The following is a 143,365-nucleotide window of genomic DNA, read 5'->3' as shown; positions in this document are numbered from 1 at the left end:
ATGATATTAAAGAAGAAATAAAGAATAAATTTGGGGCTCAAGTGATTAAGCAGCATGAGAAGTATTTGGATTTGCTATCCTTGGTGGGGAAAAATAAGAGGAATACTTTCAATGATATTAAGGATAAACTTAGCAAAAAGTTAGCAGGTTGGAAAAAGAAACTCCTTTCAAAAGCAAGTAAGGAAGTGTTGATCAAGGTTGTAGCTCAAGCTATACCAACATACACTATGAGCTGCTTTAAAATACCTGATTCACTTTGTGATGATTAGACTAATATGATTCGGAATTTTTGGTGGGGTTAGAAAGGTGATGAGAGAAAAATGTCTTGGCTTAGTTGAGATAAAATGTGTGAGTCCAAGGCAGATGGAGGTATGGGGTTTCGACAATTAAAACAATTTAACCTTGCTTTTCTTGCTAAACAAGGTTGGAGACTCCAAGTAATGCATGATTCACTAGTTTATCGTCTTTTCAAGGCAAGATATTTTCCCCACACAAATTTTGTCCATGCATCAATGGGGAACCACCCATCCTATGCTTGGAGAAGTATCATGGTCGCTCAACATTTGGTGAGGCAAGGCATCCGTTGGAATGTGGGAAATGGTGAGTCTACCCGTGTATGGGGTGATAAATGGCTGCCATCATCTTCTACTTTCAAGGTGGTGTCCCCTAGGCTGTTCATGCATGCTAATCTACGGGTTAGTGAGCTGATTTCCCATGAACCTGTGGGTTGGAAAATGCAGGTGATAGATGCCCTTTTTCTTCCCCATGAGGCAGACACTATCAAAAGCATTCCTTTAAGCACTCATTTACTGCCGAACAAGCTTATATGGGCTGCGACAACTAATGGTTTATTTAGTGTTCGTAGTGCATACATGTTAGCAATGGAGATTTCTCGGTCTGATAATGCTGGGTCCAATTCTGATGGCAGTGGACTTCGAAGTTTCTGGAGGCGCATTTGGAGGATACTGGTCCCTCATAAAATATGACATTTCACTTGGAGAGCTTGTCAAGAGATCTTGCCTACGAAGGTGAATTTGAAGTGAAGCAAAGTGTTGGACATTGATAGTTGTGAGGAATGTAATGACAGGTTGGAGAACTTGGGTCACCTGATACAAAATGAACGTGGATGGAGCGGTCTTCAAAACATAAAAATCAGCAGGAGTTGGTGTCCTTATCCGAGATGAACTGGGCCAAGTCGTAGCAGCTCTAAGCCAGAAGATAAATGCACCCTTGGGAGTGTTGGAGGTGGAGGCGAAGGCAGTTGAGGTAGCTCTCCAGTTTGCTAGGAATGTAGGTATCTTTGATTTCATTATGGAAGGGGATTCTTTGGTAGTTTATAATGCTCTGTGTGGTCACTCATCCCCACCATCCTCGGTGGCATCAGTCATTTCGGGTGCACTTGTTTTTTGTGGGCTATTTCATCGGGTTGATTTTTCTCACATTCGTAGGCAGGGTACTAGCCCATTTATTGGCAAAACATGCTATATGCATTGTCGATTATGTAGCATGGATAGAAGAGATGCATTGCTTCTTAATGCAAGCTCTAACTCATGATGTATCTATTTCTATTTGAGTTGAAATAAAATCGCAATTTTCCTATTAAAAAAAAAAAAAAAAAAAAACTTTTGCAACTATTCCTATAAAAAAAAAGTTTGCAACATTTTAATTCAAAAATTATCTATAACGATTAATTTATAATAAATGAGTATATTTGCATTGTTACAAGAGTAGCAATGTATATTTATATGATTACTATTCAAAAGTAAATTTATTTATTATTATTTATTATTTATATAAAATACAAAAATTGATTTGAAAGTAATAAAAAATTGAGAAAGAAATAATATTTTAATAAAATATATTGTAAAATAAACAACTATTCTTGCAATTTACATGAGTGATATTTATTTAAATTTTTTTTTTTGAGGTGTTTTATATAAAATTTCACACCAATTACTAAATTGACGCAGTCAGTAAACGGTGTGAGTGATTTGTAACAAAATGTTGTAACGTTTTAACTTTTAAGTATTAATATAACTTTTTTTATATTGATAAATTGGTTGTGTACTCTTCTTGTTTATGGTCAGATTTATTATAAAATATTTGATACGATTTTTTTATTGAGTGCATCATTTTTCTCAAGAAAAAAAAAAATCTAAGCAAAAATTGAGTGCAACGTTTTTATTGTTTTGGTAGAACTTTCAAACCGGAGAAACTCGACGCAGTGTAACCTGAGAGAGAGGGAACGAAGGAAAATGTAATCAATGGTTAGGAAGGATTTTCTTTGTCTCTACTTCCTACAGCTACATGTGATGTGATCATAGAATTTTGGTTTTTTTTTTAGAACTCTTGTTCTTTCTAGCTAGTACAGGCTGTTTTTGGTCGGAACCCTCCCCCCCCCCCCAAAAAAAAAAAGATGAAGTTGGTGAGATGGAAAATATCGGATTGAAATTCACTTCTATTTGGATTAAAATTCACTTCTATTCAGATTGTTTATTTTTTTTTTCTATTGAAATTTATTTATTATTATTTTTTATTTATATAAAATATAAAAATTGATTTGAAAGTAATAAAAAATTGAGAAAGAAATAATATTTTAATAAAATATATTGTAAAATAAACAACTATTCTTGCAATTTACATGAGTGATTTTTTTTTTTTGAGGTGTTTTATATAAAATTTCACACCAATTACTAAATTGACGCAGTCAGTAAATGGTGTGATAGGATCTTAGTAACCAATGAAGAAATGAATTGAATAGAGTAACCAGGGAGAGAGATAGAACATTCGAGAAAGAGAATTAAGAAGAGAAGAGAGATAGATGGGAATTAGAGAGGAGAAGATATGAATGAGAATGAATTCTTATTATGCATCAAAAGACCCCTACAACCTTCTGTTTCTCACCTCTTATACTATTACCGTTCCACATTCTTAACTAACTCTAGCTAAGCTAACTAACTTCCATGACATCATCACAACAGCCAATGACAACACACAGTAACTAACTAACTATCACTAACACAACAACTAACTAACTCTCACTACTCACCACTCATTCTCTAATTACAATTCTCCTCATTACAAATCTTATCAATTCCCTTCCCCTTAAAAAGACCTTGCCCCCAAGGTCCACCTCCCCCCAACGGTTACAAAACCTTGCCCACAAGGTGAGGAAACTGCTGCTGCAAGTTGTAGAGGGATTCCCAGGTAGCATCTTCTGGAGGATGACCATGCCACTGGACCAAGACTTTAGAGATAGTTCTAGACCGGAGCCGTTTAGTCCTGTGTTGAAGGATAGCAATAGGTTCAGGATTAAGTACACCAGCAGAAGTAACAGGAGGAAGAGTTGGAACTGGAACTACATTTGATCCCAACTTCAGTTTCAAACATGAGACATGAAAAACTGGGTGGATAGAACAATCAGTAAGCAAGGTAAGTTTATATGCCACCTGACCAACCTTCTGCTCAACTTGGAAGGGACCATAGAACCTAGGAGAAAGCTTATTGAAACCTTTCAACCTCAATGAGTGCTGCCTATAAGGCTGTAGCTTCAAATAAACCCAATCACCAACAGTAAAACTTGTATCAGATCTATGCAAATCAGCCTGAGATTTCATCCTAGCTTGAGCAGAAAGTAAATTCTGTTTCAGCAAGGAGATGAGGTCCTGTCTGTTCTGCAGTAACTGATCCACAGCAGCCACTTGGGTAGCACCAGGAATATAATCCAACAAACTGGGAGGTGGTATGCCATAAAGAGCCTCAAATGGGGTCAGCTTAGTTGAAGTATGGAAATTGGTGTTAAACCAATACTCAGCCAAGTGAAGCCAATCAGCCCAAGCATTAGGTTTGTCACCAACAAAGGCCCTCAAGTATTGTTCAAGGCTCCTGTTCACCACCTCCGTTTGGCCATCAGATTAGGGATGGTAAGCTGAAGACATAGCTAGCTCAGTGCCCTGCAACTTGAATAACTCCTGCCAAAAATGAGCTGTGAAAACTGAACCTTTGTCACTCACAATAGTCTTAGGCATTCCATGGAGCTTAAACACATTTTTCATAAAAACTGCAGCCACTTTCGTAGCTGTGTAAGGATGAGAGAGGGGAATGAAATGGACAAATTTAGTCAATCTGTCAACTACCACAAAGATCACTTCATAACCATGAGACTTAGGTAACCCCTCAATAAAATCCATACTGATATCAAGCCAGGGTTTATCAGGAGCCGAAAGGGGCTGTAATAAACCAGCAGGCTTGGAAGTGCTCACCTTCACCCTTTGACAAACCTCACAGCATTGGACATGAAGCTTGACATCTTTAACCATACCTTTCCAAAAGAAATCCTGCCTTACCCGATGTAGTGTCTTCAAATAACCCGAGTGACCACCACAAGGAGAATTGTGAACATGCTGCAACACTAGAGGCTTCAATGGTGAACTATGGCTGAGGAAGATACGACCCTTATAAAAAAGAAGACTATTATGAAGGGTGAAACCAGCAGGGGCAGAATCTTCAACAGCCAAAGCTTCAAATAATTGCTGGTATTCATGATCAGTATTATAACTATCCTTCAGAATGTCCAACCAGGAAGAACAAGGAAAAGAAATCAGGAAAAAAGAGGCAGAATTAGAGTCCTCCAACCTGTTTGAGTCCTCCAGTCTCCTTGAAAGGGCATCAGCAGCCTTATTTTCTCTGCCATGCTTATATTCTACCAAAAATGAATACCCCAACAACTTAGTAATCCACCTTTGTTGAGTTGGAGTTCCAATCCTCTGCTCAAGTAAATACTTAAGACTTTGGTGATCAGTCTTGATTACAAAGGGCTTTCCAACCAAATAAGGCCTCCACTTCCTAACTGCCTTCACTAAAGCCAAAAACTCCTTTTCATAAGTAGATAAGTGAAGACTTCTACCCTTTAAAACTTCACTATGATAAGCTAAAGGTCTATTACCCTGCATCAAAACAGCACCCAACCCCTTACCTGAAGCATCACATTCAATAACAAAGGGTTTAGAAAAATCAGGTAGTGCCAGGACAGGAGGTGTAGAGACAGCCACCTTGAGAGCATTAAAAGCCAAAGTAGCTTGTGGAGACCATTGAAAGGCATCTTTTTTAAGTAATGCAGTCAAGGGAGCTGCAATAAAGCCATAATCTTTGATAAATTTCCTATAATATCCGGTCAAACCCAAAAAATTCCACTTCATGTTACCATGTTATCAAAGTGGAATTCCTATAATATCATGGCTCTGATAAGATTTGTAATGAGGAGAATTGTAATTAGAGAATGAGTGGTGAGTAGTGAGAGTTAGTTAGTTGTTGTGTTAGTGATAGTTAGTTAGTTACTGTGTGTTGTCATTGGCTGTTGTGATGATGTCATGGAAGTTAGTTAGCTTAGCTGGAGTTAGTTAAGAATGTGGAACGGTAATAGTATAAGAGGTGAGAAACAGAAGGTTGTAGGGGTCTTTTGATGCATAATAAGAATTCATTCTCATTCATATCTTCTCCTCTCTAATTCCCATCTATCTCTCTTCTCTTCTTAATTCTCTTTCTCGAATGTTCTATCTCTCTCCCTGGTTACTCTATTCAATTCATTTCTTCATTGGTTACTAAGATCCTATCATGGTGTGAGTGATTTGTAACAAAAAGTTGTAACGTTTTAACTTTTAAGTATTAATATAACTTTTCTTATATTGATAAATTGGTTGTGTACTCTTCTTGTTTATGGTCAGATTTATTATAAAATATTTGATAAGATTTTTTTATTGAGTGCATCATTTTTCTCAAGAAAAAAAAAAATCTAAGCAAAAATTGAGTGCAACATTTTCATTGTTTTAGTAGAACTTTCAAACCGGAGAAACTCGACGTAGTGTAACCTGAGAGAGAGGGAACAAAGGAAAATGTAATCAATGGTTAGGAAGGATTTTCTTTGTCTCTACTTCCTACAGCTACATGTGATGTGATCATAGAATTTTGGTTTTTTTTTAGAACTCTTGTTCTTTCTAGCTAGTACAGGTTGTTTTTGGTCGGAACCCCCCCCCCCCCCCCCAAAAAAAAGGATGAAGTTGGTGAGATGGAAAATATCAGATTGAAATTCACTTCTAATTGGATTAATTATCCAAATATTTTTTTATTCTCCAATCAGCATAGGTTATGTCAATAAGTATTATAAAAATATATTGTATTTAATTTTTTTTTTTAAATACTAGATAGAAATTCTACTTTAGTATAATCTAAATGTATATGTATGTGAAACTCCCTCTTGAGAGAACATTCATTTTCCTTTAACTACACTGACAAGGTTACCTAGTAGTATTGCTTGTATTTACTATTCACGTGGTCATAATATTTATGTTGACTTGAGAGTAATGGTTCATCTTACAAAGAAAAGAAAGATCATATCCATATGACTATATGAGTAATGCTCAGAACACAATTTTGTGCACAACTTTGTGTCACAACTTACCACTATCTATATATAGTAGTTTTGAAAGAAATATCGATCTGATTTGACATTTATGTCATGGGTTGTAAGGATTAAGATAAGGTGTAATACATTCTCAATCATTAGTTGGGAATCCAAATTCCACTTGAATTCTTCCTTCTTCTTCTTTTTTTTTTTTCATTTTATAATAAAATTATACTTAGATTTTTTTTTTCTTCTTTCTGAATAAATACTTTATTTTCAATAAGAAGAGTCTTTAAGAATTTCTATTCAAAGCTTGAGCTAACACCAGGACAAGATGGAAATTGGGGGGGGGGGGGAATGAATATTTATCCTTAATTTGAAAAATATGTAGCAAAATGTCCATGTTTTGAAACTATTTAGTAAAATGCCCTATTTTAGAACTCAATTTTAATAAAATCAAGTTCTGTATAAAACCCGGTATCCTCAAAATCGAGTTCTATGTATATTTTTAAGTAAAACTCGACATTAGCAATATCGAGTTCTACTTAAATTTTCAAAAAAAAAAAAAAATTAAGTGGTAAAATATGCATAGAACTCGATTTGCTAGAAGGTGGGCAGAATAATTGCCTTCTCTACATTTAAAAAAAAAAAAAAATTGACGCATTAACAAAAGATTTGGTTAGGTTCAAAAATTCCACTTAGGTTCTAAATTCAAATAGTGGTTCAAAGTCATGTGTGGAAAAATTTAATATGATTATTTTGTAATGGAGTATAATTAAAATGCTATATTATATATTTTGTACTCTAAAAACTGAGCCTTTTGGCTGAATATTGCAAAAAATCAAGTTTATTTATAATATGAGCACTGTTCAACGTTATTTGGGAAAATGAGGAGATAAGAAAATTTCAATAATGGTGTTGCCAAAATTCTAAGAAAAAGTATGAGAGAGGAGAGAGAGAAAATTAAATTTTGGGAATGTAGTTACTGAAATTCCTGCCCAAAATGCAAGCTACCCAAATTAGAGGAGTACCCAAAATAGGAGGACTGCTCGAGAGGAAAAAAGGAATTGTGGCAACTAAGTTGCCAAAATTGTATGGGAGAGGAGAGAGAAAAATTTGAAAATATTTAATATTATTTATTGTTATTATTATTATATGACCACAAGCATTGTAATAAATTGTATCATTGTGGTCTCTTTTTAATCATTTTGACTTTGTTATTTTCAATAGTTACATCTATTACTTGGACAAAATATATTGTATAATATGTTTGTTAGTTGTCGGGGATGTTTTGTGACAAGGTCCAAAAATGTAAGATTAGCCCAAATCTCCCATTGGGTTCTTTAGAAGTGACTATTTGTGGAGAGTCAAACCCAAAATTCACAATGTATAGCAAACAAAGGCTAATGGTGCTTTAACAAGAGAAAAATGAAAATGCCATAATTGAAATACAAGAAAATGCAGAAAAAGTACACAGGTCTAAAACTTCAACCCACAGTCAGCGGGAAGAGGAAATTGAGAGAGGTTACGAGGAAGATAGGGAAGGTTCCCCTGTACCCATATTTCCACCTCTAAACTTTAGAATTATTAGAATGTTGACTAGCTGAATGGATTTTTGCTCTAAAATTTCAGACCTGAGGGTAGAACGTGGTTGGTTGGTTTTTTAGCTGAAGAGAGACTCTTGTTTTGAGATTGGGGTGTTGCTCTCAGAGTAAAACGTGATTTCCTCGTTTTGAATATGATTGGGGCCTTTTATATTAAGTTTGGGGTGCTCTAAGTGACTCGTTTTTGGTGTTAAGCAAGTAGTAATTTTCAGGTTTGCTTTTGTTTGGATAAAAGGAACGATTACTTTTATCATCATCAAGGGAAATTCTTGACTAAACCCTCATTGGCTCCCCATTTTCAGTTGTTTCAGACCATTGGAATGCTCACCTGAATGAGGGTTAGCAGTAGAAGTTGGCCAATGAGAGCCAACCATTTTTAAAGAAAAAAAAAAGGCTCGAGCAGAAACTTTGGGCCATAGTCAGCCAGAGCATGCATAATAGCTGTTTTAGGGTGGAAATTTAAGGTACAAGACCTTCTCCATGAGCCTGAGGTGCTACTAGTGTCCCTTACCCACTTGGTAGCACGCATGGACTGGGCTCACGCAAAAGTTCAGAAAGGAAACTGACTCATACCCTCCAAACCACACTTTCTCAATTTCCTTAATATATCGCATGGGCTTGGGCCATGCTTAAAAGAATAACTAAAATATAATACATGAATTGAGCTCGAGCTTGGTTGAATTGGGCTTGTAGAAAATGTGTCACGAAAATTGGTATCAACATTAGTTTATAATAAAGATAATAAAGATATGTATGTGTATTATTATTATTTTTTATTTAGTACAATAAATCATATATTTGTGTTTCTTTTGATTTCATTAAAGTTTAGTTGGTATAAAAAAATGTATTAAGTTTCTTGAATCATTACTTTATAGGGTGGTTATAGGTTGGAAAATAAAAATTAATTATATGTTTTGTCCTCTCCTCCAATTTCCAATAAAAATCAATTTTTTTTCTCTTTCCTCTTTCTTCTAATTTTTGGCAACTCCATTGCCACAAATTTTTTTTTCTCTACTCCAATTTCGGCAACTTGACTACCACAATTCTTATTAAATTTTCCCTCTCCTCTCCCCTACAATTTCGGCAACTTGGTTGCCACAATTCCGTTTTTCCTCTCAAGCATTCCTCTAATCTAGGCAGCTTGCATTTTGGGCAAGAATTTCGGTAACATCACTAAAATTCAATTTTATTTATCTCCCTCTGTCACGTCATTTCTCTTTTCTCTCTCATACTTTCTCTTAGAATTTCAGCAACACCATTGCCAAAATTTACTTATCTCCTCATTTTCCTAAATAACTTTAAACAATGCCCATATCACAAATAAACTTGATTTTTTGCAATATTCAGCCAAAAGACTCTTTCAAACTAGTATGTGTTATTTGAAATTGTCTTTTGAATTGTAACTTGTAAGTGTGGTGTGATGAAACATAGCATAGTTTGTTTTCGGGAATTATATATACTGATATATGTATGAGAACTCAAATTGTTACGTCTTCAAGACCATCCATCCAAAAAGAAAACGTTCGTAAAAAGAAAAATCAAACATGACTACAGAAAAAATAATTTCTAAAAAGGTAGTTTCAAAATTCATTAATAATTACAAACATAAGAGTCCAAGGAAAAATGCATTATCATCTAAGCCATTTGTTCAATTATATCCAAGAACAAAATTCTATATAAAAAAGTCAAATTATAATTCAATTACAAACAACAAAGATCAAACTAGAAAGTAGAAACCTCCCTATTCTTTAAAAAGAATAGAAGTGCTACATTCATAACATTTTCATAATATTTTCACAATAAATTATATGTAATAAGTTGTTATTGATTCTAATTTGAACCTATCACTAAAATTATAACTTGTAAGTGTGGTGTGATGAAACATAGCACAGTTTGTTTTCGGGAATTATATATACTGATATATGTATGAGAACTCAAATTGTAACGTCTTCAAGACCATCCATCCAAAAAGAAAAACGTTCGTAAAAAGAAAAATCAAACATGATTACAGAAAAAATAATTTCTAAAAAGGTAGTTTCAAAATTCATTAATAATTACAAACATAAGAGTCCAAGGAAAAATGCATTATCATCTAAGCCATTTGTTCAATTATATCCAAGAACAAAATTCTATATAAAAAAGTCAAATTATAATTCAATTACAAACAACAAATATCAAACTAGAAAGTAGAAACCTCTCTATTCTTTAAAAAGAATAAAAGTGCTACATTCACAACATTTTCATAATACTTTTACAATAAATTATATGTGATTAGTTGTTATTGATTCTGTGGGGCCAGAGAATTTGTAATCCCGACCCACTTTACATTAGGGCCTAAGGCCCAAGCCGAGGAGAGACATTGCCGAGGACGTACAACGAAAGTCCAAATGGCCTAGAGGTGTAGCCGAGGACGATCCTGTCCTCAGTATCCCAAAACTTAGAAGGAAATAATGGCACGCCATCAAAGGCAGCCCCCAGAGCGCTCCCAGAAGAAAGGGCGAATACAATGTAGGAGTGGTTCAAGGGAATGGCTGTCAATACTGCAATTAAGTACTCTACGCCTGATAGAGCCATGCTTTTCAGCTTTTACAACCACCCCCAACCACTTTGGATATGGGCTGACAAGACAAGTATCAGCCCTAAAAAGCGGAACCTACACGTGGACATATGAGAGAGGGGAAAAGCTAGTATAAAAAGAGGAGGAAGCAGCCAAAAAAAAAGGGGAGGCAAATCGTCTCTAGGGGAGGCAGATCGTCTCCAGGGGAGGCAGATCGTCTCTAGGGCCATTGAACCCTAAAGTAAAAAGAAAAGAACATGAAGCTCCTCGGATGAGGTCCAAGGACTGGAGCCACTCAAGCCGTGCCGAGGAGAAAGTCTTCTTAGATACGCTAGATTCACCTCCGTGCGATCATCGTGAATAGCATGACTAACTACTGTCCAATAACCAAGGCCTAGCCTTTTAGCCCATTCTTTACAAATTTATTGTTTGTGCCTTTAACGTTCGAACCCAACAAACCAATTTGGAGTCATTACAAATTGAGCCCTTACAGATTCTAATTTGAATCTATCACTAAAATTAATTTTTGCTCACCAATAATAATTTGTAACCTGCCACTTATGATTTATTATAAAAATGTTGTAAAAATCACATTTCTCTCTCTCTCTATAATAACTATAAAATACTTTTAATCTTTTCCTAGATAAAACTAGGCAAGTAGTGGATCTTATTTTAAATTTTCTTTGCTTTCATAGTTTTTTTCCCCAAAGCATGAAGGTCGGTTTGAGTGGCGTGGCCCCGTGGGGGTGGGGGGCTTCAAGGAGTAGTAGTAGATGTCAACCATTTAATTAAAAAAATATCTTGAAATAGTGGGCCCAACATAATTTAAAAAAAAAAAAAAAAAAAAAAACCAATTTTCATCATTTTATTCAGCACTAGAAGTATGCAGCACAAAAATCTAAAATCCTAGACCTCCACTAACCTTGTTCTCTTTCATATTTGAACTTTTTTATTGTTTCAATTTTCAGACTTTGAGTTTTGTTGTAAATCCAAACTTTAACTACTTAGAAGAATAAATGAAGAAATGTTGAATTCTAAATAATTTTTTAAAAGCATTCAAGACAATGGGACATGCATACAACTTTGCAAATATATTGCTATATTCTTAACATTTTTACATTGATTTATTTTCTGAATTGGATTAATTGTTATTAATTATGAATTTATTATTTTTGTATATTACTATATTCTTAATTAGATTAATTGTTATTAATTATGAATTAGTTATTTTTGCTACTTTATTTTAATGACTTCTTTTTGAAGGCTTGTCGTCTTTCCACATGTTAACAGTGTTAACCTGTTGGATGGTTGGGTTTTCCTTTGTGGGAATTGGGAAACATTTTTCTTTCCTTTTTTATTCTTTTCTTCACCATCTGTAGTCACATCTACTCGGTCCTTTTTTTTTTTTTTTTGGTTAAAGGGGAATACTGCATTAACTAGCCATAAAAGGCAAAGTGTTGGCTACAAGCCTTAAGGAGTACAGTCCAAGAGCATCAGAATTTAAAATAATACAAAGATCTTTCGAAATAGGAGTGTCCAAAACAACAAAATTCCCATCAAGGGTGCAGCCTCCTTTAGCAAGATAATCCGCACATCTATTCGCTTCCCGAAAGACATGGCTGACCCTGACTTGTTGGAACTGGCGAATGAGGAACTGATGCAAAATTGGAAAAATTTATCCCTTTTAGAACGGGAGGGACCTGGTTGTTGTCTGGCCAATGATTTTAGCTCTCAAGAATATATTATTGTAGCAAAAATTCTCATGAAACGAGCCCTCAATATTGATGCAATAGCAAGAACTTTCACACCTCTCTAGCGCTCTTAATGTGGATTTACGATTTGCAAGTTGAAGGAACACAAAGTCCTATTTATTTTCAGTGATGCTGCTGATGCTGAAAAGGTCCTCAACGCCGAGCCATGGAGTTTTGATAAAAAATTAGTCATCATGCAACGTTATGACAGGAGTAATGCTGAGGAAGATCTGAAATTTGATACGACAATGTTTTGGGTACAAGTTCATGGACTACCATCTCAATATATGAATGTCAAGGCCGCGGAGAAAATATGTGGAGTGCTCGGCAAGGTTGTTCACTCCGAAAATCTTGATGCAACTAAGGGAGGACATTTTGTGAGGATTAGGGTATCCCTAGATGTCACTCTTCCTCTATGCCGTGGTCTAATTATTTCACTGGAGAATGACAAGAAGATTTGGATAACTTTCAAGTATGAGTGCCTCCCCAATGTCTGTTATTGGTGTGGACGCTTGGAACCAGTGGAGTCAATTCCGTACCGTATCGGCCGGTATAGCCGGAATTTATTGTACCGGCAGGTAAACCGGTACAGAAACACCCATGATTCGTACTGCTTAAAATACCGGTCTTTACCGGACTATACCGGACGTACCGCTGAATATCGGACATCTCGGCCGAAAAATGGATACCGGGCGGTACTAAAAACTTGAAGAAAATGGAAAAAGTTAGCAGCATAAAGCTCACGATGCCGTCTTCACTGGTTGTTTTCCCATGTTGTCGGCCATTCCCCCAGCCTTCCTCCTTATGTTTTATCCAGACGCTGCTCTTTCTTCTTCTTCTTCTTCTTCTTCTTCTTTTGCTTTTTCTTCTTCTTGTTCAGTTTTGACCGAGACTGTTCTTCTTGTGCCTTCTGTTTTAGTTGTGTGTGGCTCTTGTTTTTTTTTTTTTTTTTTTTTTTTTTTAAGAATCAGTGTGTGGCTCTTGTTTAATTGTTTTGTGTGAGTTTTAGTTGTGTGTGTGGCTCTTGTTTTGTGTAAGTTCTGACACCCATGTGAACTCTAATAAGTTCAAATTTCAAATATACTTGACTTTTAGGCTGGCTACCACTCATATTTGGTAAGCAATTTTATTTTTTATTTTTTTAATAATTAATATCATATTTTTATCACTCATATTTGGTAAGCAATTTTATTTTTTATTTTTTTAATAATTAAGATCATATTTTTATCTTTTTATTATTATTACAATCTAGTATATCAGGTTATATTAATGGGTTGATATTTGAGCAAGAAATAATCATATTAAAAATAAGCAATTAATTTAGAAAAATATGCTATTATAAATTTAAGGATTCTTATATAGATTTATAAATAATTCTAAATAAATAATACGTATGTCTATATATATATATATATATATATATAAAATAATAGCGATAAACCCGAAACGGTACACCGATATTGACCGATATCCGAAATATATCGTACCGCTGGCCAAATCGGTACAACCTCCGATACGGTATTGACTCCTTCGCTTGGAACACGATGACAAAGATTGTGACCTCTGGCTTGAGAGTGAGGGAAGCTTAACCAATAATCAAAAGCAATTTGGGCCTAGCCTCCGTGCACCACCTTTTGTTTCGTCGAGAAGAAATGCGGTTTCCGTTCCAGGCTTCTACAAATCGAATAAAGCTTCGTCTTCAAATTTCAGTGAACGATGAAATAACGGTGGAGGAATCCCAGTGGTCACAAGTAACAAACATACACAGGCTGAGTCTGTAACGACAGAAATGTTATGGACTGAAAAGCCTGGATAGGTCACTAAGGGACACGTAAGGGAGGATGCAATTATTTCAGAAATTCCAAACGTAAAGACAGACATGCAAAATTCAATGGATTTCGTAATCAATGACCTAACAATCCCTAATTACTCGACTACTCATTATTATCGTGATCAATTGACAGCTATCTTAACCGATATTTCCAAAGTAAGCAGCAAAGAGATTGAGGTGGAATTAAACACTATTGATCCTAATCAATGCTTGGCCAACCCTAGGCAAGCGATCAATGACCTAGGTGTTGAGAAGGGGTCATGTGAGAAGCATGAGGAAGTTAAGCCGTGTCCTTTACCATAACAAAAAAAGAAAATCACGTGGATCAAGCAGTGGCGACTCTAGGAAATTTTTTCAGGGTGTTCCTCAATAAGCATAAATTACACAATCTAATAAAAAGAAAATTTTATATATTGACAACAACAACAATCAAAAAATATACAAATACATAGAATTTACAATTGCCTTCTACGAGTTTTCATATTTTGAAATCGTTGCATAATAGTCTCATTATCAATGCTACAAGCTACATTATTTTCAATATACACAACTAAGCAATCATTCATCCATTGATCTCCCATTCGATTGCGCAGTTCATTCTTTACATATTTCATTGCTGAAAAACTTCTTTCTACTGTTGCAGTAGCAACTGGAAGGGTCAAAGCTAGCTTCACTAGCAAATAGACTAATGGATAAGTCTCGTGTTTTCTTGTGCTCACTAACTTTTCAGCAAGTTCACTAACTCCTTGAAGCCTAAAAAGAAGTCATTACTGCGCATATCAAAAATATAATTCTGCAGTTGAGAGTCAAGTGCCAAAATATATGCCCCAAGAAAATCAGAGGGATAGAACTTAGCTAGACGTATCAACTTTTCCTTATCGAAAGCCACAAATGAATTACTTGGATTCAAGCAAGCCATACAAAGTAGCAAATCGGTATTCGCCTAAGAAAAACGGTTGTTAAGCTCTTGAAGTTGCATATCTATGACTGTGTAGAATAGCTCAACACGATAATGATGAAAATTTGTATTTTGTTGGGTGTTGCGTTCCGGCCTCCCACTAACTACAAATATCGCTTCCATGTCCAAGATAGGAATATCATGTGAGGTACAAAATAAAGATACTTCAGCCAATAAAGATGCCCATCCATCATCTCTCATCACTTGCAACCGTTGCTTAGACACTTTAACAAGATCCATAGCATTTACTATATCTTGATTTTTTTTTTTTTTTTTTTTGTAATGCTATTGACAACTCATTTGTGATCCCTAAAATATTTTTCATCAAGTGTAGAGCAAAGACAAATTCAAAAGAAAGAATTGACCTCATAATAGATCGAGCTTCAACTTTTTGGTCGGAGAGGCCATCTTCTTCAATAATCTCTAGTACATCAATAACAGCAGAGAACATCAAAATCAAACTGAGAATGGTCCCATAATATGATCCCCAACGTGTATCACCAGGACGTTTAAGATTTGTCTCTTAATTCAAACCTTGCCCACTTCTACGTACACCATTCTCTAAATCTTCTTTAATTTTGGCAAATTGTGTATCTCGAAGAGCATCTCGTCTCTTACAAGAGCCTCCAACAACAGTTACTAAATTACTAACCACATAAAAAAATTCTGCAATGTTAATGCGATTTTTAGCAACAGCAACAAGTGTCAGTTGAAATTGATGAGCAAAACAATGGACATAAAATGCTGACTTGTTCTCTTTCAAAATTAAAGTTTTGAGACCATTGATATCACCTTGCATATTACTAGCCCCGTTATAACCTTGCCCACGTAGGTTCGATAAACTCAAATTATGTTCACAAAGTAAACATTCAATAGCATGCTTGAGTGACAAAGCGGTAGTACTTGCTACATGTACAATACCAAGGAATCGCTCTATAATAATTCCTTCTTTGTTCACATAACGAAGAACGAGGGCCATTTGTTCTTTCACTGAGATATCACGTGACTCATCAACTAATATTGAAAAGAACCCATTGTCAAGATCCTTGATGATGGCTTTGGATGTTTCACGTGCAATTGCATTCACAATATCTTTTTGAATGTCAGGGTGGGTAAGCTTGCAATTTTTCGGAGCTTTTTGCAACACTTCATTGATAGATTCATTGTGATCCCCCAAAAATTGTACAAGCTCAAGGAAATTTCCTTTATCACTTGAACCTTGAGATTCATCGTGACCACGAAAAGCTAATCCCCGGCATAAAAGGAATCTTATGCAATCAACTATTGCATTTAATTGAATCCGATAGTTAATTTTATCTTGATTTGATTGCTTAACAAAAACATTTTGAATGTGTTGCTTTTCCTTTAACAAATCATTACTCTTCTGGACAGCTTGGTAATGAGCACTATTAACTCCTCCAACATGAGAATTTAACTTATCTTTCTGATTCCAAAGTTTGAATCCCTTCGTTACAGAAGTGTCACCTCCCCCTTGCTTACCAACATCTTGCCCAAATAGGTAGCAATAAAAACAGAATACTGCTTCTTTGTCTATACTATATTCCAACCAGTATCTATCTTTATACCATTTGGATAAAAATCGACGGGACTTTCCAGAAAAATAAGATATAGGGTAATCATCACTGTGTAAAACAGGTTGACAATGGCCTTTTGTTAAATAATATCTTCTTATTTCATCATGATGAATAGGATGATAAGATGATATTTTTTCTCGTAGCCCAGGATCTGAAGGAAGATTCTCTAAGTTAAAGTCAACACGAATTCGCTTAGAAGATGAAGATGAATCTTGTGTAGGAGCTGAATCTTGGGTACGTGGTTTTCTTATCAAATATTTGTCCATAATTCTAGCAAAAGAATAAACAAAAAACTATAAGTTTATTTGAAATATTAATAAAATTATTAATTATTGTTATTTAGTTGTTTTATTAATTTGTTTGTCTTTTATAAACTATAATTTGTTACATTATTGTTTCATTAATTATAAAATTATTAATTATTATTTAGCCTAACATAATTTAATTTATTTGTCTTTTATAATGTATTGATTAATTATACTGTTTTAATTATTGTTATTTAGCGTAACAATAAACTATATTACTTTAATTTATTTGTTATTAATTATATTACTTTAATTTGTTATATTGTTTAGCACATTACACTAAAAGAGCTAAACATTATACATCTCACGTGCAGCATAATAAAAGCAATGTAATGTGCAACACATTACACTGCTTTAATTATTATTTACTACCCGGCCCCATGTGCCCACTGCCCATCAGCCCATTTATCCCTACCCCACTCAATAGACAAGCACAAATCATCCCCCAATCACAACCTGCCAATCAGAAAATTTCACAATCACAATACATATTACTAATCAGCAACACACACTGAGTCACTGCCCAACAGACAAAAGCAACGAATAAAGCTATAAGATAAAGCCAAAAAGACAAACAAAAAGCAAAATAAAGTTAAAAGTAAAGATTGGTTCCAAAAAAAAAAAAAAAAAAAAAAAAGGGAAAGAGTAAAGATTCAGCAGCCCAGCCAATCAGAGTATTACAGTTCAAAAGAGAGAGAAAGAGAGTTACTGACTTAAAGACTAGAATAAAGAGAGAGAGAGGCATCAGACTTTTTCATTTCATGGTTTTCATTTCAGTGAGAGAGAGAGAGAGAGAGAGAGAGAGAGAGAGAGAGTTAGAGAGAAAAAGGGAGAGAAATACCTTGAGGCCGACTGGGCCCTGGCGAAGCACCGGAGCAACTGAGACGGTGAGACCATTCTGATCTGCGACGACGGGCAAGCGACGACGGGCCAGTGACGAGCGACGACGGCGGGCAAAGAGCGACGACGACGGGCGAGCGAGGGACGACGACTAGACGAGGAGCGGCGGAGGTCACGGAGCGAGCTGCGCCTACGAGCAGTGGCGGCGCCACCGTGGGTTTGGTTTGCTCTGGGTTTGGGGTTTCTTTTTTGCTTTGTATTTTGTTTCTCTTTTGCTCTGTATTTGGTTTCTTTTTTTTTTTGATAAACGCCTCTGTATTGCAGTGTTGGGTAATGGGGTTTGATTTGCTTTTGCTTTGTATAGAGTATAGACTGTCTTGATCTTTGCCAACGACGTGACCGTGGTTTGATTTTTGATTTGCTCTGTTATTTTTTTTTTTTTGGTGAGAATCCATGGGTTTGCTACCTCCATATTATGTTGGGCTTTCCGGGTTTGCCGTGGGCTTGGCTTGCTGTGGGCAGTGGGCTTGGCTCTGTTAACAATTTTTTTTTTTTTTTTTTTTTTGCTTGAAAGTAGGACAGATAAATTTTTTTTTAATTATTTAATTTGAGGGTATTCCTAATTTTTTGATTGAGGGTGTTCCTAATTTTGGGATGAGGGTGTTCCTCGCATAGATTAAATATAATTTTTTTTTTTAAATTTTTTTTCAGGTCAGGGTGTACCTGGGAACACCCTGACCTGTACGTGGCGCCGCCACTGGGATCAAGAAAGTGAGGGACAACCCAGGCAGCCATATTCAACAAAACTCACGCAACAATGAGAGAGGCAAAACAGTGTTCTCGCAAGTTGGTGATCTCTCTGTACTTCCAAGCAAGAAGAAATAGGTTGTGGAGAGAGATAAGGACTTAATTTTATCAGTGGTGGAGGCTGTTGAGCAACCCCGCCAAGGGCCATAAATTGCTTAGTGTGGAACTGTCGTGGGCTTGGGAACTTACGTATAAGGAAGGTGCTTGGTGATATAATTCAAGCAAAAGATCCCTTTGTCGTGTTTATAGCCGAAACATGGGCAGACGAAGCTAGGCTAAACTCAGTTTTTCACAACATTGATTTTGACCATAATTGGGTGGTTCCTAGAGAGGGTCGTAGGGGTGGACTCGTATTGTTTTGGAAGGACTCAGTTAATCTTACTATTAAGGATTCATCAAGATATTTTATTGATACTTGTATTGATAAAAATTCTGATAATGCCTGGCAGTTTACTGGTTTTTATGGGGAGCTAGAGACTTCAAGAAGGTTTGAAGCTTGGGATTGTTTACGAAGATTGAAACGTAGCTCGAATATTCCTTGGCTGTGTGCCGAGAACTTCAATGAACTTTTGAGCCAAGATGAAAAATTGGGAGGAGCCTTATGTAATCACTAGCAGATGCAGTTGTTTAGGGATGCAATTGATGAATGTGGATTCATGGACCTAGGCTTTATTGGGTCAAAATTTGCGTGGAGTAAACATTTTAGGAACGACAACTCAATTTGGGAAAGACTTGATAAGGGATTGGCCACCAACAACTGGTTCCTTAAGTTCCCAGGTACACGAGTTCATCATTTACAATGTCATTTATCAAACCACTCTCCATTATTCATTAACCTTTTAGGTCATGAAACTTTGCCAAGGAAAAAAAATTTTGGTTTGAAGAAATGTGGTTATCTAATTCTCGATATGCTGAGACAATTGAGGCCTCATGAAATTCCGGTTTATATGATATGGGAGATGGGGAGATCCTTAAAAAAGTGGAGAAGTGTGGAAGGGATTTGACAAGATGGAACTGGGATGTCTTTGGGAATGTCAGGAAAGAATTGGAGGTTAAAAAAAAAAAAAATTATTGCTCCAAGCCGAGAGGGAGGCAGTGAGTAGTGGGGCGAATTGCAAAGTTAGAGAGCTGAAAGCTGAAGTAAATATTCTCCTTGATAGGGAAGCCAGGTTATGGAGTCAAAGATCTAGGATTTTCTAGTTGAAGAATGGAGATTATAACACAAATTTTTTTCACAGCAAGGCTACTATGAGGCACAGAAAAAAATATTATTAAGGGAATTTTTGATGAATCAAATTCATGGCATGATCAACAAGATGAAATTTCGGGTGTTTTGTTAAAATACTATCAGGAACTATTCTCGATGTCCAATCTGGTTTCCTCTAATGCTACGCTTACCTATGTCCCACATGTAATTACCGAGGACATGAACAATATGTTGATGGGGGAGTTTTTGGAGGGTGAATTTAAGATGGCACTGAAGCAGATGGCGCCACTTAAGGCACTTGGACTAGATGAGATGCCTCCCTTTTTTATCAGCACTTTTGGCAGGTGGTCGATTAGGATGTGATCAACTCTATTCTCTCTTGGCTCAATTCAGGTACTCTTCCCCATCCCATAAACCACACTTTCATTGCTCTCATTCCTAAAATAAAAAATCCTAAATATGTTCATCAATATAGGCCAATTAGCTTTTGTAATGTCCTATATAAAGTCTTTTCAAAAGTCCTTGATAATAGACTGGAAAAAAAAAAAAAAAAAAAAATCATGCCCAACATTATAACAAAACACCAATCAGCCTTTACAAAAAATTGCCTTATATCCGACAATATCCTTAATGCCTTTGAAACCCTTCATTGCATGCAGTCACATAAGTCAAGCGAAAATGGGTATATGGCTATGAAATTAGACATGAGTAAGGCTTATGACCGAATGGAGTGGTGTTTTCTGGAAGATCTAATAAGGAGGTTGAGATTTAATGAAAGATGGATAGGGTTGATTATGGTGTGTATCAAAATAGTCTTATATTCTATCCTTGTTAATGGTGATCCAAAGTGATTGATTCATCCTACTAGGGGCATAAGACAAGGGGATCCTTTGTCTCCTTTTCTCTTCCTCCTTTGTACGGAAGCACTACATGGTCTCTTCTCAAATGCTGCAAGTAGTGGGGAAATCAATGGTTTTTCTTTTTGTCGAAGGGGCCTAAAACTAACCCATTTGTTGTTTGCAAATAACAGTATGTTAATTTGCAGGTCCATAATTGAGGAGTGCGAAAATATACTCAATATCTTGGAAATCTATGAAAGTGCTTCAAGCCAAAAGGTGAATAAAAATAAGACGGCTTTGTTCTTTAGTAGATCCACTATGGAGAGTGTTTGTCTTGCCATCAAGCATAGATTGGGTCTACAAGAAATTGCTCAATATGATAAATATCTTGGTCTTCCATCTATGGTTGGAAAGGGAAAAAAGGAGAGCTTCAATTATATAAAAGTAAGAATTTCAAAAAAATTGCAAGGATGGGAAGAAAAGTTACTATCACAAGCCAGTTGTGAAGTCTTAATTAAATCTGTTATCCAAGTCATTCCAACCTTCACTATGGGATGTTTCAAATTACCCATTGGTTTATGTAATGAAATTGAGACTCTCATCAGGAAATTTTGGTGGGGACAACATGGTGAAAGAAAGAAGATTCATTGGCTACAATGGGATGAGTTGACAAAATCCAAGTTGGTAGGAGGTACGGGTTTCTGACATGTTGCTATATTTAATGATTCCCTATTGGCTAAACAAGCTTGGAGATTGCTACATAATAAGGATTCTCTTTTTTACAAAGTCTTCAAAGCATGTTTTTTTTTCCCAAATGGCTTGATTATGGAGGCAAAAGACTCAAGATCGGGATCCTATGCATGGAGTATTCTAAAAGAAAGGGATGTTATCCAAAGGGGTGCCTGATGGCGGATTGGGGATGGTAAAAAAGTGAAGATATGGTAGAATCATTGGCTCCCTAGGAAGCATCCCCCCACAAGTTTGCTCTCCTATGGTTGCCTCTTTGGAGGAAGCGACTGTTGATCAACTTCTTGATGAATCAAAAAGAGTGGAACAAGGATATCATTGATGGGATTTTTGCACCAGAGGAGGCCGAGTTAATTTATAGAATACCATTATCTGCGACTGCATCAGAGGATAGTATATTCTGGCCATTAACACAGGATGGGACTTACACAAACAAGACCGGATACAGGTTCTTGAAGGAAGAGTCGGAGCATGAAGGTATGGATGTGGAGAAGATGGAACTAAAGAGAAGTATTTGGTCGATGCAGGTGCCAAACAAAGTAAAAAACTTTGTGTGGAGAGCATGCCGCAACTCTCTGCCAACGAAGACAAACCTGGTGCACCGTAAAATCATCGACTCACCCATCTGTGATTGTTGCCAGCAATGCCCAGAAACGCTCCGTCATTCACTTTGGTCATGCCGTGATCTGGAGGTGGTTTGGGATGAGGAGGAATTATGGGATTTCCATTAGAGATCATGGTTTAATGATTTCTCAGAGTTGGCTGCACGGATACTCAAGGAGCGAAAGCATCCAGAGTTGTTTGCAACGGTTGTGTGGTCGATACGGCAACAGCAGAATCAGGTCAGACTACGACAGAGTGGCTGTGCTCTCCGTCAAATTCCTCAGATGTCAAAGGATCGGGTTGAGGAGTTTCTTGCAGTGCAGACACCACAAATTCCTCCACGAGTTCCTCAAAGGTGTCGCTGGAGTCCACCTCCTCCTGGGTTCGTGAAGATCAACGTCGACGGTGCGGTTTTTTCCGATACAAACTCTGCAGGTGTGGGTACTGTTATTCGGAACAGAGAGGGTCTCGTGATGGCCTCTCAAACCCGAAGGTTCTCCCATGCCTATAGCCCTGTAGTCATCGAGGCTTTGGCTGCTCTTCACGGTCTTCAACTAGCGCGGGACCTTGGCTTCACTAATGCTGTCCTGGAAGGTGACTTTCTACAGATTATGTCGGCCCTACAAAGCGGATGTGAAGTTCTTTCGCCTGCTGGTCTGTTCATTGATGAGGCTCGGCATAGTTCACAATTTTTTCAAAAATTACTTTACTCACATGTTAGTCAAGAAGGTAATAAGGTTGCTCATTATCGGCATGATCTGTTTCAAACATTTCTGATTTTGTGGTGTGGACAGAGATTGCTCCATTTACAGTTTATGATTTAGTTCTGAATGATTCAGCCAATTTACCTTAATAAAAGCTAAGCAAGTTGGTTTCTCCAAAAAAAATAAAAATAAATAATTTACAGACTTTTTTACAAATAGCTAATGAGGTGAATGATTATTAGTAAATAAATCAATGATATTAATAGTGAGTTTAAATAAATAAATAAATTGAAGTTTACATTTATTATATTAATTATTAGATTGTATATGGCCATTAACATATAATTTTTTATTTAAATCTTTATTATTGATGGATTTTATTAGATTAATTTTACTTTCAATTTTTTCTTTTAATCTTGCTTTGCTTGAGTTGAAATCCTCGCTTTGCCACTAGTTGACGTGGTTAACAGTTATATTTTTTTTTTCCGAAGAAATTAACAGTGATATTTAAATATAAATATTGATGCAATCTAAGATGCCATATGACCTTAAACAAAAACAAACAAAAAAAATTTAAAAACCTCTTGCCCATTTAAAACTCACATGTAAGCACGGGAGGTAAGTGAATTAGGATCTGACATCTGCAATAACATCCTGGATCAATTTTCAGCATTTTATATATGCATAACTTAACATATATTTAACACCCTTGGCTTGATTTAGATTTAAGAGGAAGCATGCTCTCCAATGCTGGTTTATAGACAATGATCATTGTTATACGGAAAGTAATCCCATTGCTTTGGAGAACTAGAACCGCATGTATTTGGTTGTTTTTATTTTTTTGGTAAGTAATTAGAACCGCATGCTCTTACATGAAACCTGATTTTCCAATTATTTCAGAACTTATTAAAGGATGTACGGCACTTAGTCTTTCTCAGGACTACCAATCAAATAGAACATTTAGTACTCTGGAGCATATAACCAACTTCTAATCAGACATTGTTGACATCAATAACAGATATGCTCAAATAGACATTAATTGCAAATTGCAATGTACTCAAAACTCCTTATTCAGATAATAATATGCAGAGAAATGGGGTAGTTTTTGAGATACAAATACAGGAACAGGAACTTACGCATGCCCCATGATAATGAATACTTCTCTCTACCTCTGGACTCTTTATTGACTTGATCAGACATTGTGTTGGCACATTCTAAAGTAAAATTTCAATTGCAGATCAGATATTTAGGAATTTAGCATGCCAATGTGGTCAATGGCATTTAAAACTTCTTGATAAAGTCATATATGTGCGTGTTGATCTCCTCTGGCTTTTCTTGGTTGATAAAGTGAGCTACTCCTTCCATCACAACTACATCTTGCAAATCTGGCACATCCTTCTTGAAGGCACTACTGTGAATATATTCCTTGGTACCTGGCATATGGTAGACGATGTCTAAGTCACCCACAATGAACTTTGCAGGTACTTTGATTTGTAATCCATTCCATGGTGCTGTGAGCTCCCAGTTTCTGGAAAATAAAGAGTAGTAATGCTTTAATGTCTCAAGCAAATAGATTCTCTCATATTAGCTAATCCCAAACTAAAAACTGCTGCAATGGAAGTTTTAATTTTGTGCTAAGTATTGCTTAAGAATGTGTTATAGTGGTCTACTGCTTTATAATAGCCATGTACTAGCTAACACAAACAGTACTTGTTCGAAAGTCAATAAAAAGAAGCATGAAACCTACAGGTCAAAAGCTCGATAGTAGTTCAATCCTCCAGTGAAGCCTTTCTGGTTGAATTTGTTCGCGTAATAATTAACATCTTCTTCTGACAACCATGAGACCAAGGTATCTGGAGTTTTCAATCCTCTAAATCCTACTTCTTTGGGTATGAATACAAGCTCTGGACCAAAAGCTGAAAACAACTTCTTCATTAGAATTGGAGTATCCACACAAGCAAAATCCTTTTCAGCTTCTCCAGGTTCCTGCAGCAGAGTTTAGCAATTTCATGGGAAGATGAAGAACAATAACAAGAAAACTATGGACTACTATTAACACAAACAAAACTTGAGAGTAAATTTCACAAAATTAGGAGAAGGTTTACAATAATTAATCACCATCCATCGAAGTTTGACCAATATTGAGCTTTACCAAAGAAAATTAAAGAGACAAATACTAGGTTTGGATTCAAATTTATGATTTAAAATTAAGTGAAGTATAACTGTCTCTATGTTAATGTAACAGTGTTCAAATCTGTTCATGAATCTTATCAATAAATTGAACTTTTTCATATTTCATTCAAGTCTTTTAAACTAAGAACTAAAATCCGATTTCTTAATATTCAATTAATTGAGAGCGTTACAGAATTACCTGAAACCTGCAAAAGTAATAATCATCACCTAATAAAGCTCTCAAGGAATCCACAGGCTTCATCGCTGGGTTCCTGCGTAAATATGGCACGCTCAAGTTGACCAATGCTTTGACCCGGTCTGGCCTGAACATGCAAAAGTTCCAGGCCATCACAGCTCCCCAGTCATGGCCGACCAAGAAGACTTGGTCGATACCCAGATGATCAAGAAGGCCAACAAGGTCACCGACAATGTGGAAAGAGGTGTAGGAGGCGGCGGAGGGCGGCGCGTCAGTGTCACCGAAGCCACGGAGGTCAGGGGCTATGCAACGGTAGCCATGGGAGGATAGGGAGAGAAGCTGGTGGCGCCATGAGTACCAGAGCTCAGGGAAGCCGTGGAGGAAGAGGATCACTGGGCCTGTCCCTATTGACGCTATGTGCATGTTGATGCCATTGGTGGCCACTGTTGTGTGCTCTATCTTCTCCATCTTTGATATCTCTCTTGTACTTGCTTGTTCCATTTTGTGCAACTAGACACTAGGGTAGTGGTGTGGATTAATTTGCTTTCATTGCTAACTAACATTGCCAGCCTGTACCATATCAAAAATTAAAAATAAAAAACAAGTTTGTATATTATGCCTTATTGCCTTTTTTTTTTTTTTTTTTTTTTTTCCTTGTAATTTACAGGTTCTACCCAAGTCACTTATTTTATTTAGAGTAATACTACAGATAGAAATTATTTTACAAATTGTTGATGTGTCAAATTTTTATTGGTTGTAAAATAGTTTGTGACTTTAATATTTTATTTTTACATTTCATTTTATTTAAAGTACTTTCAAGAGAAAATTATCAATAGAAATTAGATAAGTTATTTCCAAATAAACATATGCCTATAAAAGTCCAAAGGAAAAATATTTTCATACAGTCATTTTACAATATCTACAATTGATGTCTTGGTATATATAGTACATTTTATAAGGCCAAATGAAAATGTCCAAATTTTTTTTTTTTTTTTTTTTTTGAGAAAACGAAAATGTCCAAATTTAAAACATAAAAATCAATGTGAAAAAAGTATACGTGACTGTATCATTTGCCCAAAGGCTAAGATATTGGCAGAGTCCTTTACAGAGCTGCAGGATTTTCCTTATGTTTGGATTGGAGCTCTTGTTTTTCTCTCCTCTTCTTGTTTTGTTTTTGCTCATTGCGCTGTTATCTGTTTTCTCTTCTCTGTTGTTTATGCCGTTTTGCATCTTTTGTTGTACTTAGGAAACCTCAGCAAAGAAGCAAGAAACATGGATGGTTTTATAGAATTATAGGAGAATAAGTTGGAGGTTTCTGTAAAATATGATAATTTAAGAATTTTTTTGGCTATTGCCCCTTGTAAAACTATACTAGGAAATGTGAACTAGTGGAAAACGTTTTTAGAAATTGACAGTAACACAGTCGGTTTATTTAGAATAGGACAAGGATTTGCTGCATAATATTTTTTTTTTGGAGAAACTCTATACAAGGTTAGGTGGCAAAGAATTAGAGTGTCACTTGTCCTAGAAGGGTCATGTGCATTGTTTTGGGTTTATTTCCGTTAGCTTAACGTCTCTCTCCCTCTCTGTGTGTCAAATCTCAAATGGCAAAAGGATTATTAGGCATTACAATATTTTTACTGTAATGCAGCCATTTCTAATCTATAGGGGGTAAGATTGGGTTATTAAAGCCCCAGTTATTATAGAGGACTTAATTGAGATTGGCATTGGGAAATTGTGCTTTGAACTCGAGTCTGCCTCTGACATCTTGCTTAATCTTTGCCAAGATCTGTTCCTCAGTCAGGATTGGGCTATTATGGATTATAGCTTTCCTTTGGTGCCAAAGATAATAGATTGGGCCCCCCAAAGTAAGCATGCAAATGGAAGTTCTTAGCTCCAGCCCTTTAAGATTTTTAACAGCCCATTCCATCACAACCCCAATCAATCTTGACATTTGAAACCAGGCACAGACTCGTGACATGTATTCATATCCTCTTTGCAAATGAACATGCAAAGAAGGGATGGCTTCTGCACTCATTACATCCTATGCATAACACAAAAAGTATCACCTGTATAGCCCCATTGGGACAATCTGTCCCTAGTAGCCAGCTTATTTCTAATCACTAACCACCCAATAAGAGCATGCCTTGGGATTGTTAGATTAAACAATAAAAGCTTCCACCATTCTACAATCTCAGCCTTTTATCTAATGCAACAGAATACCTACGAGAAATAGAACACATCTGCCTCAAGATGCAAGAAACAAAACACATTTGCTTCTGAAAGAAAAACCCACATCCACGAGTGGTTCCTTGAATCCACAAGGATTCCTTGAATCTTATTGGAATCTTAAATTTTTCAGGAGGATCAATTGCGTGCATTCATTTATTCCTCATTTCCTCGTATAGTTTGGTAAAGGAGTAAAGACACAAGGTTCAAAAGATGTAAAGGGGTAAAGGACTTCACAGTATTATACCTTTATTTGTTTATTTGGGAAGATAACACAGCCTACGGGACAGTCAGACAGATATCATGGAAACTCTGAACAAGATAAAAAGCAGGCAAGTAGAGCCTATGAGGCCAAAGCACCAGAAAGACTTTTTCAACACCATGAAACATTTTTACTCCAAAATCAGAGATGGAGCTACCACCCCTAACAACTAGTCCATGGATTTAGCATCAGCTGCGTATCAATACATATAGGAATTTAGCATGCTGGTGTGGCTAAAGGAAAATCAAAACTTCTTGATAAAGTCATATATGTGTGCACTGATCTCCTCTGGCTTTTCTTGGTTTATGAAGTGAGCTGCTCCTTCCATGACAACTACTTCTTGCAAAAATGGCACATCTCTACTGAAGCCACCTTTGTGTATGTATTCTTGGACACCAGGGATATGGTAGGTGATGTCTAGGTCACCCACAATAAACTTCACTGGCACTTTGATTTGTGCATTAGTCCACGGTGCTGTGAGCTCCCAGGTTCTGCAAGAAGAATACAAAAGTAGAAAAATGCCTTGTTTATAGCACCCTTTTCCAAATAACATAGCAAGGTTTTAATGCATTATACAATTCAACTCTCACATGCTTAATGTCCCAAAACTTGCATCTGGTAATGTTTCAAATGATTGAGAAAATATTTGTGCCAAGGGCCAATTGCTTTGTTGAAATAAACAAAATTATGTAATGCCAAAATGTTGAAATTAGTCATATTAAATGAGCATGAGAATTAATGTCATCTCCAAATAGCTTCAGCAATGAGGCTAGTTAATTATAAGCTCAGAACTTTTTTTTCTCTTTTTTTTTTCTGTCATAAATTTTTCTGCACAGAAAATAACAAATTTCTTAGAACACCAGAAGAAAGTTTGACATGCAAATAGCAGGCATAGAAGATGATCTTTTATTTGTAGATTTATTACCTGATAAAAAAGTAATTGCTGGAATTAAATCATTTGCAACTCTTATAGCAGCCATATTTTAAACCTACTAAATACTATTTCAATAAAGAAGTAAAAGAAACATACAGATCCAAAGCTCGATAATAGTTCAGTCCTCCAGTGAAGCCTCTATTGTCAAATTTGCTGACAAAATAATTGACATCTTCTTCAGACAGCCAAGCTGGCAAGGTGGTAGTAGGGGAAGTTCTGAATCCTCCTTTAGGTATACAAGGTGGACGTGGACTGCGAGAAGTAAGAAATCTCCTTATTATTCTTGCAGTTCCTGCATGAGCAAACTCTTCTTCAATCTCCCCAGGTTCCTACAGAACAATTTAACACTGCTTATAATATTGATGAACTTAAATCATTTGAGAAATACGAACTCAAGTGAATGGTGAACCATACAGCACTTAGAAGATGAAACTTTAAACATCATGGTACAGAAGAAACATACTCCTAACATGATTTAAAAATAAAATTTCATTACTTTAGAGATATATAAATGGATTAAGATATTACATCCTTTAGATTGAACATATTTATTAGACTTATTCATTAATAAAGAACCAGTCCAAGCAACTTTGTCCAAATAGTTTTTTAAGAAAAAATTTCTTACTAATCAAAAAATTTTCTAACAAAAATATTGTTAAGCATCATCAAAGAAATTCCATGTGGTTGGAATCATTTTGTTCTGTTATAGCATCTGGCCCAGAAGCATCCTTTCTGGGAAACAGTATATGGGAGCATCCTGCCAGGTATATGCAATTCCAATATCCCAACCCCACATGAACTTGATCATCTCTCATAAACCAGAGACAGAACAAGGTAACCTCCATAGAAGACATTGATAGTGTGACATGTAAATGGTGATCTCTAACCATGCCAAAGTTGGGATATTATCTTGTCCAAATCACAAGTTTTCATCTCTCTACAAGTTTATTGTTGGTATATCGGTTACTGTGAACAAAAAGAAATGAAAAATTATCTTTACATTGAAAAGATTAAGCACCCCAAGGACACCAATCATGAAAAGAATTACTACTATGTTGTATAAGTATGACTAGTACTCAAACTGACAGGTAAATATTTCTAAATTGCTGAAGCTTCTTGGACATGAAAATCAAATACAACTGTTTGAAAGAGGAAATAAACTATCTATGATGTGTTTTATCAAAATTTATAGGTTCTGATAAATTTATACATTAATCACAGAGTTTATGTAACTACTTAAACTTCCAATACAGAGGACCTCTTACACAATCTTGCAGTGCAAACTACACTTATATTTATTTATTCCAATTGTGTTTAGGTCAAGTTGAATGCTTTGATCAATTGTTGGGTGAGGCCCAAGTGGAGCAGTTCCATAATTAATTTTAGGGAGATGGTATCTCAAAATTAATCGCTCAATTCTCATGACTTCTACCCCATTTAGGACTTGACCACTTACACGAGTATACTCAACAAATAGAACTGTCCATAATAGATTGTCAGCTAAAAATGCCCAAAATTTGGTAACTTAAAGCAGTAAATGTCTCCAAAAAGCTTCTCAGTAAGGAAATGAGGGATATAGTTTAAGTAAAAGTATTATTTTTCTAAATTCTAAGTCAAAATGAAACCCAAATGCATCTACAAACAGGGAGATACATACCATTGGTACAAGGTGATTAATGACTTAACCTTCATGCCTAACTAGATTTCCTCAATTTTATGGGCTATAATCAAGGTGGTCTTCACTATAATTGAATGTTGAGTAACCTAAACTAGTTCATCAATACTCAAAAGATGGTGAATAACTGCATATGGTTGTGGTTAGTACATCCCCACATGCATCTCATCTCTAATTGCTCAGTGCGATCCTATTAGAAAACAGGAAACTTAACCCACGATCTATGGGATATGAACAACAGAAAAGCTCAACGCACATAAATTATGTGGTTCATCCAAAACTAAGTCAACATTCACAGTGTTGCTGCACTTTTATTATGACCACTTTGAACTATAAGGATCATTGGCATATAGATGCCACCCTTTACTTGGGTCACTCGCATGTGAGAAATTACAATAAAAGGCTAGGACATTATCTAAAGTGTACTAAAATACCAGAAATTCCCCCAGCATATACAACACAGTAGATGGAGGCTCCACACAGATCCCATTAGATCTCTCCCATTAAAGCCTAGGCCTAACGAATAAATCGAACAAGGAACACTATAATTTTACAGGCATGCTATAGAAAAACTAAGGACCCCAACGAACAAAACAGCACAGTTACTCTAAATATCACCAACATAAAAATCACTAGTGTCAATACAGCCCATAACTGCAATTAACAGCCTAAACTAACGAGAAATTTCAAAGCAAAAACATGCAGAAAAAACAACCAATTACTGGTAAAATCCACCAATAACAGACAATTAAACTTGAAGAAAACAATCTCCAAAGCAGAGAAGTTACCTACGGCTATAGCTAATGTACAAGAGAAAAACAATCATAACTCGTTCACAAAGGCAATTACTCCTCGACCCAAGTTGTATCATACAAAAGCAAACAAATTTCACAAGAAAAAGGAAAGAAATAACAAACTCAATTACCCAAACTAATCACAAAATGAAACGGAAATGTTGAATCACCTGAAACCTGCAGACATAGTAATCATCTCCAAACAAAGCTCTGAAACTCTCCAAAGGCTTTCTTATTGGGTTCCTAGGACGATACGCCAAGCTCATGTTGACCAAGGCCTTGACCCTGTCAGGCTTGAGCAAACAAAAATACCAGGCCATCACAGCCCCCCAGTCATGGCCAACTAAGAAAACCTGGTCAATACCCAGATGGTCAAGTAGGCCAACAAGGTCACCGACGATGTGGAGCGCGGTGTAGGAGGCGGCGGAGGGCGGCGCGTCAGTGTCACCGAAGCCACGGAGGTCAGGGGCGATGCAACGGTAGCCAAGGGAAGAGAGGGAGAGAAGCTGGTGGCGCCATGAGTACCAGAGCTCAGGGAAGCCATGGAGGAAGAGAACCACTGGACCTGTCCCTATTGAAGCTATGTGCATGTTGATGCCATTGGTGGGCACTATTGTGTGCTCTATCTTCTCCATCTTTGATATTTCTCTCTCTAACTTCTTGTTGACTACTATATACGTATTAATAGGTTTTTTTTTTTTTTTTTATGAACGATAATTATAGATAGATAGTATATATTTGTGGAGGTATAAATATAGTATAAGTGTTCGGTGGATTTGATTTTTCTGGCTCTCAAGTCGAAGCCCAATCGTTGTGTTTCAAGGTTGGCGACAGAACAGAAATATTATTGTACTTTGCTATCATGGGATTGGCTGTTTGGTCGTAGCCGACTCGTAGATGAGTTGATCTTACCTACTTTTATTGTATAAAAAAAAATGTCATTGTTTTTTCATTGCTTTTAGAATATAGGCTATATAGCACGGATTTGATATTTCCTGTAATATGTGAGATTTGTTATTTCCTAATTTTACACAAGTGATGGAATTTAATTAGTGTGTGAAAATAAATAGTATAGTAATATCACATTATTATATTTTTAAAATGAAAATGTTAACTAATGCCCTTAAAGTATTGATTTAAGAATTACTTTTAAAAATATTTTATTGAGAAAATGATAAAATAATAAATATTGTTAAAATCTTTTTATATTTCGTATAAAAGTTGTATTTGTACTTTATTATTATAGTTTATTAACAATTGTTTTAAATGGTTCGATTAATAAAATTTTTTTCTAAAAAAAAACTTATAAATTTTCACTTATAAAAAATGTGTTGAATAAATATTCTCTCAGACTAGGAGAGATTATGGGTTTAAGATAGAGATAAGGTTCCGTATGTGATAAAAAAATTAGTAGGATGTTCTAAAAATCTTAAACGCCCACATGGAATTAATTGATCCTAATAAATTTAGATTCAGAATATTCATAAAATCTTGCCCACGTGCTGTTTTTAGTTTTTTTTTTTTTATTAGCCTTTTGTATTTTGCTTTTTGTTTTGAGTGTTGACTAGTTACTGAATTTTCTGTCGTACCTACGGTAATACTAATATCTTCTTCTTCTGATCAAAATATATATATATATATATATATATCTTCTTCTTTTTTTTGCTGAATTAATACTAATATCTTTTTGATTGAATGAAACTTTTATTCAATATAAAACCAAAATAACTCCTGGCTATATGTGATTTGTCTCCTTCTCTATTTTCTCTTGCAAATTTTTCTCTTTTCCTTAGCGGTCAAAAGCACTTTTCGTGCACAGTATCAAGATTTTTATTCTAAGTTTCTTTCTAACCAAATTGGGTTGGAGTCCATGCGAGGCCAACGGGGTTTTTTAAAGAAGAGCTTGGGTTTGGAAGAAGAGAAAAAAGAATAGTGGGAATAAGAAGAGTACTGGGCCTGGGTAGAGGAATAGGAGTACTGGACAAGCCTCATCTCTATTCTCATAGAGAGAGAGAAAGAGAAAGAAAGGACAGGCTGGTGTTGCTCTCTTCTTGCTGAGCTGTGTGTACTATCTCAACCAAAAATATCACTCACTCCCCTCTCACCCTGGCCTGTACATGTACATCTGCTCTCTCTCTCTCTCTCAGGACCAGAATGCCATTTCAAATTTTTTTAGATTTTGCCTTTCCTTGCGTCCTGTGGGATGAACAAATGGAACCGTCAACTAAGTTAAAGGTGTGATGTAGATCAAACCTTGGGAAATGGAAGCCTTGGGGAAATAAAATAAATAAATAAATAAAAGGTAAAGTCGATGTCCTATCCAAACGTGATGCTGCTGTGGAGTGGCAGGTGAATGGATGGAATAAAAAGAAAAAGATTTTAAATTTGTATTGGGTTAGAAATAGGAAGATTACGTCCATCATATTTTTACAATAAATTTTAAATAGTGGATTGTTATTAATTGTTATTGTTGAAATAAAAAAGTAATCTCAATAATATGTTTAAATTTGAGCCAACTTATAATTTGTTGTAAAAATATTATAGACGTAGATATTTTAGATTAGAAATTAACGTAATGATATTTTTATAATATTTATACAATAATTCTTGTATTAGATTAATATTTAAAGTAATATTAATTTCCTAAATGAATTAGACTATTTTAGTTAATTTTTCTATTTTTTTTATTAATTTAATGTTTTTATATATATTGAAAATAATTATTAAATTAATTATGGCGTCATCATGGTTCGATCCCGGTTCGAACTCGGTTCAACTTTAAAAACTTTGAATTTTTTTTTTTACGGTTCAATGAACGGTCTGAATCTGAAAACCTTGCAAATAATAGTAATTAAGTTGCACATTATTTAGAGTGGATCCGATACAATTGGACAGTTGCTTAGTGATCTAAATGGGGGTCTGGCCCAGTCTGGCCCCTTATGTTGTTGGTTCCAGATTTACCAGCCTTCTTGTTCAATTTCAAGCCCTGTTAGGCCCAGCTTGACCGGAAGAGGCTATGTTACACTCATATATGTTGTGGCTATTGAAAGTGTAGGCCTGAACCCAGTCCAGCATGGTTTAGACGAGCTCAATAGTTGGACCAGACAGAGCCTATTAACTCGGCCAATGCTCCATAGCTACCTTTAAGAAGAGCCCAGGCTCTCAATTTTCATTACAGATGCGGCCCAAAAAGAAATTTTCGATTGGAAATAACATGCAATGCAGGCATACGAATTACAAAGTTGAGGGATTTTCATTTAGCTTTTTAACTTTTATATATATACTAGTTAGGGCAGCATATGTAAGGCACGTGATTGCCATAGAAAAAAAGTACTGTAGTAATTAAGATCAATTCTAGATTTCATTTGTATTACAAAACAAAGATATGAATCATTTGATTTTTAAAATATATAGAGATTTACATTAATTAAAAGATACATTAATTTTAAGAATTTTGATAATTATGTCGTAAAAAGTTAATCTCATTCGTTTAAGAATTTTGATCAACTACAAAGTTAGGGTAGCTATTTAACATATAAATATTTATTTAACTATAATAGTTTTTTAGTACCTACTTGCTAACGACAATATATCTATTCTCTAAAAACTTCTAAGAATGATAAAAAATATCATTATCTTCCAACAATAAACAACTAAGTTTTGCAAAGAAATTAAAAAAAAAAAAAAAAAAAAAAAAAAAAAAGATAACAAAAGGCTTGTGTCATCGAATATCATCATTTTAACTTTCTAAGAATTTCTATCATTTAAAACTCAAAATACGTAAAGAAAATTTTTAGAATGTTAAAATTTAGCAAGAGTAATTTAGACATTATACAATAAAATATTTTAAGAATCATAAGTTTTCATTAGGATTTAACTGAAAGAATAACAATATGACATATTTGCTCTTTTCCAAAATATTAAGGGAAAAATTGCTTGATTTTAAAGTTTAAGGAAGAATTATAAACTACCCCAAACATAAAGGATGAAAAATGTTTTTTTCCTAAGTTTTTGTTTTTGTTTTTGTGTGCAAAACTATGTGTTTTTACTTAAAATAGTGTGTAAACAAAATTATACAAAAAGTCAACCCAAGAAAATTGTATATGGAATTGTGAATTTTGGCTCAACAAAGTTGATTAAACCAACAAAAAATTTCTAAAAACACAATAGAATGATGCAATATTTTCATAATACCTTTATAATTTTGTTATATTTTATTTTAACTTGTAAAGAATTGACAGCTCAGTGGTTTTGAAAATATTGTGACAACATCAAGATGTTTTAACATTTTTCACACAAAAAAATGTTATGTCCATGACATTTTCACAACAAATTATAAGTAGTAGGTTACTACAAGTTGTTATTGGTGGGCAAAAAAATAGTTTCATTAGTAAGTTTATATTAGAACTAATAACAATTTACCATATTTGATTTGTTATAAAAGTGTTGTGAAAATTATTGTGGACAAACCAAAAATAATATAGCAAATATGCTACAACTTTATGCATTCACAAAAAAAAAAAAAAAAAAAAAAAAAAAAAAAAAAAAGCCAGCAAAACAGTGAAAGTTAAAAAAACCAAAACTACAATAGCGAAATTACTGTAACTTTTTCCATTCACTCTTTATATATATATATATATATATAGAAATATACATTGCACTTACAATGTAAATTTATATGGTAAACACATAAAAATTGGTAAATGTTGTACACATTTGCAAATGTATATAATATTTGCTACTTTTTGTGTGTATATAATGTAAGCTTACATTACAAGTAAAAAGTAAACATATAAAGATCCTTTAAAAGAAAAACAACAAGCTCAAACCAAGTTGGTGATCTTGAAGGAAAAAAAAAAAGAGGAAAAATGCAAGTCACTAAACCAACAATACTGTTCATAACACTATTTATGAGCCTATTTGCTCTTTTTATATATAGAAAAAAAAAAAAGAGCACAAATTGATGACTGAAAAAAAAAAAAAATTTAAAAAGAGATGAATAATATATATTGAACAAACTAAAAATACTGTAATTTTTACACATTCACCCAACAAGTGTCACAACATTTTCAAAAAACATTTATTTTCAGTTGTAGTTGGTCACAATTTCATATTTTATTATTTTATTTTGACTTATAAGAAATTGACACCTCAATAATTGTGAAATTTGTTGTGTCAATATAACAATATATACGCGGGTTCTTATAAATATTTAAAAGAAAAGAAAAAGTACAAACGGAAGACTAAAAAAAAAAAAATATGACGTAGCTATTGTAGCTACATAGCCACTTGAACAAACCAAAGTGGCACTGTAGTAATTGTTCAAAACTTGGGAGAAAAAAAAAAATTGCTCACTACACCAAAAGGGACACTATAGAGGCATTGCCTCTTTTTATATAGTTAGTAGAAAAAAAAAAAACAAAAAAAACAAAAACAAAAACAAAAACAGTACATGTTGAAGAAACCAAAAGTACGTAGCTTTTACACATTCATCTAACAAGTGTCACAAAATTTTCATAAAACATTTATTTTCAGTTGTAGTGGGTCACAGTTTATATTTTATTATTTTATATTGACTTATAAGAAATTGACATCTCAATAATTATGAAAATATTATGAAATTTATTGTGTCAGTATAATAATATATACAAGAAAAAAAAAAGGTACAAACGGAAGACTAAAAAAAAAAAAAAATTGTAGCTACTGTAACTACCGTGCTACTTGGTACTCTATAGCTACGGTTCAAAACTTTAAAAAAAAAAAAAAAAAAAAAAAAAAAAAAAAAAAAAAAAAAAAAGGAGAGAGAGAGAGACAAAGTGGCTCAATAAACCAAAATGGCACTATAGAGGCAATGCCTCTTTTTATATAGTTAATATATATATATATATATATATAATAGGTGAAACTGAGAGAAACTCAAATTAAAATTCCAAATTAGAATTTCAATTTTATGCCATTTGTCCTATATTATTTATTCTTAAAGAGTTTTTTTTTTTTTTTTTTTTTTTTTTTACAAGATAGAATTTCTACTCTAACCTAATCTAAGTGTATATATGTGTGAAATATTCATAAATATTCTTTCAAATGAGTTATTAAGTACAAAAATTAAAGAGTCTAGAATGAATCATACCAAAAAAAAGTGCTTCACAGTTATAAAAAAAAAAAAAAAAAAAAAAAAAAAAAAAAAAAAAAAAAAAAAAAGACAATTTACATTTTATACCTAATAATATCCTTACAAAATTTTTTAAAGAGCTAACAAAATATAAAAATGACTATCAATAGTATTTAAATTATATATATAGGAATTGTATTAAACATCTTATTGTATATCTTTAAGTGTATCCATGTATATGCATGTGGTTACAAGCTAGTTTTGTTAATACATAATCTTTAATAAGTCTTAATATTTTTAGGTAGAACTATACTTCAGTTCATTTTCAACAAAAATAAAAGTAAAAACTTTAATAAACTAATACTAAACGGACATTTAGCAAAGAAAAGTGGTTAAAAAGCGTATACAAAGAATGGAAATGAGGCAATATTCAACCATGTTTTGTCTTGGGTACAAGCCAAAACATGGTTGAATATTTCCTAGAATGCATACAGCAAGCAAGTTACGCATTCATATGACCATGCACCTTAATCTCCTTTCCAAATGATATTTGAAAACCCCCAAAAAGGGGGGGGGGGGGGGGGGGGAAACCCAAATTATATTTGATTAGCTTCAGTTGAATTACTATGTATCCTAAAAGTTTAAATGGAGTGAATTTAATCATTTAGTTATTGGGTTAAACTCCCTCTCCCAAAGGACTACATCTTTATTATTTGAATTATGGATTGAGTAAATGATAGAGAGAAATAGAAAGTGAAAACAAATATTAATGTTATTCTGTATAACGGTCTACGTCAATATCAGAAAACCTTAAGATGTTGCATTTTTACTATATGAAAATCTGGTCATAATATCTGATAAAAAAAAAAAAAAAAATCTGGTCATAATAAACCTATTCATAAACATATAGAAACTAAACTAGACTAACCATAAAGTAACCTTATGATTCATTACAAGTTATGGTAATGCATTATGCAACATAATTATTGTAGTAGTCAAAGTTGTACATGTACATTTAATCCCTCTAGTTTTCATATTGTGATTTGTGTTATCATGAACTTATTGAATGGTATATATAATATTTAAGCTAACCCTGATCAATGCTTAAAGGTTATGGTAGCATAAGTAAGAGTTAAGGACTTAAGCTACATCATGAGTAAGTCTGGTAAGGATTCCAAATTCAATGAACTTGGATTAAAATAATGCGATGAATCTTCACCATTGAGTTATACAACGGACTTGGAACTTAGACCATGGTATCTTTAGCAGTTTCCAATAGCAGATGGTTCAGTTGCACTTGCACCATATGGGCACCACCACTTGACCATGGGTAGGGGTGGCAATTTTTATCCATATCTATGAATCCACCCATTATCCACCTTATTTGGATAAGTCTTAACCCAACCCATTTGAGTATTTGGGTTAAAAGGATAAAGACCCATTTGGTTATTTAATTGGATGAGTCTAAATGGATAAATCTACTAATACCCACTAAACTCATCTAAAATTTAAAATTAAATAAACCCACTAATACCCACTAAACCCTTCTAAAATTTAAAACTTAAATAAACCTCAGTCTCACTCTCAGTCTCACTCTCCCTCAGATTTTATCAGTAACCAAACACTTTCCTAAACACTTTAACCTCTAGATTTCTAAGCCCAAACACTTTCTCTTAGATTTTCTCAGTAACCAAACAAAATGAAATTCTAGAGAGAGAACCGGGATGGAATCGGAGTTCACCATTCCACTCTTTTCCTTGTCATTTGATTTCCCAAAGAAACTTTAGTGCCCTAACCCCAAACAAACTCACGTTCAAACACAGCAAAAAGAGAACAACATTGATTAGAGCAACAATGGAGGCCACGCAAAATGACGAAAATTCCCTTTCACAATCACAACCACAGCCACAAACTCTCTCGAAGAATGCTTAGAAGAAGCTGCTTAAGCAGCAGAGGTACGAAGCGAAGAAGGTAGAGAAGAAAGCGCACAGAGGTAGTGTATTAGCTTCGTCTTTGGTGAAGTTGGTTATGTTCTTAAGGACGTTCCTCACTTCACCGATTACATTCCTGACATCCCTGTCTGTATATCTCTCTCTCTCTCTCTCTCTAACGCTTTGTTTGGTTGCTGAGAAATGAAAGGGAAAAAAATGAAAGGAAAGAGAAGGAAAAAGTGATTTTTGAACTTTTTTTTTTTTGTTTTTGTTTTTTGAAGTTGACAACTTTAACTTTTTCTCTTTCTTTCTCTGATGGTCTGTTTGGTTGCTAAGTAAAATAGAGGGAATAGAAGGGAAAGAGGAAATGAAAGGAATATTATGACCTTCGGTGTGCTTGAGACTCTGTTTTGTTGCCAAGAAAAAAAAAAAGTCATTGTTTTTCCTCTCTATGTGGCTTTGTTTGGTTGCTGAGAAATGAATTTTATGAAGGGAAAATGAAAGGAAAGAACAGGAAAAGTGATTTTTGAACTTTTGAATTTTTGTTTTTAAAGTTTTTAACAAGTTATTTATTTATTTGGGTCATATTGGGTTAAATGGACGGGTTACTAATTAAATGGGTTGGACGGGTAATTAATAATTAATTTATATATAAACATGTCATAAATGAATAAATGAGTAATTATACACCCAACTCATTTATGACCCATACAAAAAGATTCCATACAAAAAGCCTTTGAACAAAATTAGATGTCACTTAAATGAAATCACACTCGCCAACAAACAAGTTGATCAGTGAACGGCAAAAAAAGCTTCCATACAAAAAGCCTTTGAACAAAATTAGATGTCACTGAAATGAAATCACACTCGCCAACAAACAAGTTGATCAGTGAACGGCAAAAAAAGCATCTTCTAGTGTGAAAGTATGGACTTCATGTCTTGTTGCCATTTTCTTATTCCCTTTTTTTTTTTTTTTTTTTCGTACACATTCTTTTCTACCCTTTTCATTAATTTTATTTATTTGATGGGATATTACATGTTAATCTTTTGATTGGACGTTGGATTAGAGAGAATATATGCGGGCATGGGAGGCAAAATATGAATGATACTATAAATATAAATTATTTTACAAAAAATTTTGCAAACTGTTAATGTGATAAATAATAATTGGTATATCTAAGTCTAATTTGTTGATATATCTCACATTCCAACTGATATAATAATGCAGAGTCACCTTGGAATTAATCAATTTGGTTAACTTTCTTCAAAATGTTATAAGAAAAATTCATAGCCTCGTGATTATTATCCTGAATTATTAGTTAAACTAGTGTATAACCCGTGTGCATGCAAGGTATAATTAAAAACAATTATAATTACACATATACATGGGTTCAAGTTATACATGACATAAGAGATACAAATTTTTTAAGTCATAGATGAGTGTTTTTATTTTTGGATATACACTAATACACATGACTTTACTTCTTTTTTTATTTATTGGGTTTTCTTTTATAGTTTATTTATATTAGACTCTTCGTCTTTTGCACATCATTAACTCCTCTAGATCAAAAATTAAAAAAAAAAAAAAAAAACTGAGATAGAATACATGGTGCAAAATTAAACAACAGTTGAAATTCAATTGCTTTAATTATATATAGATACTTTCAAAGTGCACTCGTTGAAAAAATTTGGCAAGTGCTCTACTTCTACCACAAGCTTTAGGCTAATCATGATAACAAGCAAAATGCTAGTTCTTTATTTCAGAGGATACAGGGAATAAAATTTGCACAATGCTTTTTACTTTGGAAAATCATACAAGTATGATGTGAGAAATGAAGAGAAGCCAAACTTTACAGCACATACATATGTCATAACCATGTCATTCTCTCAAGGGATTGTCCATGTATTAACAACAGTAACATCAACCATGCCCAGTCTGCTAGCGTCCAAATTTTAAGGCTTCACATATCTATTGGATTTTTTAATATTTTCCATTTTTACGGTAGTCGATAATATGATGAACCGTGAGAACCTAATGGTCAAAAAGTGAACCTTGACCATTAGGTTGTATTGCAGCAAGAATCATAAGGACTCTATTGTTTTCATCCCTGGAAGGTAACAGTGTTTCTGTAATGGCTTTTCTTGTACAAAAAAATGGGGCCATACATACAATTTGGGGTGGTTCATACATAATTGATGAGTTTACAAGCCATGTGAGATTTTTTACTTCATTACTCCATATTCCAATCCTTTGATTCCCTTCCAAACAACAACCTTGGCCTTTGCATTTGTACTTTCTTTTGGTATGTATTATGCTTTGAAAATTTTGTGATAATTTTAAACATACCCTGCCATGTTGCACCATTAAGTTATGGTTCTTGCCTTTGGATTTAAGTAGATTGTAAATTTTTGAACATACCCCGGTTCTTAGGTCTAACATAACATATCATAAAGCTAGAAGATGCATGACTACATGTTCAAGCGTATCCAACTTGATGGTCAAATTTTTTGGGGTCATAGAAGGAAAAGTTTAAGTTACATGATTAGTTGTGTATTATAACTATATATCTTAAAAAGAAAAAAAGTTCAAATGTATCATCCGCAAAAAATTTAACTTTGCATGAGCAATAAACTTATTATATTATCCATGATATTAAATCCCCATAAAATCCTTGATGAATCATTTTGCTTACCAATTGCAAATTGAATGTCCTTAAATTTGGTCTTATCAACTTCAACAATACTTTTTCCTTAATTTGTTTATCTCATAATGGATTTTTCCCCTTGTGGAAATCCGAAATTGTGAGGGGAATCAAATTTGTGGAAGTAATTTTATAATCTTGGACTTGAAGACAAGAAATAATTGGGGATAAGATTCCGCACGACCTTCTTGTCATTAATGCTACCCAGGATTTGTTGGATGATGCTTGCGTTGATATCATGCGTATATTCCATTAGAAATGAATTAAGAATCATAGCACATTCACATCAGAAGCTTAAAGTAATAGAGAAACCAAATGAAGAGATAAGGTCGGATACAAAAACACAAAATTTTCAGTTCAAATATATTTTATTCTATTCTATTTCCATCAAAAGGAAGAAAAGAAAAGAAAAGAAAAAATCTATCCAATCATAACAGAAACTCGGCTCCTATTGGTGAACATTACGGACACCACGGGATGATTAGAAATTTTATACGTTTTCTGGTTCAGTGAATGGCATATCCAATTGGCCTATAGTCTGCTTTTTTACTTTTCTGGCTATCATCTTGTAGGGCTTCCTCAATTGTTTAATTTGCAATTAGAGGATGATGCAATATTAGGAGGAAAATTTTATTAACAGAATAACAATTCTATCTACGAAAGTAATCATGGACACCATTTTATGATTTAACTGCTGATCCGTATTAATAAAAAAAATTGCATTTGTTGTCACAGCTGTTGAGCTGTACTGCATAATAATCTCACCAGCAGTAAGTACTTCAACACAGGTTTTGGAAATTAAGCAGAGTAGGGGTACATCAAAATAGATAAATATATTATACTAATTGATAAGGTTTTGGAAATTAAGCAGAGTAGGGGTACATCAAAATAGACATATATTACACTTCTTAATATATATGCTCATGGATTATCAAAAATAATATATAAGCTTATGTTTATAACAATTATTTCAGATAATCATTTGTGTATTATTACAGTCTCATTCAAAATTAAGAGCATTTCGCTATAAATTATTTAAAAGTTTTATAACTCAATTAACACCTCCATATTTCTATTTGGAAATCTCTTCATATCCCATTATATCATCCAATTATCCCAAAAAAAAAAATTATGGATAATATTTATATGCATGCCACATCGTTATGTGTTTTATATGGTTATGCTAATCTGTTTTTTTTTTTTTTTTTTTAATAAAAAAGATTAGAAATACTTATGCTAAATATAGTATAATATACCGCATGTCTGCAACACCCACTTAATCTGCAAAATGCAGGATGAGTAGACGCCAAAAACAACGCAAAGCTCAAAAAAGGCAAAAACGAAACCCATTTACTCGGCACACAGATATATGCTAGGAACCTTCCTCGCCCCTTTCCTAAACCCCAAACCCCCCCCCATAAATGCATGATAAAAACCCCTTCTCCGGTCTCTCACTCTCACTCATCCACTTTCATCAAACACTCACAGACTCACTGACACACGCACTCACTTTCTCTCTCTCTCTCTCACTCTCTCTTATGGAGGCCAACGCAAGCTATGCTTTCAACGGAAAGATCATGCTAGCTACAGTGATCACTTTCTTTGTTGTTGTATTCATCTTGATATGCTTTCATACCTACCCTTGTTGCTACTTCAACAACAATCACAACAGTCGCCGTCGCCGCCGTCGCCGCAGCCGCAGAGCCAGCCAGCTTTTCCTAGAAACTATTACTAACTACACCAGCGCTGATGATTCTGTCTCAAAACACGGCCTTGACCCTTCAATCCTCAAAGCCATCCCTACTTTCACCTACTCCTCCAAAACCGACTCGCTAGAATGTGCCGTGTGCTTGTCCGAGTTTGAAGATGATGACCAAGGCCGAGTCTTGCCCAAATGTGAACATACTTTTCACGTTGAGTGCATTGATACGTGGTTCCAGTCTCACTCTAGTTGCCCACTCTGTCGAGCTCCGGTTCAGGCCGATATTCCGGAGTCAAAACCCGAAATTTTGGCCGAAACGAAGGGTGAACCTTCCGGTTCTTGTGCAGAACCGGGTCAGGTGGGAGCATCTGAAATGGGTTTCTCTGGTTTTTCGCAGCAGGTGAGTTTGGTGGCCTCCGGTGGCCAGAGAAAGCCATTGGAGCTGGTGGGTATAGTTGTGGAGGTACCTAGGCCGAGATTGTTGGATGAGATGGGTTTGGGTTCGCCCGGTGGACACGGGCTGAAGAATCCGGGTAATCGGGTTATAACTTTGAAGAGGATCTGCAGTATATAAGTGTGAATGCTCCGAATCTCCTGAATCGGAAAGTTAAGACCCGCAATGGAAACTTGTTTCCTGTTATAGTAGGAACACGTGGCAGTTCATTTTGCATGCGTGGCAAACGTATACAATGTTGATCTTTTTTGAGGAAGTATTCAATTTGATCTTGGATGTTGGTCTTACCCTTGTGGGACTGGGGAATGTAGATACAGATACTAATTTAATATAGTTTTATTGTGTATTCCTCTAAGGGAAATGTTAACGAGTGTCCTTAGGACACTGGTTAATAATTCAATTAAAGTAAATTTTGACATCAATTTTATGGAAAATAAAAAAAACTGTCAAAATATTAATTTTTTTTTTTTTTTAATAATTGGATTTTTAACTAGTTAATTGGATTCTTAACTAGTGCTCTGAGGGCACTCGTTAGAATGACCCATTTAAATATTGGAAGTAGGGATTGCAATTTTTCCCCGCCTCGCTTGACCCGCCCCTCCCCGCTTTGCCCCGTGCCGGTTTTCTCCGCCCCGCAAAGGTGGTGGGGCAGGGATGGGGCGAGATTTTAGACCCGCACCACGGGGCGGGGCAGGGATGGGTTTACACTTTTTAGACCCTCCCCGCCCTGCCACGCATTAATAAGGGTTAAATTGTAATTTTATCGTATCCTAAAACCCTACTATTTAAACAAAAATATCATCAGCTTATTTTATTCTACCTAACGTGGCTCTACCTCTTTTTTCTCTCTAGCAAAGTTGGAAATAAGGTACCAATTTTAACTTTTTTTTGTCTTTATTATAAACAAATTTATATACTATTGAATTGCTGATTTCATTCATGATTCATAAGATATTTCTCAACTTACTTTTCATCATGAACATAATATAATTTTTTTTTAATGAGTTATGGGTCTGTGGCTCTAAATATGTGTCTGTGTCATTGTTTTTGTAATTTTGTATGGACATTTGACTGCTTAACAACACTGCTTCTTTATGTTTGTTAAAATCCATATCTATTTTACAAGCTGGGTTTTTGTTTTTTAATTTTTGGAGAACAAGATGATGAGGGTCAGGGATATGTTTCCCGATTGGTTTGATTGCTAATATGATGGCATCAATCATGTACTAGGCTACTAGCTCTAGTTGTTCGTTCTTGTTCTCCACGCAAAAATTATTTACAATTTAATTTTGTTTTATGTATTTTTATTAAAAAATATAAGGTACAGGTTTTTTTTTTTTTTTTTTTTTTTTTGAAAGGGGTACAGGCTTGAGACTTTGTCCCATTCTCTATGAAATAGTCACGAAATGGGAGGAATTAACTAATGCATACTACTAACTACTTAGTATAAAGGAGATTTGTTTTAGTGTTTTTTAGGCCAATGAAATATGAATACCCATTTGTGTATGTGCTACGGGTGCTATGATTTTTAATTTAATTGTTTAAGGACGTTGCTAAATATATTTTAATTGTTTAACAACGTTACCAAGGAGATTTATTTTAATTTTTTTTTCGTTCCCATTATTTTATATTATCTCTGTTGGAGAAATATAGTTTGTCCATTACTAAGTTGCTAAATTAACATTAGGAAAAAAATGACTTCACATGAAAACATTGGTAGCTCCAATCCATCTGGCAGCAATCAATTTCCTTTGATAGTGGATGAAGATAATACAACCCCGTCATCACCTCTGTTGAATATGCCAAACAATGTCTAGGCAGTCCAGCCTAGCAATGAAATAATTCAAGAAGAGGGAAAGTACAAATCAATTGTTTGGAATCATTTTAAAAGAAAGAGAGTTGATGAGAAAGACAAGGCTGAGTGCAATTATTGTAAGAAATTGCTAGTAAGGGGATCCAATTATGGCACTAAACATTTGCATGACCATGTGAAAATATGTCCAAGGAGAAAGTTTCAAGACATTAGGGATATGAATCAAAAAATTTTGGCGATGGATCAAAATAAAGTGGATTCAATGGCGGGTGTGAATACTTATAATTTTGATCAAAATGTATCAAGAAATGAATTTGCTCGTATGATCATCTTGCATGAGTATCCCCTCTCTATAGTTGACCGCATTGGTTTTAGAAAATATTCAACTTCTCTTCAACCATTGTTCAGGATGGTTTCTAGGAACACAATCAAGAAGGACATTTTGAGCATCTATGAGAAAGAAAGGGAGAAATTAAACCATGAAATTGATAAGAATCAGAGTAGAATTTCTATTACCACTGATATGTGGACTTCACAAAACAAAAAGCAAGGGTTTATGGTTGTAACAACACACTTCATTGATGGTTTGTGGAGATTACAAAATCGAGTTATGAGGTACTTTTTTAAAAGTATATATTCATTTTTATGTTTCCATTAAATTCTTTTCAAATGTTTTATGAACTTAAATCATTAAAAAAAAAATTGATTATTTCCTTATAAAAAAATGATTATTTCCTTATAAAAATAATAAAATAATATGCTAACACAAACCTATGAGTAGCCTATTAGGCCTAACTCGATAGCCTAGCCCACTAAAGACAAAATAGACATTACCCATGGACGGAGGTTTTCTCTTTCAGTCAAGCCCGACGATGCTCGTTAACTAGTTAATAGCTCACTATGTAAAACCCATTGTGCCCATGGGCCAAGTAAAAATGGGACAGGCCAGCCTGACCTGACCCATTAACGACCTTTAGTACACTATATACCACCTTATAAGGTTTTTATTTGAATCCAATTAATTGTTAGGTATTATGAAAAATATAAAAAAGTTATAAAAAAATCAGGTACTTGTTTTTTCCCAATAAATTTTTTTCATAAACTAATGCCCTTAAAGCATCAATTAACTTATCAACTGGTAAAATTTTTTATGGTTGAATAAGAGATTTAGGATTCAATTTTCGTTTACACCAAAAAATCGATTGGTGTCTTGATCTTATGATAAAGAGCTATCATTTGATGTAGATGTCATAAGTTGAAACTTTCAAAAAAAAAAAATCTATTTTTTTTTTACCACCTAGAGTGACATATGGCCTACAAAATAATCTAGAGTTAATTTGGCATTCATATTTTTCAGTAACTCTATATTACTTAAAGGTGAGGAAAAAAAGGGGTCTGCACTCTGTAGTATTGCATGGGTCATTTTCTATTATGTAGTGCTGTATTTTTTAGAATACAGTTATTTTTGAAACTGATTCTAAGCTATGCATTGATTTGAGGCGCTGCAAAATCCAAATGGGAAGGCTCTTTGGAGAATTGCTCATTGTATTGCTGTAACTATAAGGTTAGCTAAAGGCTTTCAGCAGGTGTATTCATTTAATTGGGTTAAAAGAGAAGCCAACTGTGCCCCTCATGTGCTTGCTACTTGGTCTCTAAGGTGTCATCATTTTGGTTCCTTTTGATATCAGTTCTGGTCTTCAGGATTTTGTAAATGTTGTTTTTTCTGAGGTCAATTTATAGTTTTTTTCTGTAAATGTTGTTTGGTCTGTGTGATTAAATTGTAGTTTTTTGCTGTACTGCTTTCTGTTCCTTTTGATAAAAATTTATCCTTTAATAAAAAAAATGTATTTTTTAGGATACAGTCGATCCTTTGAATTTCTTTAACTTTTTTGCTTTTGTCTCATCTTTCAAAGGAGTTAGGCCTCTCACGAGCCTATCCAATATTCATTGGGCTTTCTACGGGGTTGCTCCCCTTTGCGGGCTTTCTACAGAAAGCCTTTTCAACAATTCTTCTTTTGCAGGGCTTAGTGATATCATCTTCGGTCTTTTCCATACTTTACTTTTTGATTTGGACCTTTGCTGTTAGGGATGGGCTTGTACCTTTTCAACAAAATTATAAAATCTTGTTCCATTTAGATATTAGACAATTGCCTGAATTGCCAAAGGGAATAGCGGGCTCTCATTACAGGAATGTGGGTGCTGTACAGTTAGGGGCCGTAGGGTAGGCCCATGGGCTCAAGTTGCGTTAGGATAAATCAGCGAAATTACATAACACATCTGGCTTATTAATCAAAGGCTTTGTATTGTGTGTGTGTGTGTTTTTTTTTTTTTTTTTGGTGGCACCGGACATGCTATGATGCAAATTGGACTGAATCATATCGTGTCCACTACAAAAAGACACTGAACACAAGCTTCACCTTAAGTTATATCTGATTTATTTTTTTGTTTTGAGAACTCAGCAACTTCCATTTATTTTTTTGGTTTTTGTTTGTTTGCTCGTTTGGTTTTTTGAGAAACAAACCAGTTTCTATTTACTGGTTCAACCATTAATATAATTCCTGACCTTAATTATGCATGATACCTGCTCCTAAATTTATGGTCAAGAACTAAATTTAGTTCAAGCACGTAGAAGAAGTGTACAAACCGTGTTTTTAATTACTTCGTTACAAACCAACCTCATTGTGAGGCTAAGCGCATCTCTCCATTCTAAAACAAATTAACCACCAAGCATTCATATAATTGATTCATAATCACAAGCACCTCTAAAACTCTCCCTTCAACAACAAAAAGCGAGCACAAACAAAAAGAAAAACTACAAAGAGATCAGAGAGAGAAAAGAAGAAAGAAAGAAAGAAAGAAAGAAAGAAAGAATGAAGCCCATTGCAACCTTTTTCTTTGTCTTTACACTATGCCTCTTAATTGTGCTGCCACAAGAGATTGCTGCAAATCAAGAGGGTGTGGTCACCGAGCAAATTCAGCAAGCTTGTGAACACACAGCTCACAAGCCTCTGTGTCTCTCAACCCTATCGTCTGACCCAAATAGCCAACAAGCCACCAACCTAACAATCCTGGCTCAGGTTGCACTCTCTATCGCATCCCAAAATGCCTCAGACATCACTGACTTGGTTAAGACGTTGGTAAATGACCAGAGTTTAGAGCCTCGTGTTCAGCAAGCCCTAGCTGACTGCTTGGACCATTATCTTGACGCAGCTGAACAGCTTGATGACTCGCTTGCTGCTTTGAGTGTGGGTGCCCATGAAGATCTCAAAACTTGGGTGCATGTAGCCATTGGTGATGCTGGTTTATGTGACGCAGGGTTCAAGGGACTCAAGGAAAACGTGATGCTTCATAAGAACAAAGTCTTTCACCACTTATGCCAGAATGCCTTAGCCATCGCCGAGGTCTCGGTCTCAGCAGCTGGAAAGTGAATTTTCATCAAGTAGTCTCTCAATTGGTGCTAAATGCTTTTACTTTTTGTCCCTAGGAGCTCGTTTCTATATTATGTTTTCTTTACTTAACATTGCTCTGTTATTATGTTATATTGTGATTGACGATTGAAGTAATCATGGGTTTGCCTGTCATATTTTACGTGTTGAGACTTTCAATTATGTTGTAACAACAAGATATTGTGGTATTATGTACGAGTTTTTTGATGCCATATCTCACTAGGGTTAGTTTAAGATTTTCAAAATGTTCATGCAATAATAGTCCCACGTTCAAACAAATAAAAGTCTACGCCCATAAAAGGAACATAGTGATTTGACAAGAAGGATACATCCATGGACAATCATTACATAAGAAAATTTCAATATAAACAAGAAGATTGCAATAATGGCACAAAATCTCAAAAAAAAAAAAAAAAAAACTAAAACCCAAATACACCTATGAATCTCCCTCATAAAAATGGGTGATCGGTTTTGACATGAAATCATTTATACTAAACTTAATGACCACAATTTTTAGTTTCAATTTTCAAAAATAGAAAGAATTTAATTATTCTTGGCCCTAAAAAATGTGATGTTTCCTAAAATTACTACAAATTTTACTATGAAAAAACTTATAAATTGATGTGACAATAAATAAGATTAATTTCACTTCAACAAGATATATAATAGATGAATATTTGAATTACTTTTTATGATTGATAACACATCAGTTTATAAAACTTATGTAGTAAAATTTATAGTATTTTTAACATTACTCATTCGCTTGGGTTTTGTTAAAATAGTTGAGGAAAAAAATGTACAATTTACGTATTCCTGTTATGGAGAAATCAAACTGGGCTTACTACATTTAGAAATAGTAAAAGCTAACATTAGATGAACAAAGTTACCATTTTAGAGGAATCTCCTCTAACCCACTTTGTGATGATTTATAAGATTTTCTATGTATATTATTTAAATAAGTCAAATAACTCATTAAAAAATATTATGTGACTAAAACTACATACAGATGGTCTCTTTAATCACCACATAATAGGTTTAAGGAAGATAACTTAAATCAATTTATGGATAAACTTTTTTCATATTAAATACCCTTTAAATTGAAAGTTGTTCTAAAAAAAAGGAAAATGTTTGGCTTCAAACATATTGTGGTTGGGCATTGCATATGAAAGGAATTAATATCATTTTCCTATTGTTGGTTGGGCTCCAAACATATTTGAACCAAACTTTGTCTCTTAAAAATAGATTGCAGTAAAAAAAAAAAAAAAAAAAAACTCAATCTTAAATAATGCTATATATTCACTTCAACACACGTTAACCAGACTATTTTTTTTAATAAAAAACACTTATTGTCCCACACATTTGAGAGCCATTCTCTATATATTGGGGGTCCTTGACCATGGAGTAAGTGACTTAGGCACAAACTGAAAAATCTTGGGGTTACCAGCATAAATTTGCATTTCTACTCTTCTCTTCCTAACATAAAGATGATGTCATTCAGCATATGTCATCAAAGTGATGATGCGATCAAGTATGATATATAATATAATTATATGATTAATTTAAAAATCTTGCATACTTTGTTGCGGATCTTCGTTTTGATTAGTAAAATGCGCAAACTCCTGGGTGGTGATTTACATGTGGGCATATCGCGGTCTAAATGGATCATGTTTCCCTCTTTCTGTGTGCAAGTTTGGCAAGTCCATTAAAAGCCAACCTTTTGGCCTTTTCGTTTATTTTGACCAGTTCCATACCAATCTTTGTTTTCTTTCTCCTTTTCTGAACTACTTTTAGTTTTAACAAGCAAGTAATTTCAAACACAGTACTCCAACCATCAATAACCCAAATGAGTTTTGTCAATAAAGAGAGTTGCAAATGACTTTAACTCTTCCTCAATGAAAGATACCGAATATTTATTTTATTGTTAGAAATATGAACTGGCAATCCTGAATGCATAAGAAATGTTTTCATCTTGAACTAAAGCCAAAATTCTGATCGCATAATTTAATATATAAATTAATTTACGGTTGTTAACTTGTTATGATTTCTCCATTTAAAAAAAAAATGTTAACTCTAAATTTTCACTCGATCAACTTCAACCTCTATTTGGCTAATTAAGCAGCATCTGATTTATATTATTAACACAAAGAAGGGCCACTTTGAACCTTCTATCTTCGCTGATTCCATGTCTGAGATGGCCACCCTGTGCTAGAATAAGTAGCAATAATGATTCTCCAATTAAAAAAAAAAAAAAAGTAGCAATAAGATATAGAAAATTGGTTCTAGCAAAAAAGCTCAGGAACTTGTCAATTTCCAAACTGTGTATTTCACACAAATTTATTTCTTGATTTGAAGGTAAGGGGCCCCAGTGCCATTTCTATAGATTTCTTGTATTAATTTCTTAGGTTATGGAAAGGACTTATAATTGGTTGTCACTTGTGAGTTGTGATTTTCATGTCTCTAAGTCAGTCATCTAATTCACTAATAGCAGTCTCCGTTGGTTTTAGTCTTTCTCAGTGGAATATAAAAAAGTGTCTATTCTTCGATCTTGATTGAAAATAATTGACATTCTTGTATTAAGTGTGCAATACAATTGATCGTCAATGGGCCATTACATGCCTTATCATACTACAAAAGCACTGAGAAAAAAAAGAAAAAAGAAAAAGTTGAATATATGAAAGAACAAACAGCTAGCTATAGCCTATACCTAAGAAACTTCTCGAATTAGGCCACCATTGTAAGGTACTCCTGTCTGAGGCAACCAATCATCAGCCAGCAAGAAGTTAGCCGCAGTGAACTTAGCAGCATCCTCAGCATTATCAATCACATGGAAAGTAGGCCAAGTCACTCTGTTTGTAGTGATTGATCCAGGTCCCGTGTTATCATACTCGGCATAATACAATGTGCTTAGTGCAAAATCTCCACTCCAAGCAATCCAACCAGCAGGGTTTATCAAACTATCCATGAAAGTTTCCATGTAAATTGTCCTAGAGTAAGTCTTCCATGGCCTTCCTAAGTATGTCTGAACATTACTATTGCTCGAAGCCAAATCATCGGCAGCTCTAATAGCACAATTTTGAATCGAGATACCTGACTTTTGATTTGGTTGAGTACGACCTTGTGCTGTGATGACATTGTATTGTCCACTCATTGGCAATCGTGGGTATATGTTACAATTTTGGAAAATAGCCGCAGCATTGCCAAATATGAAATCTACGGTGCCATATATGTCACACTCTCTATAGAATTGCCTCTGAGAATGTGTATATAAGGTGTCTTGGTAGGCTTCAAAGCTGCAACGATAAAATGTAGACATATCAGCCCCATTTCGAACTGCTACTGCTTGGTGCTTAATTGCCCCGGCAGTATTACGGAAAGTTATGTTCACTGCAACAAACCCGTCTGCGACCACAGCTGCAATATGAATATCAAAATTCATTAGATCTTGCCTAAGTTGAAAAACTATTTACTATAAAGGTTATCTAATACTTGCTTGTTGTTGGCTCTTTTCTCTTTTTTTTTTTTTTTTTTTCCTGAAACCTCTTTTTTTTTTTTTTTTTTTTTTTTTTTTTTTTTTTGGCTGGGTAATTGTTTATTCGGGGGATTGAACCCCGAGCTTGAGGTTACTTAAAGAACCAGGTACCACTTGGACAACTAGGCCCGGTGGTTTTTTTCCTGAAACTTTCAAAATATAATCTTCTCTCTAAGTCAATCAAAAAAAAAAATATATATATATATATATATATTAATCTTCCTAGCCCCATCTCTCCTTTACTTGAAAAGTAATATTTTTATTAATTTATTTGAATTTGATTTAAATAATTTAATTTAAAAATCTGTTATTATTAATATACCAAATAATATTATCTTATAAGGTTATATTTTCTTAAGGAAATGTCAAAACTTGTACATTATATATAATAAGTCTAGTGTTATACAAAATTTCGTAATTATTAGGTTAACATATTTATTTGGATAAAAATTAGTAGATGAATAATAAAAATTAGTGAGTAATAAAACCTAGCATGACAAACAAATGTAAAGCTTGAGCTCGAATCAAACCTATAAGTAACGTTCATGCTTGAGCTTAGTTTAATTCATTAGTCAAGTCAAGTCAATTCAAGCTCGAACTCAATATCAATATCAATATCAAGCTCAAACTCATGTTCAATGTCAAGCTTTTGAATTTGAAATCCAATACAAATACATTATCAAGTCCATTTCAAGCCTATTTGGTTTGAATGAGTAATCTTGACTCTCAATTACTTAGTCTTATTAAGATATGAATTTAAATGTCAAGTTTATATCAAATTTATTATCAAACTCATAAACAAGTTTAGACTCAACTTGTTTTGCATTGAGTCTTACTGTTTACAAGCCTTTTCATCATGAGCATTTTTTTTCCTTGGTTTGAGCTTGCTTATTTCTTAAACAAGTCTAAAAGTAAGTCTTGACTTGTTTGTAAACAAGTAAAATAAATGGTTTTTTTTTTTATAAAAATTATCAAACCAACATAAGTTGTTTATATCGATCTGGTTCATTTAAACTCCTATTGAAAATTGTGCCGTTATGTTGATTCTGGCATGTTAGAATTTAAAATGGCAAATAGTTCTTACCAAATGTTGCAGAGCCGAAGGTTGTCGACTTGTCCACGTAGCTGCGGCTTCCTGTGATAATTGTCTTATCGATACCATCCCCTATCATCATCACGTACCTCTTCTTCTCGGCAATGGACACATGCTCTTCGTACACACCAGCCGTAACATAGATCAAAAAGTACCCATTAGTCGGGGCAGAATTGTCTGGAGCTGCAGAAATAGCGTCATTGATGGTGGTGAAGTTTCCACTTCCATCTTGACTCACAGTCACGATGTTAGACACCACAACATTATCAACACCCTGTAACTTAATTAGCTTTCTCCGACTAACTGACTCGTAAATTGCACGCGTCTCGCTTGACATTTTTAACGGTAAGTGTCCATTTCGAAAACCAAGTTGTTTCTTTGTAGGTTTCCATGTTGTGTTTCGCCTTTTCTTAGGCACCCAACCCTTGGTAAAAAGAGCCAAAGAGACACTATATAGTTTAGTATTGTAATTTAAAACAGGATGAGTGTGGCCTTTATTTATGCTCCAAGCAGAAGCTGCGTCTTCTAGGCCATCCAAACAAGTTTGCTCATTTGTTAAAATGGCACTAAGCAAGGTGTGGACGTGTTCAGTTTTTCTTCTAGAAAGAGTTTTACTAGTGTTAACAGTTTGTAAAGTGCTTAAGAGGAAATTCTTGTTGAGTCCAGCCAGATGCCTGCAATCTTTGAGTGCTTGAATTGCTAATTTTGTTAAGGTGGATTTGCGCTTTAGAAGATGGTTGTCTATCATTCTCAAAAACTTGTGGGATTGAGACAAAGATTTTCGGACAGAATACCTGCAATGGTCATAGACATTGGCAGTTTGGTTAGGGAGCAGTGTTTTGCAATAGTGAGGATGTGGTGTGGACTCGCAAATGGTTTCTGGTGAGACTAGACGGGTTGGATTGCTATTATAAATAGTATCCTCATAAGATGGAGAGGTAAACAAGGCAAGGATAACGAAATATGAAAATGTAAAGAAAGTGAAGAGCTTTGAAGCCATTGGGGTTTCAAAAACAGAGAGAGTCCAAAGAATGTGTGATGTGGAGATGGAATCCACTCAATCCATTAGGCTTAATATAGGGAAGGGAGGTATAGCTTGATGTATGATAGTAATCAATTCTGTCCTCAACATCTATTCACTCTTTAGTTATAAAGAATTTCCAATTTCTACCAAAATAAAAATAAAAATGAATATGTGAATTCAACGTGCATGATTTTCCCCAAGCGTGTTAATCTTGGGCTTGATGTTAATCTATCGGTTGCCATGGAGCATGGGCAGCAAGCTGTAATCCAAATTTTATTATATCAAGTCTAATTATAAAATTTTTTAAAAAAAATCCTTAAATTCGCACTATAAATTCCTCCGTTATATTAAATCTTTAAATAATATGTATTTAAATATCTAGGCTCCTTTAAATACTCCATTAATTTTCACCGTTTTATAAAGTTATTATTGTTTTTCTCACATAAAAAATAAAAGTTATTTTCGTTTTCCTATTAAATTATTCCTATGGGCATTTTTTTTTTTTTTTTTGAGAATGTATTTCGTTTTCTGTTAGTAACCTAAAAGGCATTTACTTTTTTGGAATAACCTTAAAAGCAAGTCTTAAAATGTGCCCAATATGTGTGTAATGTAGTTCCATAATAAATTACAAATGTTATTATAATACATAACTTAAAGGATTATTAAATAGAAATAAAACTTCCAAATATATTTTATCGGCATTCATATAATAATACTTGCATACATGCACATTTTAAAATGTCTCAAATACCGTTTTTTTTAGAGAAACAAATAAATACCTTTTAATGTGCACTATTAATAACTTGAGATGATCTAAGAGGAGCATCGTTGTTGTTGTTATTTTTTATTTTTATTTTTTAATTTTAAAGTAACCTAAAAGGCAAGACTTAATTGTGCTGAATTTGTAACTTAGTACCATAATAAATTACAAATTCTACTTGTAGTACACGACATACAAAGATTAGTTAAAAAGAAAAAAAATTTCCAATTAAATATATTTCATTCACATTCACATAATAATACATGCATGCAGATTTGAAAAAGATCTCACATCAATTATGTCAATTATCTACAAGTAAATACCTTTTAATATTTAGTAATTATAAATGTTCTATACTATAAATTTTTACTTTAAAATCACTTAATTTTACTTTTTAATATGACAAATTCACTCTATGGTTGGATTTTTATAAATCCATAAATTTTGTTTTGGAAAAATCCTAGAGCTACGATTACTATAAAAGAGTTTACAAAATGACATGACAATAAATAAGACTAGTGGCATTTTAACAAGATAATAAATGAATATTTGAATTATTTATTGTGATTGATGATACATCAATTTATAAGAACTAAATATAAATTAGTTTTACCAATAAAAACAGTTGCAAATAACTCGAAGTCCTCCTCAATGAAAGATAAATAATATCTATTTTCTTGTTAGAAATATGAACCGGCAAGCCTAAAACCAAAGGAAATGTTTGCATCTTTGAACTAAAGCCAAATTGTGACCACATTATTTAACATATAAATGAAATTTGCGGTTAGTTAACTTCAGTTATGATTTCTCCATATAGTTTAAAAATGTTAACTCTATCTTGAATTTCTCACTCAACTTCTACCTCTATTTGGCTAAGCAACATTTGACCCATGTTATATATTATTAACACCCAGAAGGGTCACTTTAAACCATCTATCTTCACTGATTTAGTGTATGAGATGTCCCACTTTCTGCTAGAATAAATGACAATAACGTATTGAAAATTGGTTCTAGCAAAAAAAATCAGGAACTTGTCAGTTTCCAAACAGTGTATTTCATACAATTTTTTTTTTTTTTTTGCTGAATATACAAATTTCTTTCTTGATTTGCGGGTTTGCGACCCCAGCACCATTTTTATAGGCTTCTTGTGTTAATTTCTTAGGGTGTTAATTTCTTAGGGTATGAATAAAGACTACGGACAGGCCAAAATGGCCAAATACCACGAATTTTTGAAATATTTTGTAAAAAAACACTGTTTCGGAACTATATAAGGAAATACCACTTTTTATGGAACTCGAGTTTCTTAAACTCGAGTTCTTAGGAGTTTTACCACCATGGTGCTGCTAAGGTAGAAATTGGGCCATTAAAAAATGCTTTTTTTTTTCTAAGGTACTCGAGCATGGTGAGCTCGAGTACCTTGTAAGGAACTCGAGTTCCTTATAACTTTTTTTTTTTTTTTTTTTTTTGGTTGTTGGGATTATTGACAAATAAACATAAACATAAAAATAAGTAGATTTTTTTTTTTTTATGTTTTTATTTATTTAAATAGAAGCATTGTAAAATATAGAGATTTTAATTTCAAAATATGAATTTAATTTCTACATTAAGTAAAACTGTTCATTGTTTGGTTTGGATGAGTCTGTATATATTGAATTTATTAATTTTTGCTACAAGTAATGTACAATAAAAAGGGTTAAATCCCCTACCGAGGGGCCTAATCCTAGGGTACCCCACCTGGCTCTTTCTCCCGAGTTGGGCAGTGAAGACCGTCATGCCACTCCCCAAAGACAATCAAGTAATCATCCTTCATGCCCTTATTGGACTTAGGAAGGCATGATATCAATCTAACAACGTTAGACGGGGATTTGAGATAAAATCCCGCACCGGCAAGGGAATGGCACTTATACAGATGAACGACGTCGTGCCATGTGAGTCCTAAGTTCATCTTCTCGTTCAGAGCATCTACGCTCCCTAAAATTCTAAACAGGTTGGGAGCGTACTAGTGGGGACACAGTCTTTGGTTGATTAGGTAATCTCTAGTTACTCGACCTATGGGAAGTTTCATTTCTCCCTCCATGAAGGCGATCATTGGAATGACAATATTGCAGGGCTACTCCCTGCGGAATGTGATACCTAGCCATGAAACAATCCATACAGGCATCAGGGTCTACGACGTACTTAAACCTACCCATTTGGTCAAACCAAAGGTAAATGAATGAAGTTTTTAGGGAAAGGAAGTAAAGAATGGAAGGCTGAGGAGATTGGCTGAGGAGAAAAGATTGTAGGAAGGAATAAACTTACGAGAATAGGTACGGGTATTGCTTCTGATACTTCTTAAAAGTTTGAATTTCTTAAAGAAAAAGACTTACGAGAATAGGGAGTCTTGAAGGTTTGAGAGTTAGGAATCTCTAGAGAGCTTGAAGACTTGTGAAATGGGAAAAATGATTTCCCCGGGTCCATTATATAAGGGATGGAACTGAGTGGGAGTTATCCCACTCAAAATTCAAGGAGAAATATCAACCGTAGGATCTATGTCTCACTGTTAGATGCAGGGAACAAAGTGCCGCCTAAAGTAATTAATGACGCATCACGGGTTCCAAAGCGTTAGTAACAATTATAGGGCACACAAAACAGTACTCCCACACGTGTAAACCAAAGAAATGAATGACCTTAACTCTTAACAAATCAAAACTCCACTATTTCTCCTCGGATGAGAAGGAAAAATCGGAATTTTGAGAGGCTATTGTAGGGATAAGGGCCCAAAATTGTATATTGGGCCTTGGGCTTTGGCCGAGGACGTTGATTGGTCCGAGGACGAATAAGCAGTTGTGAAGGTGTTAAGTTCAGAGTCTCATGAGTAACGTGCAAGCGGAAAGGTTGGGAAAGGTGGTCCGAGGAGGATTGTCTCCTCGAATAAACGAAGCACGGATCGAATGTATGTTTTATTACTCAAAGTGACCTTCCAGGAAATGCCACTGAGAGGGACATGCCTTATGAGCGTATTAGAAGAATCGGAGCTCAGAAATATCTAAGGGAAAGCTGCTATCACCGCATTAAATGCTCTGCAGCTAACTTTCTAGTTGCATTAATGTGAAGAAAACCCTTGAACAGTGCTGCCTTGGCTACCTCAACTTACAAAAGGCCTGAGGGGGTGTCCGATGGGACAAGCACTCGAGTAGTGGCTTAAATGATCAACAAGTGTACGGTCAAGATGATTAAAAGGGAACTATATAATGTAAGAGACCCTCCATAAAAGGGAGATCAGAAAAGAGAGAGAAAAAGGACAGTAGCAATCAAAATTGTATTAGTAATCTGTTCAACTGATTTATATTAGAACTTACCTCCTCGGACCGTGCCGAGAGGGAATTTATTTGGATTAATCCTTCTTGCTTTTGTTTGATTATCTTTCAAAACCATTCTGGCCATTATTCAACTCATTAAGGCCTAGTTCTCTAACCTACTCTCTACAAATTTATTGTACACTAGGCCAATATCCTTTTAGGTTTTGGGTTTGGGCTCCAAAATGTGTCCCTACAAAAGTGATGTCAAGACTTTCTTAAAATTGATTGTTAACCAATACCCTAAGGGCACTCATTAGCATTTCCCAATAATAATAAAAAATCTTTAAATTTGCACTATAAATTTCACCATTGTAATAAATATTTAAATAATATGTATTTAAATATCTATGCTCCTTTAAATACTCCAATAATTTTAAACTTTTTACAAAGTTATTATTGTTTTTATCACATGGAAAAAAAAGTTATCATTCTCCCACTAAATGATTCCTAAGACTAAGAGGCATATCGTTTTATGTTAGTGATCTAAAAACCATTTAAGGCATGTTTTGTATATTGAATGCAGATTACAACGGGTATGGTAATCTTTATTACTGAAAATAAAATGTGTTGTAATGGAATAACTAAATCTATTCATAAGTTTAGTTATGAGTCGTAACATTTGAATAAAACATAAGATCTATTTTAGGAAATATCTTACTCATACAATTATATTTCCTAGAAAATAATATATTTAAATTTGAGAGAGAGATGAGTTTTTTATTTTTTTAATGATTGTTTATTTCCATAATTGTTACGTGGATATGGAAAGTTTTTTATTTTTTATTTTATAGAAATATATTGATGTTAGAAATTGTTACACCTATTAAGGAATAATTATTATAACCCTTTTAGAGAGGAATAATTATTTCTCATTTTAAAGAATAGTTATTCATAAGGAATGATTATTTCCTGTAATAAAAAAATAAGCAAACTACTAAATAACTAAACCATATGAATAGACTGAATAGTTATTATATTACAGTGCTTATTACAGTCTACCAAACGTATCCTTATTTTTTTGGAAATAACCTAAATGGTCCGTTTGGATTATAGGGGAAGGAGAGAGAGTGGAGTAGAATTGGCCTAAAATTGGCCTAAAATTAGCCTATTTTCAACCAGCTCTACTCTACTCCCTCCCCCCTCAATCGAAACAGACCCTAAAAGCAAGTCTTAAAATGTGCCCAATATGTGTGTAATGTAGTACGATGATAAATTACAAATGTTATTATAGTACTTGACTTAAAGGATTATTAAAAAAAAAAAAAAAAGGCTTCCAAATATATTTTATTAACATTCACATGATAACAACATATTAAATTACAAATGTTACTTAGGCCTCGTTTGGGAGGAGGGAATGAAATGGAATGGAAATGAATGAAAAGAATAATTTTAGAATATTTTTCCATTCCCTTGTTTGGGAGTTTTAATGGAGGGAATGGAAAGTCTATTATCTTGTTTGGGAGTTTAAGTGAGAGGAAATTGAATGAGTAGGAGAGAACGCTCATTTCTCTTTATTCCCTTAAAACCTCAAATTTTCATTCCCCCCGAAATTAGGAGGAATGGGAGAGAATGTAATTAGATTTAATGAATTCTTTACTAAAACTCCAAAAATACCCCTATATATTCAACCCTTTATTTTAAAATAGAGGTTTAATAGTAATATTGTTATAAAATGATTTCATTCCATTCCCTCCATGTTACTCCTAAACAATATTACTTACATTCCATTAATTTTTATTCCTTTCCATTCCTTTATTTTAAAACATTCAATCAAGGTTGCTTAATTCTATTTTATTTCATTCTTTTCATTTCTTTTCCATTCCTTTCCATTTTTTTCCTTTCCTTTCCATTTCCTTATAATCTTTCCATTTCATTCCCTTATAATCTTTTCATTTCATTCCCTTATAAACTCCCAAACGAAGCCTAGCCTTATAGTGCACGACTTAAAAAGATTAGTTTTTTTTTTTTTTTTTTTTTGAGAAACCAAACTTTCAGTAGCCTGGGAATTTATTCAATTAAAAAGAAGAAAAAAAAAACTTCCAATTAAATATATTTCATTCACATTCACATAATAATACATGCACGCACATTTGAAAAAATTCACATCAATGATGTCAATTATCTGCAAGTAAATACCTATTATAGTTAGTAATTATAAATGTTCTATATTATAATTTTTTTAAAAAAAATTTAAAATCACTTAATTTTACTTTTTGATATGACAAATTCACTCTATGAATCCAATTTTTTTTTTTGAAAAAATCCTAGAGCTATTATTACTATAAAAAGTTTACAAATTAACATGACAATAAATAAGACTAGTGATATTTCAACAAGATAATAAATGAGTATTTGAATTATAAATTCCTTGTGATTGGTGACATATTAATTTATAAAACTAAAATAATTTCAAATGCACTCTAAACAACCCAAATTATTTTTGTAAAAAAAAAAAAGTTGCAAATGACTTGAGCTCCTCCTCATAGTGGTGGCTCTATGAATTTTTTTTTTTAGGATGATCCTTTAGAAACTTAAATTACATAATCTAATAAAAAGAGAATTTCATATATTGATAACAAAAAAAAAAAAAAAAAAAAAAAACACAAATACATAAAATTTTACAAATCCCTTCAACGAGTTTTCATATTTTGAAATTATTGAATAATAGTCTCATTATTATCAATGTTATAAACTACATCTTTTTCATTATACACAACCAAACTATAAGTTCAATTGAAATATTATTTCTTAATACAATAAAGATAATTATTATTATTGTGTCCATAGTATGACTTTATTAACAATTCAACCCAACATAATTTTTTATTGTTTAGTTGTTTCATTATTTTTCTTTATTGACCACTAGAAGTGTAGCAGTCTAGCACACACCCCACAACAATAAAAAGCAAGTATTAGACAACTTTTATAGTAAGTGGTTTTTTAACTTAGGCATGATCTAATGGATTTTGATATTCATATTGTAGCTGTGGTCGCACCAGGATTTGTGGCAGTGAACATAACTTTTCATAATACTGTTTGGGCAATTAAGCACCAAGCAGTGGTAGTTCGAAAGATACATGATATATATTTTCTTCTTAGAAATATGAACCTGCAAGCCTGAAACCGTAGGAAATGTTTGCATCTTTGAACTAAAGCCAAAATTGTGATCACATAATTTATTATATAAATGAAATTTACGGTTGTTAACTTGTTAATTCCCTGAAAGTGGTATAAAATTAAATTTTCCTAAAATTGTTTAATATTAACAATTGCCTTAAGAATATCCATTAACAAGACCAATATTATTAACACCTAGGAGGGCTGCTTTAAACCATCTATCTTTGCTGATTCAGTGTCTGAGATGTCCCACCTTGTGCTAGAATAAGTGACAATAACGTGTTGAAAATTGGCTCTAGCAAAAAAGCTCAGGAACTTGTCAATTTCCAAACTGTGTATTTCATACAAATTTCTTTCTTGATTTGTGGGTTAGTAGTGGTCCCAGTGCCATTTTTATTGGCTTCTTGTGTTAATTTCTTAGGGTATGGACAAAGACTTTTAGAATTAGTTGTCACTTGTGATTTGTGATAATGTTCATGTCTCTAATTAAGTCAGTCATCCAATTTACTAGTAGCAGTCTCCGTTGATTTTTTAGTCCTCAGTGGAATTAAAAAAAGTTTCTATTCTTCAATCTTGATTGAAAGTAATTGACATTCTTGTATTAAGTAATTTAAGTGTACAATACAGTTGATCCTCACTGGTCAAAACCAAGCTGTGCTTTGTAGAAGCTTGGCCATTACATCCTTATTATACTTAATTAAACAATTAATGATGACAAAATAAATAAATAATAAAGTATACGTGAAAGAACAAAGTCACAAACAGCTAGCCATAGCCTATATATACATAAGAAGCTCCTCAAGTGAAGCCACCATTGTAAGGTACTCCCGTTGGAGGCAACCAATCATCAGCCAGCAAGAAGTTAGCCACAGTGAAATTAGCAGCTTCCGTATCATTATTAATCACATGGTAAGTAGGCCATGAAACTCTGTTTGTAGTGTTTGATCCAGGTCCCGTGTTATCATACTCGGCATAATACAATGTGCTTAGTGCAAAATCTCCACTCCAAGCAATCCAACCAGCAGGGTTTATCAAACCATCCAGGAAAGTTTCCATGTAAACTGTCCTAGAGAAATTCTTCCATGGCCTTCCTAGGTATGTCTGAAAAGTAATATTGCTCGAAGCCAACTCATCGGCAGCTCTAATAGAACAATTTTGAATCGAGGTACCCGTGTTTTGATTCGGATCGCTTCGACCTTGTGCTGTGATGACATTGTATTGTCCACTCATTGGCAATCGTGGATATATGTTACAATTTTGGAAAATAGCCGCAGCATTGCCAAATATGAAATCTACGGTGCCATATATGTCACACTCTCTATAGAATTGCCTGAGAGAATGTGTATATAAGGTGTCTTGATAGGCTTCAAAGCTGCAGCTATAAAAAGTGGACAAATCAGCTCCATTTCGAACTGCTACTGCTTGGTGCTTAATTGCCCCAGCAGTATTGCGAAAAGTTATGTTTACTGCCACAAACCCTGTTGCGACCACAGCTGCAATATGAATATCAAAATCCATTAGATCATGCCTAAGTTAAAAAAAAACCGCTTATTGTAAAAGTTGTCTACTACTTTTTTTTTTTTTTTTTTTTTTTTGAGAATTAAGTTGTCTACTACTTGCTTCTTGTTGTTGGCTCTTGTTTTATTTATTTTTAATCTGCCCCTCCCTCCTTTGTTTGAAAAGTAATATTTTTTTATTAATTTATTTGAATTTGATTTAAATAATGTAATTCAAAATTTTGTTTTTACTCATATATTAAATATTACTATCTTATAAGGTTATGTTTTCTTAAGGGAATGCCATAACTTGTACAATAAGAGTGCGTTTGCGAAGCGCGTTTTGCGCTTCCCAAAGGCACGTTTGGGTTTTTGTAACTTTTTTTTTTTTTTCAAAAGCTAGAACTTTTGACTTTTTCCCCTTGTACAGTGTGTTTGTGTATTGTTTACGGACCCACAAACATTACTTTTCAACAACTTTTCATTAAAAATGTATCCCACAGTACTATTCACACATTTAAATATAATAAGTCTGGCATTGTTAAAAAAATTTCGTAATTATTAAAATGATTTGTTGATTACAATCGCGTAAAATAATAGTATCTTTAATGAATTATGTGAAAATTATATGAAAATGATGTTATATTTAATATAACTTGTCTTATCAACAAATTTTTATTTTTAATTTAAAAGTCAATATTTTCCTAACTCCTAACTATGACCATATTATATACTTATCATATACATTGAACATATTTGTCAAAGAAAAAAAAAAGAACATATATATTATATTCGAATGGCATACCAAATTATCGAAAATTGAGCCGTTTAGTTGACTTTGCAGCTTAGAATTTAAATGCGTAATAATAGTTCTTACCAAATGTTGCAGAATTGAAGGTTGTGTTGTCGTCCACGAAGCTGCGGTTGCCTGTGATAATTGTCTGATTGATACCATCTCCTATCATCATCAAGTTCCTCTTGTTCTTGGCAATGTACACGTACTCTTCATACACACCAGCCGTGACATAGATCAAGAAGTGCCCATTAGTCAGGGCAGAATTGTTTGGAGCTGCAGAAATAGCATCATTGATGGTGGTGAAGTTTCCACTTCCATCTTGACTCACAGTCACGATGTCAGACACCGCAACCACCTCATCAACACCCTGTGACTGAATTAGCTTTCTCCGACTAACTGACTCGTATGTTGCTTGTGTCTTGCTTGACATCTCTAAGGGTAAGCGTCCATTTCGGAAACCAAGTTGTCTCTTAATAGGTTTCCATGTTGTGTTTTGCTTTTTCTTAGGCACCCACCCCTTGGTGAAAAGAGCCAGAGAGACACTGTATAGTTTAGTGTCATTTGAAAGTGGGAGAGCGAGGCCTTTCCTTACGCTCCAAGCTGAAGCTGTGACTTGTAGGCCATCCAGACAAGTTTGCTCATTGGTTAGAATAGCACTAAGCAAGGTTTGGATGTCCTCAGCTTTTGCACTAGAAAGAGTTTTACTAGTGTTGTTCACAGTTTGGAATGAGCTCAAGAGGAAATCCATGTTGAGTTCAGCTAGTTGCCTGCAATCTTCGAGGGCTTGAATTGCTGAATTTGTTAAAGTGGAGCTTTGCTTTAGATACTTGTCTATCATTGACAAAAACTTGCGGGATTGAGACAAAGATTTTCGGACCGTGTACCTGCCATAGTCATAGACATTGGCGGTTTGGTTAGGGAGCACTGTTTTGCAAAAGTGAGGATCTGGGGTGGACTTGCAAATGGTTCCTGGTGAGACTGGGCTGGTTGAATTGCTCTTTGAATCAGCAAAAGATAGAGAGGCAAACGGGGCAAGGAAAACGAAACATGAAAATGTAAAGAAAGTGAAGACCTTTGAAGCCATTGAGGTTTCAAAAAGAGAGAGTTCAAAAAATATATGTGATGTGGAGATGGAATTCACTCAATACATTAGGCTTAATTTATAGGGAAAGGGAGAGAGCTTGATGAGATTAAAAAATGGTAAAGAGACAGAGATTTAATTTACATGGGGATATTGAATATCTGAAGTCAACGTTTATGATTTTTCCGCAGCGCGTTGGTCTTGGGCTTGACGTTAATCAACTTAATCTATTGGTTGCCATGAAGAATGAGGCAGCAAGCTGTAATCCAAATGTTAATTAATTAGTGAATCTAATGGAACTTAAACTAATCACAAATCTAACGTATGTGTTATCTTTCGTCAAACATGGGGTAGGAGCCAGTCATATTGGTGACAAATCCAAATACAATCTGCCTATTAAAACATGAGCAGTTCTAATACAACAAATTATTTTACATTTTTTTTGTTATAATTTTAACGTAGTTGATTGTGAGTGGTTAATCATCACTTAACATAAATGCACTATTTTTTTTCTTCATCTTACGTTATAATTATAATAAAAAATTGTGAAAAATTATTTGTTTCACATGTACTTTTCCTAAAAAGAGAGATAATTTTTGACCTATTCACATTCTTGGATATCGTTTACCTAAGACGAAAAAAAATCGTTTTCGCTAAATAGCTTTCCAACAACTTCGTCCTCCTCTTTGTCAAACTTTAATTTTCAACGTCTTGTCATGTTGGTTTAAGGGCACCTTGACATGCAATAGTCTTTGAGAAGAGCCAAAATCATGCCGTCTAGACTCGAGTAAAGAGTAAGAAATTTGTTAGCTCTCCATTGAGAGGTGAAAGAACATGTACACAAAACTCAAAGCCCGTTCATCATCGTACCAACGGTGTGACAACCCATAATTAAAAGTGAACATAAATCAACGTTATAATGGGTTTAGTACACTAGACTCAAATTATGTAGCATTATTATTTGTTCCGAGCACAAATTAGCATAAGCATGTGATAATTAAGAACTCAAAACAAAGGGTCAGCAAGCAAATGAGACAAAGATTTAGGTTATGTTTGGTAACTATTTTTATTTTTTGTTTTCAAAAACTTGTTTTTGAGAATATATTAAAAAAAAAAACAATTTTTTTGTATTTTTGAAATAAAAAATATGTTTGGTTAGTTGAAATTTTTTTAAAAAAAAATTGAAGAAAGAAAAGGAAAATACTAAAATATGTTGTTATTAGGATTTAAACTCTAATGCTAACTCATTAAATGAGATAGATTCATTAAATTAAATGTGTGTTTTCATTGACTTTTAAAAATTAGAAATTGAAAACAATATTGTGCATCTTTTTAGTTTCCTTTACAAATTGAGTTTTCATAATAGTTTTTGTTTTTAGTCCATTGTAAATTGAGAAACAAAATTTTTAGTCTCAAAAATAGAAAATTAGTTTAGAAAATAGAAAATAAAAAAAATTAATTACCAAACATGTCCTTACTTTCTCAATGGCTCAAGTTTAACTTACACAAGACCGGCCTAAAGCTCCAAATAGAAAGGAGGTTCCAAAATTTCAAAAAAGTAGGGGTAGGTAGGAAAAAAACAGTTTAAGATGAATTTAAAATAAATTTGGCACATCTTTGTAACTAAAGAACAAAAATTCTGGTATATTCTGTTAGAAATTAGTACTACAAAAAATTCTTTCCTCTAAACAAAATCAATTGTCCCAAAAATAATATCATTATCCTTTAGATAAACCAAAATTCAAACAAGATAAACAACAAAATTCGGTCAAAGGAATTAACCACAAAACAATCACAAATCACAACAAATAAAAAATATCAAATCCCTAAAATTATTACCGTTTTTATTTCTCATTCCTGCTCTCTGCCTCTTTCTCTCAAGTCTTAGCTCTTGCTCCCAGCGTTTCTCATTCTTTCTCTCTACTGGCTTCCTCCGATCGAAATCAAGAATCATCCAATCAGATCTGAAGTGAGGTATAGATTTGTTCTCTTTCTTTTGATTATGTAGATGCGTTTTGACCTTTTGTTCTCTTTCCTTCTGTTACTGCTTCTTTCTGTCGGCTATTGCTGGCTGGGGGCCGCTTGGCCTACTTCTAGATTCTATTTAGGTCGGCCGCTGGGCCTTGAAGACTTGAAGTAGGTTTTTTTTTTTTTTTTTTTTTTTTTAAGCTTGCGTTTGTTTTTTATTTATTTATTTATTTTTTTATTATTATTATTTGGTTATAGGTGATACTTCCGTAATAGGGTATGTTTTGGCTGGGCTTGGTTTATTCTTGTCTGGCTAGGCCTTTTTTTTTTTAGTCTTGCGTTTTTATATATGTATATTTTAGTTATAGGTAATATAAATATAATGAGTAAGTCTTTATTTTATGCAAATGTTATCGTTCGGAGAAATTACAATAATACTTTTTATATACGTTAGGTTCTATTACTCTACACTTGAAAATTATTTTTTATTTTAGTCTTTATAAATGTATTTTTTGATTAGAAATTTCTACTATAAATTATATATCTGGATATGAAAAACTTAAAAAAATAAAAAATAAAAAGAAAAAGAAAAATTAATTGAGTCTCAAAAATGATTAATGGATAAATTTGTTATTAGTAATAAACAAAATACAATACAAAATTTAGATGAAAATGTCACAAATGAGTAAGAAATTAACCAAAAAAAGTTAGAAGATAATGAAACGATACAATTACAAGATAACAATAATGTTCAATTTTGCAATACAACAAATCTTGATAATGACCTTTAAAAGAATTTAGAACATAAATTTTTTTTTTTAAAGCTCCATTTTAGTTCTTGCCTTAAGTCCCAAAATGTTTAGGGTCGACCCTGAACTTATAGTGATTGTAACACTCTTGGTGATTAATGGCCAATCATGACTTCATCAATGGTTGTTTGTGAATTGTGTGTTGTCTTCCGTTGATAACAAAAGAGTCAAGGGTACTTATTATTAATGCTATTTTTATCAATAGTAATTAAAAAAATGATCATATTGACGAATACCCTTAGAAAAATTATTAATAAACTATTTTAAAAAAATTTATATAATTTTTACAGAAAATTGAAATTTTTTTTAAAATATTAAATTTTTTTTTAAAAATTTTTCACTAACAAAACGCTCTTAGAGCATTAGGTAACACTTCCCTTTAAAAAAACATAAATAAAAAGCTACTTTCGTTTAGTAAAGAATTGATATTTTTCCCGTTAATCAGCAAAAGAAAAAGAATTGATTTGGTATACATTTCTCATATCTTTCTGACAACAAAGGGTCTGTTTAGTATATAAACTTAAATACATGTTTTTAATTTTTAAACAATATTAAACGTATTTTCACATACTTTTTTACCTATATATATTTTTAAAAAAACTGAAAACTGTTATTTAAACATATATACCAAACCGTCCAAACTATTTAGAATTTATATACACTTCTAGTTAGTCCAATTGATGTGACCGATGACTTTTTTTTTTTTTAACGATAAAGATGTGACCCACTGCACTTGTCAAACAAATTAAGGTGGACTACTAATTTTGTACTTAGTGTGCGTTTGGGAAGCGCGTTTGCGTTTCCCAAACGCACGTTTTGCGTTTTCAACTCTTTTTTTTTTTTTTTTCATGCGTTTTGACCAATTTTTTTTACTGTTCATTCACTGTTACGCAGCAATATTTGACTTTTTCCTGTGAACAGTGCACATCGTGTACTGTTCACGAACCCACAAATTACATTTTTCAGCAACTTTTTCATTAAAAATGGGTCCTACGGTATTATTCACACATTTAAAAATTATTTTGCTCAGTGTTATTCAATTTTCAGTTTCAGTTTTCAGCTATATCCAAACGGACCCTTAGTTATGCTTTTCCACTTATCTTATGTGGTGGGCTCGGTCTCATGAGATTGGTGTTATGGAAATATCATCTACGGTGCGAAGATGATAGAGTAATATCAAAATAAGAGGTAGGCTATATTTATTATTTATACTTCTGTCTTTAATCAAATTTCTATTTAGTGTCTTCTTAACAAAAATAAAAAAATCAATTTAATTAGTGTTTGTTTGAGAACAGTTTATTTAAATAGTGAAATTAAAATAAAATAAAATAAACATGTGACTCATATTAGATCTACAAATAATAAGAAAGAAAAATTAAATTGACTTATAATCAAAAATCAAACGCACATTTAATCTTGAAATGTTTTATTCATTTCTTGGAATGGTAGAAAAAATTATTATTTTTCTTGAAATAATTGATTAAGTAATATTAAAAAAATTAAAGTCATGCATAGTCGTTTCTTTTTAATAAATTCTCTTTCTACATGCATTTTTTGGTCAATGTTGGACTCACTCGTCTCACCAACCTAGACCTCCTGATCCTCTAGTAATAAATGTTACAATGCATGAGCCAATAACACATTAACAAGAAAAATTTTTAGGTACTCTCACAGTATGGAGAAATAGTATTCTCTCATCTCATACTCATAGTGGACCCTACCATGAATTTAATGAGTGGATCTCACCATGAATGTAAGAAGAAGGAGTATTATTCTTCATACTCCGAGAGTACTTAAGAATTACTCCATTAACACATGTTTATCCAATTAATTTGGCATGACTTATTACACATTATTTAGTTCTATTAATTTACCGTTAACATAAGGCCGATACCCCCCTTGAGAGAAGGCATGATGCATGACACTTACACCTAGACGTTTATATATATATATATATATATATATATATATTTTAAGAGAAGACAAGGTAAGGTGCTTTCTTTATGTCATATTTTTGTGTTATGTTATATTTTTGACCAGTTTTATAGGGTGTGAAGTAAATAAATCTAACTTTTTGAGTTCTACTTTTCACTTTAATTTTGTCAATTTTTTATAAGATGGACCCCACAATAACTCATCCTTAAAGAGCACTTATGGCGTCTGCTCTGATAATAACTCTTTATTATCAAACCAAGACATCAATCAGTTTTTTTATGTAAGCGGGGATTGAATTTCAAATATCTTATTCAACTATAAGAGGCTTTTAAAAACTATACATAAAATAAAGACGAAAACCACATTTTCGTCCCTACATTTTCACGTGATTTTCACTTTGATCCCTATCTTTTATTTTCACTACTTTTAGTCCCTATTTAGAAAAACACCATCTATTTTAGTCCTTTTCGTCAGTGCCCTAACGGCAAAGTTCTAGGTGGCAGACGAAGTGCGTCGCTGGCACACTAAATGCTGACGTCAGCATTAAAATAATAATATAATATATTATTTAGCATTTTAAAAATGCCAAGTCATGTTCTCAAAAAAATGCCAAGTCATCTTTTAAAAACAAAAAATTAATTTATGAATTTTAACTAAATGAAAAAAAATGGAAAAAACAGAAATAAAAACAAAAAATAATATAAATTGAGATCTAGCTTTATTTTGAGTAAGAACAAACAAGAACTCAAACCCAGTCATTATTTTGTTAGCAACCAAACACAATATCAGCTGAAAACCCTTTATTATCAAAAATAATTTTTTTTGATATGGGAAAATAAGTAAATAAACCTAGTCAGTGTTTATCCAAAAAAAAAAAAAAAAAAATTATTGACCCATTGTTCTTTCCCTGACATTAGAAACATGAAATCAACGATTCATCAGAAACCAAGACCCCACAATAGTCCAATGCCTTGCTCTATTCGGAGGAAGACCAAGAGTCATTGATGGGTCTGACCATAGCACATCACCAGGAATCAGATTTAAGCCTTCCCATGGAAGATCAAGAACCGACCTTCGAGCTCTAGATAAGTCCTCTAAAGACCAAGAGATAATGACTTGGGCTCGGAGTTGAAACTTACTCTACACCTCTTCTTTTGTTTTGCTCTCTTTGATTTGAAGCCTCGCCACCTTCTTCTTTCTTGAATGTTACACCACTATGTGCTACAGCTATCATTATGTCAGAATCTCAAAAATGTTGGGTTAATGGCTTTGTGGGTATTTTGTTCAAATTTGGGTGGGAGTTGTGTTTGATTTTCTGGGTTTGTGCTCGTGTGCGTTCTAGGTTTGATTTTCTTGTGTTCTTGTGTTTGATTTTCTGGGTTGAAATTTTTGGGTTTGTGTTAATTTTCTGGGTTTGTATTCTTTGGGTTTTGAAAGTTTTGGGTGCTCAATCTGGGTTTTTTCTCTCATCTCACATTAGATTTTTTTTAAATCTTTTTTTTAACCAATCTATGGTATTTTTGGGTTTTGGCTAATCATGTGTGTTTCAGTTGATATTGTGTTTGGTTTCCAACAAAACAATGATTAGGTTTGTGTTTTTGTCTGTTCTTACTCAAAATAAAGCTAGATCTCAATTTATATTATTTTTTGTTTTTATTTCTGTTTTTTCCTTTTTTCATTTAGTTAAATTCATAAATTAATTTTTTGTTTTTAAAAAATGACGTGGCATTTTTAAAATGCTAAATAATATATTATATTATTATTTTAATGTTGACGTTAGCATTTAGTGTGCCAACGATGCACTCCATCTGCCACTTAGGACTTTGCCATATGGCACTAATGGAAAGGACTAAAATAGATGGCATTTTTCTAAATAGGGACTAAAAGCGGTGAAAATAAAAGATAGGGACCAAAGTGGAAATCACATGAAAATATAGGGATGAAAATGTGGTTTTCGCCTAAAATAAATAAATAAATAAACAGTTGGAAGAATACTCATTTGTTCACTTCTGTTTGATAGCTATTGCCATTCAGCATTCTTTCTTTTCTTTTCTTTCTTTTTTTTTTTTTTTTAAGTGATAAACATTTTATTAGAAAGAAAACATAGAAACCCTCTAATTTCTAAAGATTTTTTTTGGTAAAAATTACACACACACCCATAAGGGAAGTGGCAGTAATTAAAGGAACTGCAAGTTAAAATTTAAATAATTTACAAAGTCTACAAAAGAGAAGGGGCTGTAACTTTGCCAATATCAGTAGTCCACTCATAAAAAGAAAACAATCATAAATAATTTAGTTGAAGAGTAAACATTAAACAACTCAATGCCATTAAATATGTGATTATTTAGCATTCAATTTAAATGCTTTTGACAGCTAATGAGTTTTTGTAATTGAGTTTGAAAGGTGCTGGACTCATGTAATGTTGTAGTTTTCATATATGATATATCTAATTCTCCATTGCTAGGTTATTAATATGCTTAGCATTCTTAAGAATGTAAGTAACTTCTATTATGAAAGCAATGCCATGCAAATGAACTGAATGCACTCACCAAGTAAACATTGTTCACAAAACACCAATTGAGGCTTCTATTTTCAATGTTAGCAACATTTATCAATTATTTGTACCTGAGCCACAATATCATTGCCTCTATAGACATTGTTTCAAACAATTGATGGGCATTGAAAATTAAATGCATAATGGAATAAGAGAGAGAGAGAGCGAGAGAGAGATTGGGTTTTAGTTTTTAGTTTTTATTTTTTTAATAGGTGATGTAATTAATTAGGGTTAGTTGGGTTAAGTTTACTTAAGTAATCACGTGAAATGCACATGCCATTTTTTACACATGTCAGTTTATTAGAGCAATTTGTAGCCTTAGGCTACAACTGGTTTTCTAGCTAAATTTTGTCCTTAAAAAATGGCTATTTATAAGAAATGACTATTTCCTATAATAAAAATATAAGCAAACTATTAAATAGCTAAACCATAGGAATAGACTGAAAAATTATTATACTACAGTACTTATTACAGTCTATCAAACGCATCCTTATTTTTTTGGAATAACTTTAAAAGCAAGTCTTAAAATGTGCCAAATGTGTGTGTAATGTAGTTTCATGATAAATTACAAATGTTATTATATTAAATAAATAAATAAATAAAAATAAAGCTTCCAAATATATTTTATTGACATTCACATAATAATAGCATAATAAATTATGGTGCACGTTTTACAAAGATTAGTTAAAAAGAAAGAAACTTCCAATTAAATATATTTCATTCACATTCACATAATAATACATGCACACACATTTTAAAAAATCTCACATCAATTATGTCAATTATTTGCAAGTAAATACCTTTTAATATTTAGTAATTTTAAATGTTCTATATTATAACTTTTTTTAAAATTTAAAATCACTTAATTTTACTTTTTAATATGAAAAAATGACTCTTTAGTTGTATTTCTATAAATCCATAATTCATTTTTTGGAAAAATCCTAGAGTATTTGACAAATTAACGTGATAATAAATAAATGAAATTATAAATATTAACCTGACAATTAATAAATAAGATTAGTGACATTTCAATAAAATAATAAATGAGTATTTGAATTATACATTTCTTGTAATTGTTGACATATCAATTTATAAAACCTAAATAATTTCAAATGCGCTCTAAACAACCCAAATTATTTTTGTTAAAAAAAAAATTGCAAATGACTCAAGCTCCTCCTCATAGTGGCGGTTCCATGAAATTTTTATAGGGTAGTTGTTGACATCCCATTTTGCAACCCGCATTTAACCTCACATGGAGGGTAAAAGGGTAATTTTACCTTGGAAATATGCATCTTTATTTTGGTCACTAGATTATTAATCTCATTTCACTAAAATGGTCTTGATGTTGTAACAATCAAATCGACTGGTCATAAGCCCTAATTGAACCATCAGATTGAAAGTTATTATCAAATCAAGTTCTAATGGTCGAGATGCACTATCACAAATTGAGTCCGACTATATGTGATTATGAACAATTGATTTCAATTTATTATAATTATAATCAATTTGAGAACGATGATGTGTCATAATTTGATTGGTTAGGACTACATTTTATGGTAGGGTTGCATGTACCTAATTAACCACATAGTTAAACATTAATTATTCAATGAGTAATTTGTGCAATTATCTTTTAATTAGGGTAAATTTGGAACCAATTAAGTCCAAAATGAGAGTGATTGGAGCCATTTAATGTCAATTGGGAGCTAATTTGGAACCTATTAATGTTAATTGTACTGAAATCATTTTTTAACAAATGACCTCTGCTCACCATTTTATTGATATCTCCCTGAATATTTTGAATCTGTGAATAAGGTTAATTTTTCCAGAAATTAGACATCTGAGGCTTCAATTTGAGCATTAGAACTAGACAATTTCGATCAGAATTGAGCCAGATATGATTATTCGAAATTGGCTCTATAAACTGTTACAGCAGCTGCAGGAAAACCAAATTTTGGCTTGCTCCTCACTCCCACCAATCTTTCCATTTAATGCACCAAATTTCCCCAAAAACTAAAATGAGGTCTAGGTTCATGATTTTTTGTCAACCCTCATTAAATGGTCTTCCATTCATATTTCCTCTACCACTACTATATAAACCCCCCCCCCTCCTTCATTTCAAAGGACACAAAACCCCCCTCTCTTCTCCTCTCTTGAGTTCTAGGAAGTTGAGTAGTCTTGTCATATCTTGGTCTTCTTAAGACTCAAGATATTGAGTGAGACTCACTCTTCCTCTCTTAACTCTTCTTTTCCTCCATCCTTAGGACCTCCCTTAAGAGTCTTCTCCTCCACTATATGGATCTTACATGAAGGTATAATCCCTTTCCCTAATTATTTTTTGTGTTGCCATGATGAGAGTTTAAAATTAAAGCATGATAATAATCATTTAAATTCCTTTGAATATGTTTGAATGTTCTTTTTTTTTTTTTTTTTTTTTTTTTTTTTTGCTGGATAAGTGTTTATGCAAGGGATAGAACCCTTGAGTTGAAAGTCACTAGCATGACTAGGTACCACTTGGGCCAGTAAGCCCGGTGGTTATGTTTGAATGTTCTTAATTGTTCTTATATGTTCTTTACATGTACTTGATTGTTCATCACATGTTCATTCATAACACTAGTTTCAATCTTAAATCCACATAAAAAACATGAAAAATATGTTTGTTTAATAATTCCTTTAAATTCTTGAATCTAGGATATCACCATCCACACACATTCGTTAGAATTTATTTTTCAATCCAAATGCAATACTTAATAAATTGAATTGGGGTGTATCACATGCACACACATCAAATTCAACATGCAAATTGATTGACATATTGGATAATATGATATGAATATTGACCATCATAGTCTAGAAGACCGGTTTCACCTGGCAAGGTGGGTGCCTAACACCTTCCCACCTTGTAACATAGCCTCCGAGCTTAGATTAAGGGTTAGTAGATCGAATGCTTATCCATGTAATTTTCAATTTTTAGATTGTAACTAGGAAACAAAGCCATGTACTTTATCTTAGATTGTATCTAGGACCAAAGTCATGTAATTTCCTATGATTAGTGTAAATTCAATTTCAAATTAATAAAATAAGGAATTTTTCAATTTTGGTTTTCTTATTTATCCCAATAATTAAATAAGTGGTGACTCCATTGTAAAACCTTAATATAAAGGAGTAAATATAACTAATCGAACCTCTATTTTGAGAGGCAATAACACAACTCCACCCATTCACGTGGGTTTGGCCTAACATCCTATAAAAATGGGCTGGGGGCAGGGTCTCTCACAGTAGTCCTTTAGAAACTTAAACTACACAATCTAATAACAAAAGAATTTCATATATTGATAACCAAAAAAAAAAAAAAAAAAAAACATAAAGTTTTACAAATCTCTTCTATGAGTTTTCATATTTTGAAATCGTTGAATAATAATCTCATTATCAATATTACAAGTTACATCTCTTTTAATGTACACAACCGAACTATAAGTTCAATTGAAATATTATTTCTTAATACAATAAAGATAATAATTATTAAAAAAAATCTCTCTCTCTTTTCTGGTAAGAGTTTTTTCTCCTCTCCTTTTTTGGCAGAGTTTTTCCTTCCCCATCTGGGGCGTCTCTCCCCCCCTAGACATACACCTTCCCTCACTATGGAACATGAGGTTGTTAATAGTCTTCAAAACCTCTGCCTCACCAAGGAAGAAGAAGCAGAAATACCAATCTCAGATCATAACAGGGCAGATCTTTTAGAGGAATGTTCTCTAAGCCTGTTTGGAATGCTACTTTTAGACAAACAACAAAACACAAGAGCTCTAAAAAGCACACTTAGGGCGGCATGGAAGATGGGATCGGAGCTAAGAATAATTGAGGCAGGAAACAACACTTTTTCAGTTTAAGTTTGGCTCTCATTACCAGATAAAATGGGTGGAAAATTGTGGGCCATGGAACTTTGAAAACAATCTGCTACTTCTATGCAGATGGAAAAAGGGTCTCATATCTGAAAATATTGTTTTCACCCACTTCCCATTTTGGGTACAACTATGGGGCTTACCTTTTGAGCTCATGTTTGAAGTGGTTGGTCGAGATATAGGAAAGAGCATGGGGCACTTTATTGAGATGGACAAGCGAGCTAACCAGTCTGATCAAGCGAAATTTATGCGCATAAGAGTAGAACTTCCAGTTGACAAGCCACTTCAAAGGGGAGGAAATGTTGTTGGCATAGAAGGTGATAAATATTGGGTTCACTTCAAATATGAAAGGCTCCCAACGTTTTGCTTCCTTTGTGGTAAGATAGGTCATGATAATAAGCATTGTAAAGCTGGCTCGGATAGACAGAATGCTACGGCCCAATATGGAGAATGGCTAAGGGCGTATAGCACTTCTAAAGGTGGAAACAACGAGCCGAAGAGCTTCTCAAACTGCAGCCATAATACCGGCGGTGATAACCGCGGTAGTGAAACATGCAAAACTTTTGAAAATGTGCTCCATTCTACTCCGGCATCGTACGGTGTGGAAAGCACCAGCAACGGCAGTGTGCAAAGCTCAAAAAATTTTAAAAATTCAAATGCCCCTGGCATGTCAGATCAGATGGTGGGATGTGACACACTGGGCTTTTCGGAGTGTCAGGGAGTAGTAAGTGGGGTTGGATTAGACAATTTGGAGGCAAGGAAGCAAGTTCTGAAGCAAGAAGTGGTCCCAAGTGATGGGGGGTCTTCACCTGCCCCTATGGAAGTCTCTGGAATGCAGGAATGCATAAGTGATGGGTTATCTTTTTTTTTTTTTTTTTTTTTTTTTTTTTTTTTTTTTTGAGAAGGAACATCGGTAACTTTTATTAAGAAAAATTAGCCATTATCGGCTGAAAGTACAGCTTGAAGGTGTGGAGGAACATCCTCCATCCACACCGAAAAACCTCTAACATGTCTTGCATGTTTAGCTAGGTTGTGAGCAACAGAGTTACCAAGTCTACGAATATGGGAAAAAGAAATACAACAATTGGTCTCTGTGGTCGCTTTGGCTGCTGTAAGGATATGACCAAAGGGAGAAAATGAGTCATCATCGCTTCTGAGGCACTTGATCACAGCTTCAGAATCACCTTCAAGGATAAAGGAATTTAAACCAATTTCCTGAGCAAAGTAAATGGCTCTAGCTGCAGCCATTGCTTCAACAATATCAAAAGAGTATGGCAGATTCACCAATTCAGATAAGGAGGCAATAGGTTGTCCAAGGGAGTTCCGGATCACTACGCCAAGGCCAGCCATGCGAATCTCTTTGAATGTGGCTCCGTCAAAATTCACCTTGAAGTTTTCTGCAAGGGGTGGGCTCCAAGTTACCCGATGGCGAGTGCGATCTGGGGATTGGAGCGTTGCAACCTGGTTTGCTTGGTGATATTCAGTGAGTGCTTGCTTTGCTTTTATGGAGACTTGGCTGACTAGAAAATCCTCATTAGTGGTTCTGAGCTTATTCTGGCAATTCCATACTGTCCAAAGGATCATGGCAAGCAGATTGACGTCTTTTCCTTCATCATAAGTGAGTTTGAAGAGTTCTGACATGGTTTGTGCATTTTGATCATGGTGAAGCCATAGCTCTGGGACTGAATTCCAAACTGGTGCGAGTGCCGAGCATTCCCAAAGGGCATGGATTTCATTTTCTGCGTTTGATTTACAGTGGTCACAAGTGTCATTCTCAATGATTTGTCTCCGTCTCAAATTTCTCTTCACAGGCAGTGCTTCTTTGCAGGCTCGCCATAAGAAATTCTTCACCTTATTTGGAACCGAAAGGCTCTAAACAAGCTTCCAAATCCCTCCATCATGACTCAGATTGGCTGTGGTGGTCTGGTCCGTTTCTGCAGAAGTAAGAAAATTATAACCAGACTTCACGGTATAGTTACCCGATGATGTGTATGGCCATATCAGCTTGTCCTCAATATAAGTGCGACACAAAGGTATACTCATTATCAATTCGACCTCTTGAGAACTGAATAATCCCTGCAATAAACCATCTTCCCATTGCTTTGAAACTGGGTCTATAAGATCAATAACTCTCATATCTTCCAAGCTTGTCACCGGGTTTGATAACACTCTTGGATATTCTAAGGAGGGCAGCCAAGCATCATTCCAAACTCCAATCGATTCCCCACAACCCACCCTCCATCTTGCACCTTTCTTCGATACATCCCGACCCTTTAGTATGCTGCTCCAAGCATAGGAGCCTAATGTGGTATCCGAGGCCTCCATTATAGAGCAGTAGGGGAAGAATTTTGCTTTGAAGACACGGTAGAACAAGGACTCTTTGTGATGCACTAGTCTCCAAGCTTGTTTGGCTAATAATGCGTCATTGAAGAGGGCTAAGTCTTTGAACCCCATTCCACCAATAGATTTGGGTTTACAAAGTGTTTCCCATTTGACCCAATGGACTTTTCGCCTGTCTCCCTTTTGTCCCCACCAAAACTTTCTAATAAGGCTTTCAATCTCCGTACATAGACCCACTGGCAATTTGAAGCAGCTCATTGTATATGTTGGAATGGCTTGGACAACCGCTTTAATTAATATTTCCCTTCCTGCTTGTGACAACAATTTTTCTTTCCACCCTTGGATTTTCCTCCAAACCCTCTCCTTAATGTAGTTAAAGCTGGCTTTCTTATTTTTGCCAACTAAGGAAGGGAGCCTCAAGTATTGCTCATATTGCTTAATCTCCGGTACCCCCAAGGCAATCTTGATATGATTTCTTATCTCTTATGTAGTGCACCTGCTAAAAAAGATTGTAGTTTTGCTCTTATTTATTTGTTGGCCTGAACACTTTGCATAGGTATCCAAGATATCAAGAATTTTTTGGCACTCCTGTATAGTAGCCCTGCAAAACAATAGGCTATCGTCTGCAAAAAGGAGGTGAGTCAATCTAGGACCATTTCTACATAAGGAGTAACCCTTAATGTCTCCATTTGCTGCTGCATTATTGATTAGGCCGTTCAAGCCTTCAGTGCATAATAAGAAGAGAAAGGGAGATAATGGATCGCCTTGTCTGATGCCCCTAGTTGGATGGATCATGCTTTTGGGTTCCCCATTGACAAGAACTGAGTAAGAAACAGTTGTAACACATAACATGATAAGATTAATCCATTTTTCATCAAAACCCATTGTCACCATTACTGCTTTGAGGTATGGCCATTCAACTCTATCATAAGCTTTGCTCATATCGAGTTTTATAGCCATAAAATTCTCTTTTCCTTTGTGTTTGTGCATACTATGGAGAGATTCAAAGGCCACCAAAATATTATCAGAAATTAAGCGACTTTTTGTGAAAGCACTTTGGTGTTCTGTAATAATTTTTGGTAGGATCTTTTTTAATCTATTTGCCAGGACTTTAGAAAAAATTTTGTATAGAACATTACACAAACTTATGGGTCTAAAGTCAGATGCACATTCAGGGTTCTTTTTTTTTGGAATAAGGGTTATGAAGGTATGATTTAGTTGTTCAGGCAATGAGGCAGAATTAAGGAATTTAAGAACTGATTCAGTTACATCATTACCAGTTAAATTCTAGAAATTTTGGTAAAAGAGAGGGGACATACCATCAGGACCTGGGGCTTTTAGGGGGGCCATCTGTTTTAGTGCTACTTGAACTTCACCTGCTGTGAATGTTGCTGAGAGTTGGGACCTCATGTCTTCACTGATTATGGTATTGATAGAGTTGACAGCCTCATGTGGGTTCAGATTGTTGGTGGAGGTAAAGAGCGTCTGAAAGTAATCGACCAAGCAATGATTTACTTCATTCGGATTTGTTCTCCACCGACCTGATGTGTCTCGAATTTTTAAAATAGAATTTTTCCGCTTTCGCTGTGTTGCACGACAATGAAAAAATTTCGAGTTTTTGTCTCCGTTTGAAGCCCACAAGACCTTTGCCCGTTGGAACCACATCCTATTCTCCTTGTCCAACAGATCAGTGATTTCTTGTTTCAACATCCTCACTTCAAAATTCAAACCTGTTCTCATTGCAACTTCCTCTGCTTTCTTCAAGACTGCCCTCTTTTTTTCTAATTCTTTTCTTACGTTTCCAAAATGCTCCCTATTCCATCTGTGTAACTCCTTTCCAAACTTTGCTATTTTTCTCATCACCTCCACAACTAGATCATAATTGTGTGTATTGGACCATACTGCTTCTACAATTTTAGCACACCCCGGGTCAGACAACCACATCTCTTCGAACCGGAAAGGTTTGGCTGTAGGATGGAACTCCAAACCCTTTGGTACGATCCACAGAGGTCTATGATCAGATGTATCGGAGGAAAGATGGTGGACTTTGGTACCTGCAAAATTCAATAGCCATTCATTGTTAGCAAAACCACGATCCAACCTCTCCCATATCGAGTGTCCATCTGTAAAGTGTTTTTGCCAAGTGTATTGTGGTCCAACATATCCAAGATCAACGAAACCGCATTCATCAACTATATCCCGGAAGAGTTGCATTTGATTTTGGCTTCTATTGTTGCCCCCTAATTTCTCAGAGCTTTGCAATAGTTCGTTGAAATTTCCTGCGCACAGCCATGGCAAGTTGAATCTGTTGTTCAATTGGCGAAGCATACTCCATGCTTTAGTTCTCTTATGTGTCATTGGCTCCCCATAGAAGCCAGTCATCCTCCATGCATCTGCCTTCCCTTTATTTATTATTGCATCAATGTGGTATTTAGAGAATGTTTCTATGTTCAGATCAATTGAATTTCGCTAGTATAATGCTAGGCCTCCCCCTCTGTTATTTCTCTCTACAAAGAACAAATTTTCAAACTCCAAGTTGCATTTTATTTCCTTTAGCCTTGCTTCATCCGCCCAAGTTTCAGCCAAGAACACAGCGGAGGGATCTTTTGCTCGAACCACTACTTCCAACTCCTTCCCTGTACGCAGGTTCCCAAGCCCACGAAAGTTCCAAAATATGAAATTCATTGGTGATGGCAGGGCTGCACCGCAGCCTCCACCATTGATTCTTCTTGGCCATATTCTGTGATGACCTGAATTTTTTTTGTTGGTTGTGCATGATCAGTTTCCTCTCGATCACGATTTCTTTTCCCCAAGGATGTGGCTTGCATATGAGACTCAGAAGGAGTAGGGTCACGTGCCAATTTTTTCCATGTGCGTGTGCCTTGATGATCCGTGAGTGGTTTGCCTTGCAAGCTGTCAATATTATTTCCAGAAATATCTTCATTAAGATCCGTAGTAATTGGAATGGAGTCCGTTGCTGAGGTGGAATTATTGCTGGTGTCAAATTTCTTTAAAGCCAAATCAATGGCATTTAATTGTGTTTCAAATTCCTTGGACTTTTTTTGGGAAGTTTGGATCTCCCAAATTGAGTGAGTCGCCTCAGAGTTTATCTCGCTTTCAGTTACCTCTTGCCCCTTTAATTCCAAGAATTTAGGGATTGTGGAATTTTGGTCTTTGTAATTACTCTCGGCACCATTGACAATTATTGCAGAGGATCCTGGAGTTACAAGTTTTGAAATGGCAGGGCTGTCGTCATTAATTTCCTCTGTCTGCATTGAATTATCGTCGGCGTTCTGGACTTCCATCGTTGTCGGTTGAGGTTGGGGGTCTGTTGAGGCAGAGTTCATCGGTGAAGATTGCCCAAAGCCATCTCTAATACCTGAGACCGTAGTGACTGAAATTTTTCCCGGGTTATGAGGTAGAGCACGAAGCCAAGCTCCATACTCCTGCTATTCCTGCGTTAGCTTGCCTTTACTTGCTAACCAGATTTCACATTCCTTGTCTGCATGGGAAACTCTACCACACCAGTAGCAGAAGTTTGGTAGTTTTTCATACTTGAAGGCAACCCAGATGAATTCATCAACATTTATGGCAATTTTCCTACCCCTGCAGAGTGGTTTTGAGACGTCTATCTTAACCCTGACTCGAAGAAAATCCCCTCCTACCATCTCCTTTGCATGTTCAGATGGAATTACTGTACCTATTGTTTCTCCAATTTCTACTGCTACCTCAGGATCGAGCATGCTCATTGGCAAGCCATGCAATTGGACCCAAAAAGTTAATTTTGTAAACCTTAGCTGTTTGGCAGGAATCGAAAAATCATAACGCTGAAAAATGACCACATGTTTATCAAATGACCATGGCTCTGTTGCTAGTACCCGTTCCGCATCAGTTTCTAGTTCAAACACAAAGAGGAGAATATGATCACCAGCCACTCTGATCTTGAAGTCTTTCCGTGCTCTCCAAAGTGGCTTAAAAGTTCTTCCTACAGCTTCAATATTGAGTGCTCTTTTTGTCATAAATTTTGCTGCAAGTACATATTCCCAGTTGGTAGGGTGTTTTGACTTCTTGAGATTGAGCTTGACATCTTCAGTTGTAGTTAGTGAGAGTTTCTTCCAATCTTTTAGGACTTCTTCCATGGTTCAGAATTAGGAGACACAATACACTTGTTTGGGCACAAATAGGTTGTTGGAAAGCGAAAGTTTCTGTAAAAAAAAACAAAAGTGTTTCCCCACCCCAATGAAAAAAAAAGGACCACAAGCCCTACTAATAACCTTGTTATTAGAGGGAGCAGAGTATCATTCCTAAGAAGATAATTTAGATTCTACTTTCTACCTTCTCAGCAGAGAGAGCAGAGAGAGAAAAAATTTAGTGTATCTCCTTGTTTTTCTTCAAGTGATGGGTTATCTAAAATGGCCCAAAGTGCACAGGAGACTTTTTGATCCACCTGAGGTAATAAGCCCACACAAGCCTATGAAGTCGGCCCAAGCTTATGAAGCCAATAAAGAACAATAGCCAGATCAGGGGCTTATGAAAGCCCAAGTTGGAAGAGGCCGTATAAAAAACTTGCTAGAGAGCAAGGTCTAACCCAAGGTAAGGACTCTGAAGCCCAAAATTCAATTGTAGGATTTAAACGTCTGGGGTCTCAAATTTTCTCAGAATGTGAAGAGAAGGTAGCTAGAAAAAAGAAGTGTGATGGTCTGGTCGGAAGTCTCAATGATGAAAATATATCGACGGTGGCTGCTATGCAGCACTGCCAGGAGCCATGAATTTGTTAGGATGGAACTGCCGAGGGCTTGGGAACCCCCGGTCAATTCGAGCGTTGCACGATCTTTTGCGACAATGGGCTCCCAAAATAGTTTTCCTATCGGAAACTAAGCTAAAAACTAGGTGTATGGAAAGAATTAGAGATTGGATTGGGTTTGCAAATGGGTTGTTTATTCCGAGTTGTGGTCGTAGTGGAGGTTTGGCGCTCCTTTGGACAAGGGAAACTGACTTAGGAATCAAAAGTTTTGGTAATCATCACATTGATGCGATAGTAACAGAGACAAACTCATATTTTAAATGGAGAATCACAGGATTTTATGGCCATTCCCAGACTCATTTGAGGCAATTCTTGTGGGACTTACTTGCTTTTTTGAAAAACCAGTACCAACTTCCATGGATTTGTTTTGGAGACTTTAACAAGATTTTATCCATGGAGGAAAAATCAGGTGGGCTGTTGCGTTCTCAGTTGCAGATGGTAAAGTTCAGAAACGTAGTTAACTATTGTGGCTTTAAAGACTTAGGCTATGTGGGGCCGGATTTTACCTGGTACAACATGCAAGAAGGTGCTGGTAGGATGTATCGTCGGCTTGACAGAGTGTTTGCTACAAGTGACTGGGTTGATAAATTTGGCGAGGTCAGAGTCCACCATCTTGTTGATTCCACTTTAGATCATTGTGCTCTGTTTTTATTCGATCCTAAAGCTCCCAAAATACCACATGCACGTCGATTCCGTTTTGAGTCCATGTGGATGAAGAGGGAGGAATGTAAGGAAATTATTGAAGTGGCTTGGTGCTCTAGAAGCAATTTGAGTACGCCAAAAGGGATTGATTCTACTCTATCTGCTTGTGCAGTTGATCTTAAGGCTTGGAGTTTAGCTGCTTTCGGGAAAATTCCAAAGGTAATCTAGGAAAAAAGAAAGAAGCCCAGTTCCCTGATTTAGCTGAATAATGATGGGTCTTTGGGTGAAGAAATAAATCAGGTAAGAAAGGAAATCAATGATCTCCTGGATAGCGAGGAAATTTACTAGGGACAACGTTCAAAAGCTCACTAGCTCAGAGAGGGAGATAAAAATACCAAGTTTTTTCATGCAAGGGCTTCTGAAAGACGAAAGCAGAATACAATATTGGGTATCTGGGATTAAGATGGAAACTGGTGTGGGGATCAGGACAGTATTGCCAAAGCTGCCATTTGCTATTTTGAAGAGATATTCTCCACCTCCCATCCGAGTTAGACAGAAAATGTAATTGCTCCCATCCCATCCTTGGTTACTCTTGAGATGAAATCAAAGCTTTCTCGTGCCTTCACTAGAGAAGAAGTGGCTTTCGCCCTCAAGCAGCTCCACCCTTCAAAATCACCTGGCCCTGATGGTATGTCAGCTCTCTTTTTTCAAAAATACTGGAGTATTGTAGGCCCTAATATTTCAAATATGGTTCTAAATGTTCTTAATTCTGGCATGTCTTTATCTGATATTAATAGAACCAATATTGCTCTTGTGCCAAAAATTAATAATCCGCCAAAGAATGACTGATTTCAGGCCAATAAGTCTATGCAATGTAGTTTATAAGCTTGTCTCAAAAACTCTAGCTAATCGTCTTAAAGCTATCCTTCCTTATATTATTTCAGAAAATCAAAGTGCATTCATAGCTGATAGGCTTATCACTAACAGTGTATTGGTGGCATATGGGATTATGCATTTCCTGAAGCACAAGAAAGGGGGGAATGATAGTTTTATGGCTACGAAGTTAGACATGAGTAAAGCTTTTGACAGAGTTGAATGGACATTTGTTGAAAAAGTCATGAGGAAGATGGGATTTAATGAGAATTGGATCGCTTTAGTAATGAAGTGCATTTCCTCTGTGTCATACTCGGTCATCATCAATGGCACAACATATGGAAATATTGTTCCTACTAGGGGACTCCGACAAGGCGACCCGCTATCTCCGTATTTATTCCTATTATGTGCAGAGGGCTTCTCTGCCCTCATTAATGAAGCGGCAAGGAATAATCAGCTCAATGGCATCTCCATTTGTAGAGGGGCTCCAAGGATCACTCATCTCTTCTTCGTAGATGATAGCCTTCTTTTCTATAAGGCCAATGGTAATGAAGTGCAACAAGCTGAAAGAAATTCTTAGTATGTACGAGTCAGCTTCAGGGCAGAAAATCAACACCGACAAATCTTCTATATTTTTTAGCCCAAATACCTTCTAAGAACTCAAAGATGAGATTCTAAACATTCTTGGGTCAATGCAGGACTCTAGTTATACTAAGTACCTTGGCCTCCCCTCTATTATTGGTAGATCAAAGAAGCTTGTCTTTACGGAGATGAAGGAAAAGGTAAGCAAGAAGCTGGCTGGCTGGAAGGGTAAATTGCTCTCAATGGGGGGAAAGGAAATACTAAGCCATTCCCATTTACACGATAAGCTGCTTTCAACTCCCAAAGAGTCTTTGTGATGACTTAGAAAAAATGATGAGTTTTTGGTGGGGACAAAAGCATCAAGAGTCCAAAATGGCATGGGTTGGTTGGAAGACAATGTGCAAACCCAAGTCACAAGGGGGCATGGGTTTTAGAAACTTGTAGGCCTTTAATCTTGCTTTGCTCGCAAAACAAGCCTGGAGAATCCTTTCAAATCCAAGCTCCCTAGCTGCCCGCATCCTCAAGGTGAAATATTTCCCATTCTGTAACATTCTCCATGCAAATCTAGGCAGCAGCCCTTCGTTCACCTGGCGAAGTATTTACAATAACCTGAAGGTTTTACGGAGTGGAACAAGATGGAGAGTGGGAAATGGGCGTCTAATCCACATTTGGGATGACAAATGGCTCCCAAGCCCCTCCACATTCAAGGTCATGCCCCCCCCCCCCCCCGCCCCATTGTAGATTACCCAATGGTCTCCTCCCTTATTGATCTGGTGACTAGATGGTGGAATGTTGAAACTGTCCAAGCACTTTTCTTGCCTTTTGAGGCTGATTTGATCTTGAAAATCCCCCTATGTCACAGTCTACCTGAAGACAAACTCATTTGGATGGGGAACAAGAGAGGTGATTTCACAGTTAAGAGTGCTTATTACATTGCATCCAATCTCCTTGACACGAGGGAAGAAGGGGAATGCTCCTCTGGTGATTCAAATGCTCAGATTTGGAGGAAAATCTAGTCCCTAAAGCTCCCAATGAAGATTAAGATTTTCTCTTGGCGTGCTTGTGTAAATGGCCTTCCCATGCTCACCAATATGGCTGCAAAAGGCATACAAACCTCTAGTATCTGCCCAATCTGTGATGAGGAGTCAGAAACCCTTATTCATGCTTTAATCTCTTGCGACTTTGCACTTTCGGTTTAGTCCTTATGGCAAGACTGTCCCATCGAGAAACAGCTGAATGTGAAAGATTTCAATGAGTTAGTACACCATTTTTGTTCTTCTCCAATGGACAAGCACCTGGAATTTTTCTTTGCCATTGCTTGGTCGATTTGGTATAATAGAAATTAGATTATTCATGATGGGGGGTGGTCTGCCCCCTATTTAGATCTGGGTTTCTACTAAGAACATTGTTGAAGATTTCAAAGAGGCTACCACATGGGATTTTCCCATTTTGCAGTCTCCCCATCGTGGTTGGGTTGCTCCCCTGTCGGGCTTTGTCAAGGTTAACGTGGATGGTGCTTCTTCCATTGATGGCAGCGGTAACTTTGGTGTCGGGGTGATCATCTGTGATGAAGCAGGTGGGGTGGTTGCCACTCTCTGTAAGGCTCTACCATCGCATTACCTAGCTGAGTGCATTGAATTTTTTACTTTGGAGCATAGTGTACTCTTGGCTCAAGAGTTGAATCTTTCTCATGTTAATTTTGAGTCTGATGCTACCTCAGTCATCTCAGCGATCTCTCAAGGCCATTATGGTGGCTCAATGGGTCATCTAGTTCAAAGCATTTAGCTCTCAAGGTCTTATTTTTCTTGCTGCTTATTTCAACACGTGAAAAGGGATTACAACAGGGCTGCCCACAAGCTAGCCCAAGTTGCCAAATGTAACCAAGTTTCTAATCTTTGGAAGGGTGTTATCTCACCCTTTTTAGTTCATTTGTTTCAATCAGGCCTAGGATGAGTCTGTTAGCTATTGGCCTATGTTGTACTCCTTTTCTTTGTGAATGAAATTATCAGTTTCTTCTCAAAAAAAAAAAAAAAGTGATAATAATTATTATTGTGTCCTTAGTATGACTCTATTAACAATGCAAGCCAACATAAAATTTTATTTGTTTCATTATTTTTCTTTATTGACCACTACCAGAGTGGTAATTTAGCACACCCCACAACAATAAAAAGCAAGTATTGGACAACTTTTATAGGAAGTAGTTTTTTTTAACTTAGGCATGATCTAATGGATTTTGATATTCATATTGCAGCTGTGGTCGCACTAGGATTTGTGGTAGTCAACATAACTTTTCATAATACTGTTGCGGTAATTAAGCACCAAGCAGTGGTAGTTCGAAAGAGACATAATATCTATTTTCTTGTTAGGAATATGAACCGGCAAGCCTGAAGCCATAGGAAATGTTTGCATCTTTGAACTAAAGCCAAATTGTGATCACATAATTTGTTATATAAATGAATTTACGGTTGTTAACTTGTTATGATTTCTCCAAATAGTTTAAAAATGTAAACTCTATCTTCAATTTTTCACTCAACTTCTGCCTCTATTTGGCTAAGCAACATCTGACCCATCACCCATGTTATATATTATTAGGGAAAAGTTAACAGATACTCTAAGCAAATTTTTATGGAAACCATTTTAGAAAAGCTTTTAAGGAAAAAGAAAAAAAAAGTTAATATTTTGAAAAAAAAAATTTTCTGTTTTCCATGAAAGTGGTATAAAATTAAATTTTCCTAAAATTGTTTAATATTAGCAATTGCTCTAAGAACATCCATTAACAAGACCAATATTATTAACACCTGGGAGGGTTGCTTTAAACCATCTATCATTGCTGGTTCTGTGTCTGAGATGTCCCACCTTGTGCTAGAGTAAGTTACAATAACGTGTTGAAAATTGGTTCTAGCAAAAAAGCTCAGGAACTTGTCAATTTCCAAACGGTGTATTTTTCATACAAATTTCTTTCTTGATTTGTGGGTTAGTAGTGGTCCCAGTGCCATTTTTATTGGCTTCTTGTGTTAATTTCTTAGGGTATGGACAAAGACTTTTAGAATTAGTTGTCACTTGTGATTTGTGATAATGTTCATGTCTCTAAGTCAGTCATCCAATTTACTAGTAGCAGTCTCCGTTGATTTTTTAGTCCTCAGTGGAATAAAAAAAAAAGTTTCTATTCTTCGATCTTGATTGAAAATAATTGACATTCTTGTATTAAGTAATTTAAGTGTACAATACAGTTGATCCTCACTGGTCAAAACCAAGCTGTACTTTGTAGAAGCTTGGCCATTACATCCTTATTATACTTAATTAAACAATTAATGATGACAAAATAAATAAATAATAAAGAATATGTGAAAGAACAAAGTCACAAACAGCTAGCTATAGCCTATATATACCTAAGAAGCTCCTCAAAAGAAGCCACCATTGTAAGGTACTCCCGTTTGAGGCAACCAATCATCAGCCAGCAAGAAGTTAGCCACAGTGAAATTAGCAGCTTCCGTAGCATTATTAATCACATGGTAAGTAGGCCATGAAACTCTGTTCGTAGTGTTTGATCCAGGTCCCGTGTTATCATACTCGGCATAATACAATGTGCTTAGTGCAAAATCTCCACTCCAAGCAATCCAACCAGCAGGGTTTATCAAACTATCCATGAAAGTTTCCATATAAACTGTCCTAGAGTAATTCTTCCATGGCCTTCCTAGGTATGTCTGAAAAGTAATATTGCTCGAAGCCAACTCATCGGCAGCTCTAATAGAACAATTTTGAATCGAGGTACCCGTGTTTTGATTCGGATCGCTTCGACCTTGTGCTGTGATGGCATTGAACTGTCCACTCATTGGTAGTCGGGGGTATATGTTACAATTTTGAAAAACAGCCACTGCGTTACCAAATATGAAATCTACTGTGCCATATATGTCACACTCTCTATAAAATTGCCTTTGAGTATGTGTATATAAGGTGTCTTGATAGGCTTCAAAGCTGCAGCTATAAAATGTGGACAAATCAGCTCCATTTCGAACTGCTACTGCTTGGTGCTTAATTGCCCCAGCAGTATTGCGAAAAGTTATGTTTACTGCCACAAACCCTGTTGCGACCACAGCTGCAATATGAATATCAAAATCCATTAGATCATGCCTAGGTTAAAAAAAAACCACTTATTGTAAAAGTTGTCTACTACTTGCTTCTTGTTGTTGGCTCTTGTTTTATTTATTTTTAATCTGCCCCTCCCTCCTCTGTTTGAAAAGTAATATTTTTTTTATTAATTTATTTGAATTTGATTTAAATAATGTAATTCAAAATTTTGTTTTCACTCATATATTAAATATTACTATCTTATAAGATTATGTTTTCTTAAGGGAATGCCATAACTTGTACAATAAATATAATAAGTTTGGCATTGCTAAAAAAATTTCGTAATTATTAAAATGACTTGTTAATTATAATCACATAAAATAATGATAATGTCTTTAATGAATTATGTGAAAATGATGTTATATTTAATATAACTTGTCTTATCAACATATTTTTATTTTTATTTTAAAAGTCAATATTTTCCTAACTCCTAACTATGACCATATTATATACTTATCATATACATAGAACATATTTGTCAAAGAAAAAAAAACGAACATATATATTATATTCGAATGGCATACCAAATTATCGAAAATTGAGCCGTTTAGTTGACTTTTGCAGTTAGAATTTAAATACGTAATAATGGTTCTTACCAAATGTTGCAGAATTGAAGGTTGTGGAGTTGTCCACGAAGCTGCGGTTGCCTGTGATAATTGTCTGATTGATACCATCTCCTACCATCATCAAGTTCTTCTTGTTCTTGGCAATGGACACATACTCTTCATACACACCAGCCGTGACATAGATCAAGAAGTACCCATTAGTAGCGGCAGAATTGTTTGGAGCTGCAGAAATAGCATCATTGATGGTGGTGAAGTTTCCACTTCCATCTTGACTCACAGTCACGATGTCAGACACCGCAACCTCCTCATCAACACCCTGTGACTGAATTAGCTTTCTCCGACTAACTGACTCGTATATTGCTTGTGTCTTGCTTGACATCTTTAAGGGTAAGCGTCCATTTCGGAAACCATGTTGTTTCTTAATAGGTTTCCATGTTGTGTTTTGCTTTTTCTTAGGCACCCACCCCTTGGTGAAAAGAGCCAGAGAGACACTGTATAGTTTAGTGTCATTTGAAAGTGGGAGAGTGAGGCCTTTCCTTACGCTCCAAGCTGAAGCTGTGACTTGTAGGCCATCCCAACAAGTTTGCTCATTGGTTAGAATAGCACTAAGCAAGGTTTGGATGTCCTCAGCTTTTGCACTAGAAAGAGTTTTACTAGTGTTGTTCATAGTTTGGAATGAGCTCAAGAGGAAATCCATGTTGAGTTCAGCTAGTTGCTTGCAATCTTCGAGGGCTTGAATTGCTGAATTTGTTAAAGTGGAGCTTTGCTTTAGATACTTGTCTATCATTGACAAAAACTTGCGGGATTGAGACAGAGATTTTCGGACTGTGTACCTGCCATAGTCATAGACATTGGCGGTTTGGTTAGGGAGCACTGTTTTGCAAAAGTGAGGATCTGGAGTGGACTTGCAAATGGTTCCTGGTGAGACTGGGCTGGTTAAATTGCTCTGTGTATCAGCAAAAGATAGAGAGGCAAACAAGGCAAGGAAAACGAAACATGTAAATGTAAAGAAAGTGAAGAGCTTTGAAGCCATTGGGGTTTCAAAAAGAGAGAGTTCAAAAAATATATGTGATGTGGAGGTGGAATTTACTCAATACATTAGGCTTAATTTATAGGGAAAGGGAGAGAGCTCGATGAGATTAAAAAAAAAATGGAAAAGAGAGAGAGATTTAATTTACATGGGGATATTGAATATGTGAAGTCAACGTTTATGATTTTTCCAAAAGCGCGTTGGTCTTGGGATTGATGTTAGTCAACTTAATCTATTGGTTGCCACGGAGAATGAGGCAGCAAGCTGTAATCCAAAAGTTAATTAATTAGTGAATCTAATAGAACTTAAACTAATCACAAATCTAATCTTTTGCCTAATTAATCACATTCTTTGCTGTGGGGTACTACTATATATGCATGTATGTGTTATCGTTTGTCAAACATGGGGTAGGTGCCAGTCATATTGGTGACAAATCCAAGTATAATCTGCCCATTAAAATATAAGTAGTTCTAATACAACAAATTATTTTACATTTTTTTTTTGTTATAATTTTAATGTGGTAGATTGTGAGTGATTAATCATTACTTAAATATAGACATGTTATTTTTTCTTCACCAATTATACTCTGTCACATTATAACTATGATAAGAAGTTGTGAAAAATTATATATTCATGTTTACTTTTAGGGATGATTTCTGACGTATCCACATTCTTTGATATCGTTTCCCTAAGACGTAGAAAAATTGTTTTTGCTAGACAACTTTCCAAGAACTTCGTCCTCCTCATTGTCAAACTTTAATTTTAAATGTCTTGTCATGTTGGTTTAAGGGCCCCTAGTTAATTTAAAGACCTTGAGATAGTCTTTGAGAAGAGCCAAAATCATGCCGTGTAGACTCGAGTAAAAGGAAAGAAATTTTTTAGCTCTCCATTGAGAGGTGAGAGGTTCTTCGGAGACGTGTTAATGTAAAAATAATTGTTATGATGGGAGTAAAAATAATTGTTGATCACTCATAATTTTTTATCTTAATAAAATAAAATAAATTTGAGATAGAACATGTACACAAAACTCAAACCCCGTTCATTGCTATACCAACGTTGTGACAACCCATAATTAAAAGTAAACATAAATCATCATCATAGTGGATTTAGTACACTAGATTCAAACTATGTAGCATTATTATTTGTTACGAGCACAAATTAGTATAAGCATGTGATAATTAAGAACTCAAAACAAATGGTCGGCAAGCAAATGAGATAGAGACTTGCTTTCTCAATGGCTCAAGTTTAACTTACATACACTGCTATTCTTTTTATAAGAAATGATAGTGTCAAAGATTGACAGTTGAATTTCTCATCTATGTCATATGGAAGACCAAATGCTACATGTAATGAACAAAGCGCTCTAAAGAAATAATATCTAGATGGTGCCTGTTAAGAACCATCCGATAACTAAGTCAGACACTAAAAGTATAGAATAATTTATGTAGAACAAGTAGAAGTTTCAGAATAATTGTGTGCCTCTTTCTGTTCTTGGAGGCTGACGCATATAGTTTTCCTTCTTGTTAGAGGCTTTATTACTAAGTCTTTACAGTGATTGTAACACTCTTGGTGATTAATGGCCAATCATGACTTCGTCAATGGTTGTTTGTGAATTGTGTGTTGTCTTCCGTTGATAACAAAAGAGTTAGGGTTACTTATATTAATGCTATTTTTATCAATAGTAATTAAAAAAATGATCATATTAACATATACTCTTAGAAAAATTATTAATAAAATATTTTAGAAAAAAATTTATATAATTTTTATAAAAAATTGAAAAAACTGTTAAAATATTAATTTCTTTTTTCATTTTTCAAAAAAAAATTAAAAAAATGAATCGCTAACAAAACGCTCTTAAAGCATTAGTTAACACTTCCTTTTAAAAATAAAATAAAAATAAAAATAATAAGTGACTTTTTATTTAGTATAGAATTGATATTTTTTCGTTAAGGTCCTACTTGTGTCTAGTGGCCACGGTCCGGCTTGTGTCTAGTGGCTAGTGGACCCATTAAAATACAAACATATCCATAACTAAATGCGTATTTATATTACAATGCGTCCAGTGACACTGATCACTAGACACAAGCTTCACCTTTATTTTTACTCAACAAAAGAAAGAGAATTGATTTGGTATACGTTTCTCATATCTTTCCGACAACAAGCTGTTTAGAATCTACATACACTTGTGATTAGTCCAATTGATATGATATAAATGCATATTTATATCACAACTTGTCCAATGACACTAATCACTATACATAAGCTTCACCTTTTTCGTTACTCAGCAAAAGAAAGAGGATTGATTTGGTATACGTTTCTCATATCTTTCCGACATGTTTAGAATCTATATACACTTGTGATTAGTCCAGTTGATGTGACCGATTATTATTATTATTTTTTTAAAACGACAAAGATGTGACCCACTGCACCTATCAAACAAATTTAGGTGGACTACTATTTTTGTACTTAGTTATACTTTTCCACCGTGGTGGGCTCTGTCCCGTTAGATTGGTGTTAGGGAAATATCATCTACGGTGCGAAAAGGATAGAGTAATATCAAAATAAAAGGTAGGCTATATTTATTATTTATACTATTATCTCTAATCAAATCTCTATTTAGTGTCTTCCTAACAAAAATAAAAAAATCAATTTAATTAGTGCCTGTTTGAGAATAATTTGTTTAAATAGCTAAAATAAAGAAAGTATATAACTCATGTAAAATCTATAAATAATAAGAAAGAAAAATTAAACTGACTTATAATCAAAATTTCAACGCACACTTAATCTTGAAATGTTTTATTCATTTCTTGAAATAGTAGAAAAAATTATTATTTTTATTATTATTATTTTTCTTGAAATAATTGATTAAGTAATATTAAAAAATTAAAGTCACGCGTAATTGTTTCTTTTTAACAGATTCTCTCTCTCTCTCTCTCTCTCTCTCCATGCATTTTTTGGTCGATGTTGGAGTCACTCGTCTCGCCAACCTAGACATCCCGATCCTCTAGTAATAAATGTTACAATGAGCCAATAACACATTAACACGGAAAATTCTTAGATACTCTCAGAACTTGGAGAAATTGTGTTTTCTCCTCTTACATTTATAATAGACCCCATCATGAATTTAAGGAGTGGATCTCACCATGAATGTGAGAAGAATAAGCATCATTCTTTGTATTCTGGGAGTACTTAAGGATTACTCCATTAACACATGTTTATCCAATTAATTGGGCATGACTTATTACACATTATTTAGTTCTATTAATTTACCGTTGACACAAGGCCGATGCCCCCCTTGAGAGAAGGCATGATGGGTGACACTTATTCCTAGATTTTTTATTTTATTTTATTTTATTAAGAGAAGACAAGGTAAGGTGCTTTCTTTATGTCATATTTTTTGTGTTATGTTATATTTTTGATTGGTTTCATAGGGTGTGAAGTAAATAAATCTAACTTTTTGAGTTCTACCTATCACTTTAATTTTGTCAATTTTTTATAAGATGGACCCCACAATAACTCCTCCTTAAAGAGCACTTATGGCGTTTGCTTTGATGATAGCTCTTTATCATCAAATTAAGACATCAATAAGTTTTTTTATGTAAGCGGGGATTGAACTTTAAATTTCTTATTCAACTATAAGATACTTTTAAAAACTATACATAAAATAAATAAATAGAAAGCTTAAAATTCAATGGTAAACATATTCAAAGTTTAATACTTGGGGCTTGGTCCATTAATTTCTATAGGTATTAAATTAAATTTTAAAAAATAAGGAAGAAGAAAAACCCTGCAAAGTCAATAAAACATTCAAATTCAATACACTTGACTGAAAAGCACAATCTAACCGAGTGAAATTATTTGGCCCATGTATTAAAAGAAGTTAGAAAAAAGGGGGCGCATCATGACGGTGGACGCGGACCCTAGCTAGTTTCACCAACTCTAAAGCTTTCATTATTGTTCGTCTTTACCTTGCAAGAAGGGTTCGCTTTAAAGAGTTATAGCACCTAACTTCAAAGTTGTAACACGGAAACATGTGCTGCGACTGCGAGATATGTACGAATGGAGTCAAGCTTCCCCAAACTTTAATTCTGTCTTTAAACTACTCCACTTGCAGTTTAGTCAATTAATTGACTAAACTGCAACGGCTAAGTCCATAAACATTGTTTTCAGAGCTAAAATCTGAAAACAGTATAGCCTTAACTAGCTCCAAATTATCATAAAAAATTATTCGTATATCCTTTATACAAGTAATCAACTTGAATTTATATAGGCCCTACAAAGTCAAGGTTTATAGAGATTATATATTTTTGTAGGGTCTGAATGTTTGAAATCAAAAGCGTGTGCAATGTATGTTGCTGAGTCGATGAAATTGGAGCCATTAACAGGCTGGCTGGAGATGCTTCGAGGACATGGTTTCTGGGGGCAAGGGACAAAACTAAAACACAGAAACCCACCGACATTTCATTACAACTTGTTACAATTTTCTTCTTACAACTTGTTTTCTTACGTCTCTCTCAACTCTCACCAAATATAAATGATCCAGAGATGTTGCTTTCATGAAACCTTGATATTGCCCTTTGATTTGTTTCAATATCAATACCATATGGGCCTGAAGGCCCTAAGTTGTAATCAGCCAGCTGGCTCGATCTTTTATTTTATTTTTCTTAGTAGTTATACTTGCAATAAGAAAATTACCTCATTAAATTAATGAAAAATGTTAGAATTACTACAAAATTTACAAACTAAGGTAAGAAAATAACTTTATTGGACAGTTGTACAATGCTAATATCAGAAAATGGAATAATCGGGAATCGGTGATGCAAAAACAATATTTTGTGTGTGCATATTCATGATTTCTCAACTAAGTTTCAAAATGAAATTACTTTATTGTTTAGAAGTTAAAAGCTTGACTTTATGTCTTTTTCTTCCTCTAAATGAATGTGATTAGTGAACTTTAATATATTTCAACTGAAACTAATTTTTACATTTATCGAATTTGTGTTTGGTTCTTTGAAGTTCGGACAATTAAATCATCACCTAATGTTAATGTTGAGATTTAATTTATAAGTAATGTGCTTGGTTAAACGGTTTTTTCATATTATATTTAATATTCCACATAGAAATATAATCATACTTATTTGTAACACATTTTAAGAAGCATTTATATAGTTCATGTAACTACTTCTAAAAATGTAAGGGATATAGTGAATATATGGCTAATGGGGAGCCTAACAAATTAGTAGACTAACTTTAACTTTGTTACTACTAAAAATGTAGGGGATATAATGAATATGGCTAAAGAGATCCTAATTAACAAATTAGTAGACTAATACTTTAAGCCCCGAGTCAACAGGAAACCGAATATCGATCACTTAATTTCTCATTAATTAGCTTCACAATTATATAGTATATATCTACACAAACAGGGGGTCATTGTTTCACGCGCTCTATATATTCTATAGAGATATTTACCCACAAGGCTACAGGCCGATCGATCCACACGAAACTGATTGAATGTTTTCCTAGGCTTTTCAAAAAAGCTCAAATGATTAACCAAATTCTAACCGAGCCCTTTTTGTCACGTCTCAATGAAAAACATGCATGCATGCATGCAGGAAGTTCAAGTACCAATTAAATCTACAATCCTTTCCGGACTTCAAAGCTCAAGATATCGAATGCTAAACACCGACATGTAAATCCCATGAAGTTGACAAGTGTGCACGTCTTGAAATCAAGATTAAGGGTTGAGATTAAGAGACATTAATTAGAATCAAGATTCAAGCCGAGCCTCTTTAGCCTTCTCATATAGGAGTACAAGATAAGGATCATGTGGAGCCTCTTTAGTCTTTATCTGCATACATATTAATTAGCCTTTGACTCGTAGTTGCATAACATGGAGTCTTTATCTCTAGCAAAAGGATGTCAGAACCTTCCGTTGAAACTCTCGTGTATAAATATTATTCAAATATAAGTTTTGAAAAAGGATAAGATATACAGAACTCAGAACCTTCCGTTGAAATTCTCGTGTATAAATAAATATTGTTCCCAGGGCTAAAACTTAATTATTACACAAATTCGAACATTAAATGATGGGACACTTGGATCTAAAAATTAAAACCTTAACCATATATGAAACGGATTCTTTGTTTCAGCCTGCTGGTTTTTTTGTCATCCAAAGCTCCATTAGCTCTCGGACAACACGTTTGATTTTCTTCTCTATTTAGAACCAGTCATTGTCAAGAATTGTGAGCTTCAAACATTCTTAATCTTAGAATAATATTTTGGTCTGGGTTGGAACAAAGAGGTAAGCTAGTTGTGATGAAAATGCTTTGCTGGTTTTGAGGTCTCCACTAAGCCATGTGACTTACTATAATAAATACACCTACTTGCTTGAAATAGTTAGGATATAAACGAAACAGATTTGGAATTTTGGACTATCAATCACCAAATCAATCGTTCGAGGTCAGCTAGCTTGACACATCTTCTAAGTTCTAACACCCTGTAACTGGCGGGGCAAATTCCCCTTGTTATTGATCTCAGTGTTTTCCCCTTTTCTAGTTTTCTTTTTCTTCTTCAAGATTGGACAAACATACATTTTTGCAAAATGAAGCTCAAGCATTAAGGCTAGGAATTGTTTGATTTCCTATATTACAATACCAAATTCGAATTAACTTTTCAACTTTATTGGGGAAATACTGAAATAAATTTGAATCAATGATACAATATCAAGCTGTACATGACCCAACTTATGGCAACGCATGATTATTTATTTAGCTAAAAAATATATAGAAAATGACAAATTATACAGCCATATCCAAGAAATTACTCATGCTTGTTAAAAAAAGAGTAACTCATACTAAGCCACCGGTGTAAGGCACTCCTGTTTGAGGCAGCCAATAATCCCCCAGTATGAATTTAGACACTGTAAAATTAGCAGCAGTAGTAGCATTAGTAATCACGTGATAACCAGGCCATGTCACTCTATTTGTAGTGTTTGATCCGGCTCCTCTATTATTATACTCCGCATAATACAATGTGCTTAATCCGAAAGTTCCATTCCAGTCATGCCAACCAGCAGGATTTATGAAGTTATCCATGAAAGATTGCATGAAAACTGTCAGACAGTACTCCTTCCATGGCCGGCCTAGGTATGTTTGAGTGGTACCATTGCTTGCAGCTAAATCAGAAGCTGCTCTAATGGTAGAATTTTGAATTGAAGTACCTGTGTTTTGATTTGGGTCCGTTCTACCTTGAGCAGTAATGGTATTGAATTGGCCAGTTATTGGCAAGCGAGGATATATATTGCAGTTCTGAAAAACAACAGCAGCGTTTCCAAATATGAAGTCAACTGTGCCATAAATGTCACACTCTCGATAGAATTGCCTAAGAGAATGTGTGTATAAGGTGTCCTGGTACCCCTCAAAGCTGCAGCTATAGAATGTGGACAAATCTGCCCCAGTTCGAACTGCAACTGCCTGGCTCTTAATTGCCCCAGCTGTGTTACGGAAAGTAATGTTCACGGCTACGAACCCTGGTGCAACCACAGCTGCAATATTTTGATGTGAAAGAAAAATGTTAAACGGTGAGCATGTGGATCAACCTTGCATGTTAAATTATTTGTGTTTATTCTTAAAAGATTAAAATGTTATATTCTAACACTTCACCAAAAATGTTATAGATGTGACTTTATTTGTCTCACCTTTAAGATATATAAGGCACTTTTGCTTAAATAAGCTGGCCAAACTTACATATTAGTTTAAGCTTTTGTAATAAATGATAATTTATAATGAGACAGTATTTCTTACCAAATGTTGCGGAATTGAACGTTGTCCACCCATCAGCGACGCTCCTGTTGCCTGTGATAATAGTCTGATTGATACCATCTCCAATCAACAGCAAATTGTTCTGTTTCTTTGCAATAGACACATACTCTTGGTAAACACCAGCGGTGATATAGATCAAGAAGTACCCGGCCGAAGAATTAGTGTTGTTAGGAGCAGCAGCAATGGCAGCATTGATGGTGGTGAAGTTTCCGCTTCCATCCTGGCTCACAGTCACAATGTCATAAACCGTAACTGCTTCGAACTGATCTGTCTGAAGCAGCTTTCTCCGGCTTGCTGACTCGAAAATTGTACGTGTGTGACCGGACATTTTAAAGGGAAAACGTCCATTTCTGAAATTAGGATGGTTCCTCTTAGGCGGCGAGTCATTCCTCTTCACAGGCACCCAACCCTTGTTGAACAAAGCTAGAGAGACACCATGGAGCTTAGTGTCATCATCAAGTGGCCCTGAAAGATCATTCTTTACGCTTGCATCAGAAGCCATGGTTACTAGTCCCTCAAAACAAGTTTCTTGGTTAGTTAATACGGCACTAAGCAAGGTTTGGATGTCATCAACTACCTCGCTAGATAGAGAAACATTAGTTATATTGACAGTTTCATAGGAGGTTTGAAGGTACTCCACGTTAAAGCCAGCAAGTAATTGGCAATCTAGTAGGGCACGTATTGTGGTTTCAGACAAAGTGGAGCTACGTTGAAGATATGAGTCCACAGTGTTTGAAAATTTACGTGCTTGTGATAATGACTTTTGAACCACAAATCGACCGGAGTCGTATACATTGGCATTATGGTTAGGGAGCACTGATTTGCAATAAGAAGGGTCTTGGGTGGAGTTGCAAATGTGTTCTGGTGAGTCGGGACTAGTCAGGTCAGACCTATCTGCAAGAGAGAGACTAACAATAAAGGAAAGGAGAATGAAAATTGAAAATGTTATGGGAGAGAAAAGCTTGGAAGCCATTGGTATTGGACAAAGGGAGGGTTTGAAGAGTGTGTATTGGTGGAATGCGTTATTGGGTTCAATTTATAGAAGGGAAAGGAGACCATAGAAACGATAGAATAAGCATAATAATTTGGTTCGTAGTTGGTAGGAAGGTTTGTGGAAGTCAACTTGTATATGTAGGACTTGGTCTCCCTTTTTTTTTTTTTGGGTCTAGCTAGGCATTAGTTTGTACTCAGCTCGCGGATGCATGAAGCTTGGCGTTCATAATGGACGAGGTTGATCTGATTCTAAAAAATATATATAAAAAAATGGAGGTTGGTCTAAAATAGCTACAAATTAGGGTTTCAAAATTTTTAATTGTATCAATGTTGATCCTTTTTTTTTTTTTTTTTTAGTTTTATGTATATAACACTTTTACAATATTTTCACAACAAATTTTAAGTTGTAAGCTAGATATTACTGATAGAAAAAATGTAATTTAAGTAGTGGATTCAAATTATAACCAATAACAATTTCTTACTTAGGATTTGTTGTGAAAATGTTATAAAAAGATTATGAATGTAGCATTTTTTTTAATTATTCTTATTCAAAATCTTTGCAATATACAATCTTAGGAGGTGTTAATTAGAAATAATAATCTACATAAATTCTACTAGCTTCTTTGGGCATATCTTTTTGGCGTAGTTATTTTATGCTTATCTAGATAAGAAAAATACATTCATGTAAATTGTCTGTTATAAATCTTAGAAAATGGTTTACTCATGAATAAGAAGCCTAAGAGCAACCACATCAGTGGTTGTAAAAATGTGCAAAATACAAAAAAAAAAAAAAAAAAAAAATGTTCAATTTTGCACATTTTAACCCAAAAAACACTCACATTAGTACTTGTAAAAATGTGCAAATATACACAACTGCTTTGCAAATGAACAGTAACCGTGCATATATGCACGGTTATTGTTTATGTGTATACGATTTTTTTATTCTTTTTTTTTCTCTCCTCTATCAAACTACTTCTCTTCCTCTACGTCTACAACAACCAACAGCTTCCCCAACGTCTACAACAACCCAGCACGGCAAAATAAGAAAAAGGAAGAAGAAAATAACCATCCAACCACCAAACCCAGCACCACCACCAAACACCGCAACCTAGCACAAAAAATTAACCTCAAATCAACAGAAAATTAACCCAAAATCAACGGAAAAGTAATTAAAAAACCCAACTCAAAATCAAGACAAACCCACTGGAAAACCTAACTCAAAATTAATCAAAACTCATCAGGAAACCCAACCCAAAAATAGTCCAAACCCACCGAAAAACCCAACTCAAACCATATTTAACGGAAAACTCACGTGAAAAGCCCAACGGAGCCGGATCTGCTGCCGCTCGATCTGCTGTCATCGAGTCTTCCATTGTTGCCACTAGATCTTCCATTGCTGTCGTTGGTTAGGGGTGGGAGGCGAAGGGTCGTTGGTTGGGGGTGGGAGGCGAAGGGTCGGTGGTGGAGGAGAGAGGGAGGGGCAAAGGAGAGAGGGAGGCCAAATCGGCGGAGGGCTGAGGCAGCAACGGCGGGTTGGGTGAGGCGGCTGTGAGGGAGAGAGTGAGGGAAAGAGAGAATTGCATGAGAGAGTTGAAAAAAAGAGTGGGAAGTGGAAATAATAATAATAGATAGGTATTAATAAATAATAATAAAAAAAAGAATAAATAATATTATTTAAGTAGAATAGATTTGTAAAATAGATAAACTGATTTAGGTGTTTTGAAAAAGTAGTAGTGTAAAATAGAAAAAGTAAATTTTTAGTGTAAAATAGACGGAAAAATTTGATCAGACTAATATGAATGCTCTAGTAAATACATAAAGTTGGATAAATGAATACGTACGTCATCGTTTTGTGTGCTTGTATATTTTCCCCTAAAATGCTACTTACTGTACTATTCAAGATCTAGAGAAATATTTTTTTAGCATCCAAATAATTCTTGGATCACGTTCAACAGAATCTGGAGAGTTAGAATTACGTTTAAGTATTATTAGCAAGTACTACTGGATTGTTGATTTAGAACAGGGTTGTTTTAATGTTGTAAACTTTAATTTATTAGTTGATTTGTTTTCCTTGAGGCTGGTGGGTTTTTTTTTTTTTTTTGGATAGTTTTTCATGTGTCATAATATTGTGCGTTATTTATCTCCGTTGTTATTTTATTTGTGCACAATATATATAGGTTGTAGATATTAACTAAGACCTTAAACATAATAGGACTAATTAATAACTTGGCTTAAAGTTGGTTAATTTACAAACCAACTATATACACATAAATTCTAAGCAACATTTGGTCAAGACCACTCAAGTTGAAGCCAACCAATTTCATGAAATATCAAATGGAAGAAGCAAACTCTCACCTCTATTAAGATAAGTGCGACCGTATATACCAAAACAAGTAAGACAAAAAGCTTTGGCGAATGTTGAGTTTGAGTGGATTTTTGGCTACAAAAGTATGACTTGTCAACTATATGACTTTATCGAGTCGGCAGGAAATTAAATAAGACCAAGCGAATAGAAAAATGGTTCGAGTTCATCTGGTGAGGGTGGATTTAATTTAGATGTTCATTGTTCTGACTTCTGAGAGCTACCAGATGGTTGTGTCGAGGGAGAGAGGGAAAAAAAAAAATACCCATATGGTTGTGAGACCCACGTTACATGTGGATTAATGATTATGGAAGGGAAATACTACTTAATTAATGATTGTGTCTGATGTTTCAGAATCACTAAAATAAATAAAGAAAACAAAATGGAGGAATTGCACTTGGCTAGTGCATCAGCAAGAAAATTCAGAGACGCATGAACATTAATGCACACGTTAATGAATGAGTAAATAATTGCTCTTTAGGCGAACCTAAATACCAACCTTTTTCACATCACATAGGTAATATCTATAGAAAAATTGTCACTACTTGATATATAAAAAAATAAATAAGGGATATAGTATTTTTTTTTTTTTGAGAATGAATAAGGGATATAGTAGATCTTTGAGTTTGGCCTGTCTGAGACTGGCATTATATAGAGACGCTAGATTTGGATGTTGGATATATTTCAACTATTTTTCCAACATTGGATACTTGTAGTTTCCACTTTCCAGAGCTTCATAGCCATACACAAAGGTTTGCGTAAGTCAGGTAACTTGAACATGTTATTCCTAGTTAAAACCATTGAATTTGACTTCAGAGAGACTAGTATTTGTTATAATATAATCGAGATGCTGTTACAAGTAATCTAAATTTGCAAGACAAAGTCAAGGACTCATAGTTTGAAAACAAATGCGTATAATCTATCAGCTAGGCAAATATACTAACCAAGTTGCTATATATAAGCGGCTCCAGCTATGCCACGCACCGACCAAAAAAAAAATCACTACATTTTTAACAAAAATTGAGTTGGTAAATTATTATTGGTTCTTATTTGAACTTACTACCTACTGACAAGTCTAACATCACATTTTTATATATCATTAACAATTTGTCACATGACATCAGAAGTTGTAATTATTATTATTATTATTTTTGTTACTATAAACTTTCTCAAGTGGCTATGAATAAGTTGACAATATCCTATTACATTCGAGATCATAATTCCTTGACTAATGCTATATACACAAAATTTCACAATTTTTTTTATAACGGGTGAGTTGGCACGTTTTACTAGTTATTATTTAGGTCTATTATTGACATTACCTTTTTATTTACCACTAACTATTTGTCGTATCAGAAGCTATAATTTTTTTTTTTTTTTTTTGGTCTATAGACTTTTTATAATTCCTTACTTGTTCATATGTCTCACTAATGACAATGCTTCATAGGACAGTGCTTTTCCTACGGAAGTTCAATTTGACCGTGCACATGGATCCCCATATGCAACCTGAAACGAAAACCATGCATTTCAATGAAGCTTAACTCCTTTTTGCATAACAATTACGTAGACATAGATCAAAGAAACCACTTGATAAAAAATACAACTCAAGTGGCATTAATTATTAACCTACTGTGCTGTTTGTCATGATCTTGTCATGCGTCCAGCGCATATCGGAAACTTTCCACAAGGAATAGGTCGTAAGGATCGAAACCCAAGAGGCCAAGATCCTTGAGCGTTTAAGCTCAAGTACAGGTACTTGAGATTTTGATCTTGCAGGATAGAAGAGTGCATCCAAGTACCATATATAACTGTATCAAATTATCAATGGTTTATCAAAATTTCAGTCTGCAGAGATTATTTTGGTTGGGTGAGGAATTATAATTAGGAAATCAGTAAGTCCATATACAGAATAACTTTCACAATCTTTTCACAATTACTAATGTCATGGGTTGTGATTAGCTAGGTACAATAAAAGTAATCAATAGTGCTACTATATATGTGTCAATGTTATACTGATCACAATCTATTATCTCAAATATTTTGATAATAATTGTGGAGTTTAATGTGTTTATGGCTTTGTTGGGAAAAAAAATAGACATATAAACTTTGTAATACATGAGAGGCCAACCTTAACCCCAGTGTGACCCTAGAATGTTTTAAAAGTATATATTAATAATATATATGGGTAAATTACAACTTACCCACATGTGGTTTGATCAAAATTTAAATTGTCTACATGTGATTGAAATTTGAGAATTTATTTATTTAAAATTTGACAAAAATTTAAGTTATCTACATGTGATTTGAAATCTTATGATGCAAGTGTTTCACTGGGTCTTTTTGATTTTATTTTATCTTATATTTTTATGTTTTTATGTGTTTTTGGAAGAGAAAGACATAAAAGTGAAGCAAAATTACATATTTAGCCATATTTTTAACAAAAGAAGATTATATAATTCTAACTGAACTAATCTTAAGTGGATAAAGTATCAAATTTCAAACCAAATATTGGCAACTTAAATTTCTATCAAAATATAGTTGGGTAAATGGAAATTTGCCTCCTATATATATATTTAAAGTTTGTATCCTTAAAATTCAGTAAGTCCAAAAGAGATTTAAAAGGTTGAACCTATATATGTTTGGAGCCAGAAGAGGGCCAGCCTTGGCCCAATTTGAGTTTGATTTCAGAGACAAGCCCATGTTGGTCAAGGACTCACCAGCTAAGGTTTGCAGGAAGAAAATGACCTGCTCGCTAGGCCAGAGATCAACTCAATGGAATTGGTTAGAGGAACTGGTTAGAGGAACTCTAACAATCAAGTTCTTAACGAAATTCACGAAATAATATTAAACAAAAGGGTAGAGGTAGAGTACATGGAATGCACATCTTTCTCTCTAGTCCAAGGTTTTTTATATGGTTCACTAATCTTCTACTGTAACTATCAAATTATTGAGAAAAAAAATCTTAAATATCCATTTAAATAATCTATTTTGTCTTCACTCTTCACAAATAGTTATATACGGGAAAGAATTGAGATTATAATATTCTTTTTTTAGACAAAGTCTTTCACCCTTTTTGCTTATTTTTTGTCCATATCTTGAATTGAAATTGTGACCGTTGTTAGAAGTATGTTAAAATGATTAAATTTATCACATCTTAATAGTTTAAACTTTTGAAATAATTAGTAATTTAACATGGTATCAAAGTAGGAAGTTTTAAGTTCAATCCCTATCTCTTGGCCCAATTTTAGGCCTCACATATTAAAAGGTACTTTCGGCCCACACATGACGGAGGTGTTAGAAATATATGGTTAAAATGATTAAAATTACTATATTCTAATAGCTTAAACTTTTGAGCCAATCATTAATTTAACAACAGCAAATAAGAATGATGTCTAGTTTCTTTTTGTCTATGTTATGTTTTTTTTTTTTTTTTTCTTTTCTTTCTAAATAGAAATATATCAATATGTAAGAAACAAAGTTAGCCAGGCAGTTGTCCTCATATGCCTCCAAATTCAATCATCCCTAGAGGAACGAAACTGAACTAAATAATAAAGTCATTTATTTTATTACAGGAGGCCCATATATCTTAGCAGATGGGCCACCCTAATTCTATCTTTGTTGACCCAATATAACCTGAACTAAATGAAAGGATGGGACAGTATGTGCGTTGCAAATTAAGCTTTCATTTTTTCAACCGTTTGCCTACTTATCTCCCAGCTCACCCTTTTGGAAACTTTCACAATGGTTCCTTGATTATTGCTGCAAACTTTGCTGCGTAGCAGATACTATTAAGCTCTTCTGGAATAAAGCTTTGAGGCTGAAACAGTTGTGGTCCCTAGCTATTATTGCAAAACCCTCGCTTTCCCTTCCACCCAAGTTGCATCCATGTTTTACTTTACCCAGTCTTGTCAGGGTCTACATAAAGCTTAATTAGGTCTTTCCGTGAAAACACCTAGCCTGGATACCTTCCATGTCCAATCCTTATAGTTCAAAGTTCAAACCAAACCATACCATATTCAGCAAAAAAAAAAAAAAAAAAACCAAACCATACCATGTTCATATATTGACATTTGAGAAACACGTGAGTTTCTGTTTTATTTTTTTTTAATCTGCGTCCCAGATAGTTCACATTAGATTATGTCTATTAGTTTAAGTTGAGTGGGTATATAACTATATATATTGCATTCAAGCCATTTATTGAGAGATTATTGTCGCGGATGTTTCTCGCTATATATTAGTATCCTATTTTCACAATACTGGATTCTACCTCGATAACATGTTTAATTTAGACTTGATAATGTACTTTTATTAAATCTTGAACTTAAAAGTTAGATGCCAAGTTTGAGCTCATCTTAAATAATGGCTCAAGTCGTGCCACGATGAACAAAAGTATTTAGACTTTTTAACAAGTTTGAGTTCAAATATTAATTGTAGGCTAGGTACAAGCTCAAACCGAGACAAAATTCTTCTTGTTCACAGCCCTACCTACTAACTCTAAAGAAATTCCTCTAAAATATATGTAGTCTAGAAACAACTAGGATTCAATTTCAACATGATGAAAGCTCTTGTGAAAAGTCACTAATAATCCATTGACAATAATTAATTAGGGGTGTCAATGTTCAACCCAACTCGTGAACAAGACATGAACCCGACACGATTTTTTGCAGGTTAGGATTGAGCCTTAGTAGCTTTAGGTCATAAATAGGTCAAGTCGAATGCAACACGATAAGAAACGTGTCATAAGCGAGTCAACCCGCGTAACCTGCAATAGACACGTTTGACACGCCAATTTATTCATATCAACTCAAAATGATACATTTAACACAACCCTTTTAACTCATATAACAAATAAATTTTCATTTTATTTTAGTTTTGTCAAATAACTTTTATATCCAACCTATATTTTAAATTTAAAAAGAAAAGTGAATAATTATAACAACTTACAAGGGATATAAACGGAAATTGAAATAGGTTGAAGACTTGAAATGTATACACTACTTTTGGGATTAAAAAAAAATTAAATGGATGTTATATCTAATATTAAGCACGTTGAAAAAGGTTATCTCACATTTGCGTCAACCCAACATAATTCGTTTATTAAGCGTGTCAAGTAAATTGGGTTAGGTTAACTTGCCTTATTAATAGGTTGGATTAGAGTTGAAAGATCATGACACAATTATTAAATGGGTTAGGTTCGGGTTGAGTCATTTAGTCGAATACTCCTATCTTGACTCGATACAAACCCAACACATTAACTCGATTTGATACCTCTAACAATAATAAAAATGAACAAATTTAGGACTGCAGCTCTTATGTCACAACTTTACCATAATTATGATGTGACATTGTAATTAAGAGAAGAAAATTTGTGAATCATTGTGAAAAACTTTGTGGTCGTAAATTTTTTTTTTTTTTTTTTATGAAAACCAATCACAATAAATAAATAAATATATATATATATATATATATAATACTCATTCCGTTCCACTTTTTTTTTCCTTTATTTCATTTTGAGATGTCCCAAAATATTGTCCTATTTTTAAAAATAAAAGTCATTAATTTACTAATATTCCTATTATACCCCTATTAATTTACTAATTCAATTTTTTGATAAATTTTTTTAAGGGTAGTTTTGGAAACTTATACATTTTTAAAAGATAGACAAGACAATAAATGATGTTCTCTTAAAAAGTTTGACTTTTCAAACAAGACAAAAAAAGTAATAATAATTGTTAAAAAAAAAGTGTAATTCTAGAATTACTCAACAAAGGGCAGAAGCCGAGTCCGACTGTCCAAGAGCCAAGAGACACTAATCAGTAAATTAACAACATGGAAACGAAAAATAAGAACTCCAAAGCAAAGCCCAAAGGAGCAGACATCATTTATGCATAGATAGGATAGGGATACAACTTTCGGACACAAATCTCACAACTAAGCAGTGTATAGTCCGCATCTCCTTGCTTTACACCTAATTATTGAGTACCGAAGTACTGTAAACGTGTAAGTTTTCATTAATTAAATTGATAGTAAGAGTCATTATTTATGTAAGACATTTATAATATTTTCATAAGTTCCTGTGACAGACAAAGCCCATTGCTTTTATACTCTATTTAACTAGCATCAACCACCATATTTAGCACCACTCATTTTTCACTTCTCTCTCTCTCTCTCTCTCTCTCTCTCAAATCATCCACAATGTATAATCTCAGAGAAAGAACTAAACTCTTGCTTACTTTCTTGCCCATCTCAGCCATTGCCTTAGTTTTGCTGCTCTACTCAACAACCCCTTTGAAAAAGAGCCCCAAGAATGGCACCACAGATATGGTGGATATCCCCCACCTACACATCCACAACCACAAACACATCCAAGTAGCCCATTTCACATGCCAAGGAACACTATACCCAGAGCTATGTGTCTCAACACTCTCTTCCTTCCCTGATCTCGCTACCAAGTCACTCCCACAGATCATCTCAGTCACTGTAAACCACACACTTTCCAAAGTCAGAGTCTCCTCCTCAAACTGTACCAGCATCCGCAAGAAGCTCAAGAATCTTGACCCTCTTCAAAAGAGAGCCTTGGACGATTGCCTTGAGCTCTTTGATGACACAATGGCTCAGCTTAAAACCACTATCTCTGACCTCTCTTCTAAGAAATTAGACTCCAAGCATCACAATGACTTACAAACCTTGTTAAGTGCCGCAATGACTAACCAGTACACGTGTCTTGACGGGTTTACTCGTAGCAAAGCAGACGTGAGAGAGGAAATCAAGAACAACTTGTATAATATCTCTCAGCTTATGAGTAACTCTCTGGCCATTCTCAAGAAAATCCCGGGGTTTAACACAAGTAAGTCCCAGGAGTTCCATGAGTTTGGAAATATGAAAAATGGATTCCCATCGTGGGTTTCCCGGAAAGATCGAAAATTGTTACAAACAACAGTGAATACGATCAAATATGACTTACGGGTGGCTAAGGATGGCACTGGGAACTTCACCACCATTGGCGAGGCAGTGGCTGCAGCTCCAAACTCAAGCACAACCAGGTTTGTCATACATTATTTGACCTTCTAAATAATTCTAGAGCAATGTTAGAGACACCATTTTTACAATACTTATCATAAATCATTAAAGTAAGTGCTCTTATTAAAGTAATATCACTTTTGTTCCAGTAATATATACATTAATTTACTTCAGCAGTTAGGGAAAAAATGTCCTTAAATTTATTATTCTAATAATTTGACATATTAGTACTCAATTAGTGCTCGCTAACTCTATGTACTTGTATAATAATCAATAAGTTCATTCTCATAATGTTGGTCTATTATGAATTAATTATGTATTAGAGAATTGTTAGTAATTGAACTTTTGGTACGTAGGTTTGTGATATACATAAAGGCCGGGGCATATTTTGAGAATGTGGAGGTAGAGAGGAAGAAGCCCAATTTGATGTTCATAGGTGACGGGATTGGAAAGACTATTGTGAAAGCGAGTAGGAATGTGATAGACGGGTGGACTACATTCAGGTCAGCAACCGTAGGTGAGAGATTAAAAACTTGAACTTTCTCCTAAATTATATGCCTCTATATTTGACTTCTTTGAATTTTAATTTGATTTGTTGCACACCCTTTTACAATTTTAAGTAGAAATATCTCTTGGTGTTTGATGCGGATGATGATCTTGGCCATGTCTATTTTTTTGAGGGGTCTTGGCGATGTCTATTATTGCATGACGTATGTGTTATGTAATAATGTACTGGCAATAATAAGAGATGTGGGACACGAGTTGTTGGTCCATTCACGTACGTAATCATGTTGCATCCACTTCAGTATAGACTTTGAAATATGCAAGACTGTGAGTTGTACTACTCGCCTTAAAACCAATTGGTAATAAATAGGTATACTCAAAGTCCATTTGGTTGGAATGGTAAAAAATTATGAGGATATAAAATAAAAAATGATAGGAAAGTGGAATAATAGAAAAAATTTAGTTTTCACTCATGTAAGTTTGGTTGGGAAGATGAAGAAATAGAGATATAAAAAACTTATTTATTTGATTGAGAAAAAAAAATAGGAGGATAGAAAAAGAAGCTGATATAAATTTATAATTATGTCCTGTTATAAACTAAAAGAGTAAAAGCAACACATTTTTTTTATTAAAATTTTTTGTATGAATAGTACTTTATTTATACATTAAAAAAAAAAAAAAAGTTTAGGGACCGTTTGGTATGGATTTTAAGCAACAATTTTCAGTTTTTAAACAACATTACATATATTTCCACATACATTTTCACCTACATGTATTTTCAAAAAATACAAACAATGATACTAGAACAACATCACCAAACACTCCCTTAAGAACCTAAAATTACTTTAAAAAAAAAAAAAAAACTAACTGTTTGAGAAAAGAAAGGATAAGCACATAATAAAAGAAGAAAAAAAACTGAAGAAAGATAAACACAAAAGAAAAAGAAAAACGAAGATAAGCAAGAAAGAATAAACAAAAATTGAAGAAAAGGTCAAGCATCAGTTGTTCGGTACAAATGAAAAAAACAGAAACGGAGTGAACAGCAAAAGAATCCTATCAATAAAAAGACAAAAGAAGCAGAGAATAAAAAGACCCAAAAGTTAAAAAAAAAAAAAAATTGAACGTTGGCATGGGCAATTTTGTCCAAAATATTACAAAGCATTTTCTCTCGTACTACCGCTCTGATTTGGGGTGATTCAATTTTAGTGGACTAAAGAGAAAACTACCGAGCCCCACCACATAAACCTATCATTTAATATCATACCATACAAACTTGTTTTTATAGTGGTAGTAGATAGCGGAATTGTGATTGGCAACACCCAAAAAAAGTGTATATCTTATAAATTCAACCACTCCAATTAAAGGATGATTTATGGGATTCTAGGCAATGTAATTAGAAGATGAACATAAAGTATCCGTTTGGATACAGCGTTTCTCCACAGCGTTTGCATTTGGCATTTGCCAATCTGTGGGACCCATGTGAATAGTAGCAATCCATTAAATGCAAGATTGAAGAAAAAACACATAGCTCTTTTCCCTAAATGCACTGTTTCAATAAAAAAATCCTCCATGCGTGTATTGTTCATCATCACCCACGAAACAACAATGGCAAAGGATCACAACAACACAGTGCGGAAGAGGATTTATGGGAAGAGAGGTGTTAGGGTGGGAGAGGAGTGAAATTGGAAAATGGTGAAATGGGTTTATGGAAGGAAGAGTACTCTCTTAGGGAACCCAATCTTCACCGGCGTTGAACTGGATTGTCTTCCTCATGGATTTCTTTTCTGAGCTCTTCGCCGGTGTCGAACTGGGTTGTCTTCCTCGTGGATTTCTCTTCTTAGCTCTTCGCCGGCGTCGAACTGGGTTGTCTTCCTTGTAGATTTCTCTGGTGGGCATGGATTTCTCTTCTCGAAGGGAGGCATTAGGGTGGAAGAGTACTCTCTCAGGGAACCCGATCTTTGTTGGTGTCGGACTGGGTTATTTTCCTCATGGACTTCTCTTCTAAGCTCTTCACTAGCGTTGGACTTCTAAGCCCTTCGCCGGCGTTGAACTAGGTTGTCTTCCTTGTGAATTTCTCTGGTGGGCATAGATTTCTCTTCTCGAAGAAAGGCGTTAGGGTGGGAGAGGAAAAAAAAAAAAAAAAACACATAGCTTTTAAATACTTTCAGCTGTGCTACATTATTTAGCCCCAACTTAACCCCAAAAATAATCAGGTGGTATTTAAAATTATTTACTATAATATTTTCAGTTTTCAACAAAATCAGTCATTTCTAAACGAGCCCAAAGTCTCATTAGAAAGCTTGAAATGATGGGTGATCCAAGTTGGTAATAGGAAATTATCATCCTGATCTTATAAATCTCTGATTAGTTTGACTTCAATGGTACCTGCCTGTCTGGCACTATAATCACCATATAAGAGCCAAATCGTAGAGAATAGAGTAATACTATAAAAGGGTTTGAAACAAAAATGCCCTTTCCTTTTGTCTTATTCTAATTCTGGAATCAAAACTTCAAAAGCACATTCACGGGTGTATATGGCAAATTATTGGGTAGAACCAAGGCCATTTTTTATGTATGCACTCCAAAAAGGTCTGACATGCCATTATTATTTTAATTTTAGATTACTTTTTATTATTTATTGTTGATTAATCTTTTTATTTTTTTTTTATAAGATAGAATTTCTACTTTAACCTAATCTAAATGTATATGTGTGTGAAACTCCCTCTTAGAGACTTAAATCCCGGCCCTTACCCCCCACAAGCATTTATACTTGTGGAGTGACCATTGCACCAAGAGTATGTGGTGGTGTTGATTAATCTTTAAAACTCATTGCATTTTAATTTCAATCTTTCTTATTAAAGATGCATAATTTGATATATTGATTTGATTTAATTCAATACTAATCAGTAACCCTACAATGTTCCGGAACGATTAGTATAATGAGTTTCTTTTTTTGTCCAAATATGATAAGTATGATAGATATAAATAATAACTTACTTAATATTATTTTAAAACATAAATTCTATTTATACACAAGTATAAAAAATACATACTAAGTACAAACCACCTTATTCATGCAAATCAGTATGTAATTCTTAATCTGTCAAATATAAAATAGCATATCATGCAAATCTATCATTAAAAAAATACATATCATGCAAATCTGTCATTTATTTCGGCTATTGGCAACAGCTCAGTAAAAAGCATATTTGACAAATCTGTCTAGCGTTCCTACTTTTTATCTTTTTCTAATCATTATTTTGTTTCGATTATTGACAGCTCAGTAAAAGCATACACATAAGACAAAGCTGCCTCAATTTTCTTTTATTTTCTTCTACTTTTTTTTTTTTTTCTCTTTTGGCTTTTGCATCCTAACAGCTCAGTAAAAGCATACCCATAAGACAAAGCTGCCTCAATTTTCTTTTATTTTCTTCTACTTTTTTTTTTTCTCTTTTGGCTTTTGCATCCTAGCTATGTACTTAAATAGATTTACAACGGATAAGGATTATTGTTTTGGTCCCAATTCTATATATGGACCCAAATTTATAAAGCAGGGACCCTGACATGAATTTTAACTGCATTGAAGAGACTTAGGGTGCGTTTGAATTGACTTCAAACTGATTCCGGAAATGATTTTCCGGAAAATTCGGTGTTTGGCTGTCACGGAAAACGTTATTTTCCGGAAAATGATTTCCGGTTGACCATGAATTTTCCCTTTGACCACGGAAAATGATTTCTGCCTTCATTTTCACTTCAATTTACTTTCGGAAAAAGAGAGAGAGAGAGAGAGAGAGAGAGAAGAGAGAGCCCAGATCAGAGAGAGAGAGGGACGATCGTGCCGACGAGCGGCGCGATCGACGATCGCGCCGCTCGTCCGACGATCGCACCGCGCCGACGAGCGGCGCGGTGCACGATCCCGATCGACGATCGAGCGGCGCGATCGACGATCGCGATCGACGAGCTCAATCGCGCTCGTCTCTCGTCGATCGACGATCGCGATCGTTGATCGACGAGCGCGTTCGTCGATCGCGATCGTCGATCGACGAGCGCCGCTCGTCGGACGCTCGTCGGACGAGCGTTTCGCCGGATTTGATGTATTTTCTGGTAATGATTTTACCGAACCAAACACCAAAATTAATTTTCCGTAAAATGAATTTTGTGACAGCCAAACACATGAAAACGTTTTCCTTTCCGGAAAATAGCATTTCTGGAAAATAGAATATTTTCCGGAAATGATTTTACGCGAACCAAACACACCCTTAAACATCAACAACATTTTTTGTGAGTACAGAAAAACAATAAATGCTAAACGGCAAATTTATACAACTTTTTTTGCTATTCATCATGGTTGTTAGCGGTAAAAAAATGGACCAATTATTTATTTTATTTTTTTACCACTCACAATTATTATTATTATTTTTTTTGGGTAAACTACCGCTCACAATTTTACACTTTGTGAATTGGAGTAAAACTTGGGTAAATTACTGCTATAGTAGCATTTTTCATAGAAAAAATGTGTTGGTGACGGTGGCTTAGGCCCTAGGAAAAGGAGAAGCATCTCCTGATCGAGTCGAGTTGACAGTCGTGGTCCTTACGTGGATTCTTGAAAAGCGTGAGTTTTACTTATTTTGTCGGCAAAGGCATTTGTCTCCTAATAGACTACTTGTAATTTGCAAATGATCCGGTTAGACATTTTTGTTACGTAATAAGCTGCTTTTAAAGGAAATCCAAGTTCACATGTTATCATCAATGGTTTAGTTTGTCTTTTTCTGCCGGTTCTTTAACTTTTTGAAATTTGGGATGAGTTTCTATTCGTTTCATTTTCAAATGCCAAATTTGGATAGATGCATTTATCATTTATGCTTTGGATGGAAAATTTTTAAGTACTTTAGAGAAATTCTCTCCTTTCCTCTTACCTTTATAGTGGATCCTATTACAAATTTAATAAATGAACTTTATTATGAATGTAGGAGAAAGTACTATTCTCTATACTCTGAGAATAGCTAAAAATTACATGTTATGGGTTACTTGTGCTCTCTATCTACAGAGAAATCTAAAACTGAGATGCATGCCTTTGGAGATTGAATTTTAGACTGCTCAAAAGTCATTTTCTAATAATGTCATCAAGAAAAGTAAATCACTAAATTCTAACTAGAGAAATAATGATCATGATTTGATGCTTGAAAGTTGCTTAATGTGTCATTTCGCTTTACGGGTGTAATCTTACCTACTATGGAAGTTAAGATCCTATTTGGGTAAGCTTTTTTCATCACTCAATTTTCGTTACTCAATTTTCATCACTCATCACTCATTTTTTCACACTCATTTGGTAACATCACTTTTATTTTCATCACTGAATTTTTTCACACTATTCATGGGTCCCACACCTGTCAGTCAGTACAGTTTGTTTTTTTTTTTAGTACCCAACTCACTGAAGCTAATATATAAAAAAATAAAAATAAAAAACCGAATAGCCAACCCAGGAAAAAAAAAAAAAAAAAAAAAAAGAACAACGCCAACCTAGGAAAAAAAAAAAAAAAAAAGTCAAAAGTTGCGGCTGTGGGTCTCCTATGCGTGTTTAATTACAATATTGCCATTGAGTTATGAGTTATGGAAACAGAGTTATTGTTTTCCAAACAAACTTTTTACTATGGGTTCCACCATTTTTGAGTTATGAGTTATGAAAACAGAGAATTGAGTTATCAAAAAACTCAATCCAAACGGGCTCTAAAATTCAAAAACTAGGATACATTGAACGGACACAAACACACTTCTAACTGCTTATTGACGAAATATTTAGGGATTCATCAATTTCCATAACTTATATCTTTATTTCCATAATTCATAATTCAAAAATGGTGGGATCCATAGCTAAAAATCTGTTTGGCACCACCATAACTCTGTTTCCATAACTTTGTTTTCATCACTCAATTCTCTAATTTTTGAGTTATGAGTTATGGAAACTGAAAACACTACATGACATTTCCGTAACTCATAACTCAATGGCATTTTCGTAAATAACACTACATAGAGGGACCCACTGTCACACTTTAGCTGCAACTTTTGACAATCTTTTTTTTTTTTTTTTTTTCACTGGGTTGCCTTCTTCATCTTCTTTTTTTTTTTTTTCTCTCTTTCCTTTCACACTAGGTGGCTTTTTCTTCTTCCTTCTGATCTGGTTTTCTTTTTTTTTTCTTTTTTTCCTTCTTCTTTCACTGGGTTCAGTGATCTGATCTGGGTTTCTTTCTTTCTTTTTTTCTTTTTTTTTTTTCACTGGGTTCGGTTTTAATAAAAAAAAAAAAAAAAAAAAAAAACCTGCACTGAGTGACAGGTATGGAACCCACAAACAGTATGAAAAATATTGAGTGATGACAAGTGAGTGATGGTGCCAAACGGGTAGGGTATTTTGAGCGACGAGTGATAAGTGACGGAAATTGAGTGATGAAAATTATTAAACCAAACATGGCCTTAAGCTCTTGAATGCCTTATAAGTCGTTTCTAGTAATTATCATATCACCAACATAGAGTAGGAGAATGAAGTTGACAAGGTCATCTGAATAATAATACCTTGTCATATGAACCAGTAGAGTAACCAAGATGGTCGATAGTGGTGTTGAATTTAGCAAATAAAGTTTGAGGGTTAGTTTTAAGTCTTTTATAGCTCAACTTCTGGTGGCTAGTAGGGTTGAAAAACACAAAAGAAACAAATTTTGCTTACCCTGAATGGTAATAGCTTCCAATTTGTATGGTTTTTGGAATCTATGCTCTACATATAATCCCATGATCCTTCATCTAACACTTTTTGTACATATATATTGTGATTATTTTTCAGCCGTGGTGGGGGATGGATTCATAGCCAAGGGTATAACCATTGAGAACTCAGCAGGGCCAAGTAAACACCAAGCAGTGGCATTAAGGAGCGGTTCAGATTTCTCAGCATTCTACAAATGCAGCTTTGTTGGCTACCAAGACACCCTTTATGTCCATTCCCTTCGACAATTTTATCGCGAATGTGACATATATGGGACAGTTGACTTCATCTTTGGTAACGCAGCTGTGGTTCTCCAAAATTGCAATATATATGCCCGTAAACCAGGTGAGAAGCAAAAAAACATTTTCACTGCACAAGGTAGAGAGGACCCTAACCAAAACACAGGGATATCTATCTTAAATTGCAAAGTTACAGCTGCTGCGGATTTAATCCCAGTAAAATCATCCTTTAAGACCTATCTAGGGCGTCCATGGAAGGAGTATTCAAGGACTGTTTTTCTCAGATCTTACATTGATGATTTGGTAGACCCAGCTGGATGGTTGGAATGGAATGGCACATTTGCATTGAGTACCTTGTATTATGGTGAGTATAAGAACCAAGGGCCAGGGTCTAACACAAGTGCTAGAGTGACTTGGCCCGGTTATAGAGTCATCAAGAACTCAACAGTTGCAAGCCAGTTTACTGTAGGGGCATTTATACAAGGAACTGACTGGCTAAATTCTTCTAGCATTCCATACTTTGTCAGCTTGAGTTGAGGACTGAGGATGGTTATAAAGTAATTAATGCCTTTTCCTCTGTTTAAATGTTGACGTTTAAGAAGCTCTATGATCGAATAACAAGCATTCATATGGCTCTGTCTAAATGAATTTTATATGTTTATATTGTACTTGCAATGTAAATTTACATTGTGTACAACATTTGCCACTTTTTGTGTGTGTGTTTATAATGTAAATTTACATTGTACTGCACAATGTAAAATAAGAATTTCCCTTCTCTAAAACCTCTTCTTTGAGAAAGATTCCAATATGAAATATATTTGTACTGGGTCATTGGTGCTTGATGCATTGAGATCTTGCATCATGCAATAGCATTTTTGATGGCTAAGATTAAAAGATAAAAAACTTACTTTTAATCTCAACGCTTAAATCAAAACTTTTAACTTTTTTACCATCTCAACTTCTTCCTCCCACAATTGCACCTGATTCGGATCCGGGAATTGATTACCTAAGTTGATAAAACTTATAAAAACAGTGCCAATATATGCAACATTTGGAGCTCTACATAGGCCCAACTTATCTTTGGAAGAAACCCAAGACCACAAATTTTGGGCCTTTACGATTTTACCTATTTTAGATGGGTAGGACATATTGCACCAGGCCAACCCAAAGAAGCGTTTCAAAATTTGAAGTAATCTCCCAGTGTAGCTTGGACCTTGCAAAATTCAAAGCCCATTGTGGTCACCCAAACCCTAAGCCTATGGATGCACTCCCAAAAGGCTAGGCCCAATGTGGTCCCCAAAACCCATGCTACCTTTTTTTTTTAAATAAAAATAAAAAATTTAACTCTAGGTGGGCCAGGTTAGAGATAAGTTAAGAAAGAGTAGAGAGAGTCATATCACGTGGTTCGTATATCCATGTTCCAACTCCAAGAGCCCACATAGGATGCTCTCAATGCGCGCTCAAAGCTCAAAAGTCAGTTTCTCAAAAAAAAAAAAAAAAAAAAAGCTCAAAAGTCAAAAAGTCCACAAATTTGCTGAACCACAAATCACGGGAAGTAAAGTGAAAATGATGAAAAGCTAATTACTAATACGAAACTCTGAAAGCGGCTGTAATGATGAGACTGCTACCCATGCGTAGCTTTGAGATACTTTCTGGTTTTGTACTACAGTCTTGAAGGTGCTGTTGGGGGGGCCGTGGGGGAGCCTTGGCTTGATTATGAAAATTTAATTTTAATTTTAATAATACTAGTAATAATAAGAATAAGAACAAGAAAACATGCCATGCCAGCATACTCATATATGTTTTTAATTAAATTGATTTTGATGGAGTTTAAAAGGCATATCAACACGAAAAAGAATTGAGTTTTTGAACTAGTGTTTATCCTTAGAGGTTTTTTGGTTTGATTAATTTTCATCATTTATTACTCTGTTTTTATCACCATTTACTCACTTTTGGTATGTCACATACCTAAAAAGTATGTTTGGCTAAGTTTTCATTTCCAATTCTCATTGCCTATAACTCAACAAAATGAGTAATATAAGTAACCTCATGAATCTATGGCTAATCATCAAGTTATACCTTTTTTTTTTTTTTTTTTTTTTGATATGCGCAGAATGAGAGGCCTACAAGACTCGAAAAATAATCAAGTATTTAACTAATTTTGGACTCCTTGTTAGAGGGAAAGAAAGAAAAAAATGTCTTCCTAATATCATTTGGATCTACAAAGATATGTTATCAGCAAAGTGTAAGACATACAATACATCTTAAAATGAAATCTACCAATCTTAATTAATTATTATTCCTTGACATAGATTCATAGAAAAATGATAGCAAATATTGAGGTGGTCCACAAATCCGCTTCATGTTAACCCTCTAGACGTTAACACAATAAGCTTAATAGCTTTTTCTTTATTCTTTTTTGGGGTGGTGGGGGGTGCTAAATCGATAAGCTTAATAGTGCTAGAACCATCAAATAGATCAATATACATGGTGGTGCATTTTTTTTACAAATGGAGGTAGAAAGTGATGGCATTATAGACAACGTACAAAGTCAAGGACTTAATTATTTTCACAAGTCATGCTAGCAGAGATTCTCTAACAAATTAGGCGAAGAATAGCCAGAGGCATTTTGTTGTCGTCTAATAGACTAGTATACAATCATTCAAAAGATTCATTTGGAAACTGTAAACTCTCTCGAGGTTCATTTTAATCAAGTTGAATCCAATGCCCATATGTCATGAAGATTTTTAATTTCCAAGTTCTCACCCAATGAGAAATGTGTTTGTCAGCTTTTTGCTGTACAGGGAGGTGTTGTGTATAGCAATGAACATGAATGCATGCAGCATGTGGGAGTGTACCAGAGGAGCACATGATGATATGAACAAGGCACTATTGAAATATATTATTGGGTCAAATCTGTGGCCATCGTTTCTTGAACAAAAAAGTTCAATCTATGAAATTCCTTTTTCAATTTTTTAATTCCTGTCATCCAAATTATCATTTGTTTTATGCATTCTTTTCTATTCAATAATGAATACTTCTCCATGACTTTCTTTTTCGTGCACGTATTCTATCCAAAAAAAATTCTTTGGCCCCTTCAGTGTATAATTGACTGAACTTTATCTTCTGCCAACATGCTTTGGTCCGGAGGCAACTCTTTATTGAGCAGATAATTGGAGAGAAAGAACAATGTTAGATTTTTTTTTTTTTTTCCCAATATTTTTCATAACTTGTAAAGATAGCAGTGACTAAAATGATAAGTGATAATTAAGATAACGTTATTTTCATTTCATCCTACAATTAATACCATTTTTATTACATACCGTTATGATAACAAATTTCAATAGTTGTGAAAATTTGTGTCCTTTAAATAAATGAAAATTTGCCCCTCTCAAATTGGGCAGGAAATTAAGGAAAAGTGTGAAGTGCCCAAAGAAATAATGCTGTACCGCATAATCAATGCAAAACAGCCCAATCATTTGAAAGAAAATTATAGAGAGAAGATACCCTTCCCCACATGAAAAAAACACAGTTTTTGATTGCGAGGTTTTAACAATATTTCACCTGTTTTTATCTTTTGTTTGTCTTTGGAGAAATATTGTTGCCAAATATTTTGAAGTTCACACTGCTCAATTCTCAGACATGAAAATTTACCTGCTGCAATTACAGCAATAACTACAATCTTGTAAATAACAGTTCAGTTTCATTGGCTAAATCCCAAATGATTCAAATTGGGCAATGGTGCTGTGAGCCTGTGAGTTTAGACATACCGATGTTATAATTTGGATATGTGCGCTCCAAACAACAGTATCCAAAGTTATACAATAGACTAAAATATAAATTACAGGTTGAGTGTGGCTTAAAGGTGGAGACAAGAACACAAAATATTTCCCAAGGAAAAGCTACACACAATATATATTAAAACTACGTTTTTTTGACCACCTGGAAGGAATCGAATTAGGGAATTTAATATGTTTTAATGAATTTTTATCTCTAGTAACCATAATATCCTTGTTTTATTAAAGAATGGGCATTTTAATATTATCATTAAAAGATTCATTTTCTAAGATACATACCTAGTCTCTCTCTTTTTTAGTGCCAATACATCTAGGACACACCTGTGATACGACGTTGATACCATTATAACCCAACCCCGAGAGATAGTCCAAACTTGTAAGAATTTTTATTTATATGTTTTATATATTGGTTTCAATATTGAACACTTATCTAGTTATCTTTTATTTACTCTTTTAGATCTTGGTTTTTATTCTAAACATCGTTTAATGGTTATGGATTCATTTTATTATCCACTATTGCTTTTAAATTGATATATGCTTAACAATAGTTACAATATCTAAAAAGAAATGTTTAACAATGTATAAATAAAATATATCTAATAAGTAATTAATACACGTATCCCCGACATGTCACACCCCAAGTTTTTCAAGAAATGCTATATCTCAGTACTTGTACCTGTATCATACTCTTACCGGTAAGACTGTATCCGTACCGTATAGTTTACATTCAATTCTCAAACAATATTATTTTCTGTTCCATTCATTTCTTTTCAAACATCCAAACAAGAGGGAGATAAATTTTTGTTTTTTTCCTTCATTTAGATTTCTTTCCATTCTTTTATATTTTATCTATTTCATTTATTTTTATAGCCCTAGAGAGAGACAAAGACAAAGACAGAGAGACAGAGAGCTTCTGATTAGGTGAGTGTTACATGGGTGGTAGAAGGAAGTTTGGTGATGTCAATTCACAATGCAATTGAAGGGAAAAAAAAAAGAAGCAAATTAAACATGGTCAAAACAATGTAGGTGTGGGGACCTTTTGGTATTGTTGGGCCTTAACCCCTTATGTTGCACTGTGGCCTGTCAATCTGGAGTAAAAGAGTTGGGACTGGCCTTGCAAGGATTGCACTTCAAGCCAACTTGTGCACAAGTCAGGCTTACCCAATGTAAACGCGTCCTGATGTTAGTGGGCTGGACACAAGGTATGGTCACAATAGGAATAACTGTTACAGATATTATGGCAAGAATATTCCACGGTAGGATGATTAATAATAATAAAACATGCTAAATAAAGTTAACACCGTGAACAAAATTAACAGAGTTACAGCAAAGTAATGTAGCAAGCAGAAATAACACTACACCAATAAAAAGTAAACAACTTGGTAACTTCTAATCAAACAATAAGAAATCATCCCAATAAGTATAATGAAAATAAATCATTTTTTGGATTATGGGTTAAGCTATTCAGTAGAAATGAAACCAAAAAGGAAACCAACCTCTAATGCAAGTAACCTCAACAAAGGCTTCTGCCATAGAAGTTACTCATTCTGGAAAAAGGGCATAAATGGTTTAAGTTTCGATTTACAACCTTTACAGGGTGGGAATGTTGGGAGGGAGAGAAAAAGTGGTCTATTGATGCATGCCTCTATTTCTACAGCATTATTTTCTCTATGGTTTTCTTTCTACCACTTATTTTTTTTTTATCTTTTCTTTTCCTCTCTGTTCTTTCCTCCCTCTCCTCCTTGCTGCCTCTAATGTTCATGGCTACCCCCTTTTGTACCATCTACCATTATGAGATTTACCCCTTTTGTCCCTCAGCCATTTTTGGCTTCTTGTGGGCATCTCTCTAGGACTGCCCACTAACCTGCTGGTTGCCTAGCCATTACCTCTGCCCATAGTGTGTTGGTTGCACCACTCTCCATTTCCAGACAAAATTACTTGTCTTGTTTCTTATCTCTCTCCATTTCTATTTTACCTCAATGGATAAGTATTGGAGACTTTCTCTACACCTACTCCTATGGCATGCATCAAGTGGTCTTAGCCTATACTTACCTTTTTTGGGTAAAATGCCATCCTAGCAAGACATTCCCCCAGAGAAGCTTAGGCAAGAACCCTAGAATAGACCCCTTTTTCTCCCCACCATCAAACCACACCCTCTGAATACCTTGACCCATGGCCCACCTCCCATGTATTGGCTGGGTACAAGTAGGTGATGCCTTGATCCTTTGTGCAAGTTCTACTTCGTTTGTGTTTGTCTCCTTCTTCTCTTCATGCAATTCTACTGCTTTTGCGTTGTTTGATTCTGCTGCGTGTACTAGTTTGTGCTTATCCTTTGTGGCGTAAAGAATGTGTGGGCTTTTGGACTTGTGTTTTCTTCCTTTTATCCCTTCCTAGGTTGGGCATTGTCTAAGCGAGGGCCTTTGCCTCTATAGCCCATTGGGCCTGAGTTTTTGTCTTTCTTCTTCATGGCCGTGAGCCTTTTACCATTAATCCTGTCATACTGCTTCATTGTGTTTGCTACCTCTCTGTTTGGACCTCCTTGACTGCCTTGCTTTGCTTTTACTTCTTATTACCTCCATGGGCCTGCTAGCTGGTGTTCATGCCGTGTCAGCTCATTAGCCTATTACCTCTCTCCTTTGCTCTTCCTTGGCCCATTTACTTCTTATTTACCTCTTATTGCTTCCATGAGTTTATTGCCTTATTCCTTGGGTTTTCTCGTGATAGGCCAAAAACGAATTGACCCCTTGTGATAAATTAACCAATTGATTTAGCCAAGTGAATTAATTAAGTTAATTAACATGCAAATGCGTGGTAACACAAACAAATCACCAATAAACTAAGTATGCAGTGGAAAATAAATTTGACACGGTGATTTGTTTACGAATGGGGAAAACTAACACGACAAAAATCTCACCGGGTGATTTTAAGGTCACCACTCCCGAAATTCCACTATTATCACAACAAGCAGTTACAAATAAAGGAATCTCAGTACCTTACACCAACCTATAGTTGAACACTTACCCTAATACCCAATTGAACTTGTTCTGTAGTGACAATTTCTCCTTTTGATGCATGGCTCCCAAGTACGTGACTAACCAATTAAGTGGATCCTAGTACGCGACTTCAATCACCAACTAGAGAAGGTTATTGGCTGCAAAGTTCTTCAGTTCATCCCAACGATGAATATTAAGAATATGCTTGGTCACAAAACCTTACAGTGCACAAACACAACAACTTCTTCAAGAACAATGAACTAGGGCAAATTCTGTCTCTGATCACAATTTGCTTGAACAAACTTTACTCAATACTTGTGCAACTTGTGAACACTTTGACGGCCCTTAAAATAATCCTTTTATATGTCTAGGGTTGTGAGAAAAGAAAGCCTAAACACATAAAACCGGATTGGAGTCAAAATAGAACTAGAATTCTGTTTTTTATAAAGCTCGACAGATACCTGTCTGTCGAGATGTTATCGAGCAGCTGTCGAGCCACGGGGCTGGAACGGCTTCTTAAGCTCGATGGATAGCTAGCTCTCAAGCTTTAATGATAGACACTTCTTCAACTTGTTTCTTGGACAGACTTGCATGTCTTCAACACTTGATCTTGAAACATAGTTTCTTAAAGTATTAAACGCATCCTAGATCTACCCAAATACAAGTAAAGTACGTTTTGTCAAATGATTAGCCAATTATATAAAATAGTGACATATGTTCCTAACAAGTGAATCACATATGTCCTAAAACCTCGGCCCATTTACTACATCCTTACCTCTTATCACTCTTATGGGCTTGTTGGTCATCATTCCTACCATGTTAGCCCATTGAGTTTACCACTTTATTCTTTGGGCTTCTTCGGCCCATTTACTTCTTCTTTACCTCTCATTGTTCCCATGGGCTTACCACTTCATTCCTTGGGCTTTCTCGGCCCACCTACCTCTTTTCTTTTTACCTCTTGTTACTTTCATGGGCTTGCTGGCCATCATTCATGCCATGTCAACCCACTAGGCTTGTTACCTCATTTTTTTACCATTTTGCCCTTCGTTTTCCTCTCATTTCCCTTATTGTTAAGCTTCTTTTGCCATTGGGCCTTCTGTCAAAAAATGGGCGTCAACAGTAAGTAATTAAGGCTGTGTTTGTTTCACATGAAAATCGGTTTAGGAAAGTATTTTACACACTTGTGTGTGTTTGGCACCAATTGAAAATATGGTCAAACTGAAAATGTTTTACACTTTGACCATAAAATACCCCTTCTCACCTGTAAAACTATTTCGTTAGTTATTTTACCTTCAAACCACATTTTACAGACTACAAAAGTGGAGAGAGAGAGAGAGAGAGAGAGAGAGAGATCGAAGTCACCATCATCACCGCTTGAAGCTCATAGTTGCCGCCAAAAGCTCATCGACACCGCCATCTAGATCGTCACCACCCAAAACCAATCTCATTCTTGACCCACCCAAGACCAAGCTCGTTCTCAACACACTGATCTCGGTCTCCCTCTTGCTCAACGTCGTCGATTTGGCCACCACTGACCACCAGCCCACTCCACTCCACCCCCAAACCCACCCGATCTGGCCACCGCCGTCCTCCATCCACTTCGATCTCTCTCTTTCTCAATCTATCTCTTTTTCCCTCAATTTGTCACTCTTTCTTCCTCCTCTCACCGAGTATATCATGTTTATGTTGTGAATAAATGTTTTTATTTTGATTTTTGGTTGTGTTAAAGTGTATATTTTGAAATTTTCTATTATAAAATTTGTTTGGAAGCTAAGAAAATGGCTGAGAAAATGTGAAAATTTTGTAGGAAAATAGCATTTTCAGAATATTACCAAATACGGAAAATTGTTTTTTGGATTATTTTCCATTGCAAAACCAAACAGTCGGATTTTATTTTCTTTATGGGAATTCATTTTCCCCTACATTCATTTTACACTCAGAATTCGATTTACATAGAGTCAAACGCAGCCTAAGCATGTATATAACTACATCATTTTAAGTTTACATGATATTTAAGGACTACATTGCTCATGAAAATTGACAAAATATGACATTCAAAATAATATCAAACGTTAGGGACTTTAATCAAAATTTAGAAAAACATCGAGAATCAAATTAAAATATTACATACTACATACTTTTACGGTGTAAAACAAAAAGGACTTATACTTTGCAAATTAATTGTACTTTACGCATGGAATCTACTTCGGTTCTATTAATTTTCCAAAATAGGAGTACAATCTTAGCAAGAATTTTGTAAAGTAAATGGGTGCATAGTCAAACATTCTTCCCTCTTTCTTTTATATTTTTACGATGGAGGAACTAAGACCATCTCTCTCCTAATACCCCAACCAAAAATCAAGGATAGGGGAGATGGGGATCTTTCCCACATTATTACTTTAATAGGGCCTAGCAATATTGTGCGCAACAAAGTTGGCTTCCGTAAAAGTATAAACTATAGTCCAATCAACAAAGGAGTTTGAGATAGTTTTAACCTTAGTAATAACATTTACAATAGACCAATGAGAGACTTTGGAATGGTTGGACAATGTTTACAGGGTCTCCTTCATAAATTACATGTTTGATACCCGATTCTCCTACCTTTTCAACTGATAAGTAAGCGACCTTGGTTCCTACCAATTGTTGGCAGTGCAAGTTTTTTCTTCGACAATAGCTGCATCAAAGTTTATTTTCACAAAAATGGAGAAAAGGAGAATCCATAAAACTTCACCTAGAGACCTCCTCACTTTGCAAATTTGCAAAATCGCAAAACATTAGAAGATCACGGTATATTTTATTAATTTGACTAATTAAGTACAAATGATATATTCTTCCCTTTCTGATTACCTCAGTTTCTTGTCATACATATTAATATATTATGTCACACCACATAGCTGTGAATAATATGAAGGATATCAATATATAATTTTCGATGGAATATTCTTTAATACCACTAAATTGCACATAAAATTTTTAGCACACTTGTCAAGAACCATTTATATCCTTCTATTGTTCTATATCCAAAGCACTCAAAAAATCATAAAAGAGAACAATGATAGGATTTTCTTTTTTAAAGGTAATTGGCGATAAAAATGGTAATGGTACTCCAATTTTTTGATTTTGTGGGATGGTAGGGCTGGTGACTTTTTTGTTTGTCTCTCTTTTTTTTTTTTTTTTTTTTTTTTGGAGAGATGGTGACTGGTGTTGGTATCATGTAAAATAGGGATCAAAATCAAATCTGCCTTAGCTTATCCATATCTCTTGATTTAAGTGCTATATCCATTGTACTACATCCATATGCATGGGCCTTTATTGACCCCTTAGTGACTCGCTCATAGAACTTAAAAGGATTTTGAACATCACCTGCATGCTAATGTTCACCACCTTTCTCCGACACCGATTTGAGCATAAGCATCAAACCCATATCCATGTTCATCACCTTTCACTGACAACAATTTTGAAGATTCTTTTAGTCTATGACTCTGCCTCAAATTATGGGCAAGAACTCCCCTTTAAACTCAATTCCAAAGTCGTTGGACTCAATTCTAGAGTTGTTGGAGACAGCTCCATTATACTTTTAGGGGAGTGCAATATTTGGCGAAAGTGGTAACCCTAAAACGATTCATCGATATTAATTGTTACTGAAATATTTTGTTCTTTTAATCAAATTGAAACAATCTCTATTACAAGATTGACTCCCTTAATCGCAATTATTTATCTGTTATAGCAACTATTGCCACCTTATAATCTCAAATAGTCTTTTTTTTTTTTTTTTGGGTGAAAGACAATTCATTGAACAAAACTAAAAGGAAACACAAGGTTCAGGATGTATTCTATCAAAATACATCCCATTGAGGTCATCCTCATACGCATCAATCATGTCCACAGGCGGACTATCAAATAAAGAAAATTTAGAAATTTGACTGAAGCTTATCCTAGCAAGTCTATCAGCACAACGGTTAGCTTGGCGGAAGCAGTGCTTAATCCGAATCTGAGGCATGTGATAGATCAACAATCTGCAATCATCTAAAATAGGGGAGATAAAAATTGTTAGCATAGGAAGGATTATTGAGGACATTCACAATGGATTTAGCATCTAACTCGATCACAAGGGCTGAAAAATTAAGACTTCTATAAAGCATCAACCCCTCCCTCAATCCCCATAGTTCAGCAGCAAAAATGTTAGTGATGCCAATCCTTTTGCTGAAGCCTCTTACCCACTACCCATCAGCATCTCTAATAACCCCTTCACAGCAAGCCAAACCGCTTCCACCCTCCACTAAACCATCTGTATTAAGCTTCAACCAACCTTCAGGCGACTTCTCCCAGCAAATCCTTCTCATCACCTTTTGCATCGAAGCTTTCGGAGTTGCCACACAATGAATGAACTCCAATGCTTGGTTCAAAATCTCCCCAACCAGCTTCGGGTTTCTACTCTTACTGCTGAAAACAATCCTATTTCTACTCTTCCATATATTCCACACAACAAAGGGAAAGATAATCCTCCAATGGGGATTGGCAGCAAGCAAGCTACAGTTATTTCTACCATTAAAAGACAGCTAAATCTACAACTCACTTCTCCAAAAAGCATGATTCGAGGATGTAATCCCCAGCTGATTCCACACATGCTTGATATAAGGGCAGTCACGGAGAGCATGCAAAATGATCTTCGAACCTCTTTGACAAATAGGGCATGTATTGTCATGAACTACCCCTCTTTTCTCAAGGCACACCTTGACCCCAATACTATTATGAGCACACATCCATAAGAAAGTCTTGATTCTTGGAAGAGTGTCTGCTTTCCAAAGCCATTTGGCCGAGAAGGGAGATGCATCCATGGTACCCGTGGCAATCTTATAAGCACTCTTTAACTCAAAGGTGCCTTTAGAAGAATCTACCCATGCCAATTTATCAACTCCTCTACTAGTGAATATCATGGGAGTAGCTTGAATCAACATCTTTATGTCTTGAGGAAGCTCAAATGGAATTTTTTCCCAAGCCCAACCCGTGTCCAACATAAAATCCTTAATCTCCAATAGACTAGCTTCCTATGTGATAGGACCCTAAATGAGTTGTCTTAAGGAGCCTTTTTGGGTCCAATTGCTATGCCAAACATTCAAACTACTGTCCTTACCAACCATCCACCTACTGCCCCTGTTGAAGGTATCCATACCTTTCTTCATTGTAGCCCAAACAGATAAGCAAGGAAGCTTATTGGCATTGGGGGCATTACTTTTCTGTGGACTACAATACTTCCTCTTCAAAACTAGAGCCCAAGGAGCCTCTCTCTCTCTGTATTGAATCTCCAATTTAGCTTAGAAAGGAGTGTAGCGTTCCTTCCCTTAACTGATTGCAACCCAAGGCCCCCTTCCTCCTTGGGTTTGGTGACCTTATCCTAACCAACCCAATGGATTTTCTTCACTGTGTTTGATGATCCCCATAAGAAGTTTCAATTGACCCTATCCAACCCATCCAAAATTTTGCTAGGAAGATGAGAGCATTACATAACGTAGGAGGGTATAGTAGATAAAGAAGCTTGAATCAAGACTGCTCAACCAACCAAAGAAAGCAAATTGGCCTTCCACCCTGTAAGTTTTTGCTTCACCCTATCAAGGATGAAATTGTAATCTTGGGATGAGGAGCCAGGATGACTAAAGGGAAACCCAAGGTACTTACCGAGGAAAGGCGTGGAGGAAAGGCCAAGAATATCACACAACGACTCCCTAGCATCCCTATCCACATTCGGGAAAAAATAAACTCTAAATTTTGCCTCACTAATTGTTTGCCCGAATAATAAGCAAAATTCATCAAGCATATCTCTAATGGCTGAACAATCGGTACCATCAGCTCTAGCAAAAGAGAGGAGATCATCCGCAAACATGAGATGGGAAAAGGCAGGACCACTTTGGGAAGCCTTAACTGGGTGCCACAGCTTAGCATTACACTTTTCCTCAATAAGTTGACCCAAGAAATCCATGCAAAGAATAAAAAGGTAAGGGGATAATGGGTCCCTTTGCCTTATCCATCTCGAAGGAACAATAGGATCGGTAGCTCCACCATTCACCAAAATAGAAGTGGAGACCATGGAGACACAACTCATAATGACATCAATAAGATCAACCGGAAGGTTGGCCCTAAAGAGAGCTTCTCTAATGAAATTCCACTCTAGCTTGTCATAAGTCTTCTCCAAATCAATTTTCAGTGCCATATAACCCACTCTCGCTCTCTTTCTCCCAAGAAAGTGAATGATCTCCTGAGCAATGAAAGCATTGCCTACTCCCTTCCTACCTGGCACAAAAGCCGCTTGAAGAGGAGATATGAGTTTATCCAGATAAGGCTTCAACCTTGCCACAATAATCTTTGTCACCACTTTATACACGGTGTTTCATAAACTTATGGGTCTATAGTTACCCAAAGTCTTCGGACCTTGGATCTTTAGGATTAAAGCAATATGAGCTCTATTCAAATACTCAGGAACCCTCCTATCTGTAAAAATCTTTTGCACCTCCCTAACAACTGATCTCCCAACAATTGGCCAAAACCTTTGGAAAAACCCTGTGTGAATGCCATCACTTTAAAAGGTTTTAAAGACCACAAAGCACCTCTAATCTCTTCTTCAATTGCACCACCACTGATATTCTCCTTCTCCTCCTCAGTAAGCCTAGGCTGCCATTGAGAAATAAGAGGTTCAGCTCTAGAAACCCAACTCAGCGATGTAGAATAAATCCCTTCAAAACCACTTCTAATGAAATTCTTTATCTCATCCTCCTTATAAATCCAATCCCCCATAGCATTTTTTATTGCCAAAATCTGATTCCTATTCCTTTTGACTAAAGTCGAAACATGATAAAAATTCGTACTGGGATCACCCTGGATCATCCAGTTAACTCTCGACTTTAAAGCCCAAAGCTCCTCCTCCTGATTTAGCACTAAATCTAGCTCCTTCAAAAGCTCTTTCTCCAAATTAAGAAGGAAATTAGAAGGGTTATTTGCAACAGCCCTCTAAATGCCATTAATCCAAGCCATCAAATTCTTCTTCCTAGTAAAAATGTTTCCAAACTGATTTTTATTCCAGGCAACAGCTTTCTTAGAAAACAATTCTAAGGCATCAGCTAACCCACTGCCACCTCCCCAAGCTTGAGAAACAATGCTTGAAAAGGTTGCATCCATAAGCCAAGAAGTTTGAAACCTAAAAGGCCTCTTTTTAACACCATTTTCCCTTGGCACCATCTCCAACAAAACAGGGCAGTGATCCAAATGGCTTCTAGTAAGATGAGTGACCCTTGCTTCCAGGTACAACAGGCACTAACTAGGATTAACAAAGAATCTATCTATTCTTTCTTGAATTAAAGCTTGAACCTCCCTCTTGTTTGTCCAAGTGAACTGAGGCCACAAGAACCCAATATCTATCATATTGCACTTATCGAGACACTCCTTAAACAATAAGGACCTATTGACACTTACAACTCTGCCACCAAACTTATCATCATCTAATAGGGGTTCGTTAAAGTCCCCTGCTATAACCCACGACAAACTATGAAGATCAGACTTTCATGAGATTATTCCACAACACCTGCCTCTCAACATTCCTAGGACTAGCATACACAGCAGAAAATAACCATGTAGCGTTAGAAAAGCATACCTTAACCATGATATGTATTTCTTGCTTAGTGTTAGAGAGTGAGGACACCTCCACCCTATCCGAATTCCAAAGCACCCATAAACCACTAGAAAATCCAATGGTATCAGTATGAATCGCACCGTCAAAAGGAAGCCTATCAATCAACTCCTTAGCTCTTTCTCCCCCAACCCAGGTCTCCATCATAACTAAAATAGCTGGATCGTGGTTCTAGACCAACTCTCTAACACGATTTTTAAATAAGGGCTTAAGTGCACCCCTACAATTCCAAATAATTACATTCATGAGGAAAACAGTGGTAAGGAGATGGGCATTCATCAAAAGGCGGCATCGACTTTGCCTCCTCCTTCAAGATCCATCTGGTCTGCTTTAGCACCTCCCTGGTCTGTCCCTCTCCAGGAAACCAAGTCATACTATGGTGGAGAACCCCCATATCTATTCTTTGAGCCAACACATGCAAGTTTGTTAAAGTGATCCACCCCTTCCTCACACTCCTCTCTGTTAATGAAAAAGTGTATTTCCTTACTTTCTTCAACTCCATGCTGCACCACCCCATAATTCGAACTGGATTTACCCGTATCTTCGCCAAAACTACTATTACCCCCTCCAAATTGATGGCCCAACTCTGACCATGCAGCAACTTTGAACTGAAACTAGCTAGACGCTCTGATGTTTGATTCTCTATCACAGATCCTTTCAACCTTCAAACACTCAACTGTGTTTCCCTTCAGCTGCTCACCACAAGATTCTTTTCCAACTCCACTATCCACGGCACTAAGAAACGAAGATTGGGAAACCCTTTGATGCGCTAATATTTTCTTACCCTTCACTGATTTATGTTTTAGCGAATTTTGAGATAAGTCAATTTGGCCAACCACTATACTCAGCGTATTGGGTTCATGGATTCGGGGTGAGCTGGGTTGGGCCCGCTTCAAAGCATCCTGCCCTATTTTCTGGATTGAACTCTCAACTTGGGCCCTCTCTAAAACCCACAATGGGGCAAGCTTCCTTTTATTCTCCTTCGTTGGCCCATTAGAGAGCCTGGCCCTATCTCTGTCTTGCATACCTGCTGCTTCCATCACAATGCTACCGTTAAAGCCTACATTCCTATCATTCCATTGGCCAGGTGGGGCCCCTCCACTCCTCTGAATTTTTGTCCCACTCTTCCTATGAGCCACCATAACCCATGGACCATACGTACTCGCATGGCCTTCCTCCTAAACAGCACCATGCGCTGATCGTTGGGTCCCACTTCAGATTTTGGACTATTGGCCTCATAGTTTTCGTGTGACCCTTCTACCTCAACCACACCCACTTCCATTTGCACCTCCGTGGATGGCGACTCTTGCCTGATAGTGTACGGACAACTCTCCTTACTGTGACCCAATCTGCCGCACCCAAAACAGAGCTTTTGGATACCTTCATAACTCACCATTTGCTCTAACCTCCCTATCATGATAGTAGTAACCAAAGGCTTATCCACATCAATTTGCACACATAATCTTGCAAACCTCCCCCTGGTCTCTGACGCAGTGAGTGTATCAACCCTTAAGACATTACCAATAGCTCTTCCAATGCGCTGTAAAGCCTCCACATTATAGTATTCAATAGGTAATTCATTGAGCCTAATCCAAACTGCAATGGAGGACACATTGGCTAAGGCTAGCTTAAAGTTTGGCTCCCACGGTCTAAGAAACAGAATGTGGTCACCAATAAACCACGGTCCTTTCCTCAACACGTTTTCAAAATCTTCTCTCAGTGACAATCTCGTAAGGAAAAAACCATGACCTAGGTCCACACAATCCAATCTTCCTGCTAGTTTCCACAAAGCAAGCAGCTTGGCCTAGAGGAAACTAAGTCCCATAGTCCTACCATACACCTTAACAATGAAAGCTTTAGCCCATGGCCTTCTTATATGCTGCTTGAACTCCTTAGAAAATTTTACAGCAACCAGACCTCGTCGGAGTGTCTCTACTTCTTCATCAAAATCAACATCGTCCTCCATATTATCCCCAAAGTTAAAAGCTTGGGTGAAAGCCCCTGGGAGATCACCAACTAGCTTATCTTTAAAAGACATGCCCTATTTCCCAAAGCCCGAAGCATGGCTTGGAGATGAGGGGCTGGAGCTTGGATCCTCACTGAACCCAGCATGATTAACGTCTTTAACTTTCTTCTTGCTGTGCGCAAGTTCATCCTTTTCTTCGCAAGAGAGAGAACTTTCAAGTGGCATGTTTTTTATCTATTATAATCTCAAATAGTCATGAATGCACATCATATCTTTTTGTCAAACCCCCCCCCCCCTCCCCCCAAAATTATTCTACATATAGTTATATGAAAATTTAAAGTTGAGTAATGTCATCACTACAAACTGTTTTACAACATTTTTTACAATTTATAAATATGAAAAATTTTATTGGTTTTGATTTAGATTCATTACTAACATTACTTTTTAAATTACTAATAACTAACTATTCATCGTAAAAAAAATAAAATAAAATAAAAATAAAAATAAAAATAAATAAATAAATATATATATATATATATAGTTTATAAATCCTAAAGGTTAAATGCTGCTACCATGCTACCATTCAACCATCTTAATAAGTGCAGCAAATTCATGTATGAATCATGAATAACTTTATTTTTTTGTTGGAGAAGAATCACCACCAATAACTTTGTCTGTGTTTTTGATTACTAATAAAAGAATGTAATTAATACCTTTTTGGGTGGAGAAAGAGACAGAGAGAGGTATGCAATGCCCATATTTTTATGTTAAAATTTAAAACCATTGCTTAATGCATAGTAAGTTCTGTGCTTAATTTTTTTTTTTTTTTTTTTTTTTGGCTGAACTGTGCTTAATGTGTTTGATAATCTGGACAACATCCTTTGCGAGAAGCTCCAAGCGAGGTACCTATCATTGGCACAAATTTCACAATCCAATTGGACTTTATAGCAAAATTGGAATCTTTATTTTAGTCTTCTTTCTTTGTAGCATCAATGTAATTAAAATTCCCATGTGACCTCTCCTGCTTAGCCATTAATGCCCCTGAATTTCCTTCCTACCTTCTGGGCAAAGGCAAGCCCTCTGAATTGACATAACATGAAATTAACCCAAGTACCCATCTTTAAGGGTAGTCACAGTTAATTTAACCTAAAAGGAAATGCCCACACCCAAAGGGTACCCATTTTTAATTGGAGTTTATTAAAGCCAAACCCTGTTGGAGGATGTGGACTTAATTATTGTACTACTCACTAGCCACACAGGAAGTTAGAGAGGCAGCTTTTGCTTTATAAATACCAAGGCATAGTGAGGCCACAGGTTCTACTCCACTGCTGTTTTGCAGGTTAGTTGCTGGTTGGTTGGGTTCTTTTACTTTGGTTTGGGGAACCCAAAATGGCTCTCTCTCTTTACTCTTTCACTCTGCTCTGCTTCTTCTTTCTTTTTCATTTCTTCACTATCAATGCCTACCCTGTCCACCATAACTACCCTTTTCACCGCCACCACCACCCTCACTTTGCCAGTCATAACTACAGAGATGCTCTCACCAAATCAATACTCTTCTTTGAAGGCCAAAGGTCTGGAAGCCTCCCTTCTAACCAGAGAATCACTTGGAGGAGGAACTCTGGTCTCTCAGATGGCGCAGCTATGCATGTAATTAACAAAACCTTGTGTCTTTTCTCTTTTTTGGTTTTGTTGTGGATAATGTGAAGTGGGTTTTGCTCATTTTTGGGATGTGAAACTTGAAATGCAGGTTGATTTGGTTGGAGGGTACTATGATGCAGGGGACAATGTGAAGTTTGGTTTCCCTATGGCTTTCACCACCACTATGCTTTCATGGAGTGTTATTGAGTTTGGTGGGTTGATGAAAAGTGAGTTACCGAATGCCAAAGAAGCCATTCGTTGGGCCACTGATTACCTCCTCAAAGCCACTGCACATCCAGACACCATTTATGTTCAGGTTTGTTCTCTCTCTGTTCTGCATTGTCACTTTTTTTACTGCCTATTTTGTTTCTTAGCAATTATGTCATTTTGGGTTCTTGTGGCTGCATTTGGGCACATTTGCAGGTGGGTGATGCTAACAAGGATCATGCTTGTTGGGAGAGACCTGAAGACATGGATACCCCAAGGAGTGTGTTCAAGGTAGACAAGAACTCTCCTGGTTCTGATGTAGCAGCTGAAACTGCTGCTGCTCTTGCATCTGCTTCATTGGTCTTCAGAAGAAGTGACCCAACATACTCCAATCTTTTGGTCACTCGGGCTATAAGGGTAAAACTTTTTAACTAGACTAACAAAAATGTTTTTGAAAAAAATCAAATTAAACACTCCTAATGATGTTTGTTCATGGATCTAGGTGTTTGAGTTTGCTGATAAGTACAGAGCACCCTACAGCAATGGTTTGAGGAAAGTTGTGTGTCCCTTTTATTGCTCTTTCTCTGGTTATCAGGTAAACATTTTGTCCCTTTTTAACTTTTTAATGTTGTTTCTGTAATAAGTGAACTAAAAGTTTGTTTGGTGTCTTAATATTTTGCTAGGATGAGCTTTTGTGGGGTGCTGCTTGGCTACACAAGGCTACCAGAAATCCAGCTTTCCTCAACTACATTCAAGTTAATGGAGAGCTCCTTGGAGCTGCAGATTTTGACAATTTCTTTGGGTGGGATAACAAGCATGTTGGGGCAAGAATTCTTCTCTCCAAGGTCCCTACTTTATTCACTTTTTTAAAATTCTAATCTTAGCATTTAACCAAACACTTTGTAAATGTTTTTACCATAGGAAATTTTTGTATTTTCAGGCTTTTCTTGTCCAGAATGTCCAATCACTCCATGACTACAAGGGTCATGCAGATAATTTCATTTGCTCTCTTATACCAGGGGCCCCTTTTTCTTCTACCAAATATACCCCAGGTCTCTTTCTCTCTCTGACAGACTCACACATACGCACAAAGAGTACTTGTCCAATTTGTAACGGCTAATTTTGGTTTTTTGGTGCTATGCTAAACAGGTGGGCTTCTGTTTAAGATGGGTGATAGCAACATGCAGTATGTGACCTCCACTTCATTCCTGCTCTTAGCCTATGCCAAATACTTAACTACTGCTCACAAGTTTGTTGACTGTGGTGGAATCACTGTCACACCAAATAGGCTCCGAGCCCTTGCCAAAAGACAGGTACAGCCTATAAGAATAACATTCCTCTTTCACTTAACTATAATGATGAGCCCAAAACAGTTTTATTCTAATTACACTGTTGGACTTGGAGTCTTGGACACATTAAAAACTTTGTTGGGGCCAAATATAAACTTAAATTGCATGTGATGGTGAACTAGAATTTAAAGATGAACCTAATATTTTGGCAATTAATAATTGATTTTTACTTTAATTTCTAAAATTGTTTTTATCAGGTGGACTACTTGCTAGGAGATAACCCATTGAAGATGTCCTACATGGTGGGTTATGGTCCAAGGTACCCACAAAGGATACACCACAGGGGCGCATCACTACCGTCCGTTGCATCACACCCAGCCAAGATCCAATGCTCTCCAGGCTTCAGTTTCATGAAATCCCAATCCCCCAATCCAAACGTATTGGTGGGTGCAGTTGTTGGTGGACCCGACCAGAATGATAGGTTCCCAGATCAAAGGCCAGACTATGAGCAGTCAGAGCCAGCCACTTACATTAACGCACCTCTAGTAGGGTCACTGGCTTATCTTGCTCACTCATTTGGCCAGCTCTAGTGTCTTATTAGACCCCCTATAGTAGTAACTAGTAACTAGTAACTCCCATTTTCTTCTCTCTTTTTTTGGGGTTTAGATGATGAAGTCTTTTTTATTTCTCATCGAGTGCACGTGGTAACAGCCTTTAGGTTGGAGAGCAAGGCTCGAACCCCAAACCTTTGAAGCACAATGGTCAATGGGGTAGATTGTCTTGGCTGCTGGATAGTATTTAATATTTATACATTATTATTGTGATGATTTGAGCAAATCTCGTGCCATCAACAGCGTTTTTATTATGTAAAGGATGTGGACACAACATATAGTCCACTGTGTTGTTTTTTTAAGGAGATGAATGAATGATAGTCCCATTCTGGGAATTTGCAATTTGTCCTTTACCGCTTAACTTGTAATTAACTTTTAAAACCTCTTTCTTTCTCTATCTCTTTCTTTGTATTTGTGTGGGGTTTCCGTTAATTACGCAGGAAATTAAGATAATAAGGACATAAGGTACGATGGACTTGGGAAGAAAAAGAAAGAAGAATGAGGCAAGTCGTGGGTACTAAGGGCATCTACAGTAATATGGAGCCAAATTTTTAGTTTTTTTTTATTATCACAAAAAGTCATTTGATCTATTTTGCTTTTTTACATCCAACAACTGTGATTTTATTTTAACTTTTAATATAATAGAATAATATAATACTACAATAAAATAATATTTCATTCCATTACCAAAACACAACTACCATCAAAGTATAAATCACTGCACGGAGACACAGAGAGAGGGAAGTCACATAAATCACTGCACAGAGACACAGGGAGAGGGAAAAGTAATGTGAACGTAAAATAAAATGTAGAAGAAAGAACAAAAATAATAAGATGCACGGAGACACAGAGAGAGGGAAGTCACATAAATCACTGCACAGAGACACAGAGAGAGGGAAAAGTAATGTGAACGTAAAATAAAATGTAGAAGAAAGAACAAAAATAATAAGAAAAGTAGAGTGAACGCAATTTTTTTTTTTTTTTTCTTTTTACATTTCGGCTACAGGGCACAATTATTTTGAGTTTTAGTAGTATTAAAAATAGTTATATAACTATTTAACACCACTATTGCTAGTGCTCTTATATGTTATTAAAAATTAATAAGTTATATTATTTTTTTAGAGATATTTTTAATCTGTTTTTGACGATAGTTTTTTATCATCATACTAGGACACCAATCTATCTATATATATATATATATATAAGCTAAAATATAACATTTATTATTACTACGCTCCAGTTGAGCCATCTCAGCAGCCATATCACCTACATATTTTCAATCATTCCTCTTTTATTTTTTGACTCTTTTTATTTATTTATTAATTTTTTAGTTTATTTTTACATTTTCTCAACTTTTTCCCTTCCTTTTTACCTTTTTCATCTCCACACTACTATCAACATTAATATCACTCTTCATTTATTCCTTCATTTTCCTTTTATTTTGACTATTCTTATCCCCATCCTCTTACAATAAATTTGTTATTCTCTCTCTCACTCTATACATATTTTATCACATAAAAAGGTTATTACTCTCTCTCTCTTTCTCATGTTTCTCTCTCTCTCTCTCTCTCTCTCTCTCTCTCTCTCTCTTTGGGTTTTTTTTTTTGGTATCTTTACTTTATGTTGATGAATTTCCATATTCTTTATACTCTACTATTATTCTCCCTCTCTCTCTCTCTCTCTCTCTCTCTCTCTCTCTCCTCTTTTTGTGTGGATTTTTTTTAATTTATTTTTTTATTTTTTTATGTTTTATATCTTTACTTTAGATTGATGAATTTGTTTGTTCTCTAGAACTCTACTTTACGTTGATGCATACCACTACAAAAAATAAATAAGATTAAATTGTATTTCACACTCCAAACTTTTTGGTTTTGTGTTTTTAAGTTGTGATATTTCTTTTTCTTTTTCTTTGATTGTTAAATGCTATCATATTGCATTATAAAGATAGTATATAGGAATATAATATTATTCAATTATATAACATAACTTGGATAATTTGGTGTGACTATATCTTTTATTTTGACTATTCTTCTTCTCATCTTATTTTCTATAAATTTATCTAATTTAGGTCTCTCCCGAAAAAGGTAATTATTCTCTTTCTCGATTATTTATTCTTTCTTGCAACTTAACTTTAGGTTGATGAATCATTGTATTTTTTTATAGGGTCCGGTTAATGTGTGCCCTAAGAGCACACATTAAACCATTCATTTTTTGAAACATTTTCTCGAAAATTGAAAATTTTGACAATACTTTTTCAATTCTCGAAATTTTTTTTTCCAAAAAATGGTTAATTATTGTGTGCCCTTAGGGCACACATTAGCAAAATCCTTTTTTATAACACTCTTTCTAGGATTATTTATTCTTTCTTCCCTTTTACCTTTTTATGAGGACCAAAAAATCCGGTAGCCCAAGCCCACTTAGGAAAGTGAGTTACACAATTAAATTTTGACCCAAATCAATAGAATTTGTAAGAGAGGGAAATGAACAACAAGAGAGGACTCTGCCTGATGATCAAGATAGGGAAGACAAGATTAATATTATAAAAATAAAGGGGGTTTATATCCCTCTTCAAGCTCGCCCGAGAAGGCTAAGTTTGTACAGGTAGTTACATTGTTCACTCTCCTTTCTCTCCTTTCTTCTTCTCCTTTGTGCTTATCTCTTTTTGATAATTGTGTCTCAATCCTTTTCTCAGTGCTCCTTCTTTTCCTTATATACTTCTACCTCTATCATATCTCAACCATCCATTCTCACCTAACCTCCCTCCTTTTATGACACTTGTTGCTTTTAACATCTGAAGAAGATGGTGGAAGGAATCTGCTTAGTTGTGACTTACACTGTTCAGGTCACTTCCTTATCAATGTGGCTGATAAAGCTGTTACCTAATATTTAATGCGGATGCAACAGGTTACACCAGACCAGAAGCTTCCCTAATGTCCACTAACTTCCTCTCTCCTTAGATTCCTGCTCCCACTTAGAATACTATAGAGTACCTTGATTCATTTCTTCCCTTCCTCAGGCGGCTTTCTTCCTCGAGTCCATGGCATTCCCACACCAAAGCTACAACCCTTCAACTTCATCCTTGATCCTCAAGCACCCACACTTTTCATCTCCCCACTACTATCAACATTAATATCACTCTTCCTTTATCCCTTCATCTTCCTTTTATTTTGACCATTTTTACCCCATCATCTTACTACAAATTTGTTATTCTCTTTCTCTCACTATATACATATTTTATCACATAAAAAGGTTACCACTGCATACCCTTGGTGCGATGGTCACTCTACAAGTATAAGTGCTTGTAGGGTGTGGGGGGTAAGGGCCGGGGTTCAAGTCTCCAGGAGGGAGCTTCACACACATAAACACTTAAATTAGACTAAAGTAGAATTCTATCTTGTATAAAAAATAAAAAAAAATAAAAAAAATAAAACATAAAAAGGTTATTACTCTCTCTCTCTCTCTCTCTCATTTTTTTTTTTGGTATCGTTACTTTATGTTAATGAATTTCCATATTCTTTAGAACTCTACTATTATTCTCTCTCTCTCTCTCTCTCTCTCTTGTGTGGATTTTTTTTTTTATGTTTTATATCTTTACTTTAGGTTGATGAATTTGTGTGTTCTTTAGAACTCTACTTTAAGTTGATGTATACCAATACAAAAATAAATAGGATTAAATTGTATTTCGTGCTCCAAACTTTTTAGTTTTTTGTCTTTAAGTTGTTATATTTCTTTTTCTTTTCTTTGATTGTTAAATGCTATCATATTGCATTATAAAGATAGTATATAAGAAAATAATATTATTCAATTACATAACATGACTTGGATAATTTGGTGTGACTATATCTTTTATTTTAACTATTCTTCTTCTCATCTTATTTTCTATAAATTTATCTAATTCAGGTCTCTCCCGAAAAAGGTTATTGTTCTCTTTCTTGGTTATTTATTCTTTCTTGCAACTTAAATTTAGGTTGATGAATCATCGTATTTGTTTTATAACACTATTTTGGGTTAATATACGATTTTGTGTGTTTTTGAGTTCTCCATCAGAAGCCTTTTCTCTCTATCTTATAACTTTTGTTTGATTTTTGTTTGACATAATACTAAGTTATTTTGAAAGTGAAAATTAGGATTTATATCAAAATACAATCTTGCTATGTATTTGAATGTGTTTCTCAACTGTTTAAGTAATATCAAGTGTAATTTTGTGATGAGTTTTGATTATTACAATATCTCATTTAAGAAATGAGAAATTTGAATAATATATTTGAAACTTAAAAGAGTTTAGTTGTAAGAAAAAAAAAAAAAGGGAAAACACAACATACCATAATATAATTTAGAAAAATATGGACTACCTCAAAAAGAAATAATTTCAATCAAACACAACAAATACTAAAATGATATATATATATATATATATATATAAAATAAAGATGGATAGAGAAAAAAAAAATTTAGAAATTTTTTGATTTTTAGTGTGCATTTGGCTCCAAATTAAAAAGCTAGCTTATTTTACTATTCAGTTTATTTTTGCTACTATTCATGGATCACACTTTACTATTTCAGCAGCTAACTTTTACCTTTATCTACAGTACTTTCAATAAAAAATTTTCAGTTCCAACAAAATAAGTGAATTTCAAACAAACTCTTAGAGAGAACAAATTATACTTCATACCACAATTACAAAGTAATTATACATTCTCACACATTACGTGGATCTGCGTCTAGTTAGTAGTAAAGGCAAGATTGAGGGTCTGTTTGGTATATGCACTTAAACAATTGTTTTCAGTTTTTAAACAACATTACAAGTATTTTTACATCCTTTTTCACCCACACGTACTTCATACCACAATTACAAAGTAATTATATATTCTCACACATCGCGTGGATCTGCGTCTAATTAGTAGTAAAGACAAGATTGAGGGCCTGTTTGGTATATGCACTTAAACAATTGTTTTCAGTTTTTAAACAACATTACAAGTATTTTCACATACTTTTTTATCCACACGTATTTTCAAAAAATGAAAACAATATTGTTTGAACAACATTACGGAACCTGATTTTTAAATATGTTATTACGAAACAAGAAACTAGTTCATCAAAAAAAAAACCAAGAAACTACTTCAAATAAGCTATCTTATTAAATGGCCTTACCTAGAAACCGGAAAAAACTGAAAAAACTAAAACCTACTGCAAATAAGCTCTCTTATTAAATGGCCTGACCTAGAAACCGGAAAAAACTGAAAAAACTAAAACCTACTGCAAATAAGCTACCTTATTAAATGGCCTGACCTAGAAACCGAAAAAAAAAAAAAAAAAAAAAAAAAAAAGAGCTACTAAAAAGTGATTGGTATTATATAAGTGATTGTCAGTGGATAATGTTCTAATAAGCTATCTTATTAAATGGCCTGACCTAGAAACCTGAAAAAACTAAAACCTACTGCAAATAAGCTATCTTATTAAATGGCCTGACCTAGAAACCGAAAAAAAAAAAAAAAAAAAAAAAAAAAAAGCTACTAAAAAGTGATTGGTATTATATAAGTGATTGTCAGTGGATAAGTTTTCCCAAAAAAAAAAAAAAAAAAGGATTGTCAGTGGATAATGTTCTAATTGGATACATAAAACGTTGTAGGGTTCGAGTATTTTGACCATTGAAAATAGGGGAATGAAAGAGAGGGAGGATGAGGATCAAGCAAAAAGATTTTGCTGAGCATGTGAAATTGTTTGGGGTTGTGGGTCATGTGGTCAAAAAGCTGTTTGTCTTTGGCTTGGCAGGGGTGACAGAGGGTGTCAGAATTGGGACCTTGGTCTCTTTTTGATACAAAGATTAGGACCCCAGGACTCCAACTGGGTTACACAATGAGTCTAAAATCCTAATAAAACTAAGGTGGGAAAGAGGTATTTTTGAGGGCCAAAAGACATTCCTTTTCCTCCACTTTGTCTTAAAAGCGCCAAGATAATTT

At 34.8% G+C, this 143,365-nt stretch overlaps 12 protein-coding genes across 14 annotated transcripts; 4 read left to right on the top strand and 8 right to left on the bottom strand.

Moving 5' to 3' along the window:
• Nucleotides 1–13,908: 13,908 nt before the first annotated feature.
• Nucleotides 13,909–18,636, bottom strand: LOC126708169 (uncharacterized). The gene is made up of 5 exons (XM_050407976.1): nucleotides 18,565–18,636; nucleotides 15,636–16,710; nucleotides 15,467–15,524; nucleotides 14,749–14,896; nucleotides 13,909–13,986 (listed from the first exon to the last, which is right to left on the bottom strand). The coding sequence occupies exons 1-5, from the start codon at nucleotides 18,634–18,636 to the stop codon at nucleotides 13,909–13,911; spliced, it is 1,431 nt and encodes a 476-aa protein (XP_050263933.1).
• A 5,133-nt stretch (nucleotides 18,637–23,769) lies between these two features.
• Nucleotides 23,770–25,651, bottom strand: LOC126710414 (uncharacterized). Its single transcript, XM_050410858.1, has 3 exons — nucleotides 25,120–25,651; nucleotides 24,496–24,734; nucleotides 23,770–24,276 (listed from the first exon to the last, which is right to left on the bottom strand). Exons 1-3 carry the CDS (start codon nucleotides 25,615–25,617, stop codon nucleotides 24,030–24,032), a joined length of 984 nt encoding a protein of 327 aa, XP_050266815.1. The 5' UTR covers nucleotides 25,618–25,651; the 3' UTR covers nucleotides 23,770–24,029.
• A 1,910-nt stretch (nucleotides 25,652–27,561) lies between these two features.
• LOC126710416 (uncharacterized) lies at nucleotides 27,562–31,703 on the bottom strand. The gene is made up of 3 exons (XM_050410860.1): nucleotides 31,181–31,703; nucleotides 28,638–28,870; nucleotides 27,562–28,098 (listed from the first exon to the last, which is right to left on the bottom strand). The coding sequence occupies exons 1-3, from the start codon at nucleotides 31,643–31,645 to the stop codon at nucleotides 27,852–27,854; spliced, it is 945 nt and encodes a 314-aa protein (XP_050266817.1). The 5' UTR covers nucleotides 31,646–31,703; the 3' UTR covers nucleotides 27,562–27,851.
• Nucleotides 31,704–43,077: 11,374 nt separating this feature from the next.
• LOC126709910 (RING-H2 finger protein ATL64) lies at nucleotides 43,078–44,266 on the top strand. Its single transcript, XM_050410278.1, has one exon. The coding sequence runs from the start codon at nucleotides 43,177–43,179 to the stop codon at nucleotides 44,029–44,031; it is 855 nt and encodes a 284-aa protein (XP_050266235.1). The 5' UTR covers nucleotides 43,078–43,176; the 3' UTR covers nucleotides 44,032–44,266.
• Nucleotides 44,267–48,594: 4,328 nt separating this feature from the next.
• Nucleotides 48,595–49,152, top strand: LOC126708168 (pectinesterase inhibitor 3-like). Its single transcript, XM_050407975.1, has one exon. It carries the CDS (start codon nucleotides 48,595–48,597, stop codon nucleotides 49,150–49,152), a length of 558 nt encoding a protein of 185 aa, XP_050263932.1.
• A 2,722-nt stretch (nucleotides 49,153–51,874) lies between these two features.
• LOC126708167 (probable pectinesterase/pectinesterase inhibitor 20) lies at nucleotides 51,875–54,792 on the bottom strand. The gene is made up of 2 exons (XM_050407974.1): nucleotides 53,784–54,792; nucleotides 51,875–52,581 (listed from the first exon to the last, which is right to left on the bottom strand). The coding sequence occupies exons 1-2, from the start codon at nucleotides 54,790–54,792 to the stop codon at nucleotides 51,875–51,877; spliced, it is 1,716 nt and encodes a 571-aa protein (XP_050263931.1).
• Nucleotides 54,793–62,611: 7,819 nt separating this feature from the next.
• LOC126708681 (probable pectinesterase/pectinesterase inhibitor 7) lies at nucleotides 62,612–91,616 on the bottom strand. 3 transcript variants are annotated; one of them, XM_050408543.1, is made up of 3 exons: nucleotides 90,931–91,616; nucleotides 64,408–64,803; nucleotides 62,612–63,527 (listed from the first exon to the last, which is right to left on the bottom strand). In XM_050408543.1, the coding sequence occupies exons 1-3, from the start codon at nucleotides 91,535–91,537 to the stop codon at nucleotides 62,833–62,835; spliced, it is 1,698 nt and encodes a 565-aa protein (XP_050264500.1). In that variant the 5' UTR covers nucleotides 91,538–91,616; the 3' UTR covers nucleotides 62,612–62,832. The 3 variants fall into 3 exon arrangements, with proteins under 3 accessions (XP_050264500.1, XP_050264499.1, XP_050264498.1); XM_050408542.1 differs by lacking the exon at nucleotides 64,408–64,803 and adding an exon at nucleotides 89,765–89,906 and having other exon boundaries at nucleotides 62,612–63,385; nucleotides 90,535–91,612; XM_050408541.1 differs by lacking the exon at nucleotides 90,931–91,616 and adding an exon at nucleotides 67,247–67,476 and having other exon boundaries at nucleotides 64,408–65,666.
• Nucleotides 91,617–98,195: 6,579 nt separating this feature from the next.
• On the bottom strand, nucleotides 98,196–100,364 carry LOC126709900 (probable pectinesterase/pectinesterase inhibitor 7). The gene is made up of 2 exons (XM_050410269.1): nucleotides 99,340–100,364; nucleotides 98,196–99,080 (listed from the first exon to the last, which is right to left on the bottom strand). Exons 1-2 carry the CDS (start codon nucleotides 100,328–100,330, stop codon nucleotides 98,386–98,388), a joined length of 1,686 nt encoding a protein of 561 aa, XP_050266226.1. The 5' UTR covers nucleotides 100,331–100,364; the 3' UTR covers nucleotides 98,196–98,385.
• Nucleotides 100,365–108,841: 8,477 nt separating this feature from the next.
• Nucleotides 108,842–117,870, top strand: LOC126710607 (pectinesterase). Its single transcript, XM_050411158.1, has 3 exons — nucleotides 108,842–109,755; nucleotides 110,089–110,249; nucleotides 117,069–117,870. Exons 1-3 carry the CDS (start codon nucleotides 108,908–108,910, stop codon nucleotides 117,761–117,763), a joined length of 1,704 nt encoding a protein of 567 aa, XP_050267115.1. The 5' UTR covers nucleotides 108,842–108,907; the 3' UTR covers nucleotides 117,764–117,870.
• Nucleotides 117,871–128,236: 10,366 nt separating this feature from the next.
• On the bottom strand, nucleotides 128,237–131,838 carry LOC126708166 (uncharacterized). Its single transcript, XM_050407973.1, has 6 exons — nucleotides 131,659–131,838; nucleotides 130,619–131,018; nucleotides 130,428–130,571; nucleotides 129,577–130,385; nucleotides 128,750–129,064; nucleotides 128,237–128,482 (listed from the first exon to the last, which is right to left on the bottom strand). Exons 1-6 carry the CDS (start codon nucleotides 131,836–131,838, stop codon nucleotides 128,237–128,239), a joined length of 2,094 nt encoding a protein of 697 aa, XP_050263930.1.
• A 916-nt stretch (nucleotides 131,839–132,754) lies between these two features.
• On the bottom strand, nucleotides 132,755–133,732 carry LOC126708165 (uncharacterized). Its single transcript, XM_050407972.1, has 2 exons — nucleotides 133,528–133,732; nucleotides 132,755–133,443 (listed from the first exon to the last, which is right to left on the bottom strand). The coding sequence occupies exons 1-2, from the start codon at nucleotides 133,730–133,732 to the stop codon at nucleotides 132,755–132,757; spliced, it is 894 nt and encodes a 297-aa protein (XP_050263929.1).
• Nucleotides 133,733–134,835: 1,103 nt separating this feature from the next.
• LOC126708692 (endoglucanase 17) lies at nucleotides 134,836–137,749 on the top strand. Its single transcript, XM_050408558.1, has 8 exons — nucleotides 134,836–135,307; nucleotides 135,408–135,614; nucleotides 135,722–135,922; nucleotides 136,008–136,100; nucleotides 136,189–136,350; nucleotides 136,446–136,557; nucleotides 136,655–136,818; nucleotides 137,052–137,749. The coding sequence occupies exons 1-8, from the start codon at nucleotides 135,050–135,052 to the stop codon at nucleotides 137,382–137,384; spliced, it is 1,530 nt and encodes a 509-aa protein (XP_050264515.1). The 5' UTR covers nucleotides 134,836–135,049; the 3' UTR covers nucleotides 137,385–137,749.
• The last annotated feature ends 5,616 nt before the right edge of the window (nucleotides 137,750–143,365 follow it).

This window comes from Quercus robur, chromosome 12 (genome assembly GCF_932294415.1).
Source record: "Quercus robur chromosome 12, dhQueRobu3.1, whole genome shotgun sequence".
NCBI lineage: Eukaryota > Viridiplantae > Streptophyta > Magnoliopsida > Fagales > Fagaceae > Quercus > Quercus robur.
This window is presented reverse-complemented; position numbering and strand designations above follow the sequence as displayed.

What these genes read in the sequence shown, in the direction of transcription:
- LOC126708169 (XM_050407976.1), bottom strand. Translation starts at nt 18,636, where the DNA reads ATGGCTGCCTGGGTTGTCCCTCACTTTCTTGATCCCAGTGGCGGCGCC. An exon ending in ACAGGTCAGGGTGTTCCCAG is followed by an intron (nt 16,711 to 18,564) that starts GTACACCCTGAC and finishes TTTTCTGGAAAG; the next exon opens with TCCCGTCGATTTTTATCCAA. An exon ending in GAAGCTCGATCTATTATGAG is followed by an intron (nt 14,897 to 15,466) that starts GTCAATTCTTTC and finishes ACTTCTTTTTAG; the next exon opens with GCTTCAAGGAGTTAGTGAAC.
- LOC126710414 (XM_050410858.1), bottom strand. Translation starts at nt 25,617, where the DNA reads ATGGAACAAGCAAGTACAAGAGAGATATCAAAGATGGAGAAGATAGAG. An exon ending in ATTACTTTTGCAGGTTTCAG is followed by an intron (nt 24,735 to 25,119) that starts GTAATTCTGTAA and finishes ACTCTGCTGCAG; the next exon opens with GAACCTGGAGAAGCTGAAAA. An exon ending in TACTATCGAGCTTTTGACCT is followed by an intron (nt 24,277 to 24,495) that starts GTAGGTTTCATG and finishes TTTATTTTCCAG; the next exon opens with AAACTGGGAGCTCACAGCAC.
- LOC126710416 (XM_050410860.1), bottom strand. Translation starts at nt 31,645, where the DNA reads ATGGAGAAGATAGAGCACACAATAGTGCCCACCAATGGCATCAACATG. An exon ending in ACTATGTCTGCAGGTTTCAG is followed by an intron (nt 28,871 to 31,180) that starts GTGATTCAACAT and finishes ATTGTTCTGTAG; the next exon opens with GAACCTGGGGAGATTGAAGA. An exon ending in TATTATCGAGCTTTGGATCT is followed by an intron (nt 28,099 to 28,637) that starts GTATGTTTCTTT and finishes TTCTTCTTGCAG; the next exon opens with AACCTGGGAGCTCACAGCAC.
- LOC126709910 (XM_050410278.1), top strand. Translation starts at nt 43,177, where the DNA reads ATGCATGATAAAAACCCCTTCTCCGGTCTCTCACTCTCACTCATCCAC.
- LOC126708168 (XM_050407975.1), top strand. Translation starts at nt 48,595, where the DNA reads ATGAAGCCCATTGCAACCTTTTTCTTTGTCTTTACACTATGCCTCTTA.
- LOC126708167 (XM_050407974.1), bottom strand. Translation starts at nt 54,792, where the DNA reads ATGGCTTCAAAGCTCTTCACTTTCTTTACATTTTCATATTTCGTTATC. An exon ending in CTTCGGCTCTGCAACATTTG is followed by an intron (nt 52,582 to 53,783) that starts GTAAGAACTATT and finishes TTCATATTGCAG; the next exon opens with CTGTGGTCGCAGACGGGTTT.
- LOC126708681 (XM_050408543.1), bottom strand. Translation starts at nt 91,537, where the DNA reads ATGGCTTCAAAGCTCTTCACTTTCTTTACATTTACATGTTTCGTTTTC. An exon ending in GCAAAACACAACATGGAAAC is followed by an intron (nt 64,804 to 90,930) that starts CTATTAAGAAAC and finishes CAACATGGAAAC; the next exon opens with CTATTAAGAGACAACTTGGT. An exon ending in CTTCAATTCTGCAACATTTG is followed by an intron (nt 63,528 to 64,407) that starts GTAAGAACTATT and finishes TTCATATTGCAG; the next exon opens with CTGTGGTCGCAACAGGGTTT.
- LOC126709900 (XM_050410269.1), bottom strand. Translation starts at nt 100,330, where the DNA reads ATGGCTTCCAAGCTTTTCTCTCCCATAACATTTTCAATTTTCATTCTC. An exon ending in GTTCAATTCCGCAACATTTG is followed by an intron (nt 99,081 to 99,339) that starts GTAAGAAATACT and finishes AAAATATTGCAG; the next exon opens with CTGTGGTTGCACCAGGGTTC.
- LOC126710607 (XM_050411158.1), top strand. Translation starts at nt 108,908, where the DNA reads ATGTATAATCTCAGAGAAAGAACTAAACTCTTGCTTACTTTCTTGCCC. An exon ending in CCAAACTCAAGCACAACCAG is followed by an intron (nt 109,756 to 110,088) that starts GTTTGTCATACA and finishes TTTGGTACGTAG; the next exon opens with GTTTGTGATATACATAAAGG. An exon ending in ATTCAGGTCAGCAACCGTAG is followed by an intron (nt 110,250 to 117,068) that starts GTGAGAGATTAA and finishes ATTATTTTTCAG; the next exon opens with CCGTGGTGGGGGATGGATTC.
- LOC126708166 (XM_050407973.1), bottom strand. Translation starts at nt 131,838, where the DNA reads ATGGAGACCTGGGTTGGGGGAGAAAGAGCTAAGGAGTTGATTGATAGG. An exon ending in AATTGAAGAAGAGATTAGAG is followed by an intron (nt 130,572 to 130,618) that starts GTGCTTTGTGGT and finishes GCATTCACACAG; the next exon opens with GGTTTTTCCAAAGGTTTTGG. An exon ending in AGGCCAATTTGCTTTCTTTG is followed by an intron (nt 129,065 to 129,576) that starts GTTGGTTGAGCA and finishes CCTATCACATAG; the next exon opens with GAAGCTAGTCTATTGGAGAT.
- LOC126708165 (XM_050407972.1), bottom strand. Translation starts at nt 133,732, where the DNA reads ATGTCTTTTAAAGATAAGCTAGTTGGTGATCTCCCAGGGGCTTTCACC. An exon ending in TTTCATTGTTAAGGTGTATG is followed by an intron (nt 133,444 to 133,527) that starts GTAGGACTATGG and finishes GTGTGGACCTAG; the next exon opens with GTCATGGTTTTTTCCTTACG.
- LOC126708692 (XM_050408558.1), top strand. Translation starts at nt 135,050, where the DNA reads ATGGCTCTCTCTCTTTACTCTTTCACTCTGCTCTGCTTCTTCTTTCTT. An exon ending in CAGACACCATTTATGTTCAG is followed by an intron (nt 135,615 to 135,721) that starts GTTTGTTCTCTC and finishes GCACATTTGCAG; the next exon opens with GTGGGTGATGCTAACAAGGA. An exon ending in TGGTCACTCGGGCTATAAGG is followed by an intron (nt 135,923 to 136,007) that starts GTAAAACTTTTT and finishes TCATGGATCTAG; the next exon opens with GTGTTTGAGTTTGCTGATAA.